Source organism: Hemicordylus capensis, chromosome 5, assembly GCF_027244095.1.
Source record: "Hemicordylus capensis ecotype Gifberg chromosome 5, rHemCap1.1.pri, whole genome shotgun sequence".
NCBI classification, from domain to species: domain Eukaryota; kingdom Metazoa; phylum Chordata; class Lepidosauria; order Squamata; family Cordylidae; genus Hemicordylus; species Hemicordylus capensis.
In genome coordinates this window covers 67,064,723-67,195,894 of record NC_069661.1, presented here as the reverse complement: position 1 = coordinate 67,195,894, position 131,172 = coordinate 67,064,723, and the positions used below count along the sequence as shown (strand labels likewise).

At 43.5% G+C, this 131,172-nt stretch overlaps 1 protein-coding gene and 1 long non-coding RNA gene across 4 annotated transcripts; one reads left to right on the top strand and one right to left on the bottom strand.

Moving 5' to 3' along the window:
- Window positions 1-10,450: 10,450 nt before the first annotated feature.
- On the bottom strand, window positions 10,451-64,414 carry GUCY1A1 (guanylate cyclase 1 soluble subunit alpha 1). 3 transcript variants are annotated; one of them, XM_053256763.1, is made up of 9 exons: window positions 64,269-64,414; window positions 41,040-41,451; window positions 34,712-34,773; window positions 33,388-33,443; window positions 28,449-29,158; window positions 25,420-25,905; window positions 24,207-24,350; window positions 17,463-17,617; window positions 10,451-14,181 (listed from the first exon to the last, which is right to left on the bottom strand). In XM_053256763.1, the coding sequence occupies exons 2-9, from the start codon at window positions 41,283-41,285 to the stop codon at window positions 13,980-13,982; spliced, it is 2,061 nt and encodes a 686-aa protein (XP_053112738.1). In that variant the 5' UTR covers window positions 41,286-41,451; window positions 64,269-64,414; the 3' UTR covers window positions 10,451-13,979. The 3 variants fall into 3 exon arrangements, with proteins under 3 accessions (XP_053112738.1, XP_053112739.1, XP_053112740.1); XM_053256764.1 differs by having other exon boundaries at window positions 41,040-41,351; window positions 64,269-64,390; XM_053256765.1 differs by lacking the exons at window positions 33,388-33,443; window positions 34,712-34,773; window positions 41,040-41,451; window positions 64,269-64,414 and adding an exon at window positions 29,675-29,761.
- A 94-nt stretch (window positions 64,415-64,508) lies between these two features.
- On the top strand, window positions 64,509-93,262 carry LOC128327685 (uncharacterized). The gene is made up of 4 exons (XR_008308740.1): window positions 64,509-64,612; window positions 82,017-82,078; window positions 89,901-90,041; window positions 91,563-93,262. It is a non-coding gene; the product is annotated as an uncharacterized LOC128327685 (long non-coding RNA).
- The last annotated feature ends 37,910 nt before the right edge of the window (window positions 93,263-131,172 follow it).

Below are 131,172 nucleotides of genomic sequence, written 5' to 3'. Positions count from 1 at the left end.
CCACATGTGTGGGACCAGAAATCAGTTGAGACAAGCCCATGGTCATCATGGAGGACATGAAGTCCTGAGCTGCTCCAGACAAGATGGCCTTAGCATGGACATTAAAGTTCCCCAAGACTAACTGCCTCAGGGTCCTCAACGCAACATCCAAGACCACCTAAGAACATAAAAACATCAGGCCCAAGACCTATCTAGTCCATCATCCTGTTTGACACAGTGGCCACACCAGATGCCTCTGGGGAGCCCACAGGCAAGAGGTGAAGGCGTACCCTCTCTCCTGCTGTGACTCCGCTGCAACTGGTATTGAGAGGCATCATGCCTCTGAGGCTGGAGGTAGCCCACAGCCACCTGACTAATAGCCATTGATAGACCTGTCCACCATGAATTTGTCTAAGCCCCTTTTAAAGCCATCCAAGCTGGTGGCCATCACCACATCCCATGGCAAAGAATTCCGTAGATTAATTATGCACTTTGTGAAAAAGTACTTCCACTTGTTGATCCTAAATTTCCCAACCTTCAGTTTCATGGGATGACCCCTGGTTCTAGTTTTGTGAGAGAGGGAGAAAAATTCTCTTGTCCACTCTCTCTACTCCATGCATAATTTTATACACCTCGATCATATCTCCCTATAGTCAGCTCTTTTCCAAACTAATGCTGTAGCCTTGCTCATAAGGAATGTGCTCCAGGCTCCTGAACATCTTGGTTGCCCTCTTCTGCACCTTTCCCAGTTCTGCAATGCCCTTCTGGTCACCATAAGATATGGTGACCAGAAGAACTGCACAAAGTACTCCAGATGTGGCTGCACCATAGATTTGTATAAGGGCATTATAATATTAGCATTTTTATTTTCAGTCCCCTTCCTAATGATCCCAAATGTGGAATTTGACATATTCACAGCTGTTACGAACTGAGGCAACACTTTCAATGAGCTGTCCACCATGACCCCAGGATCTCTTTCCTAGTCAGTCACTGACAGCTCAGATGCCATCAGCATATATGTGAAGTTGGGTTTGGGGGGGTTTTTTTTGGTGGTTTTTTTTTTTTTGGCACCAATATGCATCACTTTACACTTGACCCCCATTTGCCATTTTGTCACCCACTCCCGAGTTTGGAGAGATATTTTTGAGTTCCTCACAATCTGTTTTGGATTTCACTACCCTAAATAGTTTAGTGTTATCTGCAAGTTTGGCCACTTTGCTGCTTTCCCCAAACTTCTAGATCATATATTAACTAGTTAAAGAGCACTGGTCCCAGTACCGATCCCTGAGGGACCCCACTTCCTACTTCCCTCCATTCTGAAAACTGTCCATTTCTTCCAACCCTCTATTTCCTCTCCTTCAACCAGTTACCAATCCACACATGAACCTTTCCCCTTATCCCATGACTGCTAAGTTTGCTCAAGAGCCTATGGTGGGAAACTTTGTCAAAAGCTTTTTTGTCAAAAACTTTGTCAAAAGCAAGTCCAAGTATACTATGTCAATGGGATCACCTTTATCTATATGCTTGTTGGATAAAGTTTTTATCCTTTATCCACATGCCTGTTTGATAAAGAACTACAAAAGGTTAGTGAGGCAAGAATGCAGAAGCCATGCTGGTTCTCCTTCAGCAAGCCCTTTTCTTCTATATGTTTAACCATCTTGTCCTTAGCTATGCTTTCCATCAATTTACCCGGCACCAAAGTTAAGGTGACCAGCCTGTAATTTCCTGGATCCCCCCTGGATCCCTTTTTGAAAATCAGAGTTACATTGGCTACTCCTATGGTACAGAACCTGATTGTAGAGACAAGTACAATCAGGCAGCTGCCTGTAGGAACAAGTAGTTTAGGAAGCTCAGGCACCTCCAGCAGCTCAGGCAGGGAGACTGTTTGACAGTGGGGTGGGTGGTATACCAACAGGATCCCAACTTTGTCTCATGATCTCATCACTGCATGTAGGCACTCGAACTGGTCAGAATGACGGACAGGGCTTCTGGTGAGCAGGGTGGTCTCCTGATGAACCAGGGCAACTTCAACTCCCACCCACCCTGCCTTGGCTGATGCTGCACCCGGAAATCCAGTGGGAGCAGCTGGGAGAGATTTATATCTCCCCCTCCAGCCAACCAGGTCTCCGTAATTCAAGTCAGGTCAGTGTGCTCATCCAAGATAACTTCCTGGATGGCTGTGGTTTTTGCATTTATGGACCTAGCATTTAATAGCACCAGCTTCAGGCAAGGTGGGCTGTTGAGAGAGTTACTGGGATCTTCTTGGATGGGAGAAGGACTGGAGGTTGTGATGGGTTTGAAATAGCCAGCGTGCCTTCCCCTCACCTTACATGTCCTTCTTCCACTGCCATGTTGTCCTCTGCCAAGGGCCTTCTCCAAAGTAAAATGCCCCCCCCCGACACATATTGTGAAAAGCAATGTCCTAATAATAATAAGTCATAAAAACTCCCTCTTATTAAAACAGAGGCAACATTCTAGATAAACCCCACCCCTTCTGGTGCTTTGGCCGCTGGTCACAAACAGGAGTTCTTGTGTTCCAGGGGGCAGGGCGAATCAGCTAATCAGGCAGATTCTATGCAGCTGCTCAAACCCCAAGCAGAGAAGGGGAGTGCAGTTCCCATCAGTGTTCTTGCTCTGCAGTCCTCCAGGTTCTTGCTGCGCTTCATAGTCCCTCTGACTCTTCAGGTCCAATGGCTGTTCCCCACATAGCTGAGAGCCACCAGGATGGATGGGGCAGCTCCACAGGGAGTGGTGGCCAGGTTCTTTGGGTCCATATGCACAATGGTGGCTCCACCCTTGGACTAGACGTACCTGCAGAGGGGGAGTGGATGGAAACACTCAGAAATTATCAAGAGAGGGCTCCACCCAGCAGCAGCAGGACAGGAGGCTGCCAGCAAAGATATGAGCTGCATTGCATTACCAGTAGAGCAGAGAAGAGAGAGGGCACTTCCAGACATGCTATGTAGCATCAGCCAGTTGTTTCCACTTTCAGTTGCAAATGGAATTGCATCGCTACTTCTACAGGGAGCTTTACACACATGGCTTTTAGTTAGGATCTCCTCCAGAATGCAGTGTGCCAGTCCACATATTAGCTGCATTTACCCTGAACTCACTGTGGGCTGTCAGAGACCAGTACAGACTGGACTCTGTTTCCCCCCAAATCATGGCTGCACATTCTGGCTTAGCCCGAATTATGTCTGACTTCTAAAAATCCTCTATTTTCAGAGGCTTAAAAACAACAGCAAGATAGAGGCTTCTGTTGTGCCCCAAAGTTTCTCTGTGATGTGTGGAGGGGCCATTGCTGATAATTTGTCTTCTTTCCAAACCCACCCACCATTCCTTCCTTCCTTCCTTCCTTCCTGACAGCTTGATTTGACAGCTTGGTCTGGTGTGCTCTTTGAGTGATTTGTAATTGCAAGCGCTAGGGGTGTGGTGGGGGAGGGGTTGTGGCAGATTGATGCAGTTCTGTGGAGGGAGTCCAGAAGGGGAGTGGGAGGCAGCAATTCCTGAGTTAAATGCAAGCACATGCAAAATGTGGGTCTTCCTATGCTTTCAAGTTCGGCTTCATCTTATTGAAGCCTGGTCACCATAGGAACACAGCTTTACATATGCAGATGTTGCGGAAGCTTAACAATGGAGACTGCAGGTTAGATGTAACCAGAGCCCTTTATGTCTGAGCTGATTTTTCTTCATCACAGAGAGAAAGCAATGATTCCACAAAGGCAAGTTCATTATAAAAATCAGCAAAGATCTGGGTCAGATTCGACAGGTTGGGGTTAAGCATTCTGTTGTTTTGACTAGGGATGTGCACAAACCTGTTTGGGGGCCCTTTTATGGGCCTCCGAACAGGTTCAAACACTGGCTACTTCAAGCATTCAGAGGGGGTGGGGGTAAGTGTGGAGAGGGTGCACCTACCCCCCCCACTCCCCCCCCCAATGGTGCTGGAGTTTTATAAAAACCGTCGGGGCAGCAGCATACCTCCCTGCTGCCCCTTCTTCTTTTTTGGCTGGAAGTGGCTGGAAGTACTGGGCAGGCGTGCATGGTACTTCCACTGTGAGCAAGTGTGCCTGGTACTTCCGGCCACTTCTGGCCAAAGATTGGCCAGGCTGCTATGCTGCCGCCTTGAGGGATTTTACAAAACTCCAGCAGTGGGGGGGGGAGCGGGGTGGGGGTAAGTGCACCCTCCCCCACCCTTAAAGTCCTATCCCCCACCTTCAAGCCACCCTCCTCCTGAGCTGTTATTGGTAGGAGAAAAAAACCCAGAGCAAGCAGTGGGAATGCACACAGGAGAAAGATCACTGGGAATGCAGGGAGGAGCCAATGGCTATGTGGACGGTCCATCTAATCCCCCGAATTAAACAGTAGGACTAAAAACAGTCCATGCCTGTAGTCATTGTGTGTGTGTGTGTGTGTGTGTGTGTGTGTGTGTGTGTGTGTGTGTGTGTATGAGACAGGAAAACTCTGTTAATCAATGTGACATTTTAAGTAAGGGGAAATAAAGACTGACAACAGTTGGATGACAACATTGTGTGAGCCCAACATAAAGAGTGAGTGAACAAAGTATGCCAGTCCCAATCTAAACACTCCAACTGAAAGCACCCAGAGACATCAGCCAGAGTCAGCTCCAGATCTGAGAGGATCTTGGGCAAGGCATTCTAGTAACCCCCATAGACTGGCCCCTTGGACTTACCGGACAGTGGTGAGGTAGGGTGAGGGGAGGAGAATGGGGTGGCAAGTGCTGAAAGTAGGGGCAGAAGCAGTAGCAAAAGTGAAGGAGGAGGAGGAGGGGCACGGATGGTGAAAACCGGCTGGCGTGGAGCATGCCTGTGCCACTATCTAAATTCCCTCAGTAGCTGACCTAGATGCAATGCACTGCTGGAGCACTGCAATATGTTGGGGCTGCTGGATATTGGTGGAATTGAATAATGTGTGAGCACCAGCCTGTTTTTGTCACCAGAGCTTAAAAAGGAGAAGCACTGGTGACAAAGGCAGGCTGCTTCCACACACCATTTAAATTCCCCTGGTGCCTAGGCATGATGCAGCACCTCATTCTGAAGGAACCCGCTGCATTGGGACCAGACATTAGGGGAATTTAAATGGCTCTCTTCTCCAGCATTTGCTCCTCCTCTTCCTTCTCCTATTGCTGCAGTGGCAGGAGGTAAAAACAGCAGCTGCTGCTGCTGCAGTGGCATGAAGAGGAACAAGACTAGCTGTGACAAGGCAGCAGCAAAAGCAGACTGGAGAGTAGGGGTGTGCATACGGGTCATGACCCCGCCATGCAGAGGCCCATTGGGCATGCACGACGGCCTATGAAATGGCTACCACCATGGAGGAGAGGCCCCAAATGGGCCGAAAATTGCCAGAACCAGGCGTATTCAAAACAAACTGGAGGCCAGCAGGGGGAGGAGGAACCTCCAGAGACAACCCATCCCACCACCACCCACCACAGCTGCAGACAAGCCCTCGGAGTGGAGGTAATGAGTTTTCTGACTTAAAACTTTTTTTAAAAAATTGACACACACACACACCCGACCTGAACCAAACTGGGGTTTGTTCGGGGATGTTCATGGGTGCACAAAAACGAACATGCCCGGTCCGGTTCAAGTCCAGTTCAGACTTGAACCAAACCAGGCAAACCGGTTTTATGCACACCTCTACTGGAGAGTGTGGCCATTTTAATTTCCCTAGTGCCCCACCATGATGTAGCATTGCTTTCTGTAGCACTGACTCTTGTTGAGGGAACATACTCTTGGTGTGTGTTTTATTTTTCCAAAGGGAGAGCTAAATATAAACAGCAACAATCCCTCCTCATTTCACTTGAATAGTATGTGATGCTGTTGTGACTTGCAGGGAAAACATGTAGGGACAAATCACGTTTAATATGGCACAGTCACAAAATCCCTACACAGCACAATCCTACATACATGTATTTAGGGGCATGCTGCACTGTACATAATGGGGCTTACTCTTGAGTACATGTGTATATAATGAGGTTGCATGTGTGAGTATGAAATGAGTCCCTTCGTCACTGAACTTTCCTTTTGGCTCTCTTTGTTTCCTTCTTTTTGTTTTTCTATTTCTTTGACTATCTTGTGTTTGGATCCTTCTACACAGTCTGTTGGAAGCGGAAATGTCCAGCTTGCAATGTTCATTTTCAGCCTCAGGCCCTCTCACTTGCAAACATCCTTAAAATCTGAGCTTTGCTTCCTTCCATGGCTTCTGAACATCTGCATGTTCTCTATATAGAAGTTCATTTGGAGTGGATTCATCTTACATCCGGAACAGATCACCAAGATGAGATGTCTGTGTGAGAAGAGTAATTGACTTGGCAATGGTGCTTTCCCAGGCTTTTCTGCAGTGACTGCTAATATGATATGTTGGAGATGTTGAAGGCTGTCTGTGGAAAAGGTGTTAAGCTTTATCTTTTACCTGCCAAATTCAATGAGGCAGGTTGAGGTGGTCGCCTCAGCCACAGGCATATTGAGCGACACAGACCTTTTTTTCTCCTCTTCCTCCCATCAGCACAAGCTAGGAATGCCCCTACCACCACTGCCTTGCCATGTGTGTTCTTCCATGCCATTGATGCCGCCTCAGCAGCATGGCCTGAGAATGATGAGCACCTGCCTACAGATGGAGGCATCATATTGTCCTTCACTTCAGGTAGCAAAATGTTTTGGACCACCCCTGAGCAGACTTTGTCCTGAAGGTTACCTTGAAAATACTATTCAGATTTGTATAGTCTGTAAATGCAACTATATACATTGCACCTGAGGGTTATCTTCCACCATTGAGTTCAACATGTTTCCAAGATACATACAATGTGTGATATTAATTTGGGGCCTTGGATCTTTACAGTACCCAGAACAGAAACATTCACAATTTAAGTCTCAGAACACTGTGTTGCACTGAATCAATTCACAAGAGAAAGAATTCTTTTCTACTAGCTGGCACAAGCTGAAGAGCTACTTTGCTGTTAGCACCAAAACCTCTGAAACCCATGGGACATATATCTTTAGAGAATTGTTTATTTTATTCCAGATTCCTGCGCAGTTTATTATTTCTTTGACTGGATGTCTAACCTCATGTTCCAGCATAACTGCATATTTAACATTCAGATCCACCCTTTGTACTTGGGGGGGGGGAACACATCTCATACTGTTGCATCTGTGTACTGCAGGCAATTCAAAACACTAGATTATCTGTGTGTACATGCTTTAGCTTTCTTATAAACAACTGAGTTGCTGCCACAGGAAAATGGATTAGGCGGTTAATAACTAACAGCCAATGCTCATTGGACAAGTTAGATTTTGCATCTCCCCTAGTAAATGTTGTCTGTGGAGTTTTTTGTTACAGTTGGATCTCTCCAGACAAACTCCATTTGATTCCCAATACATAGTTATTGTAAAAGTCAAGACATACTGGGGGAAGGATCTGTTTAGCCATATCTAGTATCTTATGGATTCACAGATTCATATCTATCATAGGGATTCACTAATAAGGCAAGCTGTATTATGCAGCATGTCTTTAGCTAAAAGGAATACGTTCTGATAAAGAGAGGTGGTTTCCATTCCATTTCACAAAGCAGCTGAGAATTTCCTGCTACTGTGGTAAGCAGTCATGCCCCCCCCACCCTTTTTGCTGAACATGTAGATATTAAAATTATTGAGAGCTTAAAATAGTCATACTATTGAGTGGGAAGAGCCACGTGTACAACATTATTTTTTAAAGTCCTATAATCTCTACAGATTATTCTCTATGGGAAATATGAGCTTTAAAACTCAACAATTTTGCTCCAATTCACAGAATAAAATTTGAGTCCGGAATCATGTTTAAAACACACGAATATTTTACCATCCTATTACTGTTGGGAGAACTGGAACACAGTGTCGAAGTTATGGATGTATTTAAGCTTTTAAATTATAGGCCAGCATCCTGACTAACAAAACGCTCACTGATGGAGAGACAAAATTTGACCTCCCCTTTCCCTGGAAGTCACAGGGCTGTGTGACCCTCAGGGACATATTTTTGGGTGACACAGCAGGCTTTGGAGGGAATGGGAAGTCATTGAAATTTGCTTCTCAGCCTGAGTGCCAGTGCTAAATTAATAGATCATGTCCACAGCATCAGTGCATCTCATGAAGCATTGGCACTTCGTTAGTCATGACACTGGCCATGATCTCTGGATGCTGCTGCTCCTCAAGTGAAAGGATGGAGAAATTTATGATGCTTCAGTAGCTTGACTTCTATCCTATGACAAATGGCAGCCCCATGTTGTTACTTCACTCTGGGAGAAAGTTGTTTCCTGCCTTTCTAATCCACTGCCTCAGACTATACTGTATGTGTTAAGCACATTCAGGGCTGAAGCCCTTTTATAGAAGTATAGGAAGTGCAAAAGGAGTTGACTATGCATGCATTGGGAAGAGGCAGTCACAGGAAAAAGAGGGTTGCTATCTTCCCCTGCCCACATTATCTTTTGAGGTGAGCACCAGAAGGAACTTGCAACATTTACTGCTGCAAATGTAAAATTATGCACACAGAGACTGAAATATGAAACACAGTTACTTTACTCTTAACTCTTTGCCACGCTTACACAATATACAAAGGCTTAGATTTTTCTTACAGTGCACCTTCAAGAATGGCTTCCCCCTATACAACTTGACAGTACTCATTGAATGCTTTAATTCCTAATTCATGCCTCTATCATGGCATCACTGAGTATTTCCTAAAAGAGCACACCTGCCACTCACTGTGAATATCAAGATGAATTATATGTGAGGGGTCAGGTAGGGATGTAAATAATACAGTGGGATGCGGAAATTTTATTTATGGAGTGCTCCTCCTTTCACAAGTCTTGTGAGAGGAGGAGTGCTCCATAAATTAAATTTTGTGATATGAAACAAAGATGGTCCATAATTAGAGCAACTAATCCTCCCCCCCACCAAAAAAAATTCCTGTAATGAGTGAATTATGAAAAATAGCTTTATTTGTGGATGTTTAATGTTCTTAATCTTCCCAACATTTAGGTTTGCACAAATTCTGGAGGGAGGTTGATTTGCATACTTTTAATGTTCGTAATCACTCTTTCTTCCAATATTTAGATTCCAAGATTTCAGAATGCATCAGCAATAAACAGGCCGGTACAGCTGAATGGAACTTATAGAAGACTAGAAAAAATTGAGTTTACAGCTTGCTGGCTAGGAGTACCAACGAGGCAGGTTGCAATAAGAGTGAGAAATAGAGAACTGTACAGGGCACTAATGCCTAGAGATGTCAATGAGTTATCTTTGTATAGAGAGTTCATTCACACAACCAAAAAGTTTGTTCTACCAGGGTTTGGGAGCTGTGTGTATTCCCCAGTCTTCAGTTGCGTGGAAGCAAAGTTAGAGGAAAACCTGAGTAGAAGTGATTGTGTGGAAGCAAGGTAGGAGGAAAAGCTATCCAGGTTTCCCTCCTACCTTGCTTCCACACAATCACTTCTACCCAGGCCTTCCTCCTTCAACGCAAATGAAAATTGGGAGCATACACAGCTCAAAAACTTGGGTAGAACACCCTTTTTAATTGTGTGAATGACCTCAGAATCCAATAGAGGATTTGGAAGTCTGATCATGGTAGAATCATGCCATACCATACCAAACCAAACAAACCAAACCAAACCAAACCATGGATTCACCAGAAGTAAGCAAAGCTTAATATGCATATTGTTTCTGCAGAAGCAGTCTACACTGAATTACAAATCTACTTCTGAGTTCTATATAAAACTGAATCTAGTGTCTGAAACTCTAGTTGTTTTAAGTCAGGTGTTCCCAACTTTTGATCCCCATAATCTTCTGTGGATGATGGGAGTTATTCTCCAACATTATACATACATTTATTTAACACATGTGTATAACACCCAAAAGGCAAGTCTCTGGGCGGTTTGAAGACCCAAGGTTTAGAACTCCTGTTTTAAGTAATGTAGTGATCTGCCTCAAGCATTTTATAAGGAAAGGCAAGATATAAATATTGAAAGATTAATGCTGTGCACAACTCTGTATCACTTGCCCATGGCTACCATGCCCTGCCTGTATCTACCAATATTCCAGGTCAGCTAACTATAATTTCCATGTTCTTACTCTTCCACTCTCACTTGGAATGATGCCAGACCAGACTGGGGACTCACTGGTCTGGCATGATATGCCGTGGTCTGGAATCCCATGGTCTACCAAGGTCTGGAATGCCCCACCAATGCTATAACTGCATTGGCATGGGAGACCTCTACTCATGAATTCTCTGTGTTGATGAAGTAAGCCTCCGGAGCCACAGAACCTTCCCAGAATAACATGTGTTGGACACAATCCACAAAGGTTTGGAGGTAAAGGGGTTTCAGCTAGATCATCTTGTTCAGTCTCACAATTCCATTTTATAGACTTATTACTAGAACAGGCCCAACAACAGGTAGTCACACATATGCAAAATGTTCTGTACATCATGCTAGTATATTTCTTTTTATTGAAGTTATTGTATATAAAAAACACATCCACAGCTTCTAAAGCATATATATACATACATACATACACATACGCACAAACACACACACATGCACACACTTTATAGCGCCTCATATTTCTGTGTGGTATGCTATGCAGTTTGCTAAGAAATTGTCATTATAATGAATACTTTGCACTATTTAATCTAAACTTAAATAGCAACAAAAAGCAAACATTTATTGCTATAATACATATCAAGGAAGATTTGTTCCTTTTGAAATAAAATGTACACTGTACCTCCAAAAATTAAAATGCTGTTTGATTAAAGGGGTTTTAGCATTTGATTATACGAGGTCATTCACACAATCAAAAACTGTGTTCTATCTGGGTTTGGGAGCTATTTGTGCTCCCAATTTTTGGTTGTGTGGAAGCAAGGTAAGAGGAAAATCTGGATAGAAGTGATTGTGTGGAAGCAAAGTAGGAGGAAAAGCTACCCAGGTTTTCCTCTTACCTTGCTTCTACACAACCGAAAATTGGGAGCATACACAGCTCCAAAACTGAGGTAGAAAACACTTATTGATTGTGTGAATGACCTCAATATATTACATATGTATATATTTATTTATACACAATGAAAGTTCCGGAAGCAGTAAGTGACACATTCTGTATACTAGCACTGGAGACAGTGGGTAGCCATATTAAGTGAAGTGCCATCCCATTAACATCTGTATTATTCAGGAAATGGTAACACTGATCAGAACTGTGCCTAAATGATTCAGCAATGCAGGGATACTGGATATTCCATATTTTAGGGCAATTCCACGAAGGCCAGTAAGTAGGAAGGCCACTTTGCACTTTTCCAGATTCTTCACACTTCCCCAGAAGGAACAGGTACGCAGTCTGGGAGTGCTTCTGGATCCAAATCTCTCCCTGGTGTCTCAAGTTGAGGCGATGGCCAGAGGTGCAGTCTGTCAGCTTTGGCTGATATGCCAGGTGCATCCCTTTCTTGTGATAAATGACCTCAGAACAGTAGTACATATGCTGGTAACCTCCGGACTTGACTACTGCAATGCACTCTATTTGGGGCTGCCTTTATAATTGTCTGGAAACTGCAGTTGGTACAGAATGCCAGGTTGGTCTCCAGGTCATCTCAAGGAGAATATATTATTCATGTACTGAAAGAACTACACTGGCTACCAATAAGTTTCCAAGCAAAATACAAGGTGCTGGTTATAAACTATAAATCTCTAAACAGCTTAGGCCCAGGGTATTTAAGAGAATGTCTTCTTCATGAGCTCCATTGCCCATTGAGATCATCCGGAGAGCAGTTGCAGTTGCCACCAGCTCGTATGGTGGCTATACAGGGACGGACCTTCTCTGTTGCTGCCCCGAGATTCTGGAGTGAGCTTCCTGATGAAATAAGAGCCTCCTAAGTCCTTAAAGACACATCTTTTCACCCAAGCTTTTTAACTAGATCTGTGGTTTAAAATTGTTTTAAGATTTTTATGTCTCTTTAAAGTTGTTTTATGTTGTTGTAAACTACCTAGAGATGGAAGTTTGGGGTGGTGTACAAATATGATGATGCTGATGATGCATCATAACACATACCATAACTGCATTTTACATGAGCCAAAAAATAGGAAAGTGGAGGAAACCGAACACCCAAAAAGGTCAGACCATCCACAAAGCAATAACATTTCCAGATAGAAAAGTGTGAGAATATTGCAGGGAGTTTTATGGTGTGGAGGAACATTTGATTCTTAAAATAGGTGCTGGGGAGAGGGAGAGCTCCCTTGCCTCTTACTATATTTTGTGGCTTGGACGTAGAGTGGGAAGTTCCTGGAGAGGAATCTTTTCTGGATAGGGTAGCCACTTGGCTAGTACACACCATCTTACAAAACTCTTGTAATCTTGACAAGAATTTTACCTTCTTGGATGGTTGCAGAACTGGAAGAAGCTAAGCAAGAAAAAAAACATTCCAGCCAAGCCATTTTTGGCATTAGTGCAGATGGTATGAGCTGTTATAGTACACGTGTGTACTAAAGTATCACATGGGGTATGTGGCTAGATTTATAGTGCACTGTGCAGAATATTACAATGTACATTGTGAATGCATTATACACTACTATGTGAAAATCTGCCACATTTAAAAAGTAGCTACAGATATGGTGTTGAAAGAAATAAGATTAAGCATACTTCAGATTAATGTTATTCAAGTAACATTCAAGTTCCATTAACTGTTATTACTTTAATTGTTTGGTAATAATTGAGGATAAATGGAAGTTAATTAAATAATAATAATAAAACCCCCAAAGGTACACAGCTTTGCTTGCAAGGTGCATTCCTTGAGGTCACACATATTTTTGTCTTTCTCCAAATAAGCCAGAACAGAGCCTGCACCTCTTCTCAATTGAATTACTAGCTATGATCTCATTCCCGGCTACCTCTCAACCTTGGCAGGCCACCAACACTCCAGGGAGGGTAAGGGTGAAATGCTGGATAGTAGAAACCAGATTCCATTTACACCCAGAACATTCCATATGCACAAGATATTTAATGTACAGAGAAAACTTGGTTAATTGACCCCCAAGTCATCTGAATATATAATTTTAGCCAAGGGTACTGTGCTCCAATCAAACATCTCTCGTTTGGTAATGGGGCATATGGGGTGAAGAAGGCTTGGTCCTTCCCCTCCACACTCCTAGGGAGAACTAACCACTAAGGAGTTGAGGTGAGATAAATGTATGGGGTAAGGCATCCAACAGTTCCTTCTTCATGGTGTGTGTGGCTTCCGACCCCTCTATTTTTTCCTGCCTGTTGGTAGAGGAGCCTTTGGAATCCTTAATAGGCAGAGCTCTCACGTGGTGTGAACCAGGCTCTTATTTTTGAATCAGACACAATTAGAATAGCATATGCTAATAATAATCCGCAACAGCATCTTTTGGTTATGAAATCACTAAGGAAACTGCATCTTTATAGCAATCAGTATTCAGCTGGTTCACGTTAGAATGTGTGGTTGTATCACTTGACTACTAAGAGACTAGCTACTTGAACTGCTTGCTCATGTGGCAAGCAGTTCAGTTCTGCTTGTTTGGTTGCTGAGCGCTCCCTCCAGAAACTTTCTAAAAGCAAGTAAGGCCAGAAAGGTATGAAGTACTTGCTCTTTCCTCAACATCCCTGCACTCATAGGAAGGAAGGCGCCATTATTAGACACACCTTTGGCAAAACAGTTCTTTGCTAGAGGAAAAGCAAAGAACTTGGCTGGCAGGCCTTTCTCCTTCCATTGTTACGTTGTTGGACTGACTTTCCCCACTCCTGCTCCTCCACCTCCATATAGCTTGGGCAGATTAGAATTTCACTGAATATATTTCTTATAGAATAAACATTAAAAGTAGTATGTGATGTATGTTCTTAAATTTTAATACTGGCTTTCAGGTGTTAACAAGCTAAAGTGCTTTTCCATTTCATTTTTAAACATTTCAGTTCATATTCAAAATCTGGATGTTTCTTCCTAAAAATGCAAGAAAGCACAATTTAGTCCACAGCTGTTGGTGTCCCCAAGAAGTTTGTTTTTCCATCTCCAGCATCTTTCTTTTGAAACCACAGCTTTGAATTTGTTTCTTGAAGATAAGCATCAAGAAAGTAACAGATCCCAGGAATATCACTTGGAAAGTTGGACGGAAGTTCCCCTCTTGAACGAGGAGTAAATATAAAGCCTGGATAATCCTTTAGCAACCTGCAACAACATTAACATGGTGTCATGAAATATAAAATCAAATGGAAAATATATACCTGGAGATAAAAAATCTGCTGTGTGACTGAGAAAAAAACATGTTGATTGTATGAAAGGGGGAGTGGTTTCTTCTAAACTAATCACTGCAACATAAAAATCATCTCATAAGGAGCTCCAAAGCACGAGGGCACTCTGTGCTCACATGCTTCATTTTATGGGAAGTTCTGCACACCAGTTTCTTGTCTGCAGCACAGGTCTGTTCCTGACACTGAAGGAAATGAAAAAAACCCTAGATATGTGCATCACTCTGTATGCATCGAGAATTTCCAGGATGAATCAGAACCTACTAGAACAATACTGTGAATAAAGGTATAAAAACTGTAGCATTTCTTATTTTGCTTAATTGTGGGTCAAATTTTGTTCAAATTCCTGAAATTATATGAGAGATGCTATATATGTCACTGGGACAAAAACATGGGCTGATTCATGAGACTGGATGCAATATTTTCTGGAATCAATAATTTCTGGGATCCTGGTAACAAGGACACTATTTAAAATGTGTCTTTAAAATGTGTAGGCAATTTAGCATAAAATTCAGTCAAATTCTTGCAATTAGACAAGATCAGTGTTATTTATTCTAGGCACCTCTGATATTCTGAATGTATTTGATATAGATACGGCAACTTTATTTTTTTTAAAAAAAAACACCCCAAAAAAACTATTTAGCTTAAGATAGAACTTCAACATTTTATGGAGCCAGCAAGTACCAAAATTAGGAATTCAGAAATGAAAGCTCACAGTGCAGAATACTCAAGCCCATTACAAGCCAAGCCCAAGCCCATTATGAGAGCCTGGCTCATAATGAGCTTGGCACTAACCCTTCTGCCACTACATCTATCCCATCCCTTTCTGATTTAACCTTATATGGTGGTGGAGGCAGCAACTGCTGCTGCTAGGGTTTAAAATATGTCGTAGTAGGCTGCCACAGCAGCTTGCCAAGAACCAGGATCCTGGGAGAAACAGTTTCATAGGAACATAGGAAGCTGCTATATACTGAGTCAGACCATAGGTCCACCTCACCCAATATTGTCTTCACAGACTGGCAGCAGCTTCTCCAAGGCTGCAGGCAGGAATTTCTCTCAGCCCTATCTTGGAGAAGCCAGGGAGGGAACTTGAAACCTTCTGCTCTTGCCAGAGTGGCTCCATCCCCTGAGGGGAATATCTTATAGTGCTCACAAATCAAGTCTCCCATTCATATGCAACCAGGGCAGATCCTGCTTAGCTAAGGAGACAAGTCATGTTTGCTACCACAAGACCAGTTCTCTCCTCCTCCTCAGTTCTCTCCTCCTCAAAAAGCCTGAAGCCTTATTAAGGAGTGGTTATAGGAGCTGGGAGACTTGTGGTTGGGCAAAGGTATCAGAGGCACCATTTTACTCCCCACATAACTGAAATTCATTAACATCTAAAAATTATACTATTTATTTTCAGGGGGTATTGGAAAACTGTATTTATTTTCTGGGTTTGCTATTTTGTTTGTTTTCTAGCAGGTGCTAAAACTAATGTACAGCTGCAACACTTCTTTTATTCTAGAGGGGGACAATGGATGAAGCCCATTCTGAAGATCTATGTTTCTAAAGCAATCTCTCAAATGTTATATGGAGCAGAAATCTGGAGAGAAAAAGTAAAGGAATTGCTAGAGATTACTCAAAATAAATTTCTGAGAAAAATATTAGGAGTTCCTCCTGGTAGTCCAGTGGCCCACCTTAGGGCAGAGACAGGGCTACCCTCCCATCTCTGCTAGAATGGGTTTATCTTTACTTCACTATTGACATAGATTAAATTAAATGGGAGAGACAAGCCTCACAAAGATGTGTTGGCTTGAACAATTAAAGGAAGGAGGTTAGGCACAGCATTGTGAGGCTCTGCTAAGAAAATACAAGATGATGATGGATGATTTCTTGGCCAAAGGCCAGGGTGCGACTCTGAGGAATGAGTTTTTTGAGCTGGACACCGCAGAGGACAGGTCAGTAATCAACTGCTCACATTTCTCAGTCTGGTTCCCCAGAATAAAGAGGAACTATTTTGAGGTATCCTATGTTCTTACTCTAACCTCAGATATGCTGAGCTTTCTCAGAACTTCAATTTCAGATGATGCCTTCTGCCAAATTGGAAGGGAGATATATGGGTATTCCACTGGCTGAACGGACATGTACTGTATTTATGGTTGTGATCAGATTGAAGATATTGTCCATTATTTGTTGTTCTGTCCTCTGTATATAGAACCACAGAAGAATTTTCTGGAACCTACCCTTCAACAGTTCCCTGATATATCATCTTATGAGGCAATTTTTGTTCACCAAGGCTTTTAATTAGATATTGTTTTAATTGTGTTTTAATATTTTTCATGTTTAAAATGTTAATTGTTGAAATATTTTAATCTTTTTATTGGTTGTTTTTACTGTTGTGCTGTGGTATTAAAATGTGTTAAATAAATAAACAAATGGAGGAATTATTGTGTGGTGATTATCCACAGGTAATGTATTCTGTCACCTTATTTGCTGTAGCAGCTAGGAAGTTATGAGCCTCTTATTTTAAGCAATCAAGAATGTTGATTTTATGGATTTTAAGACTTATTGCCTTTTTCAAGGCACTTGTTTTAGCTGTATTTATTTGACAGTACTGTATTTTGTTTATATGCAATGGCTTATGGCTGAGCATAATAAATATTGATTGAAATCTTGGCTTGTTTAAATTGTTTCAGCAGAACTCACTCAAAATCAAAATGTGTGGGGGAAGCGTACTTGTGTGTCTTTTTACTCAGTGGTTGTCGGTATGGACGGGAGAGTAAACAAGCCTGAGCTGAGGCTCATTTTCACTCCTCTTGCCCTCTTCCAGCTGCCTTGCTGTGCCTCGTGGCAATTGGCCTTGCTTGCTGGCTGCTCATTCACTGGATTGGGAAACTAGGCAAATGACCAGACCATATGCAAGGGGTTAATGCTGCAGCCAGGTGCAGCAAGGAAGAACAAGAAACATAGGATGGGTGAGAGGAGTCATTTACCATCCTGCCAACCCACCTGTACCAGCTGCCACTGCTATTTCTAGGTCAGGAGTTTAGAACTGGGATATAAGTGAGGTGAAGGCATACATGGTGAGGCTCAATGTCATACAGATTGTGATTCAACGGGGTGTCATACAGTACTTTGGGGAAGAAGTTGATGTGGATAATTTGCTGAACGAACCATCACTAGTGTAATATAAGCACTGCACATGGGAAACTACTGTACCTGTAGGTTGTTGGGCTGATATTTATTTTCCTTGGAACACTGCAAGACTCAAATTTGTTGGCAAGTGTTACATTGTTTCCAAATAGACAGTATCGTGGCATCTGGACACCAACAACTCCAGCAAAGACAGACCCAGAGTGCAGGCCTATACGCATCTTTAAAAGAAAAAGGAAAAAAGAGAGAGAGATCTTAAACATCTACATTACCAATCCCCTACAATACAAGCATCCCGACATGCCTGGAAGTAACTGGCAAGACAAATAAACTTCGATCCTTATGCCCACATGGATATGACACTGTGGGGAAACCCACACATATTGATAGGTACAGTAAAAAGCCAATTTTATGGAAACACTGGGTAGAAAAATGAATCAGCTGGTTATCACAGCTGATAAATGAATATGATAGCTACACACCCTTCGCAGTTCTGCAAGAGGAGTTCCATTTACCATCATCAAGTGCCTGGCAGTATATGCAATTGAAACATAGTATATCTGCTCAATTTTGACCAGATGCCATGGTGGCCCCAGCGACTCCAGATATTTTAGTGTATGCCACTAAGATGTCCTCTCTCCCAAAACTAAATAAATACCTATATGCTTTTGTGCATGGAGACATGGACCCTGGCTTGGATATTCTTAGGGACAAATGGAACCTGGAACTTACAGATAAAGTGTCACCGGCGCAACGGCAAGATATTTTAGATAACGTTAATGTAACATGCAGCTCAATGGATCTTAAATTGCACCTTATCCAACAGAAGATTATTATTTTCAGGGCCTATTGGACCCCTCTACATCTCAAGCAATTAAAAATGGCCTCAAATAGTAACTGCTGGAGATGCAATAACCCTCACCCTGACCTAATTTAGTAATCCTTTAAAGAAACTCCTAAGAAATACTATTAAGCAACTTAGTCAGCTACTGCTAGTTTTATTCGTTTCTATTTAATCATTATGGATAATAATAACAAGAAAGCAGTGCAACTTGGAGAAGAGTGGTCAGTAGGAGTAGAAGGCAAGACTTATTTCGATGCTTAATCTCCATAACCATTTGTCAAAACGAAGCATGTTAATGCAGGGAAGACCATGACCCTGAGTTGTACACCACTGTTGATACATATGGTCCTCCAAGTTACCAGCAGGAATCGGTAGTTCTAAACTAGATATGTGCTGGATCCTTGAATAAACCCTGTTAGGGATGTGCGAAACACCTTGAGGTCAAGCTGGTTTGCCATCAAACCAGGCCAGCCCGAGTCTGGGCTTTGAAAAGTTAAATGAATGAATGAATGAATGAATGAATGAATGAATGAATAAATAAATAAATAAATAAATAAATTGCCACCAGGCATGGGGTAATTTTGCTGCCTCCAGGGGGTGCTGCCGTGGCTGCGAGGGAGGTTTCTGAAGCTTTGCCCTCCCCCCGCCAGCGTCCTCCGGTCTTTTGGGGACTGTTTCGGCCCATTTTGGGGCCTTTCCAGTCCTCTCCTGGCTTGCTACAGCTATTTTGAAGGCCACCATGCATGCACATGGTGATTTACGTGCCCAGGTCTGGACACTTTTATAACATTTTGAATCCCAGATCAGCTCAAACTCAAGCTGAACCAGGGCGGGGGGTTAGGGGTACACAAAACTGTACATGTCCAATTTGAGTCCGATCCAGACTTGCACTGAACTGGGTAAGTCGGTTTTGTGCACACCCTTAAACCCTGTTGGGACAAACAGAGCATGTCCATGGGCAATTTGTGTGCCCATATCTGGGCACTTTTATAACTTTACAAATCCTGGACCAGCTTGAACTTGAGCCAAACGGGCTGGGGGGGAGTTGGGGATGTACAAAACTGAGCATGCTCAGTCCGGACTCGAACCGAACCAGCCAAGTCAATTTTGTCCCCCTAAACCCTTTCGGAACAAACAGAGCTTGTGCATCAGCCATGCATTATAGAATGTTTTCAGAAGCTCAATCCAGAAACCTCTTGTACAAGTATGCTACAGAAAGAGGTTGAAGCTATTTACATGTGCAGGCAAAACTGGGCTAAGGAATCCCAGCCCAGATTTGACTGTGCATGTGTACCACCAGGATCGGACCTGATCCCGGCAGTGTCTCAGGGGGCAAACCTACATAGGCAGCCACCCTCCAAAACCAAGTTAGGAGAGCGAGTGGTCTCCTAGCCACGTTTACATGAACTTCTGCCAGCTGTGGCTGCTTGCAGCCATGGTGTGGCAGGGAAGGAGAGATCCCCATGATGCACTGTGCACTCTCGTGGTACATTATTAGAGCTCAGGGGGTGGGGCAACATGGGGCGATGCATCCCAGCACCACAGCCCTCCAAGCTACCAGCAGGAACCGGTAGTCATCTAGGTGGGCAATCCACCTGCCAAAGAGGACACCAACACTTGTCTGCAGGGAGGTAAGCTCTTTAGGGCTTCCTCTTGCCCTTTCTCACTTCTCCTTAGAAAGGTCTAATTCATTTCCTTTTGGTAAGGAAGATGTCTCTCATAGTGAGAGAATTTGTTATTGAGGTTTTATTACTGCTGAATCAGTTTCCCATGTACTATGTAATAGTTTCCCATGTACCATGTAATAATTTTATTTCCCCTATAATTGTAAATAAATCTGTTGAATTTTTACCTTTTTTGCTTTTATGAGCCCAAGACCTGACTATTGCAATGTGATCTATGTGGGGTTGCCTTTATACGTAGTCTGGAAACTGCAGTTGGTTCAGAATGCGGCACCCAGGTTGGTCTCTGGGTCATCTTGGAGAGACCATATCACTCCTATCTTAAAAGATCTACACTGGTTGCCAATAGGTTTCCGGGATCAGCCCTGCTGGAGCCTCTTCAACCAGCCTTCTGTTTCCAACAGGGGCTGGTTGGCCAGCCAGGAGCTTCCCGGGAGATCCCTAGCCCAGCCAGAGGGAGCCTCCCCACCCAGAAGCAGTATACCTCGGAGGGCCCCAGCCACCTCTCTCCACCCAGCCTCTGCCACAGCTTCCTGCATCCATGGCACTCCTTCTCCCCTACCTGCGCCTCCCTCCTGGCAGTGGATGTTTCCTGCCCTGAGCTCTGGTGCTGTGCTTCCGCCCCTCACCGCTGCTGCCACCACCGCTGGCTGGCCAGCCGGCCACTCGCTCAACAGCCTGGCTACATCTACCTCCCGCTCTTTCTGCCCGGGCATAGTGCCCAGCTTCCAGTCCAGTGCAACTGGCCAGCCTCTGCCTGCCACTCCTGCCCCACCGATGGGAAGGTGCCACCAGCCCAGGGAGCCTCCTGCCTGGCTGCTACTGCTAGCACTGGCTTTGGGCTCAGTGCTGCCGCTGGCCTTGTTCAGCCTCCTGTTCACCGCCTGGCCCCACTTGGGCACCCGTACTGCCCTCCCGCTCCCCTCGCCTGTGAACTCTCGTGAGAGCTGCCACACATGGGATTAGCTACAGGTACGCCTTAGAGAAATATAGGCTAATTAACTGAAAAATTAGCAAAATTTATTTCTGCAGCTATTTGTACTGGGCATAAAGTATCTGAATTCTGCATTCCCTGAGCCATGTCTTTTTGTCTTCCGTACTTATTTTGCTGGTTAGTAAACCATAATAAAGGTAAAGTGTGCTGTCAAGTCAGTGTTGACTCCTGGTGACCACAGAGCCCTGTGGTTGTCTAATGGCACAGCGGAGAAATGACTTGATTAGCAAGCCATAGGCTGCCAGTTCGAATCCCTGCTAGTATCTATATTGGGCAGCAGCGATATGGGAAGATTCTGAAAGACATCATCTCATACTGCGTGGGAGATGGCAATGGCAAACCCCTCCAGTGTTCTACCAAAGACAAACACAGGGCTCTGTGATGGCCAGGAGTTGACACCGAATCGAAGGCACACTTTACTTTAGACCATAATAAATTCTGGCTGACTCATTTGCTGAGTGACTCTTTTGGATGAGCAAAATGGTACAAGATTTGGTTTCCAGTTGAGAATACTTCTGGTTTTTGAGAATAGATGGAGACAGCATTTACATGATGCAACCTAAAGCAGTTACAACTTGCTTATTCACATACAGATGCTTAAGATATGGTGACAGCAGCAATATGGAGAAGGTATGCTTAGGGTGAGGGCTAACCCTAACCCTATTCCCATCAGTATGAGCTTATTTAAAGTGTACTGGTTCATTAACAGCACCATTTTCTATATATGCATGATGAAGTCATTGAAGGTCGGATATCTTGAAGGTCAGATGAAAATATCCAACACATCTTAACTTTATTGTACATTAAGGGTGAACAACAGTCAACCCTCTTCTGCAAAATCAGATTTATGCATTGAATAGTTTTAAATGGAAAAGCATATCTGCATGAAACCACAAACAACCATCACCTGCACAATGGCATCACCAGCTGACTGACGTACATAGGTTAATTTAGAATTCTGTTTTAGGATAAGCACCTGCAATAAGCATTTGTTTCATGAATTTTAAAGCAATAATAAATGAAGGTACATGTATTCTAATACTTCTATCAAAAGCTCAAGACTAGTAAGAAAGGGTCACTTTTTATCATTTTTATCAAATTTTTATCTTTGACATTTTGGACAAAATTATCCTTGAAATTATTTTAACAGAATTTCAGCCTTGCTTTTCAGGCTGCCTGTTTCCATATAGAAAAATCAGCTAATTTATATTGCAATCTTTAAAAGAAAACACCTGACCCACACATTTCCAATCCCATGAGGTTTCTGCATAGACAAGGGCACAATGCACCATAAAATTCATGTTCTAAGCTGCAACCAAAAAACCAGTCAGAAGGAATCCCATATGTTTTATTTGCTTATAGACCAATATAAAATATTTGATGTATAGTTGTATAGTGGCAATAGCTGTTTTGGACTCAGGATTCAGACATGGAAAACTATTATTTTAAAAATAAAGAATTACATTCCAAAAACTAAAGCAAGATAAGACATGATAAAATACTGAATTTGGAATTACATGTTATCTCATGTAAAACAGACCCACAAAAAGAGTCTGAAGGTTCTGCTATATATGGTTTTTAATCATATATCTGGGTAATCATAAATTCCATGGAAACTAGGGCTAATGCATATTTTACAGCACTCGGGCCCACTGATTTCCATAAGGCTTAATAATGGTCTGTTGGAAAGCAATCTTAGCACATCAACAGTACCTTCCTGATTTTCATTAGTGTCCACCTGCTGATCCACATTCATATGCTGGCTTAAAATAAACCTTGCAGGCATGATTGCCTCTGCCAAGGCACTTATATTTTTATAGAATATTGCACTCAAAGAACTGCAGGTTTCTTTGTTTTTACCCTACCCTGTTTTTAGGCTTCATTGTCCCCTTAAAGTTAACATGCCATATTACTATATCAACAGAAACCAAACTGGCTGAATTCCCCTCTCAGAGTCCAGATTCTAGACATAGTAAAGGTTTGTCTAGCCACCCTATTGCTTGACCAGGGTACTCAGCGCTTTTTTACTCTCTCATAGGAACAGAGGAAGCTGCCTTATACTGAGTGAGACCATTGGGCCAATCCAGCTCAGTATTGTCTACACAATACACAATACACAGTTTCTCCAGGCTTCTCCAAGGTTGCAGGAAGGAGTCTCTCTCAGCCCTATCTTGGAGATGCTGGGGTGGGGGGCGGGGACTTGGAACTTAAGAACATAAGAACAGCCCTGCTACATCAGGCCCAAGGCCCATATAGTCCAGCATCCTGTTTCACACAGTGGGCCACCAGATGTTACTGGAAGCCTACAGGCAGGAGTTGAGGGCATTCCCTCCCTCCTGCTATTGCAATGGGTACTCAGAGGCAATTTGCCTTTGAGGCTAGAGGTGGCCTATAGCCCTCCGACTAGTAGCCATTGATAGACCTCTCCTCCATGAAGTTATCCAAACCCCTCTTAAAGCCATCAAGGTTGTTGGCTGTCACCACATTGTGTGGCAGAGAATTCCACAAGTTGATTATGCGTTGTGTGAAAAAGTACTTCTGTTTGTTGGTCCTAAATTTTCTGGCAATCAATTTCAAGAGATGACCCCTGGTTCTAGTGTTATGTGAGGGGGAGAAGATTTTCTCTCTGTCCACTTTCTCCACACCATGCATGATTTTCTAGACCTCTATCATGTCTCCCAGCAGTCATCTTTTTTCTAAACTAAATAGCCCCAGGTGTTGTAGCCTTGCCTCATAAGGAAGGTGCTCTAGGCCCCTGATCATCTTGATTGCCCTCTTCTGCAACTTTTCCAGTTCTACCATGTCCTTTTTGAGATGTGGTGACCAGAATTGTACACAGTACTCCAGGTGTAGCCGCACTATAGACTTGTATAACGGCATTATAATATTAGTTTTATTTTCAATCCCCTTCCTAATGATCCCTAGCATGGAATTGGCCTTTTTCATAGCTGCCTTGGAACCTTCTTGGAACTTTCAAGCATGAAGGTGCTCTTCTCAAAGCGGCCCCATCTCATAAGTGGAATATATCTGACAGTGCTCACACATGTAGTCTCCCATTCAAAGACTCTGCTGAGCAAATGGGACAATTCATGCTTGCTACCACAAGACCAGCTCTCCTCCCTGCACAGAATACAGGCCCTCTTGACCTTAAGCACTGTGATCCATATGCTAAGTAAATTGATCAGTGGGAGAAAGCAGAGCAGATATAATATCTCACTAAACAACAAAAATAAATAAGTAATGTTATTTAAAACATGAGTAATTAAGTGTTTCTGAGATATTTGCCTGACCTTGATTGGCTCTCCATGAGGAGACATCACTTCATCTGACAGTTCCATCATCTTCAATGCCATCAGTGCTATCTGAACAGCATGGGTCTCACTTTCTTTGTGCAGGCCTCCAGCCACGCAATATGCATCTCCAATTGTTTCTACCTAAACATGAAAATTCATACTTTACAATACAAACAAACATAGTCTAAAGGGCTTTCACACTTACCTACTCCACTACTGGACCCTTACTCAAGATAAACGTGACCTGGAGTTCTGCCATACTAGTTATATAAAGTGACTTGCCAACTGCTGAAGAGACTATTTTGAGTTACAAAGTCTGATTTACGGGGGTTGACCATCATGACAAAAATGCTATGATGTCAACATGTTTATCCGTCATTCACCATCTGTGAGGTTCTAGCAGCAATCGCCAAGCCACTTTACTCATGAATTGCACTATTTATATCAATAGATCTGCTCACTATTAATTATCAGTGTTCACACACACAGCCTAACCAAGGCTAGGGCAGCCCAGCCTGGGTTAGGCTGCACATGTGAAACGCAGGTATCCGCGCAGATCTCAGCACTGCCTGCCCACCCCAGATTTTTACCATGGCCTTTTACTGAGGTTAAGGGTACAAGCACACCCTTAACTGTAGCACCAGATCGTGTGACCTCTTGGGCTGCCCAAGTAGACACAGAGGTGGGCACTTAGAGTACCCGTTGCATGGTGCTTGTCGCCTGTTGCTTGTCATGTAATGCTTGTAGGATATGTGGAGGCTGGGATGTATCATCCTGGCCTCCAGAGATCTGCACTAACCCCTGCAACCCCTGAGGTTCATGTGAGATCACAATCCACGCTTCCCACCAATGCTGCAGGATCATCTTGGGGAAAGGCAAGTTTAGCGTAGCTTTTCCCATGCCTGACTGTCTGCCTGCCCCACTTCCCATTCATGTGAATACCTTTAATGTGTTGAGGACAGCAGTCTTAGTGTAATTCACTACATTTCTTATACCAGAATGACACCACCATCTTCAATGTGAGATTACAGCTCCCGCATGGCTGAGTGTGCAGCTCACTTTGCAAAGTATTTTTCATTCTCCAATATATCACACTTTGATCCTATTATAGCTTAAGGTTGGTGTCAAAATAGTTTCCCAGATCCCATTCATTTCTTTACAGGCCTGCTTTCCCCCTCTGGAAGGAAAATTGGTGCAATAAATTCTCTACCTTGTAGACATCCAGCTCTCCACACTGGTAATCAAAGCGAGTGTAGAGCTCATTAAGCATGGTGATAACCTGCATAGGTGAGCACTGGGAACATATTGCAGTGAATCCGACAATGTCAGAGAAAAGCATTGTGACATTACTAAATTTCTTGGCTTGTACAACTTGTCCCTGCCACAGTTGCTGTGCGACCTCTTCGGGGAAAATAGAGCACAAAAGATCTACTGTCTTCTTTTTTTCCTCTTCAAGGGCCTGGTGTGCCTGCTCAAGAGTAGCTTTCAGCTTCCCTAGCCTTTTCTTCAGTCCATCTTGAGCTCTGGCTTGTTCTCCTATTAAAACAACATCCCTTAGTGCATTATGAATGGGAATATCTGAAAGATATAAGCCACGTCCTGTAAAGTCTTCTAGTCTATCCACACATGGGGATCCCAAGAACAAGATGGCACTAGACTCAAAAATGTAGATCATCTGTCCTTTAAGGTCCATAACCTGAAACAATGAGAGAAAGTTGAGGCAATGTGAGACTTCTGGGCAACGGAAGTGCACTAAGGCTGCTATCGCAGTTTGTTCAGCCTTTAGGGCTATTGTGAAGTTGCTGGATGGCTGGAGCCCCTCTGGATATTATATGCACTATCCCCCTGCACCTGAACAACTTTAGACAAGGAGCGGCTGGCAACCAATTTGAGGAAGATGGTTGTTCCTCCCATTGGGAAATAGAAAATGGGCAGGGCACCTATCAGGTAAGAATGTGCCTCAGCTAGCATGTTTCCTGGTAAACAGGAGCCAGGAAAATCAGAGCAGGGGCTGGATGTGATCTGCAAGTGACCATAGGAACATAGGAAACTGCCATATATGGAGTCAGACTATTGGTCTATCTAGCTCAGTATTGTCTTCACAGACTGGCAGTGGCTTCTCCAAGGTTGCAGGCAGGAATCTCTCTCAGCCCTATCTTGGAGAAGCCAGGGAAGGAACTTGAAACCTTCTGCTCTTCCCAGAGCGGCTCCATCCCCCGAGGGGAATATCTCCCAGTGCTCAGACTTCTAGTCTCCCTTTCATATGCAACCAGGGCAGATCCTGCTTAGCTAAGGGTACAAGTCATGCTTGCTACCACAAGACCAGCTCTCCTCGACCCCAGCTGGCCATGCCTGCACTAAAGAAAAATGGTGGGAGGAAGTTATTATCTTGGCAAGTATTAACTTCTTGGTCATTGTATGTGTGATTGTACTGTGTGATTGTAACGGTGAAGCTGACATAGACAGGTTGAATGTTCATGAACATTCTGTCTTATCAAGGGATAAAGCTTTTTGTGGACTGCTTTGCTGAGAAAAGATAAAGTTGTCAGTATGGCTGGCATTAAAACCTCACATAACACCTAGGCACAGAAGTATCTCTGTGGAATAGATGGGGAACTGAGGAAAAGATCTAGGAGTTAGGAAGCTAGTGTAAGATGTCAAAGTGGCTCAAGAAAAGGGTCAAAGTAGATAATGGGCTGAGGGTCAAACTATCATGACATGGAAGAGTTGTGACTGGAATGCCTACCATTGTTTATTTAAGTGCAGCAGTGGGAGTTATTATTTTCCCCCACAGCATCAGTGTGTTTGTGTTTATCTCTTACTCCCTGCACTGTTTTCATATGCAAAACTGCCCCTCCCAGTTGCTACATACCCTAGGTGGCTATATAGCATACCTGTAACCAATTTGTGAAGGTAGATTTTGAGCTAGAAAATGGCATGGGGGATATGTTTTTTGCTGGGATCACAGCATAAGGGGTAAGGATTATCCTCTCCAAATGTACAAGGGATCCAATGCTGATCAGGGGCCACCATGGCTGCTATTTTATTTTTAAAGTCTGAAGCTCTACTGACACTTCTAGCAGCACCTGTAGTTTTATAACAGGAAAGAGTCATGACAAACTCTCATGTATGGCCTCTGTGCTTGAAGTAGAGAGAAATGGTAAATAAAAACCTGGGAAGCATCTGCAGAAACTGGAAGCTATAGCAAGGGCTAAGCAAATCCTTTAGTTTTCCCCTCCATACTATCCCCCACTGCTAAATTAAGTTATGAGACAAACACAGAATCAAGAACTGTTAAGGAAAAAATTGATTTCACTGATCAATATTCACTGAAGAGACTTAAAGGCACAATTATGTTGTCTAATGCATACTGGATAACCTATTTATCTACAATTTGGATCTCTATTGAAAATTAGATGCTAATGTGCCATCAGCATGAGTGTGGGAAAAGAGTGAATTCAGAACAGATAACATAGATTTGGCCCTTAGATTACCAATATTAAATGCAGATGCAAGAATATTGCTAAATCCTTTATCTATGATCACCATTTAGCTGCAAACAATATTTTGATAATCAATAACTTCAAAATAAAATAACATCTTGAGAACAAAAGATCCACCAATATGAACAGAACTGAAAGTCACAATAGAAATAATATAAGAGGAGCTGCGTGGCTTTGGCTAATCTATGCCTTTTCAGATGGAAGAATTGTATGATTGAATGCTTTTAAAAAACCAACCACCAGGTACACATGGAAATCTAGATGTTGATGGAAGAGTGCAAACATAATATTCTTCTTGATATGCCAGTTTTCTATGAGCAAGGGTTACCGTGCCCCTGGGGTGAGCAAGCATAAAATCCCCTCACCTGCAGTACTGATTGGTACAGTTCAAGAAGTGATAAGATGTTAATCTAAAGCAGGCCACTAAAAATTATTAACAAAAGAATCTGAGAACACCTTGTATTTCTGCTTTTAGTAGTTCCATTGTCATGTCTAAAAGGAAATTTGTGTGGGAGAAAAGTGTAGATGCTTACACACTTTACCCATTCCGCCCCCTCCCCTGTCAAGTTCCTAAGTGGACTTTAAAGTGAAAGCACACACCCACACCCGAGATTCACACATCTTGTTGGGGCTTCTAAGAACATCAAAAACTTCTCTGATACCCTTGAACCTAAATAACTGACAGACCGATGGAATGAATATACAAATAATATCATGGTAGCAATCTAGTTCTTACCCCAGTTGACTTCTTAAGAGCATTCCCCCCTCTTCTCACTCTTATGGTAAACTGCATGTTCAGCATTGTCATGATTCCACTAAATGTACAGTTGATTTTAGGGGTCAGGATTTCAAAGTACTCGTCAAAGTTGGGCTTTGCTTGAAATTCTCTCCTGGTTAACAGTCTTCTTATTCCATTGCCAACTTGCAAAATAGTCATATCCTTGTCAAACATGCAATGAAATGGAAAAGTCTTGCAGAAAACAGAAGTAGGAATTACGAGAGAAGACTGGGGTTTGCAAGGGGATAAGGAGGGTCTTGCACTTTTGACTTGTACAGAGTACAATAAATAGGGCTGGTTAATAAACTCTGTGCTGTCCTTGCAGATGCAGGGGGGCATCAGCATCACTTCCACTTCTGTTTGATACAAAATGTGAGCTGCTGCCTTAATAATGCCAGAGAGGATCAGACTAGTGGTTTTCTTGGGAAAGAAATAGTACACATGTAAGAAATCTGGATCCTTTTCCAGGCATAGTATGGAGACCTCCTCAAGTCCACCCTTTTTTTCTGCTTCTTGGCAATGGGCACTCTGCTTTAGAAGGGTGCTGAAACTGTTCAGAAAGTCCTTGAGGGTTCCCCCAACAACTCCTAGGATGTGTTCATCTTCTTCATAGCATATTTTGAAGAGTTCTTCACCAAGAGATTCCTTTAAAATGTTTACTGGAACTCCTACAAGCACAAAACATTTCAGTTACAGGTGTTCCTCTAAAGAAAGGGTATTATTCTACCCAAATAGCAACATGCATTCAATTTTCAATGTTTTATTTCTTCCAATGCATCATTTTCTGTCACTCAACCTATATCTTGCAAGTGCTAAATGACTTCAGTGTCACAAAGTCACTTCAGCTCTGTCTCTGAAGGCAACTACTCTCATTCTCCTCAGACCTTGTATGGTAGGAGCAAAGTACTTGCCTACTGTGTACAGCTATTTATCAGCTATTACCAGACAAAAATCTGGTAACTGATGGTTAAAAAGATGGCAATGAATAAAGGCCCTTCCAATAACCAGGACAAAGTGGTCTTGATTCTAAGCACTAAGAGTTGAACTAAGCATTTGGCGGCATTTGGCGGCAAGCCCAGGGTTCCCATTGTTCCCATTTCACTGCTGCAAAGCACCACATACAGTACATGTGCAATTGGCAGGAGAGGAGAATAAAACAAGAGAGTGCTTAAACTTTTACTCACTAGCTACTTTCTCCATGAAATTATTCTCTGCAGCCACTTCTCCCCAATGTGATGTGATATTGGGGTGCCAGAAAGAGACCCTCCTGTCTCCACTTTTTAAAAAAATGAAAAAGAGGGTGGTGAGGGTGCACATGGGCATTTGGCACCCTGCCTCAGCACAGAAGTCTTGAGCCGCCAATGCACCACCCCACTTGCCCACCTCTGCTGAAGCTGGCCACATCACAGAGCTGGTGGCAAAGCCACTCTCAGTAGTCCATCTCTATGAACAACATCACTCTAACCCAAATGTATTGCAGAAGTCTCTCCTCCTCTCCCTGCTTCTTCTTCTGCTTCTTTTGCTTCCTTTGCCTCCTCCTCTAATTCTCACAGAACATAGGAAGAGAATGTGGCAGCAGCAAAGAAAGGAAGAAAGAAAGAACCCAGTGATGGAGAGCAAACGTGGTGCAACAGTAACTTCTCCCAGCTCCCGGGCACCCAAGTAAGGGGACAGGGGAATCTGTGTGCATTTGGTGCCCCACTTCAGATGCCAAAACATCTTGGGATGCTACTGCAAAGAAGCAGCTGCCTAAGTCCATATCCCTGTTTGCCACCCATCATTTAGGACTTTTTTAACAACATGCTTGGACCTAACATGCTTACTTTTTCTTAACTAAAGTATTATTCCGTTTAGCATTTCATTACTTCCTTAGTTTTCTACTCTGTTATTTGGATCAGGATTGCATTGTAGGGGGAGAGGGTGCCTTAATCTTTTGGTGCCAATGGGAGCTTACCTACTGGGGCAAATAGCAAGCATGGCACAGGTGGGGGAAGAGGCAATGCAGACGGAGAGAATGGCAGGGGCAAGGAGTTAAAAGCCCCCCTCCCCCTGTTATGTCCCAACCCAGATTGGCTTTCTATCACAGCAGCTATTAAGAAAACAAAACTAAGCACATCATGACCAAGCATGTAATTAATGCAAAGCATAGTTCGCCCCTTAATTTGGTCCAGAAATATTATTAGTTTTGCTGTTGGGTAGATAATCTTGCTGCAGAGATATTTATTTCTCTCATTTATTTATAAAATAATTTAGGGTGATTTTATAGGATAGGGTGGCCCTATCCACCCCCAGCACAGTACCTCCAGTGACTGCTGCTGGTGTCTATCATATGTTTCTTTTAGATTGTGAGCCCTCTGGAGACAGGGATCCATCTTATTTATTTATTATTTCTCTGTGTAAACCACTCTAAGCCAATTTTGGAAAGGCGGTATAGAAATCGAACTTACAACAACAACAACAACAACAACAACATATTGTTGTTGTTGTTTATCTCACACCTTCCAGCACAAGGCTCTTCAGAGTAGCTTACAATCTTATAAAAATATAGAGAACAATAAGCAACAAATACAATTACTAATTTTAAATGCACAAAAACCTCTCACAGCATCATCACCACCACAGAAAAACAATCCAGCATTATCTGATGCTGGATAGGGGGAGTTTGCAGCTTCCAAATAAATGTTTTTAAAAGCAAAATAAAGAAAGGGAAAAGGGAAAACAAAAGATTAGTCGGCTGACATAGCGCCATAGGAAAGGAAGTAGGTTTGTTGATATTATTTATTACTTTAAGTATACATGGCTGCTATCTGGAGTACTTCCTATTTTAAAGAATGTATAGGTAGACCTCCCTATGCATGGATCCAGCATAGGAAAAGGAGTAGGTTTGTTGATATTATTTATTGCTTTAAGTACAAGTGGATGCTACCTGGAGTACTGCCCATTTTAAAGAATGTACAGGTGGATCACCCTATGCATGGATCCAGCATACACAGTTTCATGTATCTGCGGTCGTGTAATTGACACCCGACCTTTGTATCCATGCAGCAGGGGTGCAGAAAAAGGGTTAATTCTGTGCATCCATGGAATTAGCCTGGAATTAGAAATGACATCAGAGGTCATTTTCGGCCACCATTTTGTGGAGAAGAGCCTTTTTGTGGCTTGTTTTGTTTGTTTGCTTGTTTGTTTTAAAACACCATGCAATTTTTGTGGAATTTCAGAGACTCTGGTATTTGTGGGTTCCTGAAGGTCTGCAGAGAGCATTTTAGAGCATTTTAGGCCTGCAGACAGCATTCATATGGCCCATTTTTGTGGGGGTTTTGGTGTGTTTTAGTCTGGGAACCTAAGCCCCATGATCCCATAGACTCAATGCCTCATTATTTGTGGTTTCGTTACCCATGGGAATATGCAGGAACAGAATCTCCACGGGTAATGAAATCCACCCGTATACAACAAAATTAACATTTTGAAGCAAGTCACATATGGAGTGCGTTGGCAGGGGTGTTCAAATGGAATCCCTATTGCAACTGTCTGTAACAGAAATAAGAAAACAGGCAACCACAAAGGGGAACTGAAGGTTAGGCTCTTCTCATGATTAGTGAGAAGAGCCTGGATGGGGCTTAGCCCTCTCTCCCCACACACGAGCAGGAAGTATGCTCCGGGTGGCCAAAGCGGCCGCCCACACGACTGCCGGCTCTGTTATGAAGCCAGCGGAGGCTGGGAGGATCAGGGCCCGTGCAGCACCAGAAAATCCTGCACGCTCTGCACGAGTGCGCAGAGCATGCTGGAGAGACCCCCGAGCCGGGAGGCTGCTTTTCAGCCTCCCGGTCAGGGGTCTACTCGCGAGTTGCCACGCCATAGAGCCACGCCACGGCAACTCATGATCAGAAAGCCTGGATTAGCAGAGTGCTCGCTCCGCTAACCTGGGCTTAGGGGAGGGCTACTTAAGCGGGTGACCCGCTTTCGTGAGACTGGGCTCGGCTGCGAGCCCAGTGGTTCTCATGTGCATGCAAAATCAGGCTAGGCTCCCTTAGCTTGATTTTGCATGACTGTGAGAATAGCCTCAAAGAGTCCTTTCTCACGATTGGAGAGAATATGCGTGTTACCGTATTTTATGGACTATAAGACTCACTTTTTTCCTCGAAAAATATCCGCCAAAATTCAGGTGCGTCTTATATGTTTTAACAGTTTAATATGTTAAAACTCTGAAAAACTGGATTAAAATTAAGGTGCGTCTTATAGTCCGTAGCGTCTTATAGTCCATAAAATACGGTATGCGTGTGGTTATGTGTACGCATGTGAACCACCGGGATCAGGCCAATCCCCATGGCTCCACAGTGGCAAACATGCCTATTTAGCCACCCTGTAAAATGAGGTTAAGGGAGTGAGTGCTACCTTAACCTTGTTTATTTGCTTGTTTGTCAGCCACGGCTGATTGCAGCCGCAGCTGGCACACTCAGGGAGGCAAGGGGGGATCTCCATAATGCACCGCGGACTTGCACAGTGCATTATCGGAGCTCCGGGGAGCAGGGTGACACGCGGCGGTGTGTCCCAGCACCCCAACCCTCAGAGCTGCGGTGAGCAGCTGCATGGAAGGGGAGACAATCGTCTGCGGGAAAGGTAGGTTTAACCCGCCTTTCCCGTAGCCTGCCCACGAGCCCTTCTCTCAGCTCGTGAGAAGAGGCTCATTATCTCCTTCAGTGTTTTCAAAATATAAACTACATAAACATGGTCAATCATGATTGTTGGTCATTTGCCTATTCAGCTGAATTCTTTCAGCCCTCAGGGGAAAGAAAATCTCAGTTCAGTGGTCTGTACAGACCCTAACCCACTTAAGGTGTTTAATAAGCAACAATTAGTTGCAGTAATAGTATATATTCACAAAGATATTAATAGTTACCTGCTGCGTTTGCATGATCAGTGATTAGCTTTTCAAAGTCTCTTTCTCCAGAATTCCTTTAAATAAATGCAAAATAGTTTAAACAATCAAATCTATAGTAAAAATGAACTGAAACTATTCATGAACAGATATAACTAATACAACAAATTAACCAATTTTCAAGGTAATTATTAATTTAACAGAAAAATCTGTATTCTCTTTTAATCAGAATTATGTTCTTCATTTTTACCAACTAGCAATGCAATTTTGCACAAATGCACCAGCACTCTCATTTTACATGTAAGTCTCTTCAATATTCAGTCCACTCATGAACTCCCTGTTCCTGCAGAGTCACTAGCAAAGGGCTAATGATTGCATAACTTATATCACCTCACCCCAACAAGCAATCTGAAGCATCTCCTAAGCTTGAAAGTCAATTCTGTTTCAATGCCAGAAAAAACCAGGTTAAAGTCATTTGACATGTACAGTTTATAAAGACAGGAGCATAACAAAAGTATCCAAATTTCTAAGAGTGACAAGATCAAGGGAGTGGCAATGCTGCTATTGTTTCTTCTAACCCCATGGTTGCATTCACAGAGCTTCTACTGAAATTCATGGCTCCTATAATGACTACCCTAATCCAAAGAAAAGCTGAATATGAACCATGACTGAGTTTCTATAATAATAAATTCTATAAATTCTATATAGGGAACAAAGGTTGAAATTCTGTGCATACTTATCCAGAAGTAAGCCTCACTGAACAGTCAGACTTAGTTCTAAAACATGCATGGACTGCATATGAATATAAATGCCTGTCTTAAGCTTCCAGTTCTCATGTCTCAGAATAACTAGCTTCTCTCACTTGTAGGAAGAAGCAAACAGTAGTGAAGGCGAGCACTCTAAAGGCCTTGGTACATTGTTCTGATGAGAGATTCTTGTAACCTGATATTGAAATTATAGTACAGGTTATTAATACTTTAGCACATGAAAATCTGGTATTGATGCTCAATAACAATAATAATGTTACAAAATCTGTGTCATCGTAATAAGCTACATTTAAAATACATATTTTTAAGCTTGACTACTTAACAGTGTAAAACCATCAGTAACTCCATAAAGTGTAAATTAAAGCAAATTTTTCACTGTCCACAAACATAACAGACTTTATCCCATTAAGTTAGCCTTCCAGAATATAGCTTTGTAAATATTGTTTACAAATATGTAACATATAAAAATAGATGTTGAATGACATGAAATAGGTAAATTGAAACGTGATGGAAGATGCTCTACTTCCTAGTAAGCTAAAGAGGTTGTGGGTTTTAAAAGCCTAGGTTGCTTAACTTACCGGATTTCTTTTATTTTATTCTTTGCTAGTGTCCTTTGAAATGCAAGATACAACCTTTCAAACTGGAAGAGGAAAAGCCATATTAATTAAAATGACCATTTGAAAAAATGTAACAGGAATAAGCTATATTAACATCAAAAAGGCCTATTTTGATATTTAAACAATTACATGAAATGACAGAAAGAATCTAAATATCATTTAGTCCAGACCTCTATCTGCATGCATTAAACCAAATTCATATATATTCACATGTTGAGCCAAAGTCACATATTGAGGTTCTTCTCACGATCAGTGAGAAAGGCCTGGAGTGGGTTAGCGGGGAGAGTGGGCTTAGCTGGCCGCCCACACGACTGCTGGCCCCGTTACGGAACCAGCAGGGCCTGGGGGGATCAGGGGCCACATGGCCCCCGGAAGTTCCAGCATGCCCTGCACAAGCGTGCAGTGATCAACAAGCGTGCAGTGATCAACAAGCGTGCAGGGCATGCTGGAGAGACCCCTGAGCAGAGAGGCTGCTTTTAAGCCTCCCAGTTGGGGGTCTACTTGTGAGTTGCCATGGTGTGGAGCTGCGCCACGGCAACTCACAATCGGAAAGCCCAGGTTAGCAGAGCACTCACTCCACTAACCTGGGCTTAGGGGAGGGTTGTTTAAGCAAGTGACCCACTTCCATGAGACCGGGCTCAGCTGCGAGCCTGGTGGTTCTCACGCGCTTAGCCCGATTTTGCATGACCGTGAGAATAGCATCAAAGAGTCCTTTCTCACGACTGGAGAGAAAGCGCTCGAGGGAGAGCGGGGAGGAAGCCTTGACAAGCTTTCCTCCCCACAGACAACAATTGCCTCTGGTCTCGGCGGGGAGATCACGCACCCACACATGCAGCTGCCTTCTCTGGCATTGTGGAGGTAGGGTGTGGGCTGCATAGCCCCACCCTCGGAACTCCCACAATGCACCGCGCTGGGGCTGGCAGACAATTTAAAAAATGAGGCTAAGGGAGTGCTAGTCCCTTAACCTCATTTAAGAGGTGGGTTTGGTGGGTGTGGTAGCTTGGTGGGATTGCCGCCAGGATTGAGGCACCGCCTGGATTGAGCGCGATTCCGTTGGGTTTACATTCAGGCAAGACTGGGCTTGGCTTCATTAGCATGGTTTTGCCTGCTCATGGGAACAGTAAGTAGAAGGATGTATTTAAATGTCTAGGTCCTAATCCAGGAAACCATCTGTGGGCCAGAAGGCTACACATCTAGTGCTACGCTTGAGGATGCAGCCCTGCAGTTCCTGCCAATACCAATCTCCTGTTAGGAGGGTTGATGGAGATACACAATCAAATTTTATATCTCTTTTGAACCAACCAGTGATCAACACTGTTAGAAGTGTCACAGTGGTTCCTTACAGTCCAACGTATGCCACTGATATTTCCTAATGAACTCTTCAGCAGGGCAGCAGCAATAGGAAACTTGCTCAGTTGCTGGGACAGTTGCATCTGTCAGTTACAGATTGTATCATTCACTCCAATATTGCTGTAACAATAAATTTGAAAAAGGCCACATTTCTATATCACTGGCTCACATTCCCTGCAGCCTTAGGAAGGTAGAAAAAGAGCTCCACTCTCACAAGGAGCAGGCAAGCTACTACCCTGCAGGCTTGTCTTGCAGGGCAGCACATGGGGAGGAGGCACAATTTTCACTTCTCTCTCCTCCCTGAAAAACCTTCTTCACTTGTAGAAATATGTCCCTGAGGGCTGTGCAGCCGGTATGTTCATTCATTCTCCATTCATTCAAATGCAGGAAGCAAATCTGTGTGCATGTTATCTTCATCCACTCATAGAATGGAAATGCTACACATTTCCAAGAACTGCAAGTTTGCAAGGTAAATTTTTAAATCTTGCATAGAAAAATTACAGGCAATAGTAAAATCCCAAGGGTTTCTGCCCACCCAACAAAGTCATCAGAAGGGGCTTTGCTCTCCCAGCAAATGTTCGCTCTTTGACATCTGTGGTTGCTTTTAAAAAACAACAACAACTAAAGACCTTTTTATTTGTTCAGGCTTTTTACCCCTTAGGGGCTGACAGGTCTCTTAGCTCTCCCGCTTCTATGGGGTTTTTTTGGTATGTTTTATGGTTTTTATTGTTTTACTGATTTTAAGGTTTTAAATGTCATTTTTCTGGAGTTTTATTGTATTTTAACTTTTGTAAACCACTATGGGATGCCTTATGAAAGGCAAAATAAAACTGAATAAATAAAATAGCTATATTTAGCCCTGTGTGAAACTACAACGCCTGGACTTCCTGGTCTAAACTGGGAATATGCCACTTCCATTATACTTTTTCATGCTCACTTGGTTCTCATTTACTTCTAGGAATGCATCATAGCTGTTTGGCACTTTTATATGACTAGAGTTCCCAAGTGCTCATGCTGTTTCTATTCATGCTTCCCTTCAGTTTACACTCAGTGATGTCAGCTATTTCTCATGACATAAATATATCAGAATGCCAATCTCCTAAAAGCCAAAATCAATGGTTCACAAACTTACTAATGTCATGTGTTCATAAAAATGTTTTATGTGCACAAAGCGGGAGGGGTGATGTTCACAGATCCTCTCTTCCCTCTACTGCTCTGGATGCCCCCTGAAAATATGTTCTTAAGCATGCGTGTGCAGAAAGACCTGTAGCCAACCGTTCATTTGGGAGGCCGGCAGGGGTTGAGGTGAAAGGAGCCCCTGCTGCTGCTGCTATCTCTACGGCTTGGTTTTAAAGGTAAATGAAAGGCTTTTCCCTTGCCCTCCCTGCCCCTCTGCATTTAAACCTTTAATTGCCAAATTCCCCTTTACAAGTATCCCCGCCGAAACCCTTGAGCTGGACCGATGGGGATACTTGACACGGGGGTACAGATTCAAGCCAAACCATCTAGCCATCTGGCTCACACATCCCTAGTATCAGGGACATATTTTCAAGGTCATTCTGAAAATTTCAAGGGGTACTAGAGGCAGTAGATGGAAGAGGATATCAGCAAAATTGATAGTTTTGAGTTGCACAAAACTTTCTTATGCACATGTGATGTTACTATGTGAGCCAATGCTTCCTCTGAATGTATACCATAGAACAACAGACTGTTTTTCTTTTCTTTTAAAAATATCAAGTATGCAACTTGGGATTTTAAAAAACTTATAGAAATTTGTGCTATAATGCGTTCAGTTAGTTTTATCACATAAAGTTTTATGGAAAGAAGCAAGGGATGAAGAAAAGTTATGCTGCCTCAAGAAAAATTGCATTATAGAAGGATGTGGTTTACATTCAAACTAAGGAGAACAACTGAGTTAATGTTCTACCTTATTAAAACAAGATGTAATTAATATCTATATCTAAACAGAAACAATATGCAGAAGACTTTCCAGCTCATTATTCCATTCTACAATGCCTTTAAAAAAAACAAAAAACAAATTGAATTAACAAGCAAAAAACCCCTCATATGCATTCACTGGTATCTTGCATCTCATCAAATGTTATTTTGGGCGACACTGTACCTCCCATTCCACACAGGCTCTCACTGACGTCAGTGGAAGCAGCATGCGCTGATCCAGGGCATGATAGCGACCCTCTATGTTTTGGAGTTTTCCATGCGTTTTCCAACATAAACTTGTGTTGTTAAGCAGGCAGCAGAAAGAAATACCAATTTCTAAGCAAACTTAAGACCATCTATGGAGATGGGTACAACTAGGTGCCAGTTTCAATCAATAGGGTGGCCTACACCGGGAAATAGACAGTGGGAGTATGTCCCTGTTGGTTCTGCTGGACCTCTCAGCAGCATTCGATGCCATCAACCATGGTATCCTTCTGGACTTGCAGATACAGGGAGTGGTGCATTGGAGTGGTTCCAGTCTCTGGGGGTGGGGGTGGGATCCAGAAGGTTGTGCTAAGCTCTGGTGTCCCAATGCTGTTTAACATCTACATGAAACCACTGGGAGAGATCAGTGGGGGTTGGACTGAAGTGTCATTAATATGCAAACGACACTCAGCTCTATCTTTCCCTGACGTCAGATCCTAGGAAAGCAGTGGATGTACTGAACCAGGGACTGAAGGTGGTGATGGGCTGGATGTGAGCTAGCAAGCTGAGTTTAAATCCAGACAAGACATAGGTGCTACTGGTCAGTAGAAAGGCCAATTGGGATCGTGATTCAACCAGCTCTGGATGGGGTTGTACTCCCCTTGAAAGAGCAATTGCACAGCTTGGGGGTGTTGCTGGACCCAGCTCTTATTTTAGATGCTCAGGTGGAGGTGGTGGCCAGGGGTGCCTTTGCACAGCTTCGGCTAGTGTGCCACCCGTGTCCCTTTCTCAAGAAGGCAGATCTCGCCACAGTTAACCATGCCTCAGTCATGTTGCGGCTGGATTACTGCAATGTGCTTTACATGGGGCTGCCCTTGAAAAACATTTGGAAACTTCAGTTGGTGCAGATTGCAGCTGCCAGGATTCTCTCTGGAACTGCTCAATCGGAGCATATTACACCTATTTTGAAAGAGCTGCTCTGACTGCCAGTTTGTTTCCGGATCTAATTCAAGGTGCTGATTTATTACTTTAAAGCCCTTAACGGTCTGGGCCCTGGATGCCTGAAGGACCTTGGGAGCTTCTGCCCGCCCAGCAGGGCCATCAGAGGGGCCTTTGCTCTGTGTGCCAACATTGAAAGAGGAGGAAATGTCATGCGTGTGGGACAGGGCTTTCTCTGTTGTTGCCACCAGGCTCTGGAATGTTCTCCCAGTGAATGTCCACTGTTTGAAATCTGTGGCTGCTTTTAAAAAACAACTAAAAATCTTTTTATTTGTTCAGGCTTTTACCTCTTAGGGGCTGCCAGGCCTCTCAGCTCTCCTGTTTCTGTTCATCTTTTTTATGATGGATTTTTATTTTAATTTTAGTGTTTTATAGTTTTTACTATTTAATTGATTTTAAGGTTTTAAATGTGATTTTTATGGAGTTATATTATACTGTAACTATTGTAAACTACCTTGGGATGCCTTATGAAAGGCGGTACAAAAACTGACCACTAAATAAATAAATAAATAAATGCGCATGAGACAATCTGCAGCTTTGCTAATAATGTTGGGACAGTTTCTCAGCCAATGAAGCTTATAACCGTTGCTAGCCTGGTCGCTGGGTCTAGTGGCACCATGAAGGTTCCATGGTATATCCAAATCCCAGCATGTCTATATGCTATAAATTACAGGATTGCCTAGAATTATATATTTAAAATATAAACAAAAAAGAAATCTAAGTCAATCGCATATTTAATTAATAGAGTGCAGTATGATTATACTGAAATGAATCTTAGTTCTGGCAGATCATATCCTTTGCATGTGGAAGACTACATGTTCAATTTGCAGTTAAAGCAGGGGTTCTCAAATTTGGACCCACAGATGATGGGAGTTGTAGTCCAACAGCATCTGGGGACCCAAGTTTGAAAATCCCTGAGTTAAAGGGTCCCAGGCTTGGAGGGATCTCTGCTTGAGAGACCTTGGGAAACTGATTGTACTGAGACAGATGGATCAATGGCTTTGTCTATTATTAGGAAGCTGCTCCTCTTTATGTCTGACTAAAGAATGCTCTAAATATAGTCAATTAATTTGTTTTTTGCACCACTTTCCTGTGGAATTACAAAGGGCTTTCTGAGTTATGTATGCTTTTCCTACAACTTCAACAGGAAGAAGGTAAAAAGAGACATTTTATTTTTTTTAAAGGGAGTCAGAACTAGGAAACAAGGAATGATGAACACGTAAAGAAGGTTTAAATTTCCTAATCAAAAATTAGCAAAATTCACTTGCCCTTAGCAGTGTATTGATTTTCTGGACTAAATGTTGGTGGCTGTATTCCATGACTTTGCAGTTATTTTTTTCCTTCAGTTCCACAAATAACTGCTTTTATTATTGACCAACAACTCCCTTTTCACACTATATTTGAATATCATCCAATATACTGTGCTCATCTCAAAACCATACTATTCCACACAGTTTCTGTCAATGTATTCACTGTGTGATCAGTAAATTGTACCAATTTACATGGAAGTAATACCCATCAATTTCATTTGAGCCTCTACCTATCATTACCTGAATATAAAAAGAAGTGAAATAAGAGTAAAGAAATGCATTAGGTTACAAGCAACAGAATTAGGCACAAAATTAGGAACAAAATTCCATTTGGAAATGAAAATGAAAACACTGTTGAGAACCAAGATCGAAAGGAGTATTCATCAAGGGGATATATTGTAGATTTGATATCCAATGATTGCTTAAAATTCATTATTTAAAAATAATGGACTTCTAAACTATCTTAACAAAACAACATAATCTTTTACCTCCGGAGAGATGAGTTTGCAGATGCTCTCAGCTAAAGTATGCAGATACACTTTGCTTCTGCTGGTTTTCCTTTGTGGAAGGTTCCCATGAGTATCTTTTTCTCTACAGATTGGCAAAGCAGCCCTGGAACTATCGGGCACTTCTGCACATTCCTCCTCATGTTCATCTGAAATGCCACTTTGGGCCAGTAAGGAGAATGGACACTCGCCAGTGATCTTCAGATCTTTCAGTTTAGTACAAAACATGCTGCAGAAGTTCGTATTCCCTGAAGCCGTGAGTATTCTACTTTGTACTTAACATGTCAGTTCTTTCTGTGAACCAAAAGCAGAAGAAGGAGCTACTGACAGCAGTTACTGTGGCAGATTATTTATAAATGCAGAATCAAATGCTGAAACTGGACTTTTATATACCCTGCAACAGAAGAAAGAGACAATTGAAAGGAAACAATAAGCACTGTACAGAAAGCACTTGTTTAATTCAGTTTTAACTCTGGCTTATTAAACTTTATGGAGTAAGCTCCATTAATTCACTAGGTTCTGGCCTTCCAGAGCTCAAGCTCAACTTCACAGTTGGCCTGCTGTTCAGTGACTTTAAGGGTAGCTTCATATGTTATACTTCTGACATACAGACAAAGCAGCTGACATACTGTGCAATGCTCTGTCTGCCTTGGAACAGAGCATTAACACAGTTATGCAGGAGCACTCTTGCACAAGACTGCATAATTGCATGAACAGAGTTCTGCGATAGAAGGCCACTGGAAATAATGGCTCTCTAGTACGCAACTATATTTGTGCAGTTTTGCAATCTTGTGCAATAGCACTCCTGAGCAACTGTGCAAACACTACATTCCAAGAAGTGTTGTGCAGTATGTCAGCCAATGTCATGTATGAAGCAGTCCCAAGAACACATACCTTAACATTACACAGACACAAGTACCTCAACAGGTTAGGGCTACTGCTCAAAGACTTGAAAACTCACAAATGGCCCATATGCAAAATGCATGTGCTTTTAGGATACAAGTAGAGTGAAATACAGAGAAAAGAAACAATCATTAAACTATTTCTCTAGGGTTTAGTCTTGCATTGCTGGCCCTTCTGTTAATAAAAATGGGTTTTAGAAGGAACAAGGAAAACCAGTTTGGTTCGACTGTTCGGGGTCAAACTGAACCATCCCCTGTTCGACCCAACCCCAGATCGAACACCCCCCGACTGTTTGGTGGGTTCATAGACATTTTCTCTTTTTAAAAAAGAAAAAAAAATTTACTTACTCCCTCCAGGGGAGTTGTTGGAGGCAGCGGGGGTCACACAGAGGCCAACTGCACAGGCACAGCAGCCTCCAAAATGGCCACTGCACCAAAGGGGAAGGCCTGAACGGGCCGAAGAGCTGGCCAGCCGGTATGGGCATCAAGGGAGGCCAGCAGGGGGAGGGGGAACCTCCACAGACATCCCCCGCCACCTCCAACAACTCCCCCGGAAGGGTTAAGTTAATTTTAAAAAAAATGTTTGCGAACCCCCCACTCAGACTAGACTAGTGGGGGATTCGAGGGGGTGCCGGACCGAACTGGCCCAGTCTGGTTTGGGTCCATTCCAGACTCGAACCAAACCAGCCGGTTCCGTGCACCCTTAATTGGAAGTTCTTTCTCTGCATCGCACTCAAAAAGAGTGGAATTATGTGTGGAGAAATCCTAGCCCTCCCAAAGTCACTGATGTAATGCTAATTGACTAAGGCACTTCTAGATATCTGTATTCCCCAAAGTTGGCTGTACTTTTGTGAGTGACCATGACAGTATGCCTGACATGTGCAGTCATCACAGGGACTGCACCAATCTCCATGCTGATACTGCTAGTCAAAATGGGCCAGCAGGGTCAGCACATCTATGGTGGAAAAAATGCAGTAGCAGTACCAAATCAGTACTGACAGGAGCTGGTCAATGCTCCTTACTCTACATCTTCTCTTTCTTAGCTCAAGTGAAATAATATTTCAAATGAGTAAAGGGAAGTATCCTTTTTATTAACTGAAGCTGAAAAGCAATGCTTGTCTAGTCCTATATATCTTAAAGAGATTTTGGAAAGCCTCCAAACCCACAATCAAAATCAGTTTTTGTTTTCATCAATAACACTAATGTTTCGTCTTCTATGGCCTGTAAAACAATGTAAACAAGCTACTTTTTCTTTCACATGTTTTGGTGGTAGGTTACATTCTGAAACTAATGTATAATTCAAAGGCTAAGCACTAAAATCCAGTTCCTTTGTGTCTGCCAATTGCTGTCACCTTGTAGTCTAGTTAGTGCATCAAACTCTGGATGAAACACCACATACATACTAATTCAGTAATAAAAATTCAATCACGAAACAATTCAAAGGACCCACTAGTGATTATGGTTCTTTGCAATATATGCTAAGGCCACCACATCATTGTAGGGGAGTTCCACTCAATTTTACTCATTCTCCAATTAAGGAAGATACTTTAGATGTGGATAGTCATTGATATGTGTGAATTGTCCTCAGTTATTTATGAAGTCTGATGTATCTTACTGTCCAGAATATACCAGCAATTTGTCCTTCCTTCCTTCCTTCTTATTAATTACATCATTGTTTCTTCTTCCAGCTGATCTAATATTTACAAAACAAAGCACTGCTAACTTATTGGCAAAATCTTCACTCCTACTGAGGATACATATAAGTAAACAGAATCACACAAAAGCACTCAGTAAACACAAACTGACAAATACTTAGATTAAATAAACAAGTTTGCCTAACGTTACATGCCGGAGAACATGGTATATGCACTTCTGCATGAGCCCTTCTTGGGGTCGGGTGAGGTGGAGTGGATACCATGCATGAGTTAATCTGCTGAGATAAAAACTCAGTATACAGAACCACAGTGTATATCCAGTACATCTACATTTTGTCCATTTATTCTTTACTGAACAGGGTTTTCTTTTTTTTAAATTTCACTTTACTTAACACTCAACATGACCTGAATATATACTACGTGAAGTAAACCGTAACTCAGACTAATAGCAAGTCTTAACTGTGTACTATTAGTATTTATATACTGCTTTGCAACAACGAAAGTTCTCAAAAAGGTTTACATAGGAAAAGAATAAGGAGAAGATGGTTCCCTTTTCCTAAAGAGCTCACAGTCTAAAAAGAAGCACAAGGTAGACACTAGGAACAGCCAATGGAGGGATTCTTTGCTGGGATTGAGGAGGGCCAGTTGCTCCCGGCCCCTGTCAATATAGCCATTTTGAAAAGTGCCTCTTTGCCCAGTTAGCGGGATGAGGGGGTATGCACTCTCAGTGTACATGCTCACGGATCATAACTGTAAAAGTACTTTGTCCATTCCCCATCACCAAGACAGAAGCCTCTATACCCAACAATGTAGAAAGATGTCCATATTTGACCAGGTTATTACAGCATGCCCCAAGCGAAAAGCAAGAGTGAGCAAGTTAGTTTTACCTACTGTATCACTATAGACTACCTTATTCTTTGGCAGTAACATGCTCCTCCCACCAGGCCCAACTTTTCATTGCTTGCACATCAAAGAGACACACCTGTTATTTGGATGAGAAACGGTTATGTGGTACACTATGATTATTACCTCAAAGGATGCTCAAATCATTACTTTTAGTTGCCAAGAAACTAAGAGCCGGGTCTCACGATCTGTGAGACCTGGTTTGGGAAGTTAAGCACCCACTCTCCCTGCAGACGAGCAGGGCGGGAGCCCTGGGAGGCCAGATTGGCTGCCCACATGACTGCCAGCTCCGTGATGGAGCCAGTGGGGGCTGGGGAGTTCGGGGGCTGCATGGCCCCCGGAAGCTCCAGTATGCTCTGCTCCAGCATGCAGGGCATACTGGGGAGACCCTTGAGCCAGGAGGCAGCTTTTTGCCTCCCCGCCGGGGGGTCTACTCATGAGTAGCTGCGGCGCGGAGCCGCACCACGGCTACTCATGATTTTTAAAACCGGGTTTGCAGAGCGCTCACTCGCAAACCCAGTTTAAGGGGAGGGTTACTTTGGTGGGTTAACTGCCGGGAGGCAACTGGGCTCACCTGTGAGCCCAGTGGCTCCTACGATCAGCCGAAATTGGGCTAGGCTCCCCTAGCCTGATTTTGGCTGTTCGTGGGAATAGCCTCTAAGAGACATTCCTGTGAGGCAAAATGACACTCACTAAGTATATTTGGGAAGCAAGGATTTAAAAAATAGTTGAGAGGCCAGTCAGCTTTATTTTAGACCTTATTAACAAAAATCCTGCTCACTCTCAACGCTTGTTGGTCTAGGGGAGGGGCCGACTTTGCACCCAGCCCTTCAGGAGACGGGGCTTGCATGTATACGCCTCCCTGGGGCATGTGGTACTTCATGTCAATGGGTGGCGTGCCTGCTACCAGCTCAGACTTGCTCTGAGTAGTGGCTCCCACCTGCCCTCCCTAGTTCAGTGAGAGATTAGCTGGTCGCTTGATGGGTCGTGTAGGAATTTTTGGTCTCTACCTGATTGGCCATGTGTGGAGATTTTTTCACCTAGTCTTCACTGACTGTGTTTCAGGCATTCCTAATAGGGTGGGAGTCTAGGGTTTTAGGTTCCTTGGTCACTGGACAGGTGAGTGCGGGTTTTGGAGGTTAAGATCTGAACTGGTGTTCAGCCCCAGGGTCATGAAGCTCGGGTGGTGTCTGGGAATGAACCACTTCGCGGGCGCTGTCCAACTCACCCACTCAGAGTCCTGCGGCTTGGGGGGTGGTGACATGGACGGCTACCTCCTTAACACAGGTAACTGTGTGGCTTGGCAGCTCCATGCTGAGTTAGCTGGCATATGCCAAGCCCAGGAGTTGCCCACACTTTGGGTTATGTTATATTGTTATGCTTGTTGCAGAGACTTTGCTACAATCATGGGTGGGCTCTGTAGCTATTACAATCAATGGCAGATATGCCACTGATTCAGCTGAATATGGGTTGCACTCAATGTCAAATAAACTGGAGGTAAAATACATGATTACCCTTAGGGTAATTTTCTATTTTCTCTGCTACTTTCTCCACAGGGGTTGCTGTGATATTTGCATCTCTTGGTACTCTCTTTACAGTATATTCTGGTTACTATGGAGGAGCTTATGAATGCAAAGTTATTGGCAGCTGAAACCAGCAAGCAAAATTTCAGATCAAGAAAGGCAGCCTTAAAATGGCGGAAGGAGATGGCAGAGGCCATACATAATTCATGTCAAAGCTTCCTGCCATTTTTCTACATGCAAAGCTCTACACAGTACAAGAATGTATCTGTACAACACAGAGGAGGAAATATGATACGAATGAAAATGCACATAGGCAGTATGTTTGTGTGTTGTGTGTTCCCTCCCCCATCAACTGCATCTGTTGTGTGTGTGCCCCTCCCCCATCAACTGGAATTCAACGTTTGAATGCCAGGGACATTGGGGGTCAAGTTACCAGTGAATAGGGCAGTACTAAAACAAACAAACAAACAAACAAACCTGAACCCCTGTCCAAGGCTGCTTTGAATAACTGTTCTTTTATTAGCAAACATTCTTAAAATGACTCAGGTGACACCAAAACACACCCTCAGAAAGAAAGACCTAATAGACACATCATGGTACAGTGTAGCAAGGGGAACAAAACAACCAAAAGGTTTGGAGGACTAAAGCATGCAAACAACTTAAAGAGCAGGATGCTTCTAACAACCTTTGGCAAGTCTCAATCCATGAAAAAGAGTACCACTAAGAGTTCTGTGTGCATGTTCATCTTCTGTACATACATATCACTCCTTTAAATCACTGATGGTTTGTTCACAATTCACACCATCATTCTTATTTGCATAAGCCAAGCCACAAGGCACCTATATAAACAATATTTCATCTAAGGGCTAGCTCATTTTATAAAACATGAAAAAATGATTAATAAATATTTATTAAAATGAAAAAATGTATATAAATATTCACCATATTCATTGCTGTATGAAAGTGGGGTGGTTGATGGTCCCCAATAAATCCATGATTTCTCTCCTCTCAATAGCCCTATTCATGCATTATGTTCCATTTCTCTACAATGACTGTATAGTGTACACAGGTACAAATCTATACACAGCTACAATTACTCACACATTGAGGCTGTTCTCATGAGCAGCCAAGCCTAGGCTTAGGCAGACATACTTGGGCTTGGCTGCCCATGAGAACTGTTGGGATCTATGCGGGTCTTAGCCTGGCAAATATGCCCTTAACCTGGCTGCTGGGATCATATGTCAGCGCGCGATACGTGCAGCTCATGCTGACACAGAGACAGTTGCCTAGAGCACTCATCCCCCAGGGGAATCCCCCAGTGCACCGCACTTGACACGTGGTACGCAGTGGGAGACCCCAAAACCGGGATAACAAGTCCCAGCCTCAGAGTGATCTGCCCTCAAAGTGACCCACTCCATGCTGCATGGAGCAGCATAGATTGTTTGGGAGCATGAAGCACACTCCCACCAAGCACAGGATGCTTGTCTGGGGGGAAGGAAACATTCACGAAGCCTTCCCCCCCATCCACCACCCAGTCGGTCATTTGCATGGCCACATTATGTTCAACACAGAATAGCATATACTTCCTATCTGTGCCATGTATCTGAGGGGACCTGCAGCCAAGTTTTAAAATGAACATATATACAAACATTCACACAAACACATGTATGAGTGTACAGACACCTGTGGAGGCCCACCCAGGTGGTGGTGGTGGGGAGAAAACAAGTCGCAAGTGTAGCTCATTCCCACTCTCCTTGTCCTGCCTGCCTTGCTCCCCTCAGACCTCTCAACTAATCCATTAATTGATGCGCAGACACTTCAAACCTATAACCTGTAGTTTAATAAAAGTTGAAGCTATTCTGTACCACTACACTTCAAACAGGCAGCCTTCTCATAAGAACATAAGAACAGCCTTGCTGGATCAGGCCAAAGGCCCATCTAGTCCAAGCTATTGACCATGACCACATCCCATGGCAGAAAATTCAATACATTAATTATGTGCTGTATGAAAAATACTTCCTTTTGTCGGTCCTAAATTTCCTGGGTTTCAGTTTCATGGGATGACCCCTGGTTCTAGTGTTATGAGAGAGGGAGAAAAAATTCTGCCTGTCCACTCTCTCTACTCCATGCATAATTTTATACACCTCGATCATACCTCCCCATAGTCACCTCTTTTCCAAACTAATGCTGTAGCCTTGCCTCATAAGGAACGTGCTCCGGGCTCCTGAACATCTTGGTTGCCCTCTTCTGCACCTTTCCCAGTTCTGCAATGCCCTTCTTAAGATACGGTGACCAGAACTGCACAAAGTACTCCAAATGTGGCGGCACCATAGATTTGTATAAGGGCATTATAATATTAGCATTTTTATTTTCAGTCCCCTTCCTAATGATCCCAAGTGTGGAATTTGACATATTCACAGCTGTTACGAACTGAGTCAACACTTTCAATGAGCTGTCCACCATGACCCCAAGATCTCTCTGCTGGTCAGTCACTGACAGCTCAGATCCCATCAGCATATATGTGAAGTTGGGTTTATTTTATTTTATTGGCCCCAATATGCATCATTCGCTAACAATGAACTGCATTTGCCATTTTGTCACCCACTCACCCAGTTTGAAGAGATCCTTTCGGAGCTCCTCACAATCTGTTTTGGATTTCACAACCATAAATAGTTTAGTATCATCTACAAATTTAGCCATTCCACTGGCTACCCCAACTTCTAGATTCTAATTTATGAACAGATTAAAGAGCACCGGTCCCAGTACAGATCCCTGGGGGACCCCACCTCTTGCTTCCCTCCATTGTGAAAACTGTCCATTTATTCATGTTCTATTACTAGTTATTCTAGTATCAATTAGGCATGTTCTGAACATACTTATTTAATTACATATTGGGAAGAAAATTAATTCCAGAAATCTGGAGTCTGGGGTAATAAGATTATAAATGTCTGAAGACTATTATTTGGAGACAAGCCTTTAGAAATCACAACCAAAACAGACACTCTTTATACATTTACTTTAAAAAGAAAAAGAAAACATGTACAGTACAGCTACCTATTACTGAAGAAGCCTCTGGTGGGACTAACTATCCAGTGGGACAAGGATAGTTTCCTTGCCACCCAGCATTGTGTATGTATCTCCATTGTGTGTGTGTGTGTGTGTGTGTGTGTGTGTGTACATCCATTGTACGTGTGTGTGTGTGTGTGTGTGTGTGTGTGTGTGTGTACATCCATTGTTTATGTCCCCCCGACCCACATCAACTTTGCAGTGCCTGGACCAATATGAACCAAACTGGGTACAACTGTAGGGACATTTCAATAGCATAGTTTGTGATGATGTCATCCAACACAATTTAAGATGGCAGGTGTGTGAATGTTTGAGGCACAAGTGGGCTACTTTGCGAACAGCCTAACCAATATGGACCAAATTTAGTCCAGTTGTAGGTATAGTGAAAGGAAAATAGACAGATTAGCTCTTATCCGAATTACTTGTTCTAGTGGACACTGGGAGAAGATTAGACCAGATGGGCAATCCTGGGTCTGTCATGCCAAAAAGGACCTTCCCACTGTACAATGCATATGTATCGTGTGAGTTAAGTTGCTTTTAGTATACCATTTTTATAATAAAAACATGTTCATTGTTTTACTACCAAAATGGGCTTGCAGTTTGCAAGCATTCCTCTTATACTACAAAATGAAAGTGCACTCTCCCTTTATTCCTTGCTAGTTGATGACAAGAAGAGGTCCTTTGATTTGAGCATGTGAAAGTGTTGCTGCCAAGAACCCCTAAAAAGACAAATTCTAGGAGACTAAATGAGATTTTATTAATAAATGAATGAATGAGAGGTGGTCTTGTGGTAGCAAGCAGGACTTGTCCCCTTAGCTAAGCAGGGTCTGCCCTGGTTGCATATGAATGGGAGACTAGAAGTGTGAGCACTGTAAGATATTCCCCTCAGGAGTTGGAGCCGGTCTGGGAATGCAGAAGGTTCCACGTTCCCTACCTGGCTTCTCCAAGATAGGGCTGAGAGAGATTCCTGCCTGCAACCTTGGAGAAGCCTCTGCCAGTCTGTGAAGACAATACTGAGCTAGATAGACCTGTGGTCTGACTCAGTATATGGCGCTTCCTATGTTCGAATGAATGAATGAATGAATGAAATTTATTTATTTCAGCACTGTGTATTTTTCAAGGAAACATACTGGTAACCAGTATAGTTCTTTAAATATAGGTATATTATGGTCTCTTTGAGGTGTACCAGAGACTAACCTGGCTGCTGCATTTTGTACCAACTGCAGTTTCTGGACTGCACACAAAGGCAGCCCCACATAGAGTGCATTGCAGTAGTCTGGAGGTTACAAGCATGTGTACTACTGCTTTGAGGTAGTTTATCTCCAGAAATGGATGCAGATGGTGTATCAGCTGTAGTTGGTAGAAACTACCTCTAGCCACTGCATCAATCTGAGACACCAGTGAAAGGTTTGAATCCAGAAGTGCTCCTAGACTGCACAACTGTTCCTTCTGGGGATGTGTAACCCCATCCAGAACAGTCAGATCAAAATTGTCTCTTGAGTTCTGACCTTGCACAATAAATACCTCCATCTTATTTGGGTTCCGTTTCAGTTTATACCTCATTCAGCCCATTATCACCTCCAGGAAAACACTGAGGAAGGTTATGCCTTTTCCTGATGAAACTGACATGGAAAAATAGATTTGGGTGTCATCAGTATACTATTAACACCCTGTATTAAATATTCTCATCCTCTCTCCCAGTGGTTTTGTGTAGATATTATTTGCTCACCTCTCTGAGGTTTGGAAGGATGTTCTCCTGCCTATGTATATTCCAGTCTCTCAATCAGAATATGATTGATCAGAACAAAATGAGCACTAGACATTTTTTGGCATGCCTAGTATTTCTGGCTCTTGTTATTTATTACTTCTGGGTTTTGGACTTTTTCTTTGGACCTTTTCCTAGACAGAAGCACACATTGGACAAGGGGTGGAATGTGAGAAGTGATATACTCACACCAACGGAGCCTGTCTGAGCCTTGCAGTTTATTTATTATTTTTTTAGTTTGAGCCAGAACATAATGGATATAAACTACTTATTTTTTATGAGAGAATTTGTACTGAAATAAAGCATCCAGGAATCTCCTGGGGCAATGAAAAAATAGTGTTGCATAAAAACAGTATTCCTACAAACTATTCAAGGCATTAGTCTTGATCCCAAAACTGGGCAGAGACTTTTTAAACCTTGTTTATATCAGGGAATTAAATTTTACTTAGGAGCAATTTCAACAATGTCAGTGAAAGATAAAGAGCCAGAACTTGTGTTTAGGAACCAAAAGGAGTTGTTAATATTTGATTTAAGACTGTGAATGTTTTCCACTGACTATCTAGTAACTCTTGAAATGAAATGATGAAATTATATAAATATACAAAAACACACATAAGAGCTTAGTCTCGAACTTTTTTTTTCATATGTGAAGAACCACCAGCTAGAGAACATAAATCTTAGCAAACAACAAAATGACTCCACAGTTTAAAAAAAAACAAAAACCCTGCATATTGCATTTTTAAAGGTTCTCTCATGTTAACAGCTGGATCTTGCAAAGCAATGACATTGAGATAATTCATAATACTACTGTCCTATTAACAATGTGAGAACTATATTTACTTTAATGTAAATATCCAAGCAATAACCGAAAGAAACTACACATGATCCATGCTCAGATCTTTTGGCATTTTCATTAAAAAACAAAAACAAACCCAGTGGGGAGCTCTGAATTAACTCAGAGCGCCAGTTTATCTTGTTGTGGCACTACAAGGTGACAAGGAAACTTTTCTGATGGTGTTGTGGAACTCCTTTAAAGGGACTCATCAGCCAAGCTTCTTGTTGAGTCATTTAAAGCAATGAAAAAATGACCATAGTCTAAATAATCAGATAATACAATCAAGTTGTCTCCAAAAGGTTGGAAGACCTCCAAAAGGCTGGAAGACTTATAATTATGTATTGATTGTTTTGGATTTTGTGTTGTTGTTGTGAGCTGCTCTGAGCCTTGTGACTGTAGGACAGAATATATTTTTACTGGATGGATGGATGGAGTGAATGAAATTGTTTTGCTTATAATTTTATTGCTGAAGTTTAATTACTTGGATCTAGTTGTAATTTCCCCCGGCACTAGATACTGTATAGGTGAACACAAGCCACATCTCGATGAAAGCACTTAGTTATGATTATTTGGTCTAATGGATTTCTACAGAAAATTGGCTTAGACCCAAGTTTTCTGGTTTAAGCGTATGGAGAACAAGACTCAAGTTCTGGTCTCCAAATGGAGGTATGGATTCAAATCCTATTTCTAACATCATGTAGAATCTAGAACAAAGAATCTGGAAACCATACTGAGGTAAAAGTGAAACTAACTTTTATTTCCCCCCAAGAAAATGGATTGCAAATTGCTGATTTCAAGCAGAGCTTAACAAGGTACTGCACTATCAAGGTACTTAACAAGGTACTACACTTCATTATAGGATGAAGCACAAGGATCCTAACATCAATGATCACAACATTACATTGTGCAAAACGCAGAACCCATTCCTCATCTCAGTATAGCTGTCCATAACAACCTGCAGTGCTCCAGGGCCCATGGCTGCCTCCTATTCCTAGCAGCACATTCTTCTGGTGAGTGGCTCAGTGGTACAGCATGTGCTTTGCATACACAAAGTTCCAAATTCAATTCCCAGTTATCTCCCCAAGAGAGACTCTTGGGGAGCAAGGCTGAGGGAAAATGCCTGTCAACTGTGTTAGATGGATCAATGCCCTGATAGTATTGGCAATTCTCCATGGGCCATTTTGTCTCATTAGAGCTGCAGAAGTGAGACAGCTTTGCCATGCAAAGGACCTCTTCAGCTTTGCTGGAACAGTTTAATGTTTATGCTGCAGCAGGCTTATAAGATCTAAATAAGTCTCCTCCCACTTAAACAACTGCTATATGTTTTCTTAGTAGCCATAAACATCATTTCTCCAGTATATGCTAAATGTGTTGTACTGCTTCAGAAAAATGACAAAAGCTTACACCCTTACAACTTCAATATTCCTTAAGACCTAATAAGAATACATTGTTTTGTCTTTGTCACAATTCCTCTGTGTTGTGCAATTTGTTTGACAATGGCTTCCTCCACAGTCTTTCCATTCAATCCACTTTGTTCATAAGCAAAATGTGAATAGAACTTTTCTTGCTTGCTTTTTTCCTATTTATGTTTTATTTAAATGCTCAAATATATACAAAAAATTAAGTGTTCACAATGAATAAGTGTACATAGAAATGTTATCAGCCCCCTTTCACTCTGTGCCCATCGTTGATATACCAAGTTGTACCTATAGGAATAGAAAGCTTGTCTTACTCACTCATCTATCTGATTTATATCTATAATAGGGTTCTTTAGCACTGTAAAGAATTTCCAGATTGAAAACAATCTTACCAAATTGGACTTCACTGTACTGGACTGACTCATGCTAAAAGAAGCACATTTATAGTTACTCTTTTCTCTCCAAAAGGCATAATATTAATTATGCCTTAGTCAATGGAAGCTTGGAAAGAGATTATTTAATTACTATTTGCTTTGTCTAGACTTCCAGGCAATCAATGTGTTTTTGATCCAATACATTATTAATACTTGTATAGTTGGTCCTTAAGCCCAAACACCCCTTGTTTGCTGCATTCACAAACAATGGGGCGCTTCTCACGATCAGCAAAAATCGGGCTAGCAGAGGCTAGCCCAATTTTGGGTAACCGTAAGAACCACCGGGCTCGCAGCCGAGCCTGGTGGTTCTCAAGCAGGTAACCCGCTCGAGAACCCCTGCTAAAAAGCAGGTTTGCGGAGCAAGCGCTCCTGCAAACCTGCTTTTTGCAATCGTGAGTAGCCCCCCGGCCGGGAGGCAAAAAGCCACCTCTCAGCTCGGGGGTCTCCCCAGTAAGCCCTGCGCAGTCGCACAGGGCATACTGGGGCTTGCAGGGGCCGCGTGCCCCCGCTCCCCCCACCCCCCGCTGGCTCCGTCACAGAGCCGGCATCATGTGGCAGGCTCCCTGCTCACTCGTGAGGAGGGAGAGCGGACTTAGCCCGCTCTTCCTGCTCACCAGGAAAAACCGGGTCTCACTGATCGTGAGATCCGGTCCTGTGTGTGTGTGTGTGTGTGTGTGTGTGTGTGTGTGTGTGTGTGCAATGCCACTCTTTTTTCAGTGATGTGATATCTTATATAATGTATTCCTAGCTGGCTTTGCTCACTTTTTAGAAGTATTATTTAGGGGTGTGCAATTCGGGTTTTTGGTGATTCGGTTTGGGACCCGAACCGAATCACCCCCATTCTGTTCTGTGCCTGAATCTGGGTTACCCGAATCACCCCTGATTCGGTTCGGATTCAGATTAAATCCGAATCCGAATCTGAATCTATTCGGGTAAGAAAAACAGGTCCCAGGGGCAAAATAGTGGGGTGGGGTGGTAGTGCCGAAAGGTTGTAGGCTACCACCCAAATTTTAGGACAATTGGGCAAAGGGCTGATTTTTGGGGAATTTTTGAAGTTTTAGTGTCTTTGGGGCAGATCGGGGGCATAGCGTGGGATCTGGGCAAAAAGAGTGGGGTGGGGTGGTAGTGCCTAATGGGTGGAGGCTACCACCCCAATTTCAGAGTGATTGGGCAGAGGGCTGATTTTGGGGGAATTGTTGAAGTTTACGCATCTTTAAGGTTTTTCCCCATAGAGAAGCATTGAGGTGTCAGCAAATGTATAGCTTCACGCAGGGGGCAAAGGGGTGGCCTAGAGCAGTGTGGGATTGGTGGTAGTGCCAGGTAGGGTCAAGGAAGCTACCTGAATTTTTTCAAAGGATTTGGGCAGAGGGCTGATTTTGGGGGAATTGTTAAAGTTTACGCGTCTTTAAGGTTTTTCCTCATAGGGTATACATGGAGCTTTCAGCAGCCCCATAACTGCACTTGGGGGGTGCTGGGGTGGCCCAGAGCGAGTGGTAGTGTAGTGCACATAGGGTGCCAACCACCCCCATGGGTTTCTAACCCATGGGGTACAGGGTTCTGTTGCTTCAGAGGTATTCTGAGTGTGGATTCTATGATAGCTAATGAGATTTTCAATGAAACACCATGAATCCACTCTAATTTGGGGTGGTAATGCCTAATGGGTGGAGGCTACCACCCCAATTTCAGAGTGATTGGGCAGAGGGCTGATTTTTTGGGGGGGTCTATAAAATCATGCATGGCGTGGAGAAAGTGGAGAGAGAGAGATTCTTTTCCCTCTCACACAACACTAGAACAAGGGGTCACTTCATGAGATTGATTGCCAGGAGGTCTAGGACCAATGAACGGAAGTACTTTTTCACACAATGTGTGATCCACTTGTGGAACTCTCTGCCACAGGATGTGGTGACGGCCAACAACCTGGATGGCTTTAAGAGGGGTTTGGATGACTTCATGGAGGAGAGGTCTATCAATGGCTACTAGTCAGAGGGCTGTGGGCCACCTCCAGCCTCAAGGGCAGGGTGCCTCTGAGTACCAGTTGCAGGGGAGTAATGGCAGGAGAGAGCGCATGCCCTCAACTCCTGCCTGTGGCTTCCAGCAGCATCTGGTGGGCCACTGTGCGAAACAGGATGCTGGACTAGATGGGCCTTGAGCCTGATCCAGCAGGGCTGTTCTTACGTTCTTATGTTCTATTCATCAGCTGGTAAAAGCAGTGAGTATTCCTAGTTTCACTCCACACTGTACTCATATAATTTAAAATATAAGCAAATTTTCTAATGATTCAATTAATTTACTAAACTATTTGTATTTTAAGCAAATTATTTCTGGGAATATCAGCAGTGACCTTGTGACCACTTGAAACAGCGTCCTTCTTTTCCATAGAATGCCTACTTTCCAATTAATTACCTGATCACAACTCACTGGTATGGTGAAACTTTGACATGATGAAGTTTTTCTTTCCAGGTTATATAACACTGTTTCATACGCTGCAATTTCCTGAGCAGCAGGATGTTTCAGGAAGGAGCCAGAGTTAGTTCTGTTTTGAGGAGAGAGTACTGGAGGTATTTTTGTAAGATATGTTTACTTACAAATAAGAAAGTTCATTTGGGGAAGGGAGAGCAAACATTTGAACCAACATCAATTGCCAAAAAGAAGAGGATATCCCTGTAGCCCCTTGAGATTCCTTCTTGCCAACCAGGCCCTCCAATTTCAAAATATTTATTTATTTATTTATTTTATTTAACCTATTTCTATACCACCCAAAACTTACGTCTCTGGGCGGTTTACAACCGCCCTTTGTGATTTCTTTGTCTAAATTAAAAGAGCCTCTTTTCTCTTTTTGGCACATACATTGGTCTCTAACACCACTCTGAAAGATAGATGAGAAGAACTGGTATCTAGTTTTAGTAAACACTGGTGGCAGGTGTGGATGTTCAAGCCACACCAAACCTACTGAGACACAGACTTTATATAACACAGTAAGGTTGTGCATGTGACCATTGCACCCAAGCGGGGAGGGTGCGGGTGGCAGGCAAGATTGATCTTACCTTCCCCAGATGATCCAGCTCTTAGTTGGGGTATGCACCTCGCCCACCCACAGAATCCATGCTGCTCCAAGCAGTGTGGATCTCCAGAGGCTGGAAAAAGAAGTCCTGGCCTCCAGGAATCCCAAAACACACCGCACAAGGAGCATGGTGCATTGAGGGATTTCCCCTCAAGATGGGCACCGTAAGTGTATGGCTCTGTGACTGCTTGGGCTGTGTGCAACCTGAGCATTCACACAGCCCCAGACCTGGGTTTGAGGGTGTGTTTGTGCCCTCTAACCCCGGTTAGTGTGTTAGTGTGTTTGTGCCCTCTAACCCCGGTAAAAGGTTGGGCTAGCAGGGGCAGAAGTGCCGGGATTGGAAGTGATCCCAGTGCTCCACACGAGTGAATAGCCTAGCATGTCTTATTGCAATGCTATTGAGCCCAGGAGAAAAGCAATCAATATAACCAGGCCTGCTCAACTTAGGCCCCCCCAGCTGTTTTTGGACTACAGCTCCCATAATCCCCAGCCACAGTGGCCAATAGCTAGGGATTATGGAAACTGTAGGCCAACATCTGCAGGAGGGCTGAAGTTGAGCAGCCCTGAATAAGCCAACACAACTAACCTCTTTGTGAATTTTATTTCATGGCATTTAGGAAGCATACTCTAAGGCTTTTGATTAAAGTGGAAATTTAAAGTTGTCATTGTAATATAATGCATCCTTACAATATTTGTCTCACATAATTATATAATTAATGTTGCTTAACAAGCAAACAACTTCTATCAGTAGGCATCTGTAAAGGCCACCTGGTATTCTGGGCAGAAGGTCCTAAGAACTGAAAATAAGACTTTCTCATATATGCATGTAAAGTATATATTCACATGCACAAACAAAAAGTTAATTATCCACTATGGAACTGACCTACTCTCAATATGGCCGAATTGTGCCTAGGAGGTTTAAAGTGATTCCCAAAAGTACAGAAATTGCTTAAAATGACTTGTTTTTGAATTTTTCAAAAATTGTCAATGCCCTGATTTTTCCACATGGAAGCATAAAGCCACTATTCTCTTCATCATTCATGTTCACCTTCAGGCCTATCCCTCCCTACTCCCTACTATGATAAACATAAAAAGGAACTTGGCTGGATTGCATGAAGCTCTTGTTGATTTTAAACTATGTAGAGAAATTCAAAACAATCTATTCATGCACTACTGTAAGCCCCCCTTTAGACAATCTTGAATCTCACAGGAAGCTGCAATCCTCCAGAAATGTAATCTCGTACAGATATTTTTGAAAAAGAATCCCATAGTAGCAACAAGAATTAAAACTCAGAAGTCAATTATGAACTCTCACAAGGATGGTTTCTACTGCTAACCTGTGTGTATGCTGCTGCCACAGAAGCACTTGCTGCACTAAATACCACACAAAAAACAAATGAAAAATACCCACCTAACAAAGATCTCCGAGTAAGGTATATGGGCCTCTCCCTTGGTGTATTCTCTCTTTACACATAAGGCATGCAACCTGTCTTTACTGCTGAAGTATATTGTTCTTTCTGGCAGAATACTTTATAAGATTAATTCACTGTATATCCAGTTATTATTGCTTGCTCCCTTAGGGATTAGCTTGCATCCCTGAGGAATCCTAAACACGCTTACTCAAAAGGAAAAGCCAATGTATTAGGCTCCACATGTGCTATGATTAGGACATTTTATTTATGTTTATTTTTCTGTGTAAACTACTTTGAAAACTTTAGTTGAAAAGCACTACTGGATACAAATATGCATAATCGTAATACTAGTACTTTAGTATGAGATGAGTTTCATTATTATTATTATTATTATTATACATTCATATCCCGCTACTCCTCCGAGAAGTTCAGAGTGGTGTACATGGTTATTTTTAACCTCACAACAACCCTGTGAAGTAGGTTAGGTTGAGAGATACATGACTGGCCCAGAGTCACCCAGTGAGTTTCATGGTTGAATAGGGATTCGAACTCAGGTCTTCCTGGTCCTAGTCCACTCTCTAACCACTATGCTATGCTGGCTCTCCTTTTCATTCCCACAAGTTGTATGTGATCTGGGACCTGTTTGCATACTGACAGGAAATCCTCTTTAGAGGGTGGAGGGCTCACCTGACCCCTTCCCTAGTAATGTTTTGAAAACTGGTGAAGAACAACTTATTTGTATGGGCTTTTACATACTTAATTGTTTCCCCATTTTGCTACTGCCTGTCTGGCTCTGTGGCTGACTATGTTGGAATTTTTAATGCTGCATAAACGTTGCTTTTAAGTATGCATTTTATGGAGTATAATTTGTGTTTTATGCCTGCTGTACAATGCTCAGGGCCCTTGGTTCAAAAGCACTTGATATGTTTTTAGTATAAATAAATAAATAATCCATCCATAAAATCTGCTCCAGATACATTTTACACTAAAAGGAATGGAGGGATCATGGGGTGAGTCATATGCTCTGGTCATGTTCTGTTTTGGAAGGAAATACACAAGTCCAAAACTTATTCCCACGTCCTACTCTGTGAAAACTACATACTGGTGTGACTTGTGAACTGGTTTATTTTATATATGTATGTATTTATTTATTTATTTATTCGATTTCTATACCACCCTTCCAAAAATGGCTCAGGGCGGTTTACACAGAGAAATAATAAATAAATGAGATGGATCCCTGTCCCCAAAGGGCTCACAATATAAAAAGAAACATAAGATAGACACCAACAACAGTCACTGGAGGTACTGTGCTGGGGGTGGATAGGGCCAGTTACTCTCCCCCTGCTAAATGAAGAGAATCACCATGTTAACGGTGCTTCTTTGCCAAGTTAGCAGGGGTTGAAAATCGGAGTTACATTGGCTACTTAAGGGATTGACTTGCAAGTTCACAGGTTTAGTGCAGGTGGATGTTTACTGCTTTGAGGTTTTAACGGATGCCCTCCAAGGTATTGTAAAGATGCTATAATAAAGACAGCTATTAATGTCATTTTTACATCTGTGCAGTAAGAATGATGGAGATAACATCAAATGGGAAGTTGGAGGGGCAAATCAAAATCAAAAAGTTGGAGGGGCAAATAAAAGCATAACAATATATACATATTGGCACCAAGAAGTAATGTATTAAATGACTATGTTATAAGATCCTATTATAAGATCTATGATCCTGCCATCACATTTCAGTTAATATTCTACCCCCTTGGATGCACAGCATACTTCTAGAATTACTCCAAATAGCTGGAATAATTACTAAATATTTTAAATAAGGAAAATACTCACTGAAGATTTTTTTCCAAGCTGCCAGTATATGCTAACTGCATTATAATCTATTGTAACATTTTCTTCTCATGTTCATTACTGGAAAACCATTAGCTACATGTTCAATTATAATGGCAGGGGGCGGTGGGAATCAAAGAATAATCCGAATATGATCATTTAGTGACCTTTTCCACTTTCCCATTTCTTCTCCTCCCCTGGTATGATTGTAGATTGAAAGGATTTCTGTGCCTGCTCTACTATTGAAAGATAATGATCAGTTCAGCTGTTGGGGCATGTCATTCTTTCTTTTATCCAGCAGCCTATCTTGTCTTCTCGTGATTGACAGAGTACAATAAGGCCTGGTCAGCTCCAAAATTCATAGCAACGGACACAGGAGCCTTGAGTTCCTTCCCATCCGCACATGCATATGACTCGAGGAAAAGCAAAGACAAGCTCTATTATATAAAGCCATATTTTCCGGTAGCTGCTATCTAAAAGGAACACATTCTGTGCTTTAATTTGCTTTCCCCACTCCACTACATTTTCTACATTTTGAGGCAAATTCTGAACTCATGAAAACTGCTACTGACAATTTTGTGTTAATAAGCATTGAAAGATCCATTCTATTTTAAAAACTCACATCAGAATGTATAAAAGCAAATTCTATAGACAGATATATTCAAATGGCAATATTTCAGATTTGATTGTCTTAATTATTCAAATCAAGTAACAGCAGAGGGGCAGTGATTGTGACAGAAAAAAATGTGTTCAAAGATCAGGCTGTGTTTATCCCACAAAATGAAGAATGCGGAATTCATAAAATGTCTACTATGGATCCAGAAGCCATAAATTATTTATAACATAGGAGTGTTCATGTTAAAAATGAAACAAAACATACACAAACACCCTCTAAGACTACATTTGAAATGGTCACATTGTTACTTTGGACCTGATCCTCAAACCCAACAATACTACTATACATCCCCTGAAACTGATTACTTTAACCATTCAATATAGACACTACTCCCTCCCCCAACTGTATTAGATTTTACAATTTGATGTAAAATGTGTAACTTCTGAGAGAAAATTTCAGTTGTTCTTAGTAAAAATAAATGTTAGAGATTAAACATCAGCTCTGATATTTAAACTCACTAACAGTGATACTTATTGTTGTCTTGTTTGCTTGTAGCCTTCGTGCAACAGAGAGCTAAACATTAAAACCATATTTTGCTGCTACTTCAAAATGTCTCATGACGGATTCCTTACTAGCATTACTCTACAGCTTGCTACATTGTTCTGGTATTACAGAATGGAATATTTTGAGATGAAAAGCATTGTTCTCTTCATGAAGACTGTGTCAAAGGTTAGCAAGGTAATACACATGCAACAGGCAGCAACATGAATTAAATACAATGAAGCCACAAACACTTTGGTGGCATCTTAAGGACTAACACATTTACTGTAGCCTAAGAATGTGTAGGGTAAAGTCCACTTCATCTGACAAAGAAGGTTTATGTCACAATAAATGTGTTGGGCTCCAGTTCTATATACCTAGGAATAAGCTCCACTGAATACAGTGGGATTTACTTCTGACTAAACATGCACTGGCTTGCACTGTTCATTTGTAAGGTGCTACTATCATTGTTTTTCCTTCAGCTACCATCTGGAATTTGTCACTATAATAAAGTAATCTCACAGAAAGAACTGGCTCACCGCAATTATTACGGTTTCATATCTGAGTCTGAAACTCCTGCTGCTGAAAAACCGGTCAAACAAAGAAAGTTATCCAGCCCCTGGAAACACTTCGGATATCTTAAGGTTTCCAACAGACCAATATAAAAAGTTTCTTTAAATATAAGGGAGGCTTTCAGTGCATTACCTTCAACTGATTAAACAAACCTACAAATGTATTTTGTATCACAGCATGTCCTGCACTTCTGCAACCTGTACAACTCCAAAACCATGTGAGTATATGATACTTAAATCAATATTGTGGATTTTTAAAATGTTTTTCATCACATTTGCGGGGGGAGAGGAATGCCCCAAAATTCCAACCACATAATAAGTGAAAAGTTATTGAGGAAAGTACTTTTTAAATAAAACCTTTAATCTCTCTCTCTCTCTCTCTCTCTCTCTCACACACACACACACAGGAAAGAGAGAGAGATTAGAAAAGGGGGGGATTAGTTGAGAAATAAAGGAAAATTTTGAATGTAATATTTTAAACAGCCCTCAGCTTTTACTTATTTTAATCAACAACTATTAGCTTAAATGGCAAGTACAAAAGTAGAATCAGTAATTGCTTGCTATAATATTAAGTATTGTTCCCAAACCCAACCATCTGATGCCTCCATGATCAAACAAAAAAGCAACCTTCTGCTATAGTTCACTGCTTTCACTCTGCTTTCAACTGACAGGGCCTTTCTGAAGGATACAGGAGACAATACTTTTACAAGTAAGCATTGCCCAAACCAGTCAAACTGGATTTTAGAAATAATAACTTCTTTTCTAAGTTTATGGAAACCAACATAGCACAGACCAAGGGCCAGGCATAGTGGTTCATAAAAGACAAGAAATGAAAATAAGGTGCTTCTTCACATTATTTCAAGACTTGGAATAAAATAAACACATTTTAAAATGCTTTAAAAAAAAAAGCAAGTAACGTCTGGAATCAAGCTACGTTTTCTATACTTAAGACACATTCTGTGCAACAATTATTTTGGAGCCAACAGAAGGAAGGAAGGTGTGGTGTGTTGAAGAACCAGGCAGGGAGTTTTGTCTACTACTACTACTCCTATCATGGTGCGGGGCATGCGGAGAGAACAATCAGCTAGAGTTGCCGACTAACTAGTGATAAACCAGCCCAGCCTGCTCCAGTTCCTTTAAGAGGAGCTTGATTGAAAAATCAGCAGATGAAGTTTTTTCACAGCATGGAGATGGTGGTGACCCTTAAACTATGACATTCTCTTCCCCTTCAGGTCAACTGGGGGAAATCATTTTCCACAGCTTTGGGGAAGAATAAAGACGGATGCACTGCCTAATTTGACCTTCCAGTTCTGAAGCTCTGACACACTGTGCTACCTGTCATTTTCTGAGTTTTCCTTGGTTTTGTAACCATCGACTCTCTGTTTTAAATTAATTGTTGTTTTAATCGATTATAGTATTATTTTATTTTTATTATTATAACTGCTTTGATTGGAAAGTAGTATGCAAATATTAAGCACATAAATATAAATTATTTCTCTCCCCCCCCCCCCCCGACGCCTCGGCACTATTGGCTGGCACATCAGAGCTGCTGTGAGAAACACAGCACAGCTACAGTGGCTGTTCGAAAAGTTGGCAACCTCTCGACTCCTCCCTGCGGCTCGATCCTCCGCTCTTCTTCCCAGGAGCCTGCCCCGTTGCCGCTGCCTGAGAGCCCGGCGCCTGTCCCGGCCTGCGGTCTTGACCCTGGCCGCTTCGCCCTCTTCCCCGCTTTCCGGAGGCTGGAGCGTGGGAACTAGGCAGAAGGAGCCCGAGAGGCGCGCGCGCGACCTCGCCGGCTGGGCGCAAGGGAGGGGGCAGGGCTTCCGCTGTGGCGCGGCTGCGAATGCGAACGACCGTGGCTGCGACTTCAGGCGGGGAGGCTCGCGTGGCTGGGCTCGGCAGCATCTGCGCGCGAGGCGGCGGGCGCTGCGAGGAGGGAATGGCCGGTCGAAATACGTCTTTCCTACGGGCAGGGGGGCTTGGGAGCAGCTGCAGTGGCGGCGAGGTGTCCTGCCACATGCAGGTGACCTCAGCATCATCACCCCATATCTCCGGGATGGCATTCGGGAGGACTCGCCAATTCGGTGGAATCCTCCTTCTTGCCCAAGGTGGCAGGGAACCTTGCCACTGGGGCGGTTCGTGGACGCGCCAACCCAGCAGCGGTGGGGTGGGGGTGGTAGAAAAGGGGCAGGTAACCCAGCTTGGGATGCAGCAGCGAGGATGGTGGGGGGAACAGCTTTGTTCTTCTCCCCCGCCCCCCTTCACCTGTCTCGGATGGATCATGCCCAGAGGAGGGCATTCGATTAGTGAGTGTCCCTGTGAGGAAACCACTCAGAGGGGAGGGGAGGGAGGAAATTGGGAACCCCGCGGGTTGGAACGCGCAGAGGCAGGCATTGTCATTTTGGGCAGGAAAAGGAGGGCGGGGGAGCGCAGCATCCCCTGCGAGGCGACGCAGCCCCTCCCCTCCTCCTAGAGCTGTCCAGGGTCCCCATTTGCCCCTGCCGGCTCTCTGCAACATGAACCAGCGGGAGTTCCGCGAGCAGCCTCGCGTCCTCTCCTCGAACGAGCGCGCATTTTTGTAAGCATCTCCTGACAGAGCCAGCCGCACGCACCGGCTCTAGCCGGGCACCCCGGAAGCCCCAACCCCGCCTAGACTGTAGCATTAGTCTCACTCACCACCAACGCCGCTCCCTTTGGCTTCCTTTGCTCGCAGTGGCCCCGGGGTGCGCAGCAGCTGTTTGCGGCGGCGGGGGGGGGGGGGATGCCGTTTCCCTTCCCAGCTCTGCAGCCTTTCCCCGCTAACTCATGTTCGAAACGTGCATTTGGATAGCTGGCTTCAGCCACTTCTTCTGGCCCCTCCCCGGCCACGGTGCGCGAGCGAGGAGGCGCCGTCTTTTGCGCCCAATCAGGAGGCAGGTAAAGCCGAGCTGGAGCGGCAACGGGAGGATCGGGGGAGCGAGGAAGGAGACACAAAAGAGGACAGCAGGGGAGGAAGAGGAGAGCTGCTGGACAGTGCTGCGGTGAGGGGCAAGCCACGGGGTTAGGTACAGCAATGAGCTCTGAGGAGCATCCTACGCAGGCGCGCTGGGGGGGGGGGCAAAAGGAGGGTGCTGTGGGCACTTCGCTCTCATCTCCTAATTCCAATTGCGAGTAACTACAACACAAGCAGAGATATGTTCCCGGCTGCCACACAATTCTCCCTCCATCAGTTTGATACTTTGAAGAGAGACTCCCACACCGTCCCACTCTCTCTCTTGCGTCGTTTGCCCCAATCAGAAATACGTTCTTGGCTGCCACTGCAAAACCTTCCATGCCCCAAATCCGAGATTGGTGTGTGTGCAATTGCTTTTTGAAAGTAAGGAAGGAAGGAAAAACCTGTGAGGAGTTGAACCTCAAGCTTTCCTTCTGTCTGCACACTTGCCTGCATACAAAAATGAAACACACCCATTGCCTACAACAGCATGTGTGTGGGACCTTTAAAAATAAGTCCGAACTTATAAACAGACGACATTATTACTGGACTTCTTTGAGTTTATGACTTCTTTGAGGTAAAATAACTGTTCTTAGATAATAACTACAAATTGTTAGAATTTGTTTACATATTCTCATCAGAGTTACTCCAACTATATCATATCAGTTTGTAATACATGTTCAGCTGCAGCTTTGGTTACTTTCACTTTTGTACATGGCTTGTTCAGTGCTACTAATAGCAAAAGCTGACATACAGAGCAAGGTTGCACTGCTACAGCCTAACAGAGCCCCCCAACTTACTGCACCAGTGCAGCAGGGAACAGCAACATTTCATGCTCTCCCCTTCCTCTCTGACACCCAAAAATATGTCCCCGAGGACTGTGAAACTCTCAGAGAGATATTTTCAGGTGGCACAGAGGACTTCGTGGGGAAGGAGAGAGTATCAAACATTGCTACTTCCCCACTGAAGTGGTGCAGTTAGTTCAGAAGTTCTTTTAGGCTGCTCTCTTGCTGCACTAATGCATTCTTTGCTCTGTGTCATCAGCCCAAGGATCATGTCTGATGATAATAACAGAAGATTGTGCTGTTGAGTCGGTGTCGACTCCTAGCAATCACATTCCATGTTATTTTCTTGGTAGAATACAGGAGTGGTTTACCAGTGCCTCTTCCCACACAGTATGAGATGATGCCTTCAGCACCTCCCTATATCGCTGCTGCCCAATATAGGTGACTACAAATGTATCTACTAGTCACAGTCTGGGAAGCACACCAGCAGGGATTTGAACTAACAGCCTCTTGCACGCCAGGCAAGCTGCTTCCCTGCTGCACCACCATATTAAATTGTTGTTGTTGTTGTTGTTAATAATAACATGTTTCTCACTGTTATTCCAGTGTTTATAAGAGTTCTAGTAAATGAAGCTTGAATTCTGCAAGAATAGATACATTTATTTATTTACCTTATCCAACTTAACATCAAAGCAACTCACAAAAATAACAATAAAACCATAACGATGATTAAAACAAGAACAACAGTACAATTGACAAAAATGCAATGTATTTCTTGCTGCAATGGGAGGTGTCCAATTCCTTGAATCCAAGCCTTAAGAGACAGCAAAACTCCCACACCCCAACATTACATCCCGTGTGCTGATCGGCTTGTTCTGTGATGGAAAGCTAATCTCTGCTAAGAAGTAAAGCCTACTCATTATTTCAGCTTTTATTTTATTTTATTTTATTTATTTGTTTATTGAATTTATATACCACCTAATATCGAAATCTCTAGGCAGTTTACAGAATTAAAACATAATATAAAATATAAAACATTTAAAATTCATGAAAAGATAAAATAGATAAAAACACATTAAAATTTAAAAATTTTAAGTTTAAGTTTTGACCATGAGGTGCTAAAATGTCCAATTTGTAGGCTTCTCCAGTAGCCAGTTTATCTTGAGCAAGGTATATGTACACACTTTCAGCTTTCTGAGTGACCTGAAGCTACCTGACCATTGGAGGCACATGTTGCTTCTTGTTTCTACCTGAAGGCTGACAAATATCTTCCTTTCAGACCTTAAAAAAACACACCAAACAATTTATCAGCATGCATTGAGTTATGCATTTTCCAAATATCAGCTTTCTGGGTGATATTTCTTGGTGAGCACATACTTTAACTACCTGGGAGTATACTGTATGTCTTGCTCCCTTTACCAGAGGGGGGTGGGAACTTGTTTCGAGAGACAAGTGTACAAATTAGAGACGGGGTGAACTTCTGAAGTAGAGAGGTGCTTAACTAAGGGAACACTCCTACTCAAATGCCAGCGAACAGGGGCATAGCAAGGTTGGAGTGGGCCCAGAGATTTTAAAATATCCCCCCCCTCACTGAAGCTCAGCTCATGAAGTAAAGAAATCTTAAATTATTTTTTAAAAGGTTTTGTAAATTGTGGACGATGCAAGTCATTTAATGGTACTAGAGAAAGACATGCTGTTCTGGTAGCTACAGGTCTTAACACTCACATCAATTTTGGAGGATGAATACAACTGAAGGAAGCCCACGCAGGTGTGCGGCTGGGGGAGTCAGTCATGTGACTTGCCTCTGGGGGGCCCCCAAGGCAGTGGGCCCCCAGACAACTGTCTCCCCTTGCCCTATTATAGCTATGCCCCTGCCAGCTAGTTCAACTGAGGCAGGCACAGACCATTTCAAGTAACTTCTTCCTGATTCTGCTTGCAACCCTATTCAAAATTCCCCCTTTCTTAAAGCAGCTCCTGCTTTTTTGGGAGGGAGGGGCTGGAAAATGGCAGCAGCCGTGACAGAGCATCCTTTCCTGGGGAGGATTCTGAGTCAAGTCCCAGAAACTCTGGTAGAAAAAAATGTCTTGCATATGCATCATGGGAGCTCCCCACCCCTTCCTTCAGCCTCCTCTCATTTCCCCAAGTAAGTTTTGCTTTTGTTTTTGTTTTGGAGAGGGAAATGAAATGATAACAGGCACTCCTACAGATACTACTACTACAAATATTTATATAGTGCTTTTCAACAAACGTTCTCAAAGCTGTTTACACAGAAAAATATGTAATAAATAAGATGATGGATCCCTGTCTCAAAATGGATCACACAGCTTTTTTTTCCATCCAGGTATCCTGAGGCTCAGCTCTGCCCACTCCCATCTATAGAATCTAGCCCACTCCCACTTCACATCTATAGAAGTACCCACTGCTGTCTCTTCTCCCTTTCCCAAGGTGTTTTTAAAAAAATAAAAAATAACTTTGGAGGGAGAGGAAAGAGAGGTGTCCAGTCAAATACTTGAAAAGCCCTAAGCACTTCCGAGGTGAGCAGCACTCTGCTTACCCATCTCTAATACTAATGTCCCATTTCCAGATTTTTCTTTTAGGACCCATTGGGAAGTATTTTGACCATGTTGATGCTTCCAGAAGTGAGTCAGCCAGTGAGCCAATGAATCAGGGAGTCTCAGATCACTGATCTAAAGGAGCATGAATCTGGCTCAGTATTTTTGTTTTCACAAACAATGTTTGACCTTTCACCAGATTTGGTTTATTAGCAAACTGGTCCACTTTCACATTTCTTAGCACAGTAGTTAATGAACTCAACAAATCCTTGCAGCACAAAGGTCTTCAACATTTAAAAAGAATGCTGTGAAGCAATGCCATAAAAACATTATTAACACGGTAAGAATGTAAGGTTGTCTAATTGGTGTAATCCTTTTTTAGTTCAAAGACTATACTTTTAATATCGATAAATAATGTGCAGTGTGGTCATTTTCAGTTGAACATAAACATGTTTCATTCCCATTGATTTTACAGGAGAGTTTAAAATGTGTTAAAGCTTCTCTCCTAAAATGTGTTAAAGCATCTCCCCATTCACTGAGTCCTCTCCTTCCTTGTAAAATTGCCATGTTAGGGGCTTGATTATGGGCAAGGAGTGCTTTGACAGGGCCAAGCGTTTCATGTCAAATGGAAGCCCACCTCTGCCTCATCCGGCAGTTAATTCTTCCCCAAGCACCTGGAATGCAGACTACTCCCAAGAGAGGCACAAACGGAGCTGCTCATGAGGGGCTAGCAAAGAACAAGCTCCTGGTTGCTCCTAGGTGAGATGCAAGCAGGCTCCACCTGACATGAATTTTCAGATGATGTGATGTGAATATATCTCACATTTCCTTAGAGATGCCCAAGGCAACTCACAACAACAGCATTGGCTGATATCCAGACTAATACAGTGCTCATACTGCTAATATGGTGCTGGTGTTGCAGGGAAGAGTGATTTTCAACAATCTCTTCTTCACTGAAGCCCCTGTGGCTGTCAGTATGTCCTTAGGCTTCAGTGCCCTCATGGACATATTTCTGGAAGGCACAGAGAGCAAAGAGTGAAGAGGAGATCAACAAAAATTGTCTGTCCATTCTCACTCAGCACCTGCACAGCATTATCAGCATGAATGTTGCTTTAGTCTGGATGTCAGCCATTATATAGTTTTTTTTAAAAACAATGTAAAAGAATCGTGTTTAAAAAAAAACAAAACAAAACCCAAGGACAGACAATGCAGTTTAAATTGATATATAATACTGCTAGCAGAGACAGACAGACAGTGTTTATTGAAAGAAAGTGCTCTTAATGTGGGGAATGAAAAACCAGCAAGAAGGGGTGAGGCAAGCCTCCACAGGTGAGTAGGGCATTCCACAGTCAAGGTGTGGCTACCCAGAAGGTCTTCCCATGCTTATATAAGCAATTAAACTAGAGGTCTCTATGAGCTGCTCTGTATCCTGTTCTCTCACAACCCACAAAAGGATTGTGGTCAGTTTGGACGATATTAAAATAAAGATAATACATAAATTCTTTCTGCATCACTTAGCACAAGGAAATCCAGACTAAACAGAGACCTGGATGCTACCAGAAAATCTCACTTTCTATACAGAGACAGGCTGTTGTCAGGGGTTGCCATCATGGGCCCACTGTGGATCCCTGAGACTGCCTCTCTGCCTTTGTGTTGTGGTGGCAGAGTGATTTTCTCAGGGTTCACCCAGAAAAGAAGAGAATCCATGGGAGATCATTTGCAGAGGGTCCCCTGAACCCTGGAGTCAAACCTGTTAGGGGCTGGGGCCAGACTTCAATGGTAGAGCATCTGCTTCACATGCTGAAAGTCCCAGATCTTCAGGTAGGGCTGAGAAAAATTCCTGCCTGAAGTCCTGGATAGCCACGGCCGGTCAGAGTAGAAAAGACCGAGCTCAATGAACCAGTAGACAGTAGCTTCCTGTGTTCCTCTTTATAGATAATACTTAAATTTTTAAGATGAAAGCATCAATGTGTGACGGTGTAAAAAAAGAAAAGCCACTACTTTACAGTTACAGGCTATCCTCAAACTTTAACTTGCAAGTTATTTGGCTTATTCCTTATTCTGAGAAAAATTGTGTACGTGGGCTAAAAATATCAGGAGAAAGAGATTCGTTTTATAAAATACTTCCCAAGTGGTTTTGCTTTCATTTGAGGGTTTTGCCTTAGGCCTCAATTTCAAGCCTGCTTACTTGTCAACAAGTAATAAGAACAATTATTCTAATGCATGACTTAATTCCAAGTAAAAATAATTTGAAATTGGCGTATCAGTGGTACAAATGAAGACTTCAACTCAGCAAGTGTTATTGTTAGCAGCAGCTTCAGCCAGAGTAATTAAATACTGCTCTCACATTAGAATCTTTCTTGCACACAATGATTTTTTGCTGACCCCTTTCCCCCCCTGCTGTTTCCAATACCTCCCAAAAATATTCTCCTGAGGGCCTGGGGGGCCTTCCGAAACATACATTGTGGGCAGCATAGGGGAGGGGAAAATCAGCAAAAAGAATTGTGTCTAAGAAATGTTCTATTGAGGAGCCTTCAATTGTTTGAATGCTTCCCATTGATCTATATATTTATTTCTCCTAGGCGTACCTGTTGCTAATCCCATGTGTGGCAGCTCCTGCAAGAGTTCACGAGCAGCTGCCGATTAGCAATGGGGATGGGGGACAAAATAGGGATGCCGGCCGGTGGCGGCGGGCTGCCCAGCTGGTGGGAACAGGCAACTGTAGGCTGCAGTGGTGGGCCGGCCAGCGGGAGCAGGCAGCGGGCTGGCCCAGTCGATGGGAGCAGGCGGCAGTGGGCTGCCTGGCTGGCGGGAGCAGCAGGCTACGGCGGTGGGCTGGACTGGCCAGCAGGAGCAGACAGCAGTGGGCTGGGCTGGGCTGGCCCGGCCAGTGGGAGAAGGTGGTGGTGGGCCGAGCTGGCCAGCAGGAGCAGGCGGTGGGCCAGCCCAGCCACTGGGAATTGACAGGCTGGTGGGCAGACAGGAGGAGGTGGCGGGCCAATTTCTGGCCCAGCAGCCAGAAAGTGCCGGGAGCGGGGGAGAAAGTGCTGGGTGTGGCACTTTCTGGCTAACCGGGGGGGGGGGGCAGAGAAGTGGGCTGGGCAGGCAGTGGAGGCGCAGATGCTCTGTGCCCAGCCCAGCTAGTCTATATATTTAATTCTCTTACAGCCAACTGAGGAGAGAACTATGTGGGGATGTGTGGGGATGTCTGGCAAGCCTTGCCCCCGCTGCAGCCATGACCAATGAAAAGGCGGGGGCAGAGCTGCTGCTCAGCGCCAGGACAGATAACGGGCTTAGGAGATGACACAGCAGCGGCACAGCCACCCAAAAATGGAGGCCTGGCAGGGAGGGAGGGAGGGAGCCAGGTAGTGGGCAAAGCCCCGCCGCCCGGAGGAGGCCACTGGCCGGCTTAGGAGGAGGCGTGGCAGTGGCGGGGGAAGAAGCGGCCTGGCAGGGAGGGGGGAGAAGTGGCCTGGTGAGGATGGGGGAGAAGCCCCACCGGCCTCAGGAGGGAGGAGGTGGGAAGAGGCAGCGGCGGGTCCAGGTTGAATAGGCGGCTGTTGCCAGGTTGGCCAGTGGGCCAAGGAAAAGCGGTTGCTGCCGGGCTGGCCAACGGGCTGCAGGGAGAGCGGGCGCTGGCAGGCCGAGGAGGAGGACTGAGTTGTGGGGCAGGGGGAGCGGCCACCGGTGGGCCAAAGGAAAGCGGCCGCCGGCGGACCAAGGATGAGGGCTGAGTTGTGGGGGAGGAGAGAGAGAGAGAGGGTTGGGGGGTGAGAGCGAGTGAGAGGGATGTGGGGGGGAGAGCGAGAGGGCAGTGGGGGCAGAGGGTAAGCAAGTGGGTTGTGTGGGGCAGAGCTCAAGGGAGAGGGTTGTTGGGGGGCAGAGCATGAGCGAGAGGCTTATGGCAGAGTCGAGGGGGGAGACAGAGAGAGCAAGTTGTTGGGGGGTGAGTTGTGGGAGGAGGGGAGATGCTCAGTGTACTACTACACAGATGCTCTGTGCAGGTTCAGCTAGTGTGTGTGTGTGTGTGTGTGTGTATGTATGTATGTATATATATATATATATATATATACACACACTAAGGTTGTACATAGTAAGCCCTGCCCACACAGTGCTTTAAGCACCGTGGTGATTGGGCAGTGGGGATTCCTTATGCAGATAGGGAAGAGGAGTGGGTAGGGGGTGAGTGAGTGAGTGAGTGAGTGGTGGGGAGGGGGCCAGTGAGTAAGTGAGCGAGCAAGCAGCAGGAAGGGGGAAAGCAAGTGAGTGGTGGGGAGGGGGCAAGAAAGCAAGCAGCGGGGAGGGGCCTAGCGAGTGGTGGGCAGTGGGTGGCTGACACTGAGCAATAGAGCGGAGTTTGTGGCGGGGGCAATGAGAACAACAAAGTCCTAGTACACAGATGATCTGTGCAGGTTCAGCTAGTTGATATTATTACATGCAAAAATATGAAAGATAAGACATGATTACTGAAAATACAAAAATACAGAGTACAAGGAGTATGATATTGCTAGAGAGTGGTAAATAAAAATGTTTCAAGATAATTAGAGCTGAAAAATGCTAGTGCCTTGAAATGTAATATTCTTATACATCTGAAACCATTTATGTGTAATGGAGTTGTTCACACACATTTTTTTACAACACAACTCCACACTACATACTCTCCTGGCTCCCGAATGTTAAAGTAAATAATTTTTTGTTTCTGCATTTTTAGGCTGATGCTTGGAGCTTTATTTTACTCTGGATTGTAGCATGTTATATTTTGTAACTTTATAGGGCATTCTGATTTGGCAAAACTCCTATGTGAAGAAAAAAAACACATGTTAAAATATTCTTGAAGCTGATCATGAAATGTCTCATTTTTTATAAACATCTGGATCCACTCTTCATTTTATGGGAAAATCCTTTCTGTGTGTATTCTGTTACAAAGATCATCCAGTGTCAAAAGAACACAATTGAACACAGATGAAATCCTTCTCACTCAGAGGCTCAGTAATTAATTGGACTAACATTTGACTGGCTACAGTTTTGTAATGACTCTGATATATACAGATGAGATGTCTTAAGTGGTAATAAATGCCAGATATTTCACATCATTATTTTAAGTATTGCATCACATATTATTTAGATTTAAATATGGACTAGATATGCTGTTCTTTTAAACTTTTAACTCATTTACTTCAGCACAACAACTCAATGTTACTTGTTGCTTCTGTATATACCCTGTACTTCATTAAATTATCGTTCTTATCTTATCTCATCTTAACTTCACAACAATTTTGTGAGAAAGATGAGGCTGATACTGACCTGTACAATCAGCTTCATGTCTGAGCAGTAAATTGAATCCACCCTAATCCTGAGAAGATTTACTGGGCAGGAAATTTTATGAAAATCAGTGTGTGTTGGTCACTGAAGTTCAAGCCCAGCACTATTCACATAGTAAATAATACAGAAAATAAAATCTAACTCTAAATAATGAATTAGTTGCCCTAGACCAGATGTCCTTCCAGTATACTGCATCATTGCAAAAAGTGGATAATTTTAATTCTACAACTAAAACAGGTTTTTTTTTTGGCGGGGGGAGGGTTGTTTGTTTTAATGGCTGTATAGAGCAAATTCTAGCAATCACTAGAATTATATACCTCTGCTGTCTTCACATGTTTAGATAAGAAAACAGTGGCTGTGTAAATATACACACATCCAACAGTTCTTATGAAAACTGCATTTCATTCAGTGGTGGAAATCACATTGGACTGACTAGCACTACAAACAAAGTAGGTTATGTAGCTATACAGATGCTCAAAGTTGTGCAATCTTTTACAGCCTCACTGTACTTGTACAAGTGTTGTGCTTGCACAACAAGGATTGCAGAACAGAATGTATGTCTACTTCTACCACAGGTTGCACATCTCAGTGTTCAGGCATACCCTGTTGCACCAATACAACACTCGTTTGGACCACAAGATCCCAACTTATCAGAACTACCTAACACAACATCCTTGCACAGGCGCAACAGGTTTGTGGAAGCACAATGTTAGTCTGGAAACCAGCCATTAAGTATTGTGCTGGATAAAGGTACACAGAATTATTAGCACAAAGGTTTCCTTCTACTTGGATATAATAGCTGACAATGCACAGCATTACAGTGGTGCTGTGCACTGTGATGGCGTTGCTGCAGACTCGTAAGGCAGTCTTGACACCGTAGAGAACAAGTGGTTGTGCAAGCAGTGCCAGTTTGCACAACTGCTCATTCTCTACAGCAGGAGTTCCCAATCCTTTTTAACAAGTGTACTCTTTTTGTCACAAACCTTCAGTTCCGGTACCCTATAGAGATTGTGTAAACATGTCCGTGCATATTTACATATTACCGTTATGAAACTATCTACCCCAGTCACTGACTTATATCTAAACTAAATATTCATGAGTACTCTCATTGGAATTAAGGGGGCAAGTTTACTTATCCTATTAATTTCAATGGGAATTTTCAGTACTAATTTTCTGAAGCCTCAGTCAGATTATGCTACCTAACCAATCAGGAGCAGAGGAAGGGGTCTTTACCCTCCCAGCCAATCAGAAGCAGAGGAAGGGGGTCTTCACCCTCCTCCTTTCCCTTCTGCAGTGGACACATTGTTACCAAAACTGCCCTGGAAAGATTGGCTGGGGCACTCCAGCTACGTTTTTGACTAAAGCGCAGAAATTTATTTATTTGTTTGTTTGTTTATTTATTTATTTATTTATTACATTTATGAACCGCTCTGGGCGGTGTATAATAAAGAAATTAGTTCAGGTAGGGGAGCAGTTCGGCTCCACTATCAATTTAGCAGTTCTGGTGTATTTGAAAAGATGAGGAGAGGCAGGTACAGTTTCAGGGGCATAGCAAGGGGAAAGTGGGCCTGTGTTCACCCCTCTTCCTGGAGGCCCCTCATAGTGAGGAAGATAATGAAGAAAATAGGGGTGGAGCTGGGGGGCCCTCAGGAGCAGGGGCCCCAGGTTCTTTAAACCCATCCACTCAATTATAGCTACAACCTTGTACAGTTTAAAAGCTTTATTGAGCTTACAGAAGGCCAAAAGAGAGGTTAGTCAGGCAATTCAATAATTTAGTTAAGGTTCTAATTGAGAGTCTTGGTTAGAGGTTTGCAATAATTTGGCAAAGATTCTAAATAAGAGCCTACTTACAGGTTTGCACTATAAAGTGCCTGCAGAGAGGGGAAGGAAGGAGTGAGGAAGGATAAGAAAGCTTGGGGAGAGGTTAGGAGTTAGTATTACCAGTCCTTCCTAGGTTGGTCGGTTGCATGATGGCCAGGCAAATGTGCCTTCTTGTGAGTAAGCATAGGGTAGAAGCAGGGATAAAGAGTGAGGAGGCAGAAGCCACAGCTCGCTTATGAGAATCTGTAGAGGGGCCAAGCCGAATCCAAAGAGAATCCAATGGAATCTGAGGCCATAGTGGCCTGGCTGGGGTATTTATATCTGAAAACATGCCCTGGGGCAACTATTGACTCAGTCAGGTGGCTTCTCCTTCCTTGCAGGGAGAGGCATCTCATGCAAGACAATAGAGTTCATTGCTAGATGAACTTAGTCACTTCTAGGTGTGTTCACCTGGATAAAAGTTGAGAACAAGCTATGCAAGTGTGGCTGTGTGAGGTGACTAGGCTATAGTTGTTTACTATTTCTGAAATCACGATGTCTCCAGGTGCAAAAATAAATGCCTATAGTTTGTTAATAAGCTAGGCCTCCCTGGTCTTCACTAGTTAATTCACTGGAGATATTTGCCATTTATCTGTGCTTCTCCTTGAGAGCATTTCACTGTTAATCTCATAGATGGGAGCAGTGTGATTTACTTTTAGCAGTGTGATTTAGATGGGAGCGGACCAGTGTGATTTCCTTTTAATGGGGGTCTGTATAGCATGGCTATGCCTTCTAAGTAAGGGATGGGCACGTTTTGTTTTGGTATTGTTGACAGCATGACCTGAAGGCATGCTGCCATCACAGAGTGTGCTATCACCCTGCTTTGTGCCAAGTCTTCTCGACTAGGAGGGGTGAAAAATTCACAAAGACCATGAGCCCATGATCCAGTGCTGCTGAGCCATCTAATAGAGGGGTGCTTTACAGTGCTACCCCGAAATATAGCTCATTGGAAACAACATCTCCGAGGATGCATTGGCTTCAAGCTGATGATCCTCAGTGGGGGAACAAATAGCATGGGTGCCACATGAGGGAGGGAAGGGCAGGAGGCCTTTAAACCTCATCCAGATTTTGGGGTAGATTTCCACTCCTGGCTGCATAAAGGTGCATGAACAAGCAGACTACAGCACTCCCAGCTATGTTCTTGTTGTCAAACACTTTTAACTGGACTCTGGCACGTGATATGAATGAAATGAATGGGATTTCTGTGGTGGGGTGGTATGTAACCCACGACCATGTTACGCCCTTTGGGATGGGGAAGGACACCCTGTTTCTCTTTGAAAACTTCATTTTTGTTTCCCTTGATGATGATAGCATCTTAGAACTAATCTGAGGCACTACATCGTTCTGTTCCCTTGAGTTATGGAAAATGTAACCAATCCCTCCCACAATGTCAGACCTAGTGTTTGGAACAAGTAAAGCATTTGGAAGCATCTGACCTTGCAGAAGTGATGTATCCAGTGTAACCAATGGGGGCTACTTGGGAGTAGGAAATCCTACTCATGAGTAAAAAAATCATGGCTCTGGATGAGGGTTAAATACCTCCTGGGAATCCTAGGGGTACCAGTACCCCCTGTTGAGGACCCCTGCTTTATAACATCAGTGCTGCCTTATGGGTCCTGGTGCCCTTACAACGTGGTGCACAGCATTTCCATAATACTATGATTTTGTTGTAAAAAAAATGTACCAGAATCTTACCAGTGCTGATGAATTCTAATTGCTTCTACTGTAAAACTTTCTGCAATGCAGGAGGTCTCTATGTGTGGAGTACAGCTTACTGCTTCTCAGAAGCTTCCATCATGGAATTACACTAGGTTTTGATCTCAGTTAGAATCTATTTGAACTTAAACCAGACTGCCCCCCCCCAAAGGGAGCCAGTTTGAGTTTGAACCGAACTGAGCCCAGTTCAGATTGAACTGGTTTGGCCCAATTTGACCTGGTTTGAGGGGCTATGCTTGTAAAGGGGAATTGGGTGAGGATTCCCCTTTACAAGCAAAGGGGATTCCAACCTCTAAAAGGGTTCAAAGGGCCCTGAAGGGCAGCAAGAAGACACCATACCACCACCAGCAGTGTGGCAGTGGCTTCTTGAAAGTGGCTCCTGTAAGCTCCCCCTCATCGGTACAGGTCAGTGGTAGCCTGGTTCTAGCCTTTATGCATAGAGGAGCCACTCCCACCACTCTGCTGCAGCGCCCATGGTGGTAAGGTGCCCTCTCGCCACCCACACCACTCTTTTGAACACTTTCAGAGCTAAGAATCCCCATTGCTTGTAAAGGGGTCTGCTTATTGGATTCCCCATTACAAGCATAGCCCCTCAATCTGTGTTGAACCAGGCTAAACTGGTCCGACCTGGTTCAACCTAGTCTGACGGACCGCATGGACCAAACTGCTTGCTGGTTCTAATGGTTCGCGGACCAGTTCAAATTTGAACCAAACTGCTAAAAACGGTTCATATGCCCTATCTTCCATGTTTCCTGTTCCCCTCAAACTTCCTGCCAACTGAAGTTCCCTCATGGAACTTCCACTGATTTTCAGCATTCCATAATGGCATTCTGATCTCAGCATCTCCACCGATTATTGAACATCTCAATCACTGGCTGAAAGGTAGGGGTGTGTGTGACAGACAGACAGACAGACAGACAGACAGGGAACACCCTTTTAAAATTTAACATAAGAGGAGTACTAGATGGGGTGAAAAATGGAGATCTAACCAACAAAACATTTGATTGCCATAAGAAAAAACTCTTTTGTTGAAAAAACTCTAAATTGTCCAGCTTTTTGGAATATATCACTCTAATCTTTAATTTAGTTATATATATATATATATTGCTTGTTTGTTTGGTTTTTTAAGTGGCTTGCTTTCAGAATGTCACATTCCTGTATAGCTTCATCTAGTTTTGTCTCTTTAGGCAATAACAGCTGTCATTACTCTGTTATTGTATGTAATTACAATGAGTTATTTTAGAAGTCATTATTGTTGTAAGTCTTTTAGGATAGGAAGCTGCCTTATACTGAGAGACCATTGGTCCATCTAGTTCAATACAGTATTGTCTACACAGACTGGCAGCGGCTTCTCCAAGGTTGCAGACAGGAGTCTCTCTCAGCCGTATCTGGAGATCCTCTGCCCTATCCTCCGCCCAGCGAGATCTTCCTGGGAGGGAGGAGGAGGGAGACTGATGGGATAGCCGAACCACCTGTCCACTCAGAACTGCATTCTGAGTTTAGGGTAAAATTTGTAGCTCATGCCGATGATGTTACATTACTGCTATCAGATGAAAATGAAATCTCTGTAATACTAGACCTCTTCTGGGAATATGGCAGGATCTCAGGCTCAGAATTAAATGCTGACAAAAGTGTATTTGTTAAAATGGACCCCAGATGCCAGCAACACTCGTGCCTACCCATCTCTGAATGTAAAAGCGAAGGGGCCCCAGAGTCCAAACTGAAGTGGGTAGATACAGTAAATATTTTGGGGATTGAATATGGGATTAAGGAAAAGGTCTGGGGCGGGGGGAATTGGACAGACTGGGAAGAAAAAGTAATGCTTAAAATCACCATGTGGAAAAAATGAAGCCTTGCCATGTACCAGAAAGCGGTTTGTTAGAGGTTGTTGATTTTTACCCACAATAGGTAAAACAGCAGAGCACTAAGGAATGAGCACACACTCCAGTTACAGAGTAGGTAGCAGAGGATGGTTTGGATATTACAGCTGTTTAGAGAAAACACATGGAGATCCTTGTATGACTAAACACTAAATATTTATTGGTTAAATACACTTAGATAGGAAAGACCTGTCTCTGATGATGATGATGATGATGATTACATTTATATCCCGCTCTTCCTCCAAGGAGCCCAGAGTGGTGTACTACATACTTGAGTTTCTCTTTCACAACAACCCTGTGAAGTAGGTTAGGCTGAGAGAGAAGTGACTGGCCCAGAGTAACCCAGCTAGTTTCATGGCTGAATGGGGATTTGAACTCGGGTCTCCCCAGTCCTAGTCCAGCACTCTAACCACTACACCACACTGGCTCTCTGGTAATCTAAAGGACTACATAGTGGATAGGTAAGGAGAGAGATAGATGTTTCCATCTGCTCTCTAGGAGGAAAGGAAGGATTGTGATTCAGCACAGGAAGTGCTGCAGAGTCAGTTCAGGGGTCATAGAGTAGGGACAGATAGGGAGACCCTTACTCACTGTCTGTACTCCCAATGCCCCTAGTGGTCATTAGGACAGTTGGTGCAAAAGGTCGATGCACTGGAAGTTCATCTCCAACACAGTTTACATCCAGACTTACCTGATAACCCCAGTGCATAACCTGGCGGTAGTCTACCCTCCTCCGCTCGATCTCCTTCGGAGAGTTGAAAGCCAGATCTTCCGTCTAGTATGGCACACAGCATCCTTCCCTTTGGCCCATGCAGTAGCATTTAAGGAGGTTGAGCGGGGAGGCCTAGCCCTACCTGCCCTGCAACCATATTTTGTAACTGAATTCATGTCCTACAATTTTGGAAACTGGATTTTCGTGAGTGTCCATAATATGTCCAACCTCCTGCAAAAAACCTGGGCTTTGCTTTTCGCTTTGCGTTGGCGAAAGTCAGCATGGGGGATAGCATGGTGGGGGAAAGGATCTTTCAATGGTAATATCACACAAGTATTAAAAAGAGAACACCCGGACTACTTGAGAGATTTGTTATTCACACTTAAAAAATAGAAGGTTGAACCGGATCTATTTAAAGGATCCTGCTCAGTTAAGCAGCTAAGGAAAACAATTTATGGAGAGATTCTAGAAGTGGGTTTTTAAAAACCTGATTTAGAACATAAACGCTACAAACACCACACTTCACAGTACTTGTTGCAACCTGATCACCCTATCACTCTCTTTAAGGAGAATAAGGTCCCTTTCCGTTTATGGGAAACGAGGTGGCGTTTATACCACCAAGTACTACCGCTTACGCGGCTAAGCCATGGCTCCCAGAGGACCAGCAAGAGTGTCCTAAAATCACCTGCAAACAGAAAGCTAGTGAGCTAGGCAAAACATTCAGGGAAACCCATTTACATTTCTTAAAAGAGTGTGTGGTAGCCAAAAGAGTGTGGCAGGGAGTAAGCAAGTTGTTAGACTGGCCTGATTTGGAAAAACAGACTTGGTAAGAACTAACCTTTGATTTGAGCGATAGAACCTCTTTTCGAGGTCCCAGAAAGAAACCTTCAAGGAAACGGGATGGAACAGGTGTCCTTATACTAGGGAATTGGAACGTTCCCCTTCTCGTAATCAGGTTAGTAAACCTATATGTCATTTATGCAATGCTCCTGCATAGGAATAGGGAGGGAAGACCATCCAAGAGGTTCACGTGGATGAGACAGTAGATCTCTTCTGGAAAAGTTTGTATGGTTATGTGCAAAAAGACAAGTGTATCTCTTCTAAACAGCAATGGGACAAATTGTGGAAATGGACCTTGGACATAAACCCCCGATTACCTGATGTGCCTTGTAATCCCCCATCCCCGAGTTACAGTACTGCCTGCATATACTTTATAACCCTGTGGGTCTCCAAATCCTTGTGTGTAAATCTTTGTAGATATATGATGTGCAAACAACTACTTTTTATATAATTGTGCTTTGGCAACGTACTGTATGCTTTGGTAGTTTGTTGGTTCAATAAAAAAATCTTGTCCTATTAAAAAAAAAACAACCTTGTCCTATCTGGAGATGCCAGGGAGGGAACGTGAAACTTCCTGCATGCAAGCAGGCAGATGCTCTTCCCAGAGCCACCCCATCTCCTGAGGGGAATATCATACAGTGCTCACACATGTAGTCTCCCATTCAAATTCAAACCAGGGTGGACCCTACTTAGCAAAGGGCACACACAAGTCATGCTTGCTACCACAAGACCAGCTCTCCTCCCAGTACGGAGGAGAAGAGAACAAATTGGAACCTTTTTTCTTTGAAGGTAGCACATTTTCCCAGGCACACTCAATTCTATAAGGCAGGAAGGCAAAGAGGGCGCATGTCCCAGTCTCCTGCTCCATTACATCTGCAAGGACCCATTTGCACATTAGGAGGGGGACTCTAATATCTCCTTAGCCTAAACCTTTCGAGCACAACTGCTTCTGTGAGACCACCTTGTTTAAGGGCACTGGGTCAGAGTGCTAGGAGACCCCACCCCTCCCTGCAAGGGAAGGTAATGCATAGTTATGCATTGACAAATCACTCCCCACATTACAACCCAAAGCAAATTTTAAGCACACCCACTGCAGGTTCAGGCTGTTCATTCAGAGATAGAGAGCCAATTGTTCTGTAGCCTTTTACGGTCTACTATCAGAGTATAGCTATAAATATCAGCCTTATAAAATGAGTACAAAAATGTTGATGTTGTGGTTGTTATTGCAATATTGCTGTTGTTATCATTCAATAGTAGATTGTTGAGTTCTAATGACTGGAAGATATACATTAGTCTTCATGATGAAGTAGGCCTATGTACTCCATGCTAGCTACATTTGGTCAACTTGACAACACTGGTTTGACATTAAAGTAAAGTAAAGTGTGCCGTTGAGTTGGTGTTGACCTCTGGCAACCACAGAGCCCTGTGGTTGTCTCTGGTAAAATACAAGAGGGATTTAACATTGCCATCTCCTGCACAGTATGAGATGATGCCTGTCAACATCTTCCTATATCATTGCTGCCCGTTATAGGTGTTTCCCATAGTCTGGGAAACATACCGGTGGGGATTCTAACTGGCAACCTCTTGATTGCAAGGCAAGTTAATTCCCTGCTGCACCTTTAGGTGGCTGGTTTGACATTACATCCCTTAAAAAAAAAAACCCTCCCCAAATTCCATTTTAGGATGCAGCTAGCAAGCAGTAAGTCCTAATGGAATGTGAATTGTCTGCCTGCCTGCCCTCCTGGATTTTCCAATTGACAACTTTATTCATTTTATTACTATGCAGAAGTTCCCCAGCTCAGTACATGATGTCACAATGCCATGCCCAGCTGTAGTCATCAGACGCAGGTAAGGTGGTGACTGTCCTGAATCGGTGCTGGATGCAGTAATGGGCTGGATGAGGGTGAATAAGCTGAGACTCACTCCAGACAAGACAGAAGCACTGTTGATTGATGATTCCTCTGCCCGGGTGAATGATGTTCAGCCTGTTCTTGACGGGGTTGCACTCCCGCTGAAGGACCCCCAAGTTTGCCATCTGGGGGTGCTCATTGATCCAGCACTGTCACTAGAGACTCAAGTAGTGTTTGTAGCTTGGCACGCCTTTTATCAGTTTTGGGTGATACACCAACCAAGACCTTACCTAGGCAGAGATAGCTTAGCCACAGTTACTCATGCTCTTGTAGCCTCTCACTTAGATTAATGTGGGGATGGACACAAAACTGGTTTGCCCGAGTCAGAACAGGATTTGAACTGGACCGGGCATGTTGGGTTTTGGCACCCCCGAATGAGGGGCCCGGTTTATTTTGAATTCCAGTTTGGGCCCGGTTTGGGATGCCATCCTTGTTAAAATTTGTGAAGAAAAATTTAAAAAGGTGGACCTATCACCGCCGAGAGCTTAGGCAGACTTCGGGGTGTGCTGCTGCCTATGGGCTGGTTCTTACGGGCTGGCTCAACCTATTTTGGGGCTGTTTTGGTCCTCTGTGAGTGCATGGTGGCTAATATTGAGGCTATCACACATGCGCGTGGGCCATTTGCATGGCCGGGTCATGACCTGGACACACAAATGGCCCTTCTGTATGCATGGTGGCCTCAAAAATGGCTCCTGCATGCACACAGAGGGTTGAAAGCCCTGAACTAGGCCAAACTGGCCCATAGGAGACCAGGGGGAGGTTGGTGGGGGGAGGGCCGAGATCCCCCCGTGACCGCAGCAGCACCTCCGAGGCTGCCGAATCCCTCGGCAGCAGAAAGTCCGCCTGTTTAAAAAACAAATTTTAATGTGGATGGCAACCCCAACTAGAGGTGTGCACAGACCCAGCTGGTCCAGTTTGGTTCAAGTCTGAACCAGACGCAAACTGGACCAGGCCAGTTCAACCTGGCACCCTCTCAACCCCACCCCTCCCACCAAGTTCAGTCCAGTCTGGGGGGGTTGTGAGCTTTTAATTTTTATTTTTAAAAAACAAAAAACCTTACCCCCTCCATGGGGGTTCTCAGAGGTGGGGGGGTCCATGGAGGTTCCCCTCCTCCCGTCGGCCACGCATCCATCCAAAATAGCCCATTCAGCCGTACTTCGGCCCTTACGGGCCTTTCTCCTCAGCACGGTGGCCATTTTGTAGGTTGCTCTGCCTGTGCAATTGGCCTCTATGTGGCCTGGGTCTCCAAAATGGCCACCATGCCAGTGGGGGAAAGGCCGAAACAGACCAAAGAACAGCCAGACAGGCCGGTTTGGGATGGATGCGAGGCCAGCAGGGGGAGGGCTAGCCTCTGCAGACCCAACCCCACTACCTCTGAGACTCCCTCTGGAGGGAGTAAGTTTCTTTAAAAAACCAAAAAAAAAAAAAACCCTCGCAAACTCCCTGAATGAGCTGCGCGGGGGGGCGGGGGGGTAGTCCGGGGTCGGACCAAACAGGTTGGTTCAGTTTGACCCCGAACCTTTGAACTGAATCGGTTCGACTTTGAATATGTCAAATATTGAACCTGTTTGCATATCCCCAGCCCCAACCAGCTCGACCTGTTCAGCTCAAGGTCAAGCCCTCAAACTGAGCCAGTTAAAGCTCGACCTGGCTCAAGGTCGAGCCATCTCACACTTCTTTACTGTTATGCATTGTATGTGGGGCTGCCTTTGAAAACAGTCTGGAAAACACAGTTGGTACAACATAGGGCTGTAAGATTATTACCTGGGACTGAACATTTTGATCATATAATGCCAGTGCTTCGTCAGCTGCACTAGCTCTCAGTCAGTTTCCAAGCCCAATTCAAAGTGCTGGTTTTAACCTTTAAAGCCCTAATGGCTTGGAACCAGGTTATCTGAGAGAGCACCTTACGCCATGTGCCCCGACTTGGACCTTAAGATCTTCTTTGGAGGCCTTGCTCCAGTGATTCTGCCAAATAAAGAGAGACAGGTGTCTACTAGTGGTTGCATCCCATTTATTGAACAGCCTCCCCAGTGAGGTTCACCTGGAATCATCATATTGTTCTTTTACATGCCAGATCAAGACCTTTCTTATCGCTCAGGTCTTTAAATTTGATTTTTAAAATTGATTTTTAAAACTAACTTTTAAAAAGTTTTAAATTTGTTTTGTACTGTATTTTTTATTAGCCTACTTTCCAGTAGGCTTGTGAGATCACCCGGCATTCCATATGTCCCCCTACTATCAACTTCACAATGACTGGACCAATCTGAACCAAATCGGGTACAGTTGTAGGAACACATAGGGACACCTCAATGGCATAGTTTGTGATGATGTCATCCACCCCAATTCAAGATGGCAGACACGTACACTTTTGATGTACAAGTGGGCTAACTTGTGAACTGCCTAACCAATTCGAACCAAATTTGCTATAGCTGTAGGGACACATAAGTATGACCCACTGGCGTAGTTTGTGATGATTTCATCCACCCTGATCCAGGATGGCAGATGTGTGAACATTTGAGGTGCAAGTGCATTAACTTGAGGACTGTCTAACTGATTTAAATCAAATTTGGTATAGTGAGTGGCACACAGGGACACCTCAATGGTGTATTTTTTAATGATCTCATCCACCCCAATCCAAGACGGCGAATTCATGAACATTTGAGGTGCAAGAGATCTAACTTGTGGACCTCAATTTGAACCAAATTTAGTCCAGTTGTAGAGAAAGTGAAAGGAAAGTAGGCAGATTAGTTCTTACTAGAACAACTTGTTTATTTATTTTTATGTGCTGTGATTTAATGTGTTGTATGTGGTTTTACTCTATGTTTTAATGCTATGTTGCCCAGATAATAATTTGTTATGAGGAAGCTAAGAAATAAAGTTATTTATCATTTATTTTAATAAATAATAATAATAAATATAATAATAATATTATTAATCCTCTATAATAAAGCCCTTGAGTGTGATCCCGTGTCCCTGCCCGTGTCTTTCTCGGCCGTTCTGGACATGCACGGAGCGCATGCCCAGAACATCCGAGAAAGATACGGCCGCAGGGACACGGCGGCCATGTTGGCTCCTGGAGGGAGCAGGGAAAAGGGAGAAGGGAGCAGGGAAAGACAGGGCAGGGAAAGCCGCGGGGCAGGGAAAGACGGTGGCGGCGGCGGCAGGACTGGCCTGACCGCGGGGGGGGGGGGGATGGCGGAAAAAGGCGGCGGCAGCGGAACCATCCCGAGTAGAGAGCGGGCGGCCATGTTGGCTCCCGGACCGGGAGAAGGGAGCAGGGAAAGACGGGGCAGGGGAAGACGCGGGGCAGGGAAAGGCGGCGGCAGCAGGACCGGCCTGACCACGGGGGGGGGGAGGTGGAAAAAGGTGGCGGCAGTGGGACCGTCCCGACCAGAGAGCGGCCCGACCGGAACGAGCGCGGGGAAGGAGGACAGAAGCAGCCGACTGATGAGGAGGGCAGAGGTGGCTGAGGAACGGCTACGGGGAGGGCAGAAGCGGCAGCTGGGGGGCCGGGAGGCAGAAGTGGCTACGAGAGGACCAGGAGGGCAGAGGGGGCAGCGGAGATAAAGGAGGAAGCAACGGCCGTAGAAAGAGGGGACCGGGAAGGCAGAGGCGGAACCGGCCCTGCCGCTAAAACAAAAAAAGGCACCGGGAGGAAGAGAAGCGGGCGGGGGCGCGGAGCCTGACAGTGAAGATGGCGGGGGCAGATGGCACTCTTGGCAGTGGCGGCGGAACTCTCCCCTACTAGCGCCCGTTATTTTAACGGGCTTGAAAACACTAGTAATATAATAATATGCCAGTTGTAGAGAGGCACCTTTTCCTGTCATTCGTAAGCAGATGGGGCACATGGAACTGTGGGCCAGTTGGACCCATGATTCTGCATTATGTCTGAACTTGTCCTCTATACTCCACATTCCTACGGAAATAGCTAGTTAGGGGCGGGGGGCAGTTGCTACATGGCTAGACAGTCCATAGACCCTGCAGCTAAAGACATTTTGGATTTAATGAAATGACTTGATCCATAGGACACTTGGAATATTCAGAAAGGAACTTTCTTTAAAAAAAAAAAACTTTGTATCATGTTTACTAGGAAAGCTTCATTTATGATAGAAATTGATTAGTAAATTATGTATCCCATTCCTAACAGTGTTGCTGTTTTACTGATAGCACCATTTGCTACGTTAAAACAATGAGTAGACAAAATGTCAGAACGTGATCAGGGCCATGCAATTAAACTGAGTAGTTAACAAGTTCAGGAAGAATACATTAAATAGTTCTTTATGCAGATTTTAATTAACCAATGGAACTAATTGGCAGAGATGGAGTGATGACCGCCAGGATGGGTGGTTTCAAAAGAAAACTTAGAGCAAGCCATTAAGATTGACAGCCAGCTGTGCAGCCTTCTTGTTCAGATGGAAGCACGTTATCTCTGACTAGCAGATGTTGGGGACAAAGAAAGGGATTCTAGCATACTCTCGCTCTACTTGCAAGCTTCCTAAAGGGATCCATGTGGCCATTACTGGAAAAATAATGCTAGTCTTAGGCTGACCCATCAAGGACTTGATATTCTTGGAACTTGCCACAATTCACCTTAATGTAGCCACACAGTGAGATGCTTCACACAATTGCTGTGAAGTGCCTCAATGAGGTCTGCAGGGAGCATGGGCTTAGCTCGCTCTCCCCACAGATGAGCAGTCGATTGTAGCTGGGAGGCCAAATAGGTCGGCGGCCGCCCACACAGCTGCCGGGTTCATCACAGAGCCCACGGGGGCTGCAGGGATCAGGGGCCACATGGCCCCCAGAAGTCTCAGGGTGCCCTGGAGAGACCCCCGAGGGCTGCTTTTGGCAGCCTCCCAGTTGGGGGTCTACTCATATGTCGCTACGCACCATGGTGACAAATGAGCAACCAAATGAGATAAATGGATCGCTCGCTCCATTAACCTCATTAAAGGGGAGGGGGAATCAAGTGGGCTAGCTGACTCGGAAGCACCAGGCTTGCCTGCGAGCCTGGTGATTCCCACGATCCCTGGAAAGCAGGCTAAACTCCCTTAGCCCGCTTTCTAGTGATCGTGGGAACAGCCTCAGTGGCTGACATCCTAGCTAAATTTACCACAGGATGTAGTAAATTTAGTTGTTACTGATTTAGTAGTCCTTTAGAATAACTCCTGAGTAGTACTACTGAGTAACGTAGTTGGAATGTCAGCCAGTGACTTTATAGCTTTCAGCTTTAACAGTTCTATGATTCTCTATAGCCCTATTCAGACACTATTTTCAACACTTATATAATGAGTGTACAGTGTACACAGGTACAGGTATTCACACATTATGTTGAACACAAGTACAGCAGTACACTTCCTATCTGAAACATGCATTTTAGGGACTTCTGTCCAGGCTCATCAAGTTTAAAATTAACACAGGTACAATTATTCATACAAGAACATATATGGGAATAGAGACATCTGTACACTTGTACAACCTAATGTCTGAGTAGGGCTTGTATTCATTACATAAGGACAAAGAATATAATCCAATCTTAAACCAAGCATCAAGAAATAAAAACTAGCCACGGTGATGAAAAAATGAAATCACCACAGTTTTAAATATATAACAGCCTGTTACAGCATTAAGTAAGAAACATATCATTCACGTTCTGAGAATATTTAGTCCTGCAAACATAAGGGAGACTTTCTAGCTGTCTTCAATTTCGAACTCACAGTGTGACAAAATTTGAAAACTAATGGCTTGCCATGGCAACAGAGGATTAAGCTAGAGGAAGTAAGATAAACTTGCAGGAAGAACGATAAGTGTCAGAGAGAGTTAGCTAAACATAAACATATTTAGGAAGTGGAACAAATTGCAAGGGAAGTTGTAAAGTCCACTTCACTAGAAGTGGGTTCCTTTAAAAATAGCTTATTAGATAAACATGTGTCACTTGGTTTAATACTTCTTGGCACGTGGCATACGAATGACCTCGTATGGTGCTTTATGTGACATTGTGCTTCATTTATTTTATATTTGTTACTTAAAACAAAATCTAATAGCTAATGTGCAAGTGATAATTTTGTGTATTATCCACCTGGCATATACCTGGAAGACTTCCTGGTATAGAACCCCTGCTAACTGAACAAAGAGACACCTTTTAAAGTGATGATTCTCTTATATTTAGCAGGGGGAGAGCAACTGGCCCTATCCAACCCCAGCACAGCATCCCTCCAGTGGCTGATGCTGGTATCTGCCTTATGTTTCTTTTTTAAATGTGAGCCCTTTGGGGACAGAGGGGGCCATCTTATTTGTGCATTATTTATTTTTCTATGTAAATCGCTTTGAGAACTTTGGCTGAAGAGTGGTGTGTGTGTGTGTGTGTGTGTGTGGTGTTGTGTGTGTGCGTGTGTGTATGTGCATGAGTGGTGGGATCCAAAGAGATAATCTAAGCTAGCCCAAGGGCACTTACCAAGTGAATTTTAGTCTTTTTCTCTGAACAGCAGATCCCCATGCCTTATGACAAATGACTTTTGAAACTCCTTGTACCATGGATGGCTGTGGGCCTGCTGCTCAAGAAACACAACTCCAAAGCACCCCTGGCAGCACAGAGCTAGTCAAGCATGTATTTGAATCTTGGTGAAACACCTAAAGTGCATTTTTCTCTAAGAGGTGCAATCCAGTGAATGCTATTTACACTGGAGAGTCATTGAAATAAATGAGCTACCTGACAAGTTATGGTCTACATCCATTGTCTTTGTTTTTTGTTTATGGCTTGGTATGATGTTACCTCATATCCCAATAGTTCAGCCCAACATTAAGAGTGTCTCAAGGTTGAATAGGCTGAACCTTAGTGGAACTTCTGTAGCTGGGTGCAGCTCCTGAAAATATAAATTTAGTTCCTGCACTGCCATTAGAGAGTGATCTCTTCAAGCTTCTTTTGTAGAAAGACATTTCGTATTATGAGGAAAATGAAGGTGCTGTTCATATTCTAGCCTATTCTGGTCTTCTCTTCTGTGGACTTATTTATAGATCTTGAAGCTACATAACCAAACATGGAAAAAAATGATTACTAGGGAAACAGTTTTGCATGTTTACCTGCCCCCTCCCACCATTTTGAAGAAACAGCCTTTGTTCAGGAAAGACTAGAATCAGACATTACTTTTTGTGGTGTACACAGTGTACTGGGAAAGATGGTCCATTTGTTTGAACTTAGTGCTGATGAGAATGGCATATTGACCTCAGCTGTGTGGGATACAATTTTAAAAACATTAAAATATTACATTCTGTCATGTCAACTGATTTACTGATGAGATCGAAGTTTAAATTTCAGGGTTTAAATCCAATTTAGTAACTACTGGAAGATCCATGAAGAGTTCTGAGCTTGACAAGATGAGAGGGGGAAAGGAGCAATAGAGACATTTTCAAAATTCAGAGAAAACGTCTCTGTCTTTGCATACAGAAAGAGTTGGCTGAAATATGTTTAACAAACTTAGTACATTTCGTAATGATAATTGGTTAACACAATCCAAAACCAGACAGTCTTTTCCAGCATGTTATTTAACAGTGTTGTCACTGAGATTCTCCTTGTCACTTTAAAACTCAAAGGCCTCCTCTGACAAAATATGCAGTGGTGTCAAATCCCACCATTCTCTCCCACCTGTTGTAGCAAGTAGGATATGAGTTTTGTCCCAAACAGAAGAAGAGAATTGTGGATGAAGGGCAGGTGAGAGGTATCACTGCATCATATTTTTGTTGTTGTTTTCTTTCTTTTAAAGTGACAGGCCATGTCTTCAGATGGGAACTGATCCCTCTGGGAAAAGATAAATGGAAGCAAATGGAAAATATCAACATATGGATGAAAAAGAAACAAACCATTTACCACAGGAGCAGAATAGATGTAACAACAAAGAAAACAAGTGAGTACAAATGCACCCAAAACAACTCACAGCAGGATATAAAAGCAAGTATCAGGGAGCTGATAATGTACATGAGGAAAGTTTATAATGTATATGAGGACAGGATAGGGACAGAGCAGCTCTCCCTATTCAACTCCAGCACAGTAGCCTCCAGTAGTTGTTGCTGGCATCTACCTTATTCTTATCTTTAGATTGTGAGCCCTTTGGGGACAGGGAGCCATCTTAGTTAATTAGTGTAGCAGATTACCAGCCTTTGTAATCAACAACCAGCGTTTGTAACCAACAATCAACAACCTACCAGCAAGCCCATGTAGGGGAAGAAAAATGCTGAATCATCCCCTCTATGCTTTCTGAGAAAAGGCTTCTCCCAAAACCTTCCAATAATCTTGGCAGAATCTAGGCTGCCGCCACCACCCAATTATTGACAGAGTTTAAACCCCATCTGGGCTTGGGTGGAATCCCAGGGAAACTCTCCTTTTTCTACTGGGATTTCTACTGGGAAATCCTCCACGTGCAATCCTACACGTGGTGAGAAAACTACTAGCTGCTGTGCTCCTGAGGCATATTTTGCACCAGAGAAAAATCCCCCTTTCCCTGAGTTAAAAATCCACTTGGAGAAGCTTGTAAAATGTAAAGAACAAAAGGTGGGGGGAAGCTTTATTCAAATGCTACAGACTGCTTCTGTCTGAGGCTCTCTCAGCTTTTAGTTAAGGTAAAAATGCTCCATAGGTCACAAGAATACTTCAAAAAGCACCCCAGGTGATGTTGGGGCGGCACACTTTAAAAATTGTGGTCACCCAGTTGCAAAGAACATGGATGTAAGAAAATACAAAAGCACTTTTAAAAGCTTACAGATAAACCATCATAGAACAATATCAGGGATTTACAAAGCACACCGAAGAAATATAAGTTTATAATGCAAAATCTGACTAACAAACTGTTCCTTAGGCTGAATCCCCTTTTCCTTGAAAGCTCACCCACCATCTGATGAGACTCAAGCTCCCTGCAATCCTGTCTCTGAAGGATCTGCAGAAGTCCTTCCATGAGAGAAATCTCCAGGTTAGCTTTTGACCATGAGGGAACAAAACTCAATTGATCCTCACTAAAGGCTTTCTGCCCATGCTTCTCTCACCTCCAGCCTAGCTTCTTCCTACAAAGGAACCTTTTCTTCCTCCTCATGGCTCTCTAGGTCCCACCCACATGGTGTGCTGATTGGCTGAGTTCTGGAGTTCACCAGCCTGTCAGTCAGGACAGGGTTCACTTCTGGTTAACTCTTTAGGGGAGACGATGGGCTGGTCAGTGACTGATCACTACAGTTAGTTAGTTAGTTAGTTAGTTATCTGCGCAAACCATTTGCAGCACTTTTGTTGAAAAGGAGTATATAAATATGTTGAAGAAGGAGGAAGAGGAGGAGGAGTTCTCCTACAGTTGACTTGAGATCCAGAATCCACCAGAATAAGCTATATGTAAAAGAGTAGTGTAAGCTAGCCATGTCCTGTTACTGATTACTTTCTGTTACAGGTGGGTCATCCTTGCCATCTGAGGAAGGGGCTTCGGTTTCATCAACCATCTAATCTTTCCTGTTCACTTAACTACCATGGCTCATCACTTAGGATCATAGCCTTTAATTCCACAAAAATCATCAAGAATATCTACATTGCTCACCAATCTACCCACCATTTCTGTATTCACAGTCACAAACATGCATTAAGTGTTAGAGGTTGTTGATTTTTACCCACAATAGGTAAAACAGCAGAGCACTAAGGAATGAGCACACACTCCAGTTACACAGTAGGTAGCAGAGGATGGTTCAGATATTGCAGCTATTTAGAGAAAACACATGGAGATCCTTGTATGACTAAACACTAAATATTTATTGGTTAAATACACTTAGATAGGAAAGACCTATCTCTAATCTAAAGGACTACATCGTGGATAGGTAAGGAGAGAGAGAGATGTTTCCATCTACTCTCTAGGAGGAAAGGAAGGATTGTGACTCAGCACAGGAAGTGCTGCAGAGTCAGTTCAGGGGTCATAGAGTAGGGACAGATAGGGAGACCCTGACTCACTGTCTCTACTCCCAATGCCCCTAGTGGTCATTAGGACAGTTGGTGCAAAAGGTTGATGCACTGGAAGTTCATCTCCAACATTAAGTTCCTTTTTCAGTATCAACATGCACTGAAAGGATGGGAACACCCCACACTTTTATCACTCTCACCACTATTAAATAGGATTTTCAAAAGGTGGTTAATCTCTGGTGAGTGAAGAATCAGGTGATTACCTTTCTCCCCACCCCACCCCCCCACCCCCGCAGCTCATTATCTCTCTGCCAGTCACAGAACAGAGCGTTATCAGGTCTAAGGAATTTAACAGTTGGGGAACGGAGGAGGTCTATATCTGTGCTTATTTGTTTGTTTAACTGATGATGTGTTACACTGAAATGTTTTATTTATGTATACCAACTTTGATTTATTTATTTTGCAATAAAGGATCTTTATTGTTGAGTGTTGAGGAGTTAATATGTGCATTGCATCATCAAGATATCAACTTATCTAGTGGGTTAGCTGAAGCAGGCATCCAAGTGCAAATTCATACGACTAGCTTCTCACTCAACCTCCTCATGTACTTTTGCTTCTGTGGGCAGATGTAATTTTTGACAAAAATAAATATTATGGTGTATATATAGAATAGTTCAGAGTTTTGGATTAAGATATACTACTCTCTTCCTTGCTTTTTCCTAACAGTAATTTTTAAAAAATTGTTTTGTAAACCACTGATACAATTGTGTACATTGCAAAAAAAAAAAAAAAGTCTGATTGATTGATTGATTTAGCCTAATCAGTTTAGTTCCAAATGCCTGTTCACTATTGGTTCTAAATGTTATTACTTGGATTCACAATAATGTGGGCAGTCTAAAAATGGGAAATGCTTATAAAAATTTGATTTAGAAGGTAAGAGATGCAGCACCTGTAAAATACATCTTCATTAATTTTGACTGCATTTGCTTTTGTATTTGAAAATGCCATTAACGTGTGGTACTGTTGATCAGATTTTGTTGCCTGAAGTCAAATTACTGCTGCAGTATAACTAGCTTTTGGTAAAACTGACTTGAATTATTCTCAGTGTTGTCTTTCTCTGGCTCTGGCAGTTACTTGTGTATGCTGTCTTTTAAATGGTGTGCTATTTCTGCATCTCCAGCTACTGAAGTGTGCCATGGGTTATAAAGCACCAGGTGAAGCAAATTAAATTCCCTTTTTGCATAAACATTTCTACTGTTACTTCCACTACTGTAATTTCAAAATATCAAAACTGCGGGCAGCAATATAGATACTTCTGGAGCTTGTCAATAATTCCATGCTGGTGGAACAACCAGCCCTGCAATTGCATGTGTGCCATTCACATCTTATCCTAGGCAATAAAAATTCACACATGAGCACATCCTGTTAATTAAGCATGTAAACACCAGCATTATGTCAGATATCCAAACATAAGGGCACCAAACTCACTCTCATTTCCCAGAGATAACCAGATAACACTGATATGGCTTAGGAATGGCTGCGGTCTGCTCATTTTATTTATTTTTATTTTTTAATAAATGCTTTTATTAGTATTATAAGTAGAAACAGAAACATCTCTGAGAGTCCAACAAAACCATACAAGTTTACATAGAAGATCTTATCCATTAAAACCAAAACATAAGAAAAATACAATTTATATAATTAATTCTCTTAGCCGGCATACGTGTCCAGGATTTGGCGGCAGAACTCTTGTGGCATGCTGCGAGAGTTCCAGTGAGAGGCCCAGCTGAGTGAGGACGGAGGACGGAGAAGGAGAGGGGGAAGATAGTGGCGGCGGGGTCGGGCGGAGGAGTGGGGGGGAGAAAAGCAGCAGCGGGGACAGGGACAGCAGTGGGTGGAGGGGGGAGAGAAAAGCGGCGGTGGCAGGCAGATGGGAGGGAAGGAGAGAGGAAAAAATGGTGGAGGCAGGTGGGCGGTGGGGCCCTTTATGGTCGCCTGCCAGCAGGTGAGGCTCTGTGTGGGGGGAGAAATGGGAGGGGGGAGGGCTGGAGAGCGCGGGGCTGGAGGGCAGGGGAAGAGAGGAGAGACCAGGGCAGGAGGGAGAGGGAGGGGGAAACAGCTGGCCCCAAAGTGCCACACAGATGCTCTGTGCGGGGTCGGCTAGTAGTATTAATTGTGTCTAAAAGATCCAAAACTAGGCATCAATAGCTATCAATAAAGAATCTTGAACCCCTCAAGGGGAAAAATAATCTCCCCCCACCTGATTGATCATCATACTGTGGGGCAGTCTAAAGAGGAGAGAACCAACCCAGCTATGACATACAAAATAGAAATAATGCGAATAATTCGAGCGCAGAACCAGACATCCCCAATGCTCTGTGGTATGAGCTCCACCCCACAAACCCACAAGCTCAAAAATGCTGTTAAATATTAATGATTAGTTTCTATATTCTATAGGAGAAAGTATAAGTTCCCTTGCTCCAATTTTGTCCTAAATCTGATTTGAAACCTGTATAAATAGGAATAAGAAAACCTAAAATTTATTCAAAAACTTTCATTAGGTGAATTAACTGAATCTTACAATGTATATGTTTAATTAAATATGTTTATTATGTATTATTCTCCGATACTAAACAAAGATGAGATTTCTAAAATGTCTTGGATCTTCTGATCTTTTCTGTCTCAGCTGCATTAAATGAAAAATATAGTATATTATCTTATATATTAAGCTGATGGACAGAAAGAATCTATAATGATCAAAAAACAAACAAGAATCAGCAAAACCAAAAATAAGTTCAGTAACTTTTAAAATCCTTGTTCTATCAAAACCAGGGTGTAACAGGTTTACGATAGGAACCTCAGCAGCAGACTTCACCAGCAAAATGCTGTAAAGTTCAGTTGCACCTATCTTCCACTTGAATTTCAATGTTATAAATAACAGATGAAGGAATCTAAATGGAATTCACGAATTCAATCCTGCTAATAAGAACTCTAAAACAGATATGTAATTTTAAATGTATCTCAAATGTATGTCTCAAATATGGCTTAGTATGTAATATTAAATGTGCTTCAATACCCTTTATAATGCCAATACGATAAAGGGGGAGGATCCCTCAGTCAGAACATAAGCTGGTTATGCATGCTCTGTGCCCAAATCACTTCATAGTGGGTCTCTTCTCCAAACACAGTTCAGCACAGCTACCTCCTAAAAAATCCATGACAGGTTCAGAAAACAGCAATACAAAAAAAATATTAGTATCTGTGGGCTTGACTATATATCTAATTGTCAGAGAAAATATAGCTTGACCCTCTCACAGAACACTTCCCCTGAGTTTAATTAGTTATTAGGCAACTATATATTCAGACGATTCCAAACAAGATTAATCAATGGAGAAGAAATTATCCACATCTTATCTTAGGTAATAAAAATTCACACATGAGCACATCCTGTTAATTAAGCGTGTAAACACCAGCATTATGTCAGATATCCAAACATAAGGATGCCAAACTCACTCTCATTTCCCAGAGATAACCAGATAACACTGATGTGGCTTAGGAATGGTTGTGGTCTGCTCATTTTAAAAGATTTTCAGACTCATTCCAATGGCTCTTCCTCAAATGACTGTTCAGCTGAGATTTGGAATTATCAAACAGTTGATTATTAGCCTGAGTTTCAGTTCAGCTAATTGCAACAACAACAACAACAACAACAACAACAACAGATATTTACATACTGATTTTCAACAAAAGTTCCCCAAGTGGTTTACATAGATAAATAAAAATAAATAAAGATGGATCCCTGTCCCCAAAGGGCTCACAATCTAAAAGAAACATAGACAGACACCAGCAACAGCCACTGGTGGGATGTTGTGCTGGGGCTGAATAGGGCCAGTTGCTCTTCCCCTGCTCATTAAAGAGAATCACTACTTTTAAAAGGTGCCTCTTTGCTCAATTAGCATAATTAATTTATGTGCATCACAAAAATATGTCCCTGATGGCCATTCGGCACCCTCAGGGACATATTTTTGTAATGAACAGGGCACTTTCAGGGGATGGAGAGATTAGTGACCACACTGTGGTAGTTGAGGAACCTTTAATACTTTTATACATAGCATTACAGTATAAATCATGCATCATTACTATGTGTATCACTATTGTGTAGTTTGTTATAAGTAGGGGTGTGCAGAAATTGATTTTTTTGTTTCAATTTGTATCTGAATCAAAACACCCCCAATTTGTTTTGGATCTGAATCTGACCTCCCCCCGCCCCACCAAATCACCCCAGGTTTGATTTGTACCCAAATTTTCCAAATCTGAATCTGAATCGATTTGGATTAAAAAAAGGGTCCCAAGGCCAAAAGAGTGGGGTGGGTGGTAGTTCCCAGTGGTTGGAAGTTACCACCCACATTTCAAAGAAATTGGGCAAAGGGGTGGTTTTTAAAGAATTTTTGAAGTTGGTGCATCTTTAAGCTTTTCCCCATAGGGAATAATGGGAATTTCAGCAACCTTATAGCTCCATGTGGGGGGAACCAGGGTGGCCCAGATTGGGTTGTGGTGGGTGGTAGTGCCGAATGGTGCAAGAAATCTACCACCCAGATTTCAAAGCGATTGAGCAAAGCGGTGATTTTAAAAGAATTTTTGAAGTTGGCATGTCTTTGGGGCAGATTCAGGGCAGAAAGGGGATTTCAGGGGCAGAAGAGTGGGTCAGGTGGTAGTGCCCCAATGGGTGCCTGCTACCATCCAGATTTCAAATAAATTGGTGAAAGGGGTGATTTTTAAAGAATTTCTGAAGTTTGTGTTTCTTTAAGCTTTCCCCCATAGGGAATAATGGGGATTTCGGCAGCCCCATAACTCCACATGGGGGGCAGCAGGGTGGCCCAGAGCAAGTGGTGCCAACCACCCCCAAACCCACAAGCCCATGGGACACTGGGTTTTGTTTTTTCTGAGGTGTTTTGAGAGTAAATTCTCTGGTAGCAAATGAGAGTGCATTCAGTGGCAAACACCCTGGTGCCCCCCCAAGTGCCAGTGGACATCAGTCTTGTAAATTGACATTGGTCAGTGTACTCCAATGTATTGATCTTAATGGACTGGTTATATTGCCAAATATGTTGGAAACATATTCCTGTCTCAATGGCATTTGACAAAAGAAATACCCTGAAACAGTGGTCACCGGGTCACCGTAGTGTGAGGACTTCTTCATTCATATTTTCAATTTATGGACTCCATTGCTCCATTTTGATACATAATTTGTGGACTCCATCATCTATATTTTGTATTCATTTCCATGATGGTTCTTAGTGTTTCTTGAAAATACAATTGTCCTATTCATATTCATTAACCGATCTATACTGAATATATTCTCTACAATAGTAATACTCTTATCACAGGGATTCTCAACGTTGGGCCCCAAGATGTTATTGGACTTCAACTCCCATAATCCCCAGCCCCAGTGGCCTTTGGTTGGGGATTATGGGAGTTGAAGTCCAATAACATCTGGGGACCCAAGGCTGAGAATCCCTGCTCTATCACATTGTGTTTATTTATTTTTTGGACAGTTTGGTGGGGAAACTTTCTAGTTCTCTTTGTGGTACATTTGTATAGATCCCGGCACACTATATTTTTTGCTCTGATTCTGTATAAGGCAGGCAGCTTCCTATGTTCCTAAGTATGCTTATTAAAAGAATATTAAAGGTAAAGTGTGCCATCAAGTCGATTTCGACTCCTGGCGCCCACAGAGCCCTGTGGTTTTCTTTGGTAGAATACAGGAGGGGTTTGCCATTGCCTGCTCCCACACCGCGGTGCACAGTATGTGAGGATGCCTTTCAGCATCTTTCTATATAGCTGCTACCCAATATAGGTACCAGCAGGGATTCAAACCAGCAACCTTCTGCTTGTTAGTCAAGCATTTCTCTGCTGAGCTACTTAAGGTGGTGCTTACTCACCTATATTTATGGTCACTACTCTAGCAAAAAATAAAAATAAAAAAGGAGGAGGTGTCAAGACTTATTTTGGATTTCTACATAATGTAGCCTTTATCTAATTATGAGACTGTTCAAGGCATATGTGTGGACTAGATGCTGCCTTCATAAAAGATGTACTTGATTCAAAGGCATTGTCAAATGTTACTTGGAGTCCCTATTTGGGCCTGAAGTTGGCACTGCGTGATTTCCCCCCAAGTCCTTGTAATAATACTTATGCTGCTAAAGAACATGGCATTCTGATTCCAAATACACTTTTGTGGCAGCACATCATCCCATGGATTTGAATGGAGGTTACTTTCAAATGGTTAACCACAGCTTTTTCCCTTGGATTTCAGCACTGCCCTTATATGAACCAGACTCAGGCCTGATTTGTACTCTGTGTGGCAGTCATTTTTACCATAGATACACTGCATTTCCTCAGTGTATGCTTCACGAACCACACAGAATCCAAAGGGGAGAAAGACTCGTATGTCCAAACACTCTGGAATTATACAGTAGACATATACTGGGAACCATATACTGGCTACACTTCCTGGCACATGCCCAGTGCATGTTTGACAATGGGCCTCTTCCCTTCATGCTTTTTGTGTTTACTGCAGCAAACACAAATCAAATAAGTGTGTATCTGCGGAAAACATGGTGCTGCATATAAGTAGGGAAAGTCATGTAGAATACTTGAATGTGGTTTATTTCCCCACATTATACCCTCCAACATTTTACTGATGAAAGTAGGGACATGGCTGTGAATGTGCAGAGGGGACATGGGCAAGCAACTTGGGAGCAGGAGCGTAGCTACAATTGAGCAAGGGGGTGGGAGACAAATGTCCCCGAGGGAAAGGAGCATGGCAGCTGGGTGAAAGTTGATCTTTGCTCTTCCCCTTGCACTTCTCTGACACTCATCATGCAGTGCATTGTGGGATTCCTGGAGGCCAGGAAAATGAGTTTTCTTCTCTTGCTCTCCCCCTTGCACTTCTCTTCCTTGTTAGAACCCCCGGACCAGCTCAAATTTGAGTTGGACCGGCTGGGGAGGGGGTGGCTCTGTTCAGGGAGGCAAAATTGAACATTCCCAGTTTAGTTTTGAGTCTGATTCTGACTTGAACCGACTGGGGCATACCGGTTTCATGTACACCCCTAATCATTGGCAAATGTGCTGATGCACTCTTGGCACATCCTTTAATCATTTTTGTAGTGCGTGTAGATAGAAGGGTGATTCAGATGAACATCCCTCATACAATCAGATGACATGTCAAGAGTGTGTCAGTCAGTTGTGGCAAACCTGGAAGAGGACTTCTGATGTTGATCGGTGCACACACAGAGGAATCAAAGTCCTCCTATCTCAGACACAGAAAAGGAACTATTTACTTTCCACTGAGCTAGCAGAGGAGGAGAATATGATGGGTTCTAACTCCAGAGAAGAACTTAAACAGGTATTGGGACCAGTACCATTAGTAGGACTAGCATCTAAAAGCCAACTTAGATGTTATGAAAGGGATGCATGCAGGGGTGTAGCTAGAGGAGAGGGGGCCCGTGTTCACCCCTCTCTCCAGCGGCCCCTCGGAGTGACGGAGATAAAATAGGGAGGGGTGGATCTGGGAGGCCCTCAGGAACTGGGGCCCCCGGTTGTTTGAACCCATCCGCTCAATTATAGCTACATCCCTGGATGCATGAGTGTATCTTCCATCTCTTTAACTATTTTTCCAGATAACAGCTGAAACAGACCATCTGGATTGGGACCATGGCAGAGGGGAGGATGTCACGGACATCCCAATTTTGACACACCAGTGCTGCCAGCAAGTTGGGGTGGGGTGGGGCAGTTAGAATGGAGCAGCAAGAGCAGTTAGAATAGAAAGAGAGCGCCAGACTTTAAGCAGTGGCCCCTTTAAAGCTCAGACATTCCAGGCATGGAGGTGGAGCCCATGAGGAATAGTCTGAACTCCAGAGTAACTGGTTCAATCTGACTTCAGACAGTGGTAAGTCCTAACTATCCATCAATCAACCCAAGTAACTAACTAACCAGCTGATCAACTAACTGAGCAAAGAGATACCTTTGAACGTGGCTATTCTCTTCTGTTTAGCAGCAGGGGAGCAACTGGCCCTATCCATGCCCAGCACAGCATCCCTCTAGTGGTTGTTGCTGGTGTTCACCCTGTATTTCTTTTTAGATTGTGAGCCCTTTGATGACAGGGAACCATCTTCTTTATTTTTTCTTTATTTTTCTGTTTAAACTTCTTTAAGAACATTTGTTTAAAAGTGATATAGAAATATTCATCATAGCCATTGTAGTTGTAGTCAGCTTGTTCCCTGGGACCTCCTCAGGGTCCTGAAGCATCAGCCAGGACAGGACAGAGGAGGGGTTAACTCTTTCCCTCAAACCATTTTCGTGATGAAAACTTCCCCAAAGCTGTCATTTGCCCTGGTAAGAAAAACACATTCCTACATATATATTTTTCCTATGGGCCAAATAGCCACTCCCAAGAGATGGGAAAATAGTTCTGTGGGAAAGGCTTAAACCTTTTCCCTGTCCCCATACTGTGGTTTCTAATCCAAATCAGCACTCCAAGGCTCTTTGAAAAAAATTTATGAAAAGACAGAAATATGTTCACACATTTCCATCATGAGGTTTAATTTGGTCCCAAGACCAAGACTTTCTTGCTATACTGTGCAGATGTTTTCTCATCCCTACTGCAATCTCACATACTGCAATCTCGTGTATTTTTTCCCCTCTCTCAAATATATTGTTGCCTAGTCTCTTGAAAGGGATTTGAGGTGCAGCTTGTTGGCTTCCTGGGCCCCAGCTGCACAGCATGCCGGTGACAAACATGTCAGCTCAGCTGCGTTTTGTTCTTTCATGTTCAGCAATATAGATCTCAGAGTTCCAAACCTTGCTTCCTAGATTCAGCAGGCAGTGAACCCTGCACAGAAATATCCAGGCAGTTTTGTGTGAGTCTAATTTGGGAACATCCGGTAGCTAGGAGCAAAAGTTTCATCTTCTGTTCTTAGACAATTGAAAAAGTGTGTTGTGTTTCTGTTTCTTGTAACAGCCCGTATTGCAATAACTACAGTAAATGTGCTATTATTCTTTGTCACAGAGCAAAGGGCTAAAGAGCTATATAATTGTTTTTCTAGCTCCTGTCTTTCTCTTTAGCAGATTTTGGAAAGCTTTAACAAGGTTGGATCACAGAAGAAAAATTAGGGGTTTAAAAGGGGGGGAAAGCCCTGTGCTCCAAAGGAAGCACATGCATCTTTCTGCCATTAAAAGCTGCTCTGTAATGGCAAAAGAAGACAATGATTACTCTTAGACCTTTTGCACACTTCACTTGAAATATTAGGGCATTCTAACTCTAATGCTGGATTTTGTTTTTTGAACTGTTTGAAGCTGGCAACAACCTGACCTGTAATTTGACTTGTCTTATGTCCTTGCATGACATGCCAGGGGGAAAAAAAATTGCAGTTTATCCCCCTTGGCTTCTACTCCAGCAAATCATTCTTTGTTCTGTGTTTAAAATAGAACACAGCACATTGCTTTGCAATGTGCCATCAATGTTTTAGTAGCCCCCTCTTGGCAGCAATGAGAAGTCAATGAAAAATTCATGATACAATATGGTCCGTAAATATGCATAATTAAATGGTTTTTATGCCATGAATGTCATGTTGGTTACTAAACATGTGTCAGTTTCAGTAGATGAAACAAGTGAGTAACCATAATAAACTGGCACATTTTGGGAAATTGAAAAATCTACTTTAAATGTGGCTTCACATTTGAATTATCCTTTTAAAAAACCTGTCATGCATAGTAAATTGATCATTCTGCAACTAGGGTTTTAATCATTAATCAGCTGATTGAAATGATGACGATGATGAAAAAGTTAAGTTATGAAATGCCTTCCTATTAAAAAAACAAAGTGCTGTGCAATAAAACAAACGCAACAATAAAATCAATTATCCAAACACAACAAGAAAACGACGTTATAACTCAGTAGCAGCAGTAAGAGGAAAACAACCCCAGCGAAACCATCCCCAAGGGAAGCTCTCCCAAACAGTCGAGTTTTAATTATACAGCAAAACGTAGAAGTGCAGCATATAAATGCTGTAAGTGTGGGAGGAGCTCTCCTGGGCAGGAGTGATAATTGGTGCAACTACCATGAAGGCCCTGCTCAGAGTGAAGAACAATCTCATTTCCAAAGTGGAGGGGATTTGGGGACAGGCTTTCATCTACAGTCCTCAGAAGCTGGGAAGGAATATAGGAAGAGATCTGGGGCCATGAACAGTCCTTCCATGAGGCAAGCTGAGGCAGTTGCCTCAGGCAGCAGATTGCTAGGACCCCAGCAGGGCAGCCGTTGCCATTGGAGCAGCTCTTCAGGACTTGGTAAGCGATCTAGGAGCACCTCTCCTCATACCACTCTCAAAGCCTTCAAGAAGCACTAAGAGAAAAAAGGAGGCTGCTGGTAATTTCCCCTCTTTCCCACCCACCATGTGGCTCTCAATACTTGCCGGGGTTGAATTTGAAAGAAGGACGGCCCCCACCAGGGGACAGTGTTTCGTGCCTCACTTCAGGCCACCATGTCTGGGGCAGTGCTTTTTACTTGATTGGAATGTCACCATAGGTTGGTTAGTACATTTTCTAGAAATAACACAGGTGGCTGTACACATTATTGGATTCTGCAGCATTTGGACCAGTGTTGTCAAATTTATGGAACTTTTCTAAGCATATTCTCCACTTGACAAAGACCAAGATTGAAACGGGGGTCACCAGGTCACTGTTGCAGATTAGTGGACTTGTTTGAAACAGAATACGTTACTGTTGAGAGTACCTTTGATTATAAAACTATACTAAACCAGTTTGGTATCTGCTCTTCATTATATGGTTTGTACTTAATATGGTGGGGTTCTTATTGTTTCTTACTTGCGGGGCCTCCTCTGCCAACTCAAAGAACAGGAAGCAATAGATATACCTGGAGTATCATCTTTTGATAAGTGAAAGGAACCCATTCGCCCTCAGCAAGAGGTTTTTCAATCCCTCCCTCCCTCCCTCCAGGGGTGTGCAAGAAAAATGGTTTGATCTGTGGTTCAAGGACCTTTTGGGAGCAGGAAATAGGAACTTTAAGAGGAGAGCAGGTCCTTACCTGCTCTCCACCGCCCCATGCAGCTTCCTGCTGGGGTGCCATGCATCCCAAGTACCCACGCATGGTATCAGCATGCACATGGTGTACAAACATGTACAGGTGCCATTTGCGTGGTCAGCAACACGCAAATGTGCACGTTGTGCTGCATGCACGGATGCCATGTGCATGCTGACGCTGAGCAGGGGAACTTAGGACATGCACCACCCTCTCTTGTCCAGGTTGGTAGAATGCAAGAAGGACTTTCCTGGGACCCACCTGGAGAGAGGCTGGAAAAAAAGAGGATGGGCTCTGGAGGTTTGACTAGGGGTTTGTGAACTTGCTCAAAGTTGATGCCATGCCCTCATCCTCGGATAGCGAGGATGAATAGGAGGAGGCTGGCAGCCCTCCAGCAGTTGAAGTACCTGGAGAAGAGGGCTTGGCTGTTGGGCCACAAGACTTGTCTGAGACAGGTCTGGACGAAGCTGCACAGGAGAAGGAGGGTGAAGAGCCAAACCTGGAGCCAGAAAGCATACAAACAATAACACCCCAATAGCGGAGATGTGAGCATTGCCAGCAGCAGCTGGAAACACTCAGAAGGAGCAAATGGTTGCTTAATAGTCAAGATAAATGCTGAATCGTTGGCAGCTGATCAGAGGAGAAACCCAATTAGTGAAGCACTATAAATCAAAGCCAGCAGGCAGTGAACAGATTGCTGGAAGCAATGTGTCATTCCTGGAGTGTGCTTCAGCCCCAGCCTTTGACTCTGAGGTATTCCAGCTTCATGTTGGCTTTGGCGTATCTGGCTGTTCCGGATCAACCCTTGTTCCCTGCTCGAGACCGGACTGCTGTGCCCAATCACTACCCTTCCATGGAGGCGGCCTTGCACCTTGTTGGGCTCTGGACCCATGGAAATCTCTAGAGCAGCCCAGGTTGTGGGGGAGGCAGTTTGAACCTGATACTTCTAGTAAAGTATTCTCTTGTGTTTTCTTCACAGACATGGGAGGACTTCGAGGAGCTGTCTGCAACCCTGCCCGAGACCTCAACGAAGACTTCGGACAGATGGACCGGGGAGGATGCTGAGGAACTTCCAGCGGCCCTGACAGGTACCTTGACTTGGACGCCAGATGGACAGGCTCGTGACAGTTGAGCTGGTTTGCCATCAAACTGGGCAGGCTCGAGGGTTCACCCATTTTGAAGGCTGCTGCACATGCACCCAGGCTATTTGTATGCCCAGGTCAAAATGGCTTTCAAAATGGCCACCGCGAGCCAGGAGGGGGTTGGAAAGTCCTGAAAATGGGCCAAACCAGTCGAGAAAAGAGGCTGGTGGGGGAAGGAGAAGCTTCAGAGACACCCCCTCCATGCTGTTGAAACATCATCCCCCAGAGGTGGAAATTTAATGGCCCACATCCGGCGGTGAGTTAAAAATAAATTAACGTTTTGAATCCCAGACTGGCTCCAATTCGAGCTGAGCCAGAGAGGTGTTCGAGGGTGCACAAAACTGAACATTCCTGGTCCGGTTCAATTCCAAGCTGGAATTGAATGAAACTGGGCAAATTAGTTTTGTGCATACCCTTAGGTTTGATCAGCAACATGCCCTAATATGTTTAATGCCTGTACCTTGTAGAAGTTATAGGCAGGTGTTGTATTGTAACAAATATTACCAGAGCTTCCTTTCCTTTTCTGTGGTAGCAAGCATGACTTGTCCCCTAAGCTAAGCAGGGTCCACCCTGGTTGCATATGAATGGGAGACTAGAAGTTTGAGCACTGTAAGATATTTCCCTCAAGGGATGGAACCACTTTGGGAAGAGCAGAAGGTTTTGAGTTCCCTCCCTGGCTTCTTTAAGATAGAGCTGAGAGAGATTCCTGCCTGCAACCTTGGAGAAGCCGCTGCCAGTCTGTGAAGACAATACTGAACTCAATAGACCTGACTCAGTATATGGCAGCATCCTTTGTTCCTATGATTTGCTCAATGAAGGCTGTGAAAGGAGTTGTCTCATTCTATTTTTAGAGAATGTGTTCATAGAGAACAGTAGCTAAGACAGAGACAGCATTGGATATTAAGAATTCCAGAGCGATGGATAACCTTAATTCTGTCCCAGTGCCAACTAGAGGAAACAACTAACTTCCAAAGGTGCTTTGGACTTGAACAGCAGCTCCTGCTGCAGCATATAAAAGACAGCTGATGCAGATGATCTTGTCAAAGCCAGTTGTATGTATTTTAGGGGCTACTAAGATACCTCTGTGCAGTGAAAGGAAGGCAGAAAAGGGGAAGATGCCCAAGCCAGGGAGCTCATGCAAACAGCTCACAATGCCCTTGAGAGGTGAGGAGCAGCTGTTCCCACTGGATTTTTTCATTGTTGGGACAGCCCCTCCCTCACCTCCTCAAGGGCTTCTTAAGACCTCTGTGAAGGGAAAGCAAAAGAAAACCCTGGGCCAGGAGTATCATCAGCTCTTGAAGAGGCTATCAAGCACCAATGGGACTGAGAGAGTGTCAGGTCCTGGCCAAGGGGGACTCTGGTCCTGGCATGGGCAGACATAGAGTGGAAGATCAGAAGCAGAAGGGATGGTGATAGATAGGCTGAGACTGAGCACCAGAACAGACAGACAAGGCCAGATGGCCAGAAGCAGGAGACGTTGAGGTCACTCATGCAAACAATAACTGTGTTCTTCCCAAGTTTGGCAGCCGTGTGTGCTCCCAATTTTTGGTTGTGTGGAAGCAAAGTAAGAGGAAAACCTGGGTAGAAGTGATTGTGTGGAAGCAACATAAGAGGTAGCTTTTCCTCCTACCTTGCTTCCACACAATCACTTCTGCCCAGGTTTTCTTCCTACCTTGCTTCCACACAATTGAAAATTGTGAGCAAACAGAGCTCTCAAAGGGCTTCATGATTGTCTGCAGGGAGATCGGGCTTAGCCCGCTCTCCCCACAAACCCTCTGGAGGCAGGTCTCACTGATCATGAGACCCACCTCACAGTCTCCTCCAAGGATCTCAGGGCAGCAGCAGGCAGTGCTGGTGTGCAAGCAAGGCAGGCAGAAGCCATTGAGGTCCAGGAGCGGGTTGGAGCCCTTGGAATAGGGAAGCAGGGGCATATATGGCTCCCTCTTCTGTCCCATCCAGGACTAATCCTGGACAAAAGAGCCAATTGAACAAATCTTGGGCAGCCCTTCAAAACAGAGGACTGTGTGGGATAAAAGAGGACACTCTTTTCGACATCAAACCTCTTTGCACATCCCTACCACCGGTCTTCCCTCATTAGAAAATGGCCCCTTTCAGCCGATCGGTGCACCGGCCATTTTGGAGGCTGCCACACCTGTGCAATGGGCTTCTGCATGGCCTGGGTCAATGTACATGAACCCCACAAATGGCCCGGCGGGGTTCGGTCCAGAGTCGGGCCAAACTGGGGGTGGTTCGACTTTGAGCCAGTTCAGTTCCAAACCTGTTCACACATTCCTATTTATTGTTTGAAAATTTTAAGTTGCAAACCTTGAACTCCCTGACCTAATGGAGGTACAGTATATAAATAAAGTAAATAACAATAATTTATATTATATAGTCCTAAATAGCAAATCTCTTTTGCAAGAGTTTTGTTGTTTGATCCTGTCATGTCAGCCAGTATACTTTCCAACCTCATTTACAGCAGCAGAAATGAGGCTGCAAAAGAAGGACTTCCCCAATGGCACAGTTCAGCACCAGCTGAAGATTAGGGTTAGGATTGCTCTCCCAGATTAAAGATAAACTAGCTTAACCTTCACGGAGCATATGCGTGGTAGTACTTGATTGCTCCCCTCACCCCTCTTCATTACGGCTGCAGCGTTGCTGGTGCCTATTGGCCAAACTGCAGCCCCCTATCCCCAGAGACCTCCCTACCCTCCCCTGAGCCCTGCTCCTCCTTCTCTCCACAGGAGCAGCAGCAGCAGTGGTTGACTGGGCTCTTCCTCACTGTCACCACCGCCATGGCCGCTCATTCCCCTCAGGCTGCTGACAGGCCCAGTCCCATCCCTTGCCTGCCTCCCTCTCTCCGCCAATGGCCTTGGTAACCCCAAATAGCAGCAGTGGTTGACTGGGCCCTTCCTTGCTGTCAATAGGCGCTGCCATGGCTGCTCGTTCCGCTCAGGCCACTGACAGGCCCAGGCCCATCCCTCGCCCTTCCTTCTTTCTCTCTTCCCCTCCTTTCTTTTTTTCTCTTTCTCTCTCCTCCACTCGCTCTTCCCCTCTGTCTTTATTTCCCTCCCTCTCTCTCTCTCCCTTCCTGAGTTAACAGATCTTGTTCATCTTGTTTCCTCATTTAATTTACACAACGGCAGCCTCCTTCTCCTGAAGGGGATCTTTCCTCCCCTCTTTATATATAAAACCCCCTGCCTAATATATATATATATATTCTTCGCCTCTACAATAAAGAACATCTTCCAACCAGTAACAGTTGCATTCCAACTGACCTTAACCACCACAGGCTCCTCCCCCCTATCTGCATATGGAATCCCCACTGCCCAATCACCATGGTGCCACAGGCTCCTCCTCCCTATCTGCATATGGAATCTCCACTGCCCATTCACCACAATGCTTCTGCTCGTGAACTGTTGCGAGAGCTGCCACACATTGGATTAGCCACAGGTATGCCTTAGAGAATTATAGATAGATAGATTCTTTAGAAACTAGACAGCATTGGCTGTCAGTTGGAAAAGGCAACGTTTCAGAATAATGTGTGTGCCTTTTAGTGCCATTGTAAGCAAAATATCGCAGGCACATCGGAAATGGGGCTTCACAAAGAGCTACATTTGGTTTTCCAGACAAAAGTGCCTGGTACAAACCATTTACTCCTGAAACAAATTAGAAAGAGCTTTTGTTGGATTTTAGTTGTCAGAAGGCCAAGCTCAGTTTTCCTGTTTATGTCTCAGTGACATCAGTTAAATGAAATCACTGAAAACTGTGTACATCAACATACATTAGGAGGCAAAGGCATTACCAGTTTTCCTTAAATGTCATCTGATTTATTTTTTGATGCATACATTGGTATGGGGGTGATTTTGTTTATACTAAAGGCTGTTGAGGTGCTATGTGTGGGTGACTATTACTAATCCCTGATATTTAGACATGTTGCTGACATTCAGAGCCTGTGTGTACTCCAATTTATATGTGCAGCACAGTGTAGATGGTTAGGAAACTAGTCAAAACACAACTGAAAAGAGCAACTGAGGTTGTATGTCAGTCTCATAGTTGCACAATATACCTCTTGCATTTGCAATGAAGGTCTGAAATGGAATAAATGTTGGCGCTGAATGCTGGCAATCCTAGCTGAATTTTGTGAATGTCCTAAAATTCAGAGATATACCAGTGAGTGTTATCAGCTACTTAAATCTGACTATCAGCACTCACCAGTGTATGTTGGAAAAGTGGAGAATACTTTATGCTGACATCCCCCAAACTTTGGATATTTATTATATAACATATAGTTATTTACTATATAACATATATGGATCATAGAACATATCAATCCAGAATTTTCATTCGAGGCACAAATGACCAGGCTCAAACTATCATACTTCAGACACATTATGCAAAAGCCCAGCTCCCTTGAGAAGTCCATAATGCTGGGGAAAGTTGAAGGAAAGAGAAGAAGAGGACGACCAGCATGCATCAAGGTGGATGGACTCGATTATGACAGCAATGAATACACCACTGAGAGACCTTAAAGGCCAAGTTGAAGACAGATCATCCTGGAGAGAATCAATCTCTGTGGTCGCTAAGAGTCGACACGACTTGATGGCACTTAATCAATCAATATTTACGATAACATATGCATCTTACTGAGAGGTCATCAAGCAGCTTTTCTGTGGAGAAGAGAAAAATAGTAGCTTGACTGCAGATGAGACCTTGTCAAGAGGAGACTGCCAGATGCTTTAAGGCAGAAATTCCCAACCTGTGATCCCTGAATTTTACTGGACTACAACTTACATCATCCCCAGCCACAATTGCCTTTGGCTGGGGACTATGGGAGGTGTGATCCAACAACATCTAGGGATTCAAGGTTGGGAAGCCCTGTTCTAAAGTGAGGCACGGAGACCTTTCCATTTAGATAGATGGGTTTGCCATGATGTGCTTAGTTCCACAGCAATATACCAAGCATGGATGCACCTTGAGAGGGTACACTAGCGCCTTCTTGGTTATACAGGGAGTAGAACTGCAGTTAAACTGTGCATGAGTCAACTGGCAAAAAATCAATGCATTTGAGGTTTGTAAATATGACCATTGTTTTCAACACTCTAGAGGGAAGAGTCACATGTATTTAATGCTGTTATGACCCTCGCTGGAACACTGCCTCATTCCTGGGTGCCATGATTTTAAAAGCATGTTGACAATTGAGAGGACTGCAGAGAAAAGCCACATGGGTCATAAAGGATCCAGCATCAATTGTCCCTGAGTAAGAAGTCAAAGGCATCCTGATGGTGAAAGAATCCCTTGCTTTTTGAATGAAACAGTCATAAAATTATGTGTCTGTGTCAGGACTGCCTGCCACCAGAACTAGGACTGAAGACAGAAGCAATAAGAAACCACTAGCAGACCCGGTGCAGAACGTCTGCGCCCGCTCCCCCCAGGCGTCTCTGACACCTGCCTGGCCTGCTCCCCCCCACAGTTTCTAGCCGACTTTCAAGCCAGCCCATCCCTTCCCCTTCTGCCGCTGCTTCCTCACCCTAGCAGCCGGGCCCACTGCTGCCTCCTCGCTGCTGCTGCCTCCCCACCACAGCTGGGCCCGCCACCACCTCCACACTGCGGCTGGGCCTGCCGCCTCCCTGCCGCAGCCGGGCCCGCCACCACTGTCTCCCCGCTGCCACAGCTGGGCCCGCCGCGGTCGCCTCCCCAACTTGGCCAGGCCTGTCGCCACCTCACTTGCTTTTCCTCACTGCCATAAGTCCGGCGAACAGCAGCCAACAGGCACCCAGCCAATCAGGTGCCTCCCTCGCCAGCACGCATAGCCTTGCCACATCCCTATGCATGGCTGGTGGCTGGCTAAGAGAATTAAGTATAAAGATTGCATTAGATGACTTCAAGCTGATAACAGCAGTCATGAGGTGTCTGAGGGTGTCTCCAGGGCCTTTCCTTCTCATGCCTGGCTAGTGAGCCCCGGGTCAGGTGGCTGGATCCTTAAAAAAGAATCTCAGTTGACTCAAGACTGACCCTGGTGTCAGTCTCATTTATTGTGATCATGAATAAGAGAAAACAAAACCCTGTATGGAGTCAACAATATATGCAAGCATAAACAGAATCGAAGTATCATGTACTGATATTTTAATAGAATCTTAATAAAATCATGTGATTAAAAGACTGTGCAATTGCATGCATTATAATAATACTGAAATGAAAATAGATCTGTATGTTTCAATAGAATTGATACAAAATGATCATTAAAATAGTCTCTATATCCAACTTAAAAGATTGGATACAATAGTTCATATTGAAGATATATTGCTGGTAAAGCGGGAGAAGTACAAATGGATATTGTACAAGTGGTACAAGTGGAGCCAGCGTGGTATAGTGGTTAGAGTGCTGGACTAGGACCAGGGAGATTCGAGTTCAAATCCCCATTCAGCCATAATACTTGCTGGGTGAATCTGGGCCAGTCACTTCTCTCTCAGCCTAATCTACTTCACAGGGTTGTTGTGAGGAGAAACCTAAGTATGTAGTACACCACTGTGGGCTCCTTGGAGGAAGAGCGGGATATAAAATGTTAATAATAATAATAATAATAATACCTGTACCCCCAGTGAGGCACTACCTTGGCGTGGTTCTGGGGCTTGCGTGCTCTGAGGAAGGTGAGAGCTATGCCAGAGGTCAAGCCATACTGGACAGGTCTCACCAGAGGAGCCAGACAAAGAGTGCCTCTCCCATCAACAATATGGTGAGACGTAACTTTAATAAATCTATACCAGATCGGTCGTCGCCTGGGTCAACAAGGACCACGCCAGGTGCTGGAGTCCCTGGACATCTGGTGGCAAGTGAGCAACAGGACTCAAGATCTTCAGTTGAGCAACCAGGGCTGGAGACTACAAAGTTACTGGAAGAAACGTCGCTTAACCAAAAAGAATATACGAAAAACGCCAACAAGGAAATAATGATCTGCTATTACAAGTCTAGTCCAACTAGAAGAGGTTATTTTAAAAGAATGTACCAAATTTGGAAAGAGAAGCATCCAGATACAGAAATAACAGAACAAAGGCTAGCAGAGAAGATACATAATAAGAAATAAAGTATTCACAGGAGTTGAGCTGGAAGAACTGCAAAGAGCAACACAGGCTCAAGATATGGAAGAAGAATTACCACCAACTGAAGAAATTGCTCAGGCACAGGTGGAGGAGGTATTGGAAATAGAGGATGCCACTGTTGCTGAACTGTTTCAAAATCAAAACCAGGCAACCTCCCCTTTGCCTTCACCTCAAAAACCCAAATGCCGCTTAACAGAAAAGCAACAAGAACTAAAGCAAAAAATAACTGAGTACATGAACCAAACAACCAGCAGGGTTCGACTTCCAGCTCTAAAAACAGTTGCCAAAAAACAACTTGCTCCGGAATTAAAAGATGTAAATGCTGCACTTGCAGAAATAAAAACCAATAATTTTCAAGAAACAAACCAACTAATGTACAGTGCAGCAACAATAACAACACAAGAGCTCGGATATAAGATCAGTGGACCTGTAAAAAAAGAAAGCAGTACATCACCTAAATGGAAGATTAGTTTAGAAAATAAAATCTCCAGGCTTAGATCAGATGCTAGTAAATTGAAAGATATGAAAGACAAGAAGCTGAAGAATGAAAACACCAAACAGTATCTGATCAAAAAATACCACCTACTTTCAAGGAAAATTAGAGAAGTCCTGGAAATAATAAAGCAGCAAATAACAGCAGTGTCAAAGAAGATTAGCAGACATGAAGCCAGAACTACACAACAGAGGCAGAATCTCCAATTCCAGTCAGATCAGAGACGTTTCTACCAAAGCATAGAAGGAGAAACTGCAAGAAACATCGAAATACCAAATCAAGAAGAAACAGTGCAATTCTGGGGGAAATTATGGGACAATCCAATAGATTATAATAAAAAAGCAGGCTGGATGAAAGAGGTCAAAAAATGTAATCAGCAAATGCAAGATCTAATAATAACACCAGAATTAATAAGTGAAAGAGCAAAGAAAATTAAAAATTGGACTGAGCCAGGTGACGATGAACTGCATGGCTTTTGGCTTAAACACCTAACAAGCCTTCATAAACAACTATCAAAACAGTTCAATCACATTTTGCAAGGATGTGATATTGAAAAATGGCTAACAACTGGGAAAACTCATCTCATCATGAAAGACCCAGCAAAAGGTGCAGTTCCAAGTAATTATAGACCGATCACCTGCCTGTCAACCATGTTCAAATTATTAACAGGAATAATAGCAGATGAAGTGATGCAACACTTATTAACTAACAAACAGCTTCCAGTTGAACAGAAAGGAAATTGCCCGAACACCAGAGGCACAAAAGACCAGCTGCTGATTGACAAAATGATTTTAGAAAACTGCAAGAGAAGAAAAACAAATCTAAGTGTTGCATGGATTGAATACAAGAAAGCCTTTGATTCATTGCCTCACACATGGATACTAAAATGTTTAGAAACAATTGGAGTCAGCAAAAACATTCAGATATTTATATAAAAATGCAATGAGCATGTGGAGTACACAGTTAACAATCAATGGCGAGACACTTGGACAGGTTAGCATTAGAAGAGGCATTTTCCAAGGGGACTCACTATTGTAATCGCCATGACTCCACTTTCACAAATACTAAACAAAACAGGCCTCGGATACCAAACATCTAAAACATCAAGTAAAATCAACCATCTGCTGTACATGGATGATCTGAAGTTGTATGGAAAGTCCCAGTCAGAAATAGAATCACTGCTAAACACTGTCTGTATATTCAGTAACGATATAGCAATGGAGCTTAGACTAGACAAGTGTGCTGCATTAATAATGAATAGAGGAAAAATAAGAAAAACAGAAGGAATAGAACTGCCCAATGGAAGCAACATCAAGAACCTGGAAGAGAAAGAACATTACAAATACTTGGGCATTCTCCAGGCTGATAACATCGCACACACTGAAGTTAAAAGAAAAATTGGAAGTGAATACATCAGGAGAGTTAGAAAAATCCTCAAGTCCAAACTCAATGGCGGGAACACCATACAAGCCATAAACACCTGGGCTATACTTGTTATCAGATACACTGCAGGAATAATAGACTGGACCCAGGCAGAGCTAGAGACGCTAGATCGTAAGACCAGGAAAATCTTGACCATCAATCATGCTCTGCATCCCCGCAGTGATGTAGATAGGCTATACATCCCTCACAGCTCAGGTGGAAGAGGAATGCTGCAAGTCCATCAAGCAGTAGAGGAGGAGAAAAGAGGCCCTGAAAAATATATCAAGGTCAGTGAAGAAGATGCACTTCAAATGTCAATAATGTGAAACAATTCAACACCAATGAAACAAAGCAGGCCTACAAGAAAGAACAAGTCAAGAACCGAGCAGAAAAATGGAAAAATAAGCCCCTGCATGGTCAATACTTGCACAATAAAACTGAAAAATCAGACATCACCAAGACCTGGCAATGGCTTAAGAATGGCAACTTGAAGAAAGAAACAGAGGGTTTAATACTGGCTGCACAAGAACAGGCACTAAGAACAAATGCAATAAGAGCAAAAGTAGAAAAGTCAACAACAAACAGCAAGTGCCGCCTTTGTAAAGAAGCATATGAAACAGTGGACCACCTAATCAGCTGTTGTAAAAAGATCGCACAGACTGACTACAAAGGAATGACAAGGTAGCAGAGATGATACACTGGAACATCTGCAAAAAGTACAAGCTACCTGTAGCCAAACATTGGTGGGACCATAAAACTGAAAAAGTTGAAGAAAATGAAGATGTAAAAATTTTATGGGACTTCCGACTACAAACAGACAAACATCTGCCACACAATACACCAGATATAACTGTAGTCAAGAAGAAAGAAAAACAAGTTGAAATAATCGACATAGCAATACCAGGGGATAGCAGAATAGAAGAAAAAGAAATAGAAAAAAATCACCAAATACAAAGATCTACAAATTGAAATTGAAAGGCTGTGGCAGAAGAAGACCAAAATAATCCCAGTGGTAATTGGCGCCCTGGGTGCAGTTCCAAAAGACCTTGAGGAGCACCTCAACACCATAGGTACCACAGAAATCACCATCAGCCAATTACAAAAAGCAGCTTTACTGGGAACAGCCTATATTCTGTGACAATATCTATAACAACAGCAACAACATTGACAATAAAATTCAGCCATCCCAGGTCCTTGGGAGGGACTCGATGTCTGGATAAAACAAACCAGTCAATAACACCTGTCTGACTGTGCACATAAATAATACCTGTCGCCAAAAATTGGTGGGACCATAAAATTGAAAAGGTTGTAGAAAATGAAGATGTAAAAATATGATGGGACTTCTGACTACAAACAAACATCTGCCACACAATACACCAGATATAACTGTAGTCGAGAAGAAAGAAAAACAAATCAAAATAATCGACACACTACCAGGGGGTAGCAGAATAGAAGAAAAAGAAATAGAAAAAATCACAAAATACAAAGATCTACAAATTGAAATTGAAAGGCTGTGGCAGAAAAAGACCAAAATCATCCCAGTGGTAATTGGCATCCTAGGTGTAATTCCAAAAGACCTTGAAGAGCACCTCAACACCATAGGGGCCACAGGAATCACCATCAGCCAATTACAAAAAGCAACTTTACTGGGAACAGCCTATATTCTGCGATGATATCTATAATAACAGCAACAACATTGATAATAAAATTTAGCCATCCCAGGTCCTTGGGAAGGACTCAATGTCTGGATAAAACAAACCAGCCAATAACACCTGTCTGACTGTGTAAATTAATAATAATAATAGTAATAGTAATAATAATAGTAATAGTAATAATAATAGTAATAGTAATAATAATAGTAATAGTAATAATAATAGTAATAATAGTAATAATAGTAATAATAGTAATAGTAATAATAGTAATAATATTCTCAAGGTAAAGTCTCATGTAGTGATTTCTGATGACGGCCGTTTTCTGGAAAATCTTTCTATTTGTGGTCAATACCCACCATGAGGATTAAGCTGTTTGTTTCTTCCTTCAGTTTGGTTTTGTTAAGATTAACATGGTTTTATTAAGATTCTATTAAAACATCAGTACATGGATTCTCTGTATTCATGGATACTTGGATTCTCTGTATTCATGGATACTTGGATTCTCTGTTTATGCTTGATCATGAGTAAGCCTGGGGGGGTACGAACCCCCCCAAAGGGGCTGGCCACCCCTTCCCCAACCTCTCTGTGAAAAAGACAGAACTTGGCTGCTATGGAATCCCTGCCAGGGGGTGCCATTCAAAGCCTGTCAATAGGACCCCCACCCAAAACATTTGCATGGACAAGGGCTGTGGTATGGACCTTTAAACCCATTCAAAATTCCCAGGTCCAGCTTAGTGTGGCACCATATACAGATCTCCTAGCATGTGGATTCCTGGGACCCCCAGTTTCCAGCTGCCCCAGGATGGCTGCGTCGCCCATGGGGGGCCTGGCTAGGGGGTGCACATCGCCCCACGAGCTGGCTGGCAGGAAGAACATTTTTGTAGCAGCTTGATGGCAGTACCCAAGACGTGGAATGTTTTCCCTGGGGCATCATTCCCAACAGTGTTGGGGACACCCTGACCTCAACATTAAAGCCAGAGTTACCAACCCAGAATTATATGGAATCCAGGCCTATGTCTGACTCCATTTTATTAAGGGGTCAATTAATGCCTGAATTCAGATGAACTGACCAGGTCTCAAGACTGCCTCTGTTTATTTGTGAAGGCAGGGGTAATCTAGCATTGTTTATCAGTGTTTTTGTGACTCACAAGAGACACAATGAGTCAGGCTTGATTACCTGTGTCACGCTTATCAAATGCGAAAATTAACTTGCTCTCTGGTAATCCCGCTGACAGGATGCTTCTGCCTTAGTCAAATGTATTGATTAACCAGCCTCAAACAAGTACCCCTGTTGCTGTTATTATAAACATCCTTTTGTTATAATTACACACTAAAAGATGTACACAAGAAGTAAATTAATTACTATCTCACACAGATAGAGCTAATTCTTTTACTAACTCCTCTGACTCTTAATATTCTTGGGACCAAGAGAGGCAAATTTGCTTTGGAAATGACAATAAAATAATACTCTGCTAACAGGAGATGGAACTCAAATCCTGTTTTGACTTAATATCCTGAGCTAATTTCAATAATTAAAAGACAATGGAGATTAAAAGGAAGAAAAAACTATAAAGAATGGAGCTCACTGAACAGAGTGCTAGCAATCTTGGCCTAACCAGCAGATTTTGCTCAAGAACAATCCTAGGGTTCGCTGCTCCAAGCCGCGGGGCTAAAGCAGAAACTCTTTCTAGGGAAAAGGGACAGTCTGCAGAGGCGTAATGATGGGGGGGGAAGGGGGGCATGTGCCCCCGGCACCATCCCGGCAGGTCATGTGGGGGGCGGCAAAAAGTGGCTTCCCCCTGCACCCCCCTGGATCACCCGCCGAGTGTGGCGGCGTGCGTGCGACGGCGATTTGGCATTGGCGGGCCAGGCGGCGGCGGGTCACCCGCGGCGTTGGCGATGGCCTGTACTAGTAGTGGGCCGAAGGGCGGCGCGGTGGATCGCCCGCCGAGGACTAGTGCAGAGCGGCGCCGAGCCTGCCTTCTGGCCCGGCGCCACTTCCCAACTGTGCAGGCGCGCCAGGCTACTAGTACAGGCCATCGCCAACGCTTCGGGCAACCCGCCACCACCAAATCGCCGCCGCACACCCGCCACCGAATCTTCGCCACCGTGGCAATCTGCCACCTGGTGGGCGCCTCGCTGCCGCCAGGTATGTGGGTGCCGAGGGGGCAGCGGCGGGGGCGCCCTGGGTGGTGGTGGTGGTGTTAGATTTCCAAGAGGCTTCCAGTGAGAAGCATTGAAAGGATGGGGTAGGTGAGACCCTGGGTGGCTCTGCGCTGCCACCTCTATGATTGGGGTTTGAAAATTGGTACGAAACCATGGTTAAAGCTGCATCAGCAGTCGGATGTAACTCTTTGGCAGCAAAACCTCAACTGTCAGCAACAAACCTTAGAGATAGCTGAAGCTTCAAACTGGAGTATGTTGAGACAAACTGGATGTAGCTTTCAGCACATAACTGTGGTTTTGTGTGTTTGGGCATAACGGAGTTACAACCTCGACCAGGTTTAACTGCAGTTAGCTGTTATGTCTGAATGCGGTCCAGCAGGTCAGTATTTTTAAACTGTGGCTGATTGGCAGATACCTAAAAAAAGCAATTGAATTTGTGGCTCACAATGACTGTTTTCCTGTTATGCAGTACTCTATGTATGAGGGAAATACGATACATTATAGAATGAAAATAAACACTTGTGTTTAATATTAAGTATTATTAAATATTAAATATTATTTAATATTCATACTGATTATGTTAGGAGTTATTTTAAAGGCAAGTTGAAACAACCAACTGAATAGTATCCTTATTAAAATCTTTAAAAGATAATAGCATTGAAAACAGTTTCATATGCCAAAGTTGGATGCTTCTGTAGTGACTTGATTTGCTGGAAATTCCTAATGAAACTCAAGAGAAGGCTAATGCCGCACCCTATCCAGTCAAACATGTATGGACTCCAAACAAAAGCACATTTTTACTAGATCCTTGGCAGAGTTATTTTTTTTGTATACAGCATATTACCGGGATCTTGAGGCTTGAGAGTGGTGAGGCTTCAGATGGAGGAGAAATGCAGGTGCTGGAGAACTGGAGCCTGGGGTGTGAAGCAGTCAAGCAAGCTGGGGGCAGATGCTCAGAGCAAAGTGGGGAGCGAGAGCAGCATGGCTGAGGGAAGTCTTGACTTCTCACTGCGCAGCAGAGATCACAGACTGTCAGTGGCGTATCAGGGGGAAACGGCGCCCAGGGCGCCCCCCTGCCACCCCCTTGGCCCCCACATACCTTGCAGCAGCGTGGCACCCCCCAGGTGGCAGATTGTGGCGGTGGCGAAGATTCGGCGGTGATTCGGCGGCGATTCGGCAGTGGCGGGCCAGGCGGCGGGTCACCCGCGGCGTTGGCGATGGCCTGTACTAGTAGCGGGCCAAGTGGTGGCGCAGTGGATCGCCCGCCGAGGACTAGTGCAGAGCGTCGCCGAGCCTGCCTTCTGGCCCGGCGCTGCTTCCAAACTGCGCAGGCGCGCCAGGTGGCGGGGGGCAGGGGGGGCGCCCTGGGCGCCGTTTCCCCCCAATACGCCACTGACAGTCTGTGATCTCTGCTGCACAGTGAGAAGTCAAGACTTCCCTCAGCCATGCTGCTCTCGCTCCCCACTTTGCTCTGAGCATCTGCCCCCAGCTTGCTTGACTGCTTCACACCCCAGGCTCCAGTTCTCCAGCACCTGCGTTTCTCCTCCATCTGAAGCCTCACCACTCTCAAGCCTCAAGATCCTGGCAATATGCTGCTTCAACAGTCTTGGATCCCTCTTTCCTTCCCCCTACTTCCCCTCCCTCGTCCCTCTACTAATTCCTGATTTCCCCAACCACACCACTCCTGCACCTTCCTTACCTCCCCACCGCTTCCAACTATGTCTGAGTTGGGCTCTAGGAAGATTTAACACACACACACACACACACACACACACACACTAGTTAGAAACACTGGGTTGATGTTGTTGCTAGCCTTCACTGAAATATTATTAGTAGTTCAGATTGATTGTTCTGTTCTCCGCCCAGTTAGATTGATGCTGTTGTTCTTCAATAATCAATAAAGCCCTTTGAATTCCTTGAAGTATTTTTGGGTCTTCTTTTTTCTGCCTTTGTGCCCAGACTATACATGGTCACCGTATAAAAGAAGTGGTCACTTTGTGACACTGGTGAAGCCAGCCTAATTTCATATGCTAGTTCCGGAGCATATCTAGTATACAATTCAGGCTTGGTTCACAACAACAGCTGCCATCCCAAAAGCAACCTTGATGCATTTAGAGCCCTGATAACCTGACACTCTCATGAGAAGGCTGTCCGTGGGAGAAGGGGATGTTTTGCTGTCCTTCATCAGTAGAGTTTTCATTCAGCAATTCTCTCCCTTCCTCTCTGATGGTCCTTCTCATGAGTTGTCTGGGAGTGCCTCCATGGCCTGGCACGCTCTTGACCCATGGTTTTTGGCTCAGGCTCTGATGGGGGTGTATTCAGCCACCCAGCCCTGTTCATGAGTAAGCCTGGGGGGCATGAACCCCCCAAAAGGAGGGGCTGAGCCCCCATCCCCCACCTACATGTGAAAAAAGAATTTTGATGCTCCTGAATCCTTGCTTCTGGCAGCCCCTCAAAGGTGTATAGGAGCCCCCTCCCCCACAAAAAATTTTTTTTTTCTTCCCGGCCAGAGGGGGGATGCTTTGCACATGTGGGCTACCTCTTCCATAGGGGGGGGGGGCATTTGCCAGGGCATATCCACTTGCATGGACGGTGTGGGCTTAGGGCTCAGGCATGGACCTTTTAATGCATTCAGAACTCCCGTGCTGGGTCTGACATGGTGCTGTATACAGCTCTCCCAGTGCATGGATTTCTGGGAGTGGAAACTCCCAGTTTCCAGCTGGCCAGGGATGGAGGGCTTTCCCTTCAGGGCCATGGCCAGTAGCACACATCCCCTCAAGGGTGTGCGGGCTGGCAGGGCACAGGGTTTGACAGCGGCTTGGCAACAGTTGCCAGGACTGGGAAAGCACTCACCCAAGTGCCTGTCCCTGCAGCTTTCCTGCACATTGCATCCTCCTTCACTCCTCTTAGTTTGCCATTCTCATGAGAGAGTGTTCTGTGGGTGATGGGCTAGGTCTCCAGCATGCTGATGTCCGAGATGGGACAATACAGGCAGCCCTTCTCATGAGCAAGACTTAGGGAGCAAATATCCCCACTCGGGGAAGGGGCTGTCTGCCCCTTCCCCAACCTATATGTGGAAAAAGTAGAACTTTGCTGCTCTGCCCTTTATACACGAACCCAGGGATCCCTTCCCCACTCCCAGGCATTTGCGCCCCTCCCGGTGCCGTGATGGGGTGCCTTGCTCATGTTGCCACTTTGACTGTTTTTGCTTGTAAGCATACATGACTGTTCCTCTCTTCTTGGGGAACAAAGCACTTAGCGCCCATCATGTCATCTGGTGCCCTTGCCCTACCGCTTGCCAGGTGGGGGTAGCAAGGGACAGAGTGGGAATCAGGACTGCCACAAGAGACTCTGCAGCTTGACAGGCTGGCCAGTTAGTGATGTGGCATGGTGGCATCCTTGTAGCCTTGCAACTCCATAGTCACATAGCTGACAGGAGTGGTGGTGCTAGATTTCCAAGAGGCTTCCAGTGAGAAGCATTGAAAGGATGGGGTAGGTGAGACCCTGGGTGGCTCTGCGCTGCCACCTCTATGATTGGGGTTTGAAAATTGGTACGAAACCATGGTTAAAGCTGCATCAGCAGTCGGATGTAACTCTTTGGCAGCAAAACCTCAACTGTCAGCAACAAACCTTAGAGATAGCTGAAGCTTCAAACTGGAGTATGGTGAGACAAACTGGATGTAGCTTTCAGCACATAACTGTGGTTTTGTGTGTTTGGGCATAACGGAGTTACAACCTCGACCAGGTTTAACTGCAGTTAGCTGTTATGTCTGAATGCGGTCCAGCGGGTCAGTATTTTTAAACTGTGGCTGATTGGCAGATACCTAAAAAAAGCAATTGAATTTGTGGCTCACAATGACTGTTTTCCTGTTATGTAGTACTCTGTGTATGAGGGAAATACGATACATTATAGAATGAAAATAAACACTTGTATTTAATATTAAGTATTATTAAATATTAAATATTATTTAATATTCATACTGATTATGTTAGGAGTTATTTTAAAGGCAAGTTGAAACAACCAACTGAATAGTCTCCTTATTAAAATCTTTAAAAGATAATAGCATTGAAAACAGTTTCATATGCCAAAGTTGGATGCTTCTGTAGTGACTTGATTTGCTGGAAATTCCTAACGAGACTCAAGAGAAGGCTAATGCCGCACCCTATCCAGTCAAACATGTATGGACTCCAAACAAAAGCACATTTTTTACTAGATCCTTGGCAGAGTTAATTTTTAAAAAGTCTTCTTTAAAGTTTGTGTCCACAATCAAGCTTAATATTTTATTTTCTTGAGAGTTGTTCTCAAAGCTAATTACTCTGAGTTAATATTAGTTACTCAGAGTTAATATTAGTGCAGATGCTTAGCACTAATAAGTCTGGGATTTTTGTTGTTTTTAAAAACCTAAATAGTACTCAGATTGGGCCCCACACAGACCAGGATTGTGGTATCAAGGAAGTGGACTTTAAGTCGCTGCTGAGATTGGACCTTTATAGGGCCCAATCTGGATCCAAAAGTGGTGGGCAGAGAGAATTAAAAACTCCACATCGTGGTGGTATTTAGTTTTGGGCTTGGTTTTTTTTAAAGCATATTAGCATTAAGCATGCAACATGCAGTTTGACACTTTTGACCATCCTGATTTTCACTGGATGACATTTGGCAAAACTGGTGATGTGAGCTAAGGCTCTAGCCTATCCTAGGGATGAAATCCCACTGAAATCAAGGGCTGACACACCATGCATCAAGTCATGCACCCAACAGAGATGTGAGCTCATTGCTTCTGTGTCACTCAACAGCCCTTTGGCACTCCCAGAAAAGGCAGAGGAGGCTCTGTGTCAATAACAACTTGCATCACTGCTACTTCTGTTGCGAATGATGGGAGTATGGCATCACAGCGATGACACACAGCAGTGGTTCCCAACCTGGGTTCCTCCAGATGTTGCTGAACTACAATTCCCTGCTGGGAGTTGTAGTTCAGCAACAGTTGAAGGAACCCAGGTTGGGAACCCCTTACACACAGCATTGTTGGCCTTCACCAATGGGTTGGTGAGTGCTATGAAAGCAACAAGCCTGCATCCCTCTTGGATGTGTGGCTTGCTGTGTGCTATGTCAGCCAGCGGGGCTTACATCTGAGTAACTCTGCATAGGATTGCACAGTAAGTCTTGTGGCCCCAAAGGCTCGCCAATATTCAGCTTCTTGGACACTGAATGATATTGTTGTGAACTCTGAATCAAGCCATTCCTGAAAGGTTCTCCCCTACCACCCAATTCCTCATAGTGCAAATGTCAGCATTCTGGAGCTGTGTGATCATCATAGGGGTGCCAACCCTTCAGTATTGACCTAGAGTCTCCACAATTAGCACCAGTCTCCAGGTCACTATAGAGAGATTCCTGGAAATTGGTGCTAATTCCTGGAGACTCCAGGCCGAGCCTGAAGGGTTGACAACCCTATCAGAATGCTGATATTTGCATGGTAACTGGAAAAGCAGAGACTTCGTGAATCCTTTCACAAGACCAGGTTGCATGAGATGAAGGCAAAAATTGCTATGTTGCGGAACAAATCAGCTTTGTTAATTGATTCTCTCTCTCTCTCTTGGAAAGGCTAATTGAAGTAACCAAGCTTGCAGCAGGTCCCAAAGGAACGGAAAGATCCTTCAGAGATATATGGACAGTAATTCCTCTGAGATAGATCACTCGCCTTTTGTGTGTCTTAGTCATAAGGTGCCATTTCTGCACACCCTTGACATTGAGCTATGAAGGGCAACAAAAAATAACTTTAATATGTTTGCACAGTAACAGTAAATGTGTGTGTGTGTGTGTGTGTGTGTGTGTGTGTATTTATTTATTTTTATTTTTATTTTTTTCAAAGGTATCCCATGCTCTGCAACAAGGATGGCACCAGGCTTTGTATATGAATGATCCCCTGGCTTTTTGGGGTCTAGTTTATGAGTGTCTGTGTCTTTCTATTAATGGCTCCTATTTAAGAACTTTTAAAGAGTGAGAAGGTGGCAAGTAATAATGGGCAATAATAATGAGATAAATGCTTCATAGTGTGTGGGCTGTGTTTGGCTCGAGGGGCACAATTTGTGCAGATCTGCCACACACAGAGATACATATATATGGCTGATTCCCCTGTCCGTGTTTATGTGAAATGGTTGCACATAAAGAATGTCTACATTTAAGTAAATAGTGTGAACCAAAACAAATAGCTTCTTGTGTATAACGCAGACAGCATTAGATGCTGTTTGGTAGATTCTGATTATAAACAAACTGGCTGACATGATCCGCAGCAGTACAGAGCTGCTACGTACCCCATCAGGGCTGCTGCAGAGCTAGAAGGCAGCCCCAACACTGTCGGGAACAGATGGTTGTGCAAGCAGCACTACTGCAAGCAGCACTTCTGCAGTATCTCATTTGCAACAATGGGAGAAGTTGTGGCAGTGCTACTTGTGAAGCCTCCCATTCTCTACTGACTTGAAGTTTCTTTATGAGTCAGCAACAGCCCTGATGCAGCATGCAGCAGCTCTGTACCACTGCTCAACATGTCAGCCACTTACTTTGCAGTAACTCCCCCTTGATTCAATAGGAGCTTACTTCCAAGTAACTCCTGCTAACTTAGCAAAGAGGCACCTTGTAATGTGGTGATTCTCTTTATTTAGCAGGGGGAGAGTAACTGGCCCTATCCATCCCCAGCACAGTACCTCCAGTGACTGTTGCTGATGTCTTTCTTATGTTTCTTTTTATATTGTGAGCCCTTTGGGGACAGGGATCCATCTTATTTATTTATGATTTCTCTGTGTAAACCACCCTGAGCCATTTTTGGAAGGGTGGTATAGAAATTGAATGAATGAATGAATAAATCTACCGGGGAAGGGGGGGAGAGGAATTGCAGTATTCCTCTCAACCCTATTCAACTCTATTCAGTATTCCCATTCAACCCTAGCATAGCATCCCTCCAGTGGCTGTTGCCTGTGTCTACCTTGGGTGGTATATAAATATGTCAAATAAATAAACAAACAAACAAACAAACAAAGTAAGTAAGTACATGTTGACCTTGGGAACGTTTTTTGAAAAGTGGTGTGTAAATATTCATCATCATTGTAGTAGCAGTACTATGATAAAGATCGCAGTCTTAAATGTATTTGCTAAGTATAGAAACACTGTATATATGCTTTTTACAGCCATTTAACCATATATGCTGAACAATACAATGTTCACAGCCTTTCTGTCAGCAGCACTGTCAGTGTTGAAACCCCTTGGTTGGAAATGTGTTTAAAAGTTTAGATTTTTACCTGCAATGGATCGTCATTCATAGTTTTACAGCATTTTGAAAATTGTGGGAATATTTTCAAATAGTCATGGTTTAAATGAGTAGTAATGGGTTGTAATCAGCAAGAAATCTTAGATTTTGAACAAGTAATTCCTACTACCTTTTGTAGGACTGACTTCAGTAGGTCTTTAAACAATTTCATAGTAATCTAGAGCAATTTAGTAGCACTTCTACTGAGTAATAGCAAATGTCAAAATATAGCCTTTTGGAAGATTTGATAGCTAACATAATGAATGGATCTGGCTAGAATCTGAAGTTTTCTTTCTAACAGTACTTTGCTTCAAAGAGCGCAGAGCTTTATATCATTACTAGTATAATTATTTTTTTTCGTAACTATTCTTATACAGAGTCTTGACTGAGGCATTGATTGCAATCTTTGTTTTGTTTTTGCAGATAGTAAGAATGATTTAATGGAAAAACAAGGTTCAGTGTTACTGAAACCACTTTGGGGGGTGGGGAGGAGAGAGAGAGAGAGAGGGGGGGGGGGGAGAGATTTTGCTCAGATAGTAAGAATCCTTTAATGAAAAAAAGGTTCAGTGTTACTGAAGCCACTTCAGAGAAAATGGCAATGATATTTGAAAGCTGTTCTGTTGAATCATATCATTAAATCTAGTACATTGAAAAAGTGCAGGCAAAGGCTGTTGTATAGCAGGGAGCATTTTTATTGCTTCCTTGTAAATGGAATTACAGCATCCACTAATTGGAGTATCCCAACCTATGCCGCTCTTGCTGTTAGTGGTTGCCTGTGATCCACCTGGTGACCATTAATTAAACAACATTTCACTGTTTGTGGAATATTGCTTCTTTAAGACCAGCAATTATCACTTGAAAGAGATATCCTGTTTCATTAAACCATGCAGTAATTACATTTCAGATGAGAAGTAGTAAAGCATGCTGCTCCAATCAATATACTGTGAAACAACCCAAAGCTTTATCATAATGACTGTAAGATGTAAAATATGAAGTTGCAGCTGCTTCCACACTTGATCTGCAAGCAGAGCTTCAGATGATTATTCTACTTTATGGCCTGTGATTATGTTAATGTCACTTCAATATAAGAAACATTTCCAGTTTCTCTACCGAAAAGATTTCAGAAATGATCTCCCTACTTTTTAACAAATCAGAATTAAAAAGTTAACAATCTTAGGAGCCTGTTTTCATTCTTAAAAGGCAATATTATTAACCCCTGTGCAGGATTCTTTTCTCTCTCCACATGCACTATACAAAAGCCCAAAAAAATCAATCACTATCACATGACACACAGTTTATTGTTTAGTTTTAAAGTGATCCTTCTGCTCACAAATACAACAAAACGAAACATACACACTCTGACGCACCACAGAGTCAGTAATAGGCACAAGATTCCCAGCCGTTAACATGGGAAACAGCAGGCAGGAGCATCTACAGGAGATAAAATGGGGGGAAGGCAAAGGATGTAGCTTTCCCTTCCTACTGCTTTTAGTCAGCAATCCCTCCTCTTCATCACTCTCCATGATTTGACTGAAGCCAAGGTCATCTTGGAACTCTGGCTGAGGGGAAAGTGGCCAGGGAGGGGTGAAGCCACCCCTCCCACCTGCTGCTTAAGAACATCAAAATAAGAGGTGTGGTGGATCAGAACCACCTAGTCCAGCACTGCATTTCCCTCAGTGCCCAGCCAGAGATTTCTAGTCTAGGAATGGTAGCTCAGGACCTCCATGAACCTGAGGTAGGATGCCAAATGCCACAGTTCCTTTCCCCCCATTCACGTGTGCATGCCCACATTCACCACACTTCAACCTCCTTCTTTGAGGCAGCAATAGCCATTTCTGCTTCTTGGTGCATGCCCTCCCATGCTGCTGGTCTAGCTATGAAAAGGGGGTGGGCACAGATGAGGGAGTTAGGTTAGGGAGCAGTAAACTGGAAACCACTGAAGTGCTTGGAAGGTGGCTCAGAGCTCATGTCAGGAGCAGAAGAAGGGTCTGTGAGGTTTTCTCATTCATCCATTTTTACTATGTTGACTGGTTGGAGAAGCTTCTGGATTGGGCAGCCTGGCAGAAAAAAATTGGAGCCTTTTTCCTTTATCTGATCAATAGATCAGTTTGCTTCTGTAACTATTGATTCACTTCAGTTACCACCTCTATCAGCTTCCAATTCAAGCAAAACATGAACCTAAGAGTCCCTGAGCAGGACAACCCACCCTCTGGATTCAGATCCAGGTTTGGCTGCTAGCCTGACACTCTCTCCTTAAGAAATAGACATAGAACATAGGAAGCTGCCATGTACTGAGCCAGACCATTGGTCAATCTAGCTCAGTATTGTCTACACAGACTGGGAGCAGATTCTCTGAAACACAGGCAGGAGTACTTGTTGCAACCCGATCACCCTAACGCTCTCTTTAAGGAGAAAAAAGTCCCTTTCCATTTATGGGAAACAAGGTGGCGCTTATACCACCAAGTACTACCACTTAATGCGGCTAAGCCATGGCTCCCAGAGGACCAGCAAGAGTGTCCTAAAATCACCTGCAAACAGAAAGCTAGTGAGCTAGGCAAAACATTCAGGGAAACCCATTCACATTTCTTAAAAGAGTGTGTGGTAGCCAAAAGAGTGTGGCAGGGAGTAAGCAAGCTGTTAAAGTGGCCTGATTTGGGAAAACAGACTTGGGAAGAATTAACCTCGGGTTTGAACAATAGAACCTCTTTTCGAGGTCCCAGAAAGAAACCCAGAAAGAAACGGGACGGAACGGGTGCCCTCATACTAGGGAATTGTAACGTTCCCCTTCTCGTAATCAGGTTAGTAAACCTATATGTCATTTATGCAATGCTCCTGCATAGGAATAGGGAGGGAAGACGCGGTCAAGAGGTTTGCGCAGATGAGACAGTAAATCTCTTCTGGAAAAGTTTGTATGGTTATGTGCAAAAAGACAAGAGTATCTCTTCTAAACAGCAATGGGACAAATTATGGAAATGGACGTTGGACGTAACCCCCCCCGATTACCCAATGTGCCTTGTAATCCCCCACCCCTGAGTTACAGTACTACCTGCATATGCTTCATAACCTTGTGGGTTTCCGAATCCTTGTGTGTAAATCTTTGTAGATATATAATGTACAAACAACCACTTTGTATATACTGTAATTGTGCTTTGGCAACGTACTGTATGCTTTGGTAGTTTGTTGGTTCAATTAAAAAATCTTGTCCTATTAAAAAAAAAATCTTGTCCTATCTAGAGATGCCACGGAGGGAACACAGAACCTTCTGCATGCAAACATGCAGATGCTCTTCCCATAGTGGCCCCATCCCCTAAGGGGAATATCTTATAGTGCTCACATATAGTCTCCCATTCAAATGATTAGCAAAGCAGATAATTCATGTTCGCTATCACAAGACCAGGTCTCCTCCTCCTCTCCTTCTCCTCCTCACTGCATGACTGTATTGATATTTGTCCACATTATAGCAATTGCAATTGTGTACATATTTAGGATTGAATTTGCAAGCTTCTTTGAGCAGATCAGAAAGAACCAGAGATTATCTGCAAGTACTGAGATTTTGTCAGGAGTTCTAATCCAAGCGCTACAAAAACCACCCAGAAAGACAAAAATGTGTTTTATGATACAAAATAATGATGATCAAATAATATATGCCCCCCTTCTCCTACTTAATGAATACTGCAGCATTTCAATTCTGGCAGTATTTATTTGTATTTGTTTTTAGAGTAATTACTGCAGCTGGTAGTTCTGCCATGCAGGAGGGATGAGTCAGAACAAATTGATATATCCACAAACAAAATGAATGTGTCTGAAAACAGAGCAGAGCACAGATGATGTGAGTTGTGTCACAAGCCACACTGCATGGTTTGTACATGTGAAACGTTAAGCCCTTAATTGTGCTTCATATGAACCCCACCCATTAGGAAGAGCAGGAAAGGCGGTGCTTTGTATCCCATCCATTTGGGATGTTAGGTTCCCATATCCTAACACATTCTGTACAGATGTTCCCCATGAATGGGGATGGGGAAGTGGGACCACATCTGTTTGCTACATCCCAGTCATAACCTCTTGCCATCTCCCTGGTATCTGTGTGTCTGGTGTTTTTGTGTAAGGGACATTAAGCATATACAACTGCATGTGTGCTTGCATAAAGCTCAAGGGCGACTCTAGAACAACTAGTTTGAGGAGGCAAAGAGGTGGCAAAGCAGGGACAGAGCCACCATTGAGCAAATGGGTCCAAAGAACCACAGGGAAGTACCACTCCCTGTGGAGCCGCCCCATCCAGCCTAGCCACGCCCCCTGTGTCTGACATCTGATGCAGGGGGTGTGGTCCTGTTCACAAGGTGCCGCTGGCTTCCTATGCACCTGTGGCAAAGAACCGTATTAGGGGAACCAGGAGTTTGCTGTACAGGAAATATTTACAGAAGGAAGGTAATTAAGGTTGTTTGTTTATTCACCTTATTAATGATTGCTTGCTTGAGATTTTCAAATTTATTCAGAAAATGGGCCAGATTCTGCATAGAAAATATTGTCTTTTTGGATTAGGTGAAACCTTCAAGTCTGCTCCAAGCTAGTTTTCAATTCCTGTCCAAGACCATGTGGCAGGAAAGACTGGGGTGGGGGGAGAGGTCAGTACCAGGCCAGCTAAAACCTGCAAGGGGGGTGACCTGGCACCCCCTGCAAACATGATATCACCCAGCCCAGTTTCTGCCCAGGAAGGAAGTTCAAGGGATGGCCTGTCTCCTGGGAGGCTGGAGGAGTCTTCTACCAGGCCCCACTGGCTTCTACTGCTTGTTCTGGGGCAGAAAAAAGAGTGAGGCCTTTTAAAATAATTAATTCAAACTACCCCTTGGGACTCATACCTGATAATATTTCTTCTCATAACTGGGAACACTGATTGTTCAGCTATATGTGCATCTATCTATCTATCTATCTATCTATCTATCTATCTATCTATCTATCATATGTATATACCTCTTGATATGTATCTCTAGGCAGTGTACATAGTCCAAAATACAATATAAAAACAACTGAAACACTTCCACAGAATAAAAACAACCAAAATAATTTCACAGAGTAAATCAATTCAGGAGTTAAAAAATAGTTTTAATTAAAAGATTGAAAAAAACAGGCGAATCTTTTTAAAAGCAATCAGAGATGGAGAAGATCTTATTTTGGCAAGGAGTGCATTCCAAAGCTCCAGGGCAGCCACAGAGAAGGTGTGGCCCTGAGTTGCCAACAGACGAGCCTGAGCTCATATGGAATGTAACCCTCCTGAGGCCATAAGGGCTTCTTCCTCCAAACAGCTACTATTCAGACAGTTTTTTGTTTGTGTGTTTTGACCCTCACAGACTTGGGATACCATTGGGAGACAACTTGGGATACAATTGAAAAGCTAGCCATGGGGGGCCTTTGTCAGGGCAGGGCCTAGCCAACAGTGGCCCCCATGGCTAGCTTTTCAATTGTATCCCAAGTTGTGCTACAAGTTGTGTGACATGTGCAGGCTCAGCTTGGCGGCCCCTTCAGGTAGGAGCCCAGCCCTACAGCCAACCCTGCACTTCATGCATCCAATGGAGTGTGTGTTCTAGTCCCCAAAATCTGATACCGCAATAGTTCTTCAAGGTACCACAAGACTCTGCCGTTTTTTCTTGCAGTATACAACATGATTGCCCTTCTAGAATTTGTCCCTGTTACCTCTATTGTGACCAAAAAAAGAGTCTTTGATATAACTATTTCCACACTTATTAAACTCTGCAATCCTCATAGATGGATATTGGTTTGAGGTACTACAGCAATGCATGGGAATCAGCTGTGAAAAGAAAACTGTTTGAAATAATGAGCATTCAGCAAACAACCGCTGCATATTTCCACTACCCCCTTATTGCTAGCTGATATCTTCCCAGTGAACTCCTAGAAGCTGTTCATATTTCTTGTACTTATGTGCAAAGAGTTCTTTCTCAGTAAGTACATGGTTTTGAATGTGATGGCAATTCCTAAAAGAGCAGCGGGGCATTCATTGCAATTCTACCAGCAATGGTAATAGTACTTTGTAACCCAAAGACTTGGTTGGAGATCTAATTGCGGCCTGTTTAGCTCTACTGGCACACAGGCTGTGTCCTTACACAGCCTCCTTTGAATCTATGATGTTTATTGGTATTGTCTATTGTTACCATCTTTAGAGAATGACAGAGAAAGCCTGATTAATTGCACAGCTCGTTTGGAATTGATTTTTCACATAAAATGTACTACAAGGTCTTTTTATGTAATGCTTCTGTTTTGTGCAATCATTAACTTAACTGGGTTACAACTGGATTTTTATTGTACAAGCCTCGGAGATAGGAAGTGCCCTTGCTTGAATAATGGAGCTATACTTGAACACAAAAAATTGCAATCTATTTTTATGTATTTGCAGGCTTCTATCCCACTTGATCTGTCAAAAGGTGGGGGCGGGGGGAATGACCACTCCAAAACATCAGGAAACTTTAAGGCTTTCTGGGAACAGCAAAGGTACCAATAAAATTATAAAAATGCACACAATGATGTTTTTTAAAGATTATTTTATTTTTTATTTTAAAAATTTTTATTAAAAAATATGTATTATTTTATTAAATAAAATTATTAAAGATTTATTTTAATTTTAAATATTTTATGTTTTAAAAAATCTATTTTAAAGAATATTTTAACACTAACACTGAATGTTCTGAATTCAGCAGATGGATAACCATCTGTCACTGACACATCATCTTCT

What these genes read in the sequence shown, in the direction of transcription:
- GUCY1A1 (XM_053256763.1), bottom strand. Translation starts at nt 41,285, where the DNA reads ATGTTTTGTACTAAACTGAAAGATCTGAAGATCACTGGCGAGTGTCCA. An exon ending in AATAAAATAAAAGAAATCCG is followed by an intron (nt 33,444 to 34,711) that starts GTAAGTTAAGCA and finishes ATTTATTTAAAG; the next exon opens with GAATTCTGGAGAAAGAGACT. An exon ending in GAGAGCTGGATGTCTACAAG is followed by an intron (nt 24,351 to 25,419) that starts GTAGAGAATTTA and finishes TTTCATGTTTAG; the next exon opens with GTAGAAACAATTGGAGATGC.